The sequence below is a fragment of the Pelodiscus sinensis genome, chromosome 2, assembly GCF_049634645.1.
Source record: "Pelodiscus sinensis isolate JC-2024 chromosome 2, ASM4963464v1, whole genome shotgun sequence".
Classification (NCBI taxonomy): Eukaryota; Metazoa; Chordata; order Testudines; family Trionychidae; genus Pelodiscus; species Pelodiscus sinensis.
The window spans coordinates 150,328,636-150,430,498 of NC_134712.1; the positions used below are offsets into that span (position 1 = coordinate 150,328,636).

At 46.7% G+C, this 101,863-nt stretch overlaps 1 protein-coding gene and 1 long non-coding RNA gene across 2 annotated transcripts; both read right to left on the reverse strand.

The window, feature by feature from the left end:
- Positions 1-2,388: 2,388 nt before the first annotated feature.
- On the reverse strand, positions 2,389-28,948 carry LOC142826878 (succinate dehydrogenase [ubiquinone] flavoprotein subunit, mitochondrial-like). The gene is made up of 11 exons (XM_075919828.1): positions 28,940-28,948; positions 26,595-26,743; positions 24,658-24,782; positions 19,135-19,303; positions 18,024-18,219; positions 16,221-16,392; positions 12,286-12,404; positions 6,369-6,480; positions 4,761-4,891; positions 3,992-4,105; positions 2,389-2,797 (listed from the first exon to the last, which is right to left on the reverse strand). The coding sequence occupies exons 1-11, from the start codon at positions 28,946-28,948 to the stop codon at positions 2,711-2,713; spliced, it is 1,383 nt and encodes a 460-aa protein (XP_075775943.1). The 3' UTR covers positions 2,389-2,710.
- Positions 28,949-29,155: 207 nt separating this feature from the next.
- Positions 29,156-56,544, reverse strand: LOC142826794 (uncharacterized). Its single transcript, XR_012901044.1, has 5 exons — positions 56,182-56,544; positions 46,621-46,756; positions 30,487-30,595; positions 29,829-29,897; positions 29,156-29,204 (listed from the first exon to the last, which is right to left on the reverse strand). It is a non-coding gene; the product is annotated as an uncharacterized LOC142826794 (long non-coding RNA).
- Positions 56,545-101,863: the final 45,319 nt, after the last annotated feature.

A 101,863-nucleotide genomic window follows, 5' to 3' on the forward strand; every position in this document is an offset into this window, starting at 1 on the left:
ATTTGTCAGCTCAAAAGATTTGCTCGGCTTTGGGAATCTCCCTCACTCTATCCTCAGCTGTGAAGACGAAAGCGAAGAATTCCTTTAGTTTCTCTGAGCACCTCATGGTCTCGGAGTGCTCCTTCAGCATTTGGATGGTCAAATGGCCCCGCTGGCTGGCTGGCTGTTTAGCAGGCTTCCTGCTTCTGATGTACTTAGCCAAATGTGTGAGTTGGTTTTTTTTTTTTTTTTTTTTTTTTTCCCAATTTCTTTCTTTGGCTGCTTGGCTAGCTGTTGTTCAAACTCCTTTTGGCTTTTCGTCTTCTATTTTTACACGTAATTGGACCATTTATGCTCCTTTCTGCTTTGCTCAGTAGGATTGAACTTGCACTTCTTTTTGGAACGATGCCTCTTTCTCTCGCTGCTGCTTTTTCTTGGTGGTTCTGCTAGAGTGGTTTTTAATGTGGCGGACGCATTTAAGTTGTTGGGCCTCTCTTCCAGCGTCTTTGAAAAGTGTCCGGGCAGCTTGCAGGGATTTTACTTTTGTCACCGTACCGGTTTGATTTCTGCTTAAGCAACTTCCTCATTTCTGTGTAGTTCCCCTTTCCGAAATTCAGTGCCACTGGGATGTCAAACTGGATGACATTATGGTCACCACTTGCAAGCAGTCGGTTTCTATTGAGCTCTCGGATCAGATCCTGTGCTCCACTTGGGACCAAGTCAAGAATTGCCTCTCCCCTTGTGGATTCCGGAACCAGGTAGCCCAAGGATCAATCTTTTTAAGGTATGAAGAAATGTTCTCTGTGCATCCCGTCCTGAGGTGAGGTGTAGCCAGTCAATATGGGGATAGCGGGGCATTTCAACTATTATTACTGAGGTTTTTATGGTGATAGCCTCGCTAATCTCCCTTAGCGTTTCGTAGTCACTGTCGCTGTCCTTGTCAGGTGGAGGATAATAGTTCCCTAGGGCTATCCTCTTCTTCTTCTTGGAGCAGGAGATGGCTACCCACAAATATTGCGTGGCATATTTAGGTTCATTTAAGGTGTTTACTTGACTCGATTCTGCATTTTCTTTCACGGATAGTGCCGCTCCCCCACCAGCACGACCTGTTGTGTCCTTCGCATCCCTGCCCGGGGTATGGCTGTGTCCCATTGATCGTCCTCATTCCACCAAGTTTCCGTGGTGCCTATTGTATCGTTATCCTTCTTTGATACGAGGCAGTCTGGTTCACCCGCTGAATATTTAGACGTCTAGCGTTTGTGTAGAAGCACTTGAAAAGTGTCCCTCCTGATCTGTCTGCCACTTGCAGAGGTGTTAGCCTCTGTTTTGTTTCTCATCTGCTCTTACCCATACCCTCTCATCTTCCATCCTGTCTTTCTTACTAGACCGTAGAGACTCTGCATGAATAGAGCCTCCCCTAAGAGATGTCTGTGTAGGATCCAAGTGCTCCTCCGCACCCGTGGGCTTTCCCTTAGCCCTTAGTATGTATGGTTGGTGTATTGTGGGAGAAGAGGAAGAAAAGCATCCATTACAGCATGTCCCTGGAGAGGGATTGTTCATTGGGGAAGGAGAGTATTTGAGCCCAGGATTTGGAGTTTTAGTCCTTTAGCCCTGCCTGCCATTGAGCATGGCCCTTCTGCTTGATCAGTGATTTTCAGATAGTTATGTATAAGATGTGTGCTGGGTATCAAAAGTAAAGGAGCATTTCATAACTTTAGTAGATTTTTCATGCAAATATATGTAACTCAACAATATTAAATTAAATATTCATTTGATATCTCTCCTCCCTTAGCATGCAAGAAGTATTGTGCACAAATGAAATTACGTAATGTGTGCTATTCATTTTACACTGCTTTGTCAGCAGTGTATGTCCTGTAACAATGTTAAGCTTGGATGAATCCTGTTTTATAAATCTGATTTATTTCTTGGAAGGAAAAGGAAGAAAACATCCTTTTTTGTGAACTCTCTAATTTATCCATTCTCATCAGGAACATGGTAGACTACAGGAGTAATCTGTAAGCCTTTAAATATTTCTAACAGTTTTGAGTTGACTAAGAAAATGTTGAGTTTCTTTAATCTTTGATTTTTACTACAAGGCATACTTGCTCTTTGGGTAAAGATCCTCCACCTAGTGTTCAAGTAAATAAAAGCCTATTGTACACTAATGAAACATCGTAATTGATGCTTTAAGTCTTAGATCTAGAAACTCAAAGCTACACTTCCCACAGTAACTATAATACAATCTAAGTAAGTAATGATTAATAGGGCACAGTTCCTGTTCTGGAAGCTTAACTTTAAATCTCATAACTTTAAATCTCATCCCCCAATCACAAAATACATGTCTCAAACAGCACATTACAGATGACCATTTCTGTTTCATTTTAAGAAAAACAGATTACACATTCAAAATAAGTGCATTGAGTTTATTTCCATGAGAGAGGCTCCACAACGAAGAAAAACAAGAGATCACAAAAGCTAAATACTGTAACAAATAGGGCTGGTTTAGATTTTATTTTGGCATTAGTTTTGTATCGTCGCTTCAAATGTTTTGAGAGGCACGGAAGAGAACCAGTGTGCACTTTGCTCAATGGCCAGCATATCCCTATTATATCAGTGACAAATGCCATCATTAATATGACAGTAGCTTTCTCAATGAGAATACTTATGTTTACATATATCATTAAGATCTGGCAGACATACATTATTACATGATTTACATAGCTAACCATTATTAGTAGGAACGAATAGCAGGTGGAACTGTTGCGCAGTCTTCTTCATTTAAAGTTTTGTCAATTACAGGTCTGTATTTTAAAGTAACCTAAAGATACAAAAGACAGTATTAACTAAAGCAAACAAGAGCAAGAAATCACAAATTATGTCATAGAAAATACTGGCAACTACTGCTCCATCACAATATTCAGAACTAGAAAATTGACAAAAAAAAACTTGCAAAAAGCAACATTAAGTCAAAAGCATCTCAAATGGGAAAAAAAAACCACCTCTTTCCAGATCTAAGTAAGATTTATTTCTAAGTTCCTTCTTGCTTCCCTACCAGTAACATCTTGGAGCATTTGAAGGCACAGTCTGTATTCAAGGGAATAAAATGCCTCATGTCACTCAACAAATCACCCTTCTGGCACTTAAGGAGGTTAATCACCTGGAAGGGGAGGTGATCCTGAGTACTTCGTATTAGAGCTGTACTGTAGATCACCTTGCAGGGGGAGTGTGCATATAGGGAGGGGGTTGTAAGAGCAGAGATTTTTAAAGCTGTAAATTATTTATACTAAGCATCACCACACACATCTGTGTAATAAGAATTATGAACTAGCCTGTTGTAAGATGAAAAACTATTCCAGTTCCCAGCCAAGTACAAAATCAATTTTCTACAAAGCAATTCAGGAATGGCTCTCATCTTGCACATTTAGTTCTTATACTCCTAAATTATACTACTGTACAGTAGACTTCCACTAATCTGGCACCTTTGGGACCCAGGTGGTGCTGTATTACCAGATATGTCCGAGTACCTGGAGGTACTATAAAGGAGCATACTCCCAACCCAATCCCCCTTCTCTCACCTCCCCTCCCCTCCCCTCTACCAGAGCCAAACTCCTCCCCTCCCTGCTGTAACCCAGTCTCTCTTCTGCCCCAACCTTATGTCTGGGTTCCAAGGCAGCTCCCTATGCTCAGCAGCCAACTGCTAGCAAATGCAGGCTGGACGCTATGTGCACTGGGGACTGTGAGCGGAATGGCGCATGATGGGAGTGTGCATGCGGTTTATAGTGGCCCGGCCGTGAGAGCGGCTGACTGAAGCACTTCCGCGTTCCAGTTACTGCCTGACTATTGGGAGTACCAGACAACTGGACACCAGACTATTGGAGTTTTACTGTATTTAACTAAATGAGGTACTTCATAAAGAAATTTCAACTAACTTCCATTACATTAATGCAATTTCCACTTGAAAAACAGGATGGGACAAATGCCCCCCCCCCCCCCAACCCCAGAATCAACATACCGTCCCAGTCTTGGCATCCATAAAAGAAAGGGTGTGTTTTCTCCAATGCTCTTCAAAGGGTCTTTTCTGTTGCCCTTGTATTGGCTTGGAAAAGTCATATTCATCTACCCTTACCTAAGCAGTAAAAAGAAAGTATTATGCAGTAGATCACAAACTGCATTTTCCAAATGAATTTAACTACCAACAAGATTAGGTCACTTCTAATTATACTGCTGTAATACCAAATTAATGCTGTAATACCAGATTAAGTTTTGTTCTACATTTTATGTTAATTCCTGTTTTTATTTCAAAATTAGTGCAGAATTTCAGCAAGTTAAGTAGGATTGTAACTGTGTGGAAATTCTAGAGTGCATTATCTTTATATAATGCGTACACTGTTTTCAATCTTTTTATTGCTAGCCAGTGACCATATCATAGCTATTCTTTTTATCAATATTTTAAAAGTAAGATTCAGTGGGACTGATTAGAAGCTGTGTTTATTGCATCAATACCCAGCTGATTCTGGTTACTGAGATACTGATCAATGGGTGTGAAAGGGTCATTTAGATTTACTTAAACCATTGAGGCCACAAATCAGTTTACAAGCTTGAAGTCAATATCAGGAACACTTTTTCAAGCATCTTAAATCAATTTTAGAGTTTTAGGAATAAGCAATGCAAACTGAAACCTCAAGTATATGTGATTTAAAACCAAGATATGTTTGCCAAGAAAAGTTGTCCCATATGTATGAAAACCCTATTTATGAAACATGTTTAAAGTACACAAGCACCTTGTAGTCCTCTCTGGCATGAGCACCACGAGATTCTTTGCGAGCCTCAGCACCATAAATAGTTTGCATAGCACAAATCATCAAATTTTGCAGTTCCAAGGTCTCCACTAAGTCAGTATTCCACACCATACCTAGCAAGACATTACACTACATTGAAGTATGTTTAGCAACAAGTGTAAGTACTTCTCATCAATCTCTTTTGTTTGCTGGTACTGTACTTAGAAGACAGTACTGTAGTCACAACACATGTTTTCCTACGCAAAAAGTGCATCTCCATCATAGCATGCAGACATCTCTCGCCAGTCTTGCATCTTTCATAAGCTGACAATCAATTTTCCCTCTTTTCCATCCATGTGCAGAATAAACTGTGTGCGCACTGAGGCATGTGCAAGTGTGCGCCCCTAGCAGCAAGAGAAAACCAAGCTTTCTGCTGATTACTGGCTGTTGCTGGAATCTCTCCTAAGCAGCCACACAAGTGCACGGTTTACAGGCAACATGTCTGATAATACTGATTAACTGTGCAAAAGTAGCATATTTTGGTTTCGAGGCATGTGCCTGCCACTACTAGAGACAATTGTGAAATCAAACTTAATTATCTGAGTCAAAAATAATTATTAAAGACTAAATGTGCCCAAAATGAGATTGAATCTTGCATGTAATGCATCAAAACACAATTTTGTCCTCATACTCAAGCAGCGTTTGTTTCAGCTTACAAAACTTGGCTCCAAATTTAAATGAGGTCACTTAAAAAAAAATCTTTGGAGCTAGCTGGGCAAAAAAGCTTTTCCAGCAGAATTTTACTGGTATCCAGTGGATACAGGCTACGTTTTTAAGAAACTGTATAATCCAATTGCAGGGATCACCAATACGCTGATATCATGTCATTCATCCATAAGATCTTAAATTGTATGACAGGCTTTTCCTCAACTTGGTGTCTAACAATCACTACAGCCTGTAACACAGCCTCTTTTAGAATGTTCAGTTCAAAGCCCATCTCTACAAGTAGCTACAAAAAGAAAAGTTGCGGAAAGGAAAAAAATAATTTACCGATTATTTAAGAAACTCTTGAGTTGTATCCTATTTTTAAAGGAAAAGGTGTACACCCTCCTTAGAGAGCTTAGTAAAGCTGGATTTGTGTATCTTTTTTCCCCAAATAAACATATACCAGAACATTGTTAAGAATAGATTAACCTTTACACATTATACTATTTTCAGGATTTGTTTATAATAAATTAAGACTAATATCCTTCTGCATATTTGAGGTGAACACACACAAGTTTTCTGGGAAGGAATAATATTTTCCTTATATTGAAAAGTGTTAGGTTTTTTTCTAGTTTGTGTAAGTTAACTAACATTTACACATGTCTGATTTTTTCTAATCTACATTTGCATTCTATAAAACATTCAAACAGAACCTCTTTAAAATGTTTCCATGCAAATTCACAAATGTCAAGACAACTACAACAATAGTTTTGAAACTGCAGCTCAAGTCAGTTGATTTTTATATTAACTCTTCATTGTAACTGAAAATACCTTTGAAATGTAGAGGTCAACACACGTACACCCACAGGTAACAAAATGAACACACAAGCTACTGTAGAACTGTACCTCTGTCAAATGTCTTCAGGTCATCCAAATCACGATAAATGTGGCCAAGTTTCTCACAGCCTTCCTGTAGTACAGAACCTGTTCGGAACACTGCAGCATGGCTTTGCATTGTCTACAAGACACCAAAATGTTTTAAAAAATAGTATACTTCCAAAACCTGTAAGAAGTTTCAAGGAAGGCATTAGAATGTCTTTTGTAATCTCAGTTTCTACAGAATTAAGCTTTCTTTTATAATTTCCCGTCATTGTGGTTGCAAACCCATTCTGTATGTGAAATAATGCAACGATTCCATTCTGAATAGGAAATCTGAAAAAGTTCTAAGGGCCAAACAATCCCCCACATATTTATGCAGGGATCGTCGAATTGAGGACATAAATGCGTGGTTGCGCAGGTGGTGTCGCAGAGAGGGATTTGGTTTCTTCGATCATGGGACTCTGTTCCGGGCACAAGGATTGCTAGGAAGAGATGGGATCCATCTAACCAAGAGAGGAAGGAGCATCTTCACGGGCAGGCTTACAATCCTAGTGACGAAGGCTTTAAACTAGGTTCGGCGGGGGACGGTGACCAAAACCCTGAGGGGAATGGGAAAGTCGGATACGGGGAAGAAATGCAGAGAGGAACTAGCAAGAAAGGAGGACCCCTGTTTCAAATGGAGAAGATAGGGTGATCAACTGGTTACCTGAGGTTTTTGTACACTAATGTGAGAAGTCTGGGCAACAAACAGGAGGAACTGGCCCAGTCCAAGAAATATGATTTAATTGGGATAACAGAGACTTGGTGGAATGACTCGCATGACTGGAGCACTGTCATGGAAGGGTATAGACTGTTCAGGAAGAACAGGCAGGGGAGAAAAGGAGGGAGGAGTTGCACTATATGTAAGAGAGCACTACGATTGCTCTGAACTCCAGTATAAAGAGGGAAAAAAACCTGTTGAGAGTCTATGGGTTAAGTTTAAAGGCACAAACAACAGCAGTGATGTTGTGGTTGGTGTCTGCTACAGGCCACAGAATCAGGTAGATGAAGCTTTCTTTGGACAACCGAGAGAAGCTTCCAGATCGCAGGCCCTGGTTCTCGTGGGGGACTTTAATCACCCTGACATCTGTTGGGAAACCAATATGGCAGTACACAGGCAATCCAGGAAGTTTTTGGACAATGTTGGGGATAACTTCTTGACAAGTGCTGAAGGATACAACAGGGGCCGTGCGCAGCTTGATCTTCTGCTCACAAACAGGGAGGAACTAATAGGGGAAGTGTGGAGGTGGGTGACAACCTGGGAAGCAGTGATCATGAGATGGTAGATTTCAGGATCCTGACCAAAGGAAGAAAAGAGTAGTAAAATATACACCTTGGACTTCAAAAAAGCAGACTTTGACTCTCTCAGAGATCTGATGGGCAGAATCCCCTGGAATGCTAACATGAAGGGGAAAGGAGTCCAGGACAGCTGGCAGTATTTTAAAGAAGCCTTATTGAAGGCACTGAAAGAAACCATCCTGACGCGTAGCAAGAGAGGCAAACATGGTAGGAGACCGGATTGGCTTACGGGGGAAATCCTTGGTGAACTTAAGCACAAAAAGGAAGCTTACAAAAAGTGGAAACTTGGACAAATGACCAGAGAGGGGTTTAAATGTATAGCTCGAGGATGCCGGGGGTTATCAGGAAGGCGACAATGGAATTACGACTGGCTAAGGATGTGAAGGATAACAAGAAAGGTTTCTACAGGCATGTTAACAAGAAGGTGGTGATCAGAGAGGGTGTGCAGCCCCTACTAGATGAAGGAGGTAACCTAGTGAAAGATGACGTGGGGAAAGCTGAAGTACTCAATGCTTTCTTTGCTTCCGTATTCACGGACAAGGTGGGCTCCCAGACTACTACGCTAAGTGACGCAAGATAGGATGAAGATGGACAGCCCTTGGTAGGTAAAGAACAGGTTAGGAACTATTTAAAAAAGCTAAACGTACACAAATCCATGGGTCTGGACTTAATGCATCCGAGAGTACTGAGGGAGTTGGCAAATGTCATTGAGGAGCCTTTGGCCATTATCTTTGAAAAGTTGTGGAGATCAGGAGAAATCCCGTATGATTGGAAAAGGGCAAATGTAGTGCCCATCTTCAGAAAGGGGAAGAAGGACGATCCAGGAAACTATAGCCCGGTCAGTCTTACCTCGGTTTCTGGAAAAATCATGGAAGGGATCCTTAAGGAATCCATTTTGAGGCACTTAAAAGAGAGGAAAGTGAATAGGAATAGTCAGCATGGATTCACAAAGGGCAAGTCGTGCCTGACTCATCTGATTAGGTTCTATGATGAGGTAACTGGCTCTGTGGGCCTGGGAAAGTCAGTGGATGTGATATACCTTGATTTTAGCAAGGCTTTTGATATGGTCTCCCACAATATTCTTGCCAGCAAGTTAAGGGAATGTGGTTTGGATAAATAGACGGTAAGATGGATAGAAAGATGGCTAGAAGGCCAGGCCCAGCGGGTAGTGATCAAGGGTTCGATGTCAGGATGGCGGTCGGTTTCTAGCGGAGTGCCCCAAGGTTCGGTTCTAGGACCGGTTTTGTTCAATATCTTTATTAATGACCTGGATGAGGGGATGGATTGCACCCTCAGCAAGTTTGCGGATGACACTAAGCTAGGGGGAGAGGTAGATATGCTTGAGGGCAGAGATAGGGTCCAGAGTGACTTAGACAAATTGGAGGATTGGGCCACAAGAAATCTCATGAGGTTCAACAAGGACAAGGGCAGAGTCCTGCACTTGGGACGGAAGAATCCCAAGCATAGTTACAAGCTGGGGACCAACCAGTTAAGTAGTAGTTCTGCAGAAAAGGACCCGGGGGTTACAGTGGATGAGAAGCTGGATATGAGTCAACAGTTTGCCCTTGTAGCCAAGAAGGCTAATGGCATATTAGGTTGCATTAAGAGGAGCATTGCCAGCAGATCCAGAGATGTCATTATTCCCCTTTATTCGGCTCTGGTGAGGCCACATCTGGAGTAGTGTGTCCAGTTCTGGGCCCCCCACTACAAAAAGGATGTGGACACACTGGAGAGGGTCCAGCGGAGGGCAACCAAAATGATTAGGGGGCTGGAGCATATGACTTATGAGGAGAGGCTGAGGGAGTTGGGTCTGTTTAGTCTGCAGAAGCGAAGAGTGAGGGGGGATTTGATAGCCTTCAACTTCCTGAAGGGAGGTTCCAAAGAGAATGGAGAGAGGCTGTTCTCAGTAGTGACAGATGGCAGAACAAGGAGCAATGGTTTCAAGTCGAGGTGGAAGAGGTCCAGGTTGGATATTAGGAAAAACTATTTCATTAGGAGGGTAGTGAAGCACTGGAATGGGTTACCTAGGGAAGTAGTGGAGTCTCCATCCCTAGAGGTGTTTAAGTCTCGGCTTGACAAAGCCCTGGCTGGGTTGATTTAGTTGGGATTGGTCCTGCCTAGAGCAGGGGGCTGGACTTGATGACCTTCTGAGGTCTCTTCCAGCTCTATGATTCTATGAGTAGGGCCTGGACCAGTAGGAAAGTAGAACCACACAGCACCACTCTACTCCCAGCTCTGCTCCAAACCTTTCCGAAGCCTCTGCCCCCAACTGAAGTCTGGCTCCAGACCTGGCCCTCAGCCCCCTTATCCATGTCTGCATTTTCCCCTGGTCTCATGTCTCTATTCTCAGTTCTGGGAAGAAAAGGGAGGGGGGCACAAGCCCGAAAAGCTTGGGGGACTACTGTCCTAAAATGTAAAAGCTACCAGGATTCCACAATGTAATAGGGAAGACTATAAAGGAGTTTAACTAGGAAGAGCAGAACTGAATGACAGAAAACTCCAATTATTCTAAGATTGTGGGTAGGGTTTGGGTAAAGTACCAACACTTTATACACAAAACTGGATCCCTGAACAGCATATACTGATTCTAGGTGCAAAAGTCACCTGTTTTGCTATAACCCCTGACTGGAATCAAATAAAGCTTGATGCATTTGCAATCTCCAATTATTAATTTGTGATGTTCAGAATTTTCAAGAGGTCCTAACTAAATCAATGAAAGTTTCTGAATCACAGTGAACTCAACTTACAAAAAGAACTGTTGTATTTCGAGTATAAGTCAATTCTGTGCTGAGTGAGGTTCAGAAGCACTTTAAAATGACTCATTAAAGTTATGACTATAGCCTAAATTATTTCTAAAAGGGCTTAAACTCACTTGGCCCACATTTTTGTTTGTAACTGGATACCCTCTCTCTACAAGTTCAACATGGAATGATCTCTAGGCTGTTAGTTAAGGTGGATTAAAGTTCTTGGAAGTTTAGCTTCATGTTGTGTTCAGCATCAATTTTCTAGATTTTGCTATAATTAATAAGAAAATTAAATGAAGGCATTGCATGAAATTAAAAAAGGGGGTATTCAACACAGGTAAGAAGGATTTTTTTTTTTTAATACAACATATAATTATATTGTGGAACTCACTATTACAGCACATTGTAATAGTGAGCAAAATTCCGAAAGGGAAAGGACATATGTATTGATAACAAGAATATCCACTTATAAAAACATTTGGAAGAGATTAAATCTTACGCTTCAGGTTTTAATCCAATCTTTAGTAGAGATCATGGCAAGGCCTAATGTAGGTAGAAATTACATCACATGTTTACTGCAAGGTTCTTGTATCTTCCTCTAAATGATAAAATATGGTTGGAAGTGAATACAGGACTAAATGGACCACAAGTCACATCTAGTATTAGCTCCCGTGTTCCTAAAACTGTTGAAGTGGCTGTCTTACTACATTTCACTTCATGCATGAAGTGTAGTTATAGCCATGTTAGCCTCAGGATACTAGAGAGATGAGGTTGGCAATGCAATATTTTTCTTGGTCTAATCAAAGATATTACCTCATTCACCTTGTTTATATTTCACTTTTACAGCTAGGTGTTTCCTTCAGGAAGTAATCTTGGCTACCAATCAGATCCATATATAATGATTTGCAAACTAATCACTTAAGTCTTGTCTAAACACTTATAAAAACATAGTTATAGATTTGGCTTCTGGAAAACAGATTAAAGGCCACATTTTCACTTGCCGTGCTAGAGACCGATAATCTGGCATATGGTTTAGCAAGCCTAGTTAAAACCCATAAATCAAATGCTGAGGGCAGCTCCAGTCAGCAATGCCCTCAGTCCCAGTCATGAGAAGGGAAGCTGATGGGAACATTTACTCCTGTCGTCTTCCTTCTGTGAAGATGGCACCAAGCACATCTTAAGGTAAGCCAACTCCAGCTATGTATTTTACATAGCTGGAATTGTGTACCTTAACCCAACCCTCCTTTCTAGTCCTTATATATGCACAACATCTCAGAATTTGTGCGCGCTATGATTTATCAGATGCTGAGCTTAAAGCATAGACCAAAGAGCAAGAACAGAGCATTTTCATTGGTGAGTATGAAAATATTTCATTGGGAAAGGTGCATCTGATCAGATCAGACAAAAAGTAGATCAAAAGAGGATGACTGTTTCAAATAGACAGGAATAGAATTCCCTATAATCTGAGCCCTTGGACAGCTGCCCAAGTCAGATTAAAATGCCGCTCAGTTCATTAGTAGAGCGCCCACAGCTCTGATTCTATTGAAGGTGCACATCTGCTCATGCCTCAATGCACATTTTTTTTCCATCTAGGTATAGAGTAAATTGAGGGAACATTGGAGATTTCAAGTGGCATTTCTTTTTCCTAATTTAAAGGACAAGGGTGATCTTTTGGGCAGGTGATTCAAGCAGAAAGATCTTTGTGTAGAAAAAAGGCTGATATTGATAAACTTCAGTTTTCCAAAGCCTGAGCTTCATTTTACTAAATATCAACTTAGCTTTCATAAATATCCACAGTATATCTTAAATATCAACCTCAACTCAAGATATTATGCTCCAGTCACTGGTACTGAGGTCCTTACCTTCTGCATATTAAGTCTCAATTCTGATGTTCTTATGTTTCCATTGGCAAATCGTAGTTTGTCAAGATTTGCAACAGATTCTTCTCCAGCATTTGGTTTAATTGAGGGAACTGATTCTCCTATGAAGGGTAAATATCTTCATTTTTCTTATTCAATTATTTCAATAAGATCAAGATTTAACGATCCTCAGGCTTTCACAATCTTACAAAGCAATAATTATTTTAAGTGTTTTTTCTTCATTTTAATACATCAAAGTAAAAGTCTATCAATAAACAATAGAACCTGGAAAGTGATAAAATACACTTTTATGAAGCAAGACACATGTACTTTTTCTTGTATTATGTGGGATGCTTATATGAAAACATGAGTTCAGGATTCATCAATTCTCTGTGTTTATTCTCCACCGGAACTTGTTAGAAGCATGTTTAGTGGCTAGAGAGAGTATAAAATGAGATCACCCATGTTCCATTCCTGTCTGCCACTAACTTCATGTGACTTCAGTCAAGTTACAGCCTAACAGTACTATGCTTCAGTTTCCTCATCCGGAAAGTGCAGCTACTACTTACCTGCTTCATGGGGATGGGTATATTCAGTTCATTTATGTTTACAGAGAACTCTGGGATTAAAGGAACCAGAGTGCAATATATTAACTATGCTGTCGAACATACATTTTTGTATGTTTTGCATCACAGGCGGGCGGTAAGTCAGGATGCATAGTTGAACCAAAACATTTCAGAACAGACTTTCCACACTACCATTAAGTATGCAGTGTTTTACAGCTTGAAAATGGTTTAAATGTTAGTGTTAATTCTACTGTAATTCTGAAAATATATTTAACTTAAATAAAAGTGTAAATAGAATGTTAAGATAGTTAAGCTCAGAAGTAAGACAACAGTAAAAATTCCAGCCTTTACTCACACTATCCTTGATAACACTTCACACTGTGTCAAAGAAGACCTCATCAATACAGCCGCTCCCCGAGTTACGAACAAGTTATGGACCAACACTTGGTCCGTAACTCGAAGTGTTCGTAACTCGGATCCCATAGAGTTACATAGAGACCGCACAGTTCGTAAGTGCGGATTGCTGTTCATAACTCGGATCCGCATTTACGACTACTTTGGTCATAAGTGGAGGTGGTCGTAACTCAGGAAGTGGCTGTAACCAAAGAGGAAACCAAGTTTTATCAATACTATGGAAGTATGCTATCCTATGCCAAATATCTATCCATTTACATTCTGTATTAGGTCCCAAGGGGGATCTACAGTTGATAATCCCAGAGTGTAGAACAGGCCTGGGCAAAGTACGGCCCGCGGGCTGCATCCGGCCCACCAAGCTACTGGATCCGGCCCACAGAGACAGGACCTCCTGCTTGCCCCGCGTGCCATGCAGAAAAGTAGTTGCAGGGCTCTGTTTCTGTTTTGAAACTGGAGAGCAGCGGAGCAGTTTTAGGATCTGCCCCGCCCCCAGCACATTCCCATTGGCCGGTTTCTAGCAGAAATCAGCCAATGCAACTTGCTTGTTAGAATAACAGGCAGCTAAGAAGAACCATGTCCCCTCTCCTGGGCTCAGACAGTCATGAAGCACATGGCCAGTCAAGCAGGCTGGGAAACATTTTAAGCTCTGTAGGCAGGCAGGCAGGCAGGCTAGTTTGGCAGCTAACAAGTAAGTCTCTTGGCCACAGCCTGCTTCTGGCACCCCAGCCCTTTCCTGCCCCAACTCTCTGCCCCCCCCCAACATACCCAAACCCTCTGTCCCCCTCTCACACCCATACCCCCTCCCAGACCTGGCACCCCAATCTCCTACCACCCTAGGTCACATCCCAAACCCCTGCATTCCAGTCTCCTGCCCTAGATCACAACTGCCTGCTTCATCCCAATTCCCTCCCAGACTCCAGTCTCCCTCCTGCACCCCAGTCCCTTACCCAAAGCTCCCTTTTGCACCCAACCTCCATTCCAAAACCCATGTCTCCATGAATATCATGGAAGAGTGCAATCCTTGACCACTTTCCAAAATCTTGGAGTGGCCCCCCATCAAAAGTTATTGGCCACCGCTGCTGTAGAAGTTAATGTAGGCTACAGGACACACACAAGCATATTTGGGCACAAACTGATCTGTAGCACTTAAATGATGGGTGTAGACTCAAACTCATACTGAGGGAACAAGAGTGGTACAGCCCAACTGAAGTGGTAAATAAGGATGGAGTATCACATCTACTCCAGAGAAAATGCAGTGATTATCTTTGTTGACAAGAAAGATGTGGGGAAAAGATCTCAAGCCTATACCTAGTAGACAGACTCACAGTTCTCAGAGAAATATGTATATTTGTACTGAAGAATTATCAATGGGGAGGATGAGTGGCAAGAGTTAAGGTCAGCGCTGGTCATGGGAACAGGAATCTCTGATTTAATTTAGATATAAGAGATCTGTTTTTTGGTTGAAAATGTAAAGTGTTCTATTATGATTTAAGTTATCTCAACCTTAATGCTTAGAGTTTCATGACTATATATTGTTCCCAATTTCAGAAAGGCATAGGAAGTGAGCCTATCATACAATATTTAAATCCCATTTCTTCTCCCTGGCTAATATTAATAAAGCCTCTCTAATAAAAGAGTTAATCCAACTAAGATTCCTAGTTTGAGAGTACATTCCTTCTATATCTTGGCCCACATACCTAGTGGGACAGGGCTAAAGAGAGGTAAGTGGATGTTGCTTTAGATACAGATTTTATTTATACATGTAAACTAACCAGAAATGAGGGGCATTATGCTAACCTTTTTAAATAAACTAAAATAAAGTGTTCTTCTGATCCATAAAAATCAGAAGTTATTAAAATCAAAACCCACGGTAACCGTTTTAGAATGAGCTCATGTTTTTATATAAAAGTAGAACAACAGAAGTTACAGTGGAAAGATCTAAGTATTAAGTCATTCTGTAAACTGCTTTCTAAAGTATCAGATATGTTGCCATCTGACATGCACCTAAAGGAATTAATTTTATGTTAACATTTTAAAATGTAACATGTTATACATGCAAGGCTGCAGCAAATGTCATCATCTCAGACTTGTTTCAAGTAAGAACAAATAGTATAAGGTGAGTTTGCACTGTATCTTCCATCTTAAAATGTAGTACACTCCAAGACCTTGTTTCTTAAAACTCATGATAGCATCAGTAGTATTAAATTGTTCTGGTATGGAAGAAAATCCTCTCAATCACATCGTCCAATTGCTTTGTCAGAATTATATTGCCCTACAATTAGATACAATATAGGGACGTATGAGACTAGCCGACTATCCGATAAGCAGAAGTTTGTGTGACGAGTCACTTTCCACCCCCCCACTTTGCTGCCGGGGAGGGAGGAGAGAAGCCGGAGCTGGTGTGGGGGAGATCCGGCTTAAAAGCCAGTTCCCTCCAGCACCATCTCTGCGGAGGGCAGGGTAGGTAGAGTCACAGCAGGGAATGGCATGAGTGGGGACTGAAGCAGTCTCTGCTCACACTGCTTCTGCTGCAATTCTGCTATTGAAATGTACAAGAGCCCCATTTCTAAAGGAAGCCCTGAATTCCCTGCACGGCTTCCACTTTTGAACTGTAGCAAGAGTTCAGAAGGACTCTTGCTACAGTTCAAAGGCGGAGGCGCTCTTGTAGAGCAATTGAATAGTTGATGGAAATCCCATCAACAATTTGATTAGTTTATTCATCTAAATTTAACATCCCTAATGCAGTATGGTGAATTCTTGACGTTAGTAACACTGCACATTATGTACAGCAACAATAGAAAATTGCAATAGCTTTATATTTTCAATAGTCTAGCTATTAACCCTATAATTACTTGCTAAGATGTAAAGATATAAAGTAATAGAATGCCTTTTAGAGGATGGGAATTGATAACAATTTGTTCTGACAATATTTAAGGAGTTAAACTTGAACAGTCTTACCAGGCTTGCATAATTCTGCAATAGTAAGGGCACAAGCACGACCAAAGACCACCAAGTCCAAGAGAGAGTTTGCTCCAAGTCGATTAGCACCATGAACAGATGCAGAAGCTGCTTCACCACAAGCATACAAGCCTGGAACAACTTGATCTTTGCCATTCACATCTGTAATTACCTGTAATTTCAAAAGAAATTCACTCAACATGTTTGCAAAACCATCTGTAAAATAAAGATCACTAGCAGATGAGGCCCGTTTTTGTCTGGGCAAAATCTTATTGCCTAAATTAACATAGGAAATTTCAAGAAATTAAATATACGTAATAGAAAATTTTATTCATGTACTTGCAAGAGGTAAAAGAGTTTTGAAATCCTGCAAAATTCAACTTCAAAGATTCATTTTATTGATTTACCATATATAGTAAATTTGAAATCAGAAACCTGTAAAGCTTTCATTACTCTTTCTGTAATTAATTTGAATTATTTTGTGATTTGCAACAGTAAAACTTTTCTTTGCACTAAAATTACAGTAGAATAGGTGACTCAATGTTAATTTTGTTAAATATTTTGATGAACTCCACTCATAATAGCCAGGACTTTTTTCTGATGGAAAACAAAATAATTATTTAAATCTTTCACTCAGCATATTCTGGTGTAAAAAGTAGTGCATTCAGCAAATTTAAGTGGCAGGATTTTATGAAAAATTTGGTATCTTAGGAAAGCATGAAGTATGACTATTTGGCACTAATAAATCCAGAAACTCACTCTTCAAAATATGTAACAGATTTGTAGTACAGCATCAAAGTTTCATTGTATTTGAATATCAGTTATTTATCTTGAAAGCACAAAGTCAGTTCAAATAGTAAGCAACCAATTTAAAGGTGGGAAAGGGAACACCATGAAAATAATTTATTAACTGAAAAATTGCATAAAAGAATGTGATATTAATTATCAGGGCTTGACAAACGGGGCGAAATCTACTAGCCAGCTCCGTGCTGCGGATGCGCAAGACCCGCATTGTGCATGCGCACGCCGCTGGTGAACGGGGTGACCGGATGAAATCTACTCACCATGGGCGAGTAGAAACAGTGATTTGTCGAGCCTTGTTAATTATGATGTTTTACCGGCATCAATGTGAGACAAAGCAGCATGGCTCACCAAAATATTTTTGTAGTAAAATTCAGAGCAGAGTGGGAAGAAAATTGGACTCTATAATGCCAGACCATGTTGACAAGGCAGAATTTTATATTTATTTTAAAAACTGATCTAAATAAACTAATCCAAGAAATCAGACTGGTAAATTCTCAGATTCGCTCAGCCTGACACAGGGACTGGTTGCCATTAAAATTGGTATTTACACAGCAGTGAACTTAAGTTACCAATTTTAGTGCAGAGAATGCAGTAATGGAGCTAATAATCCATATCACCTAAACCTTTAATGATTTATAGTTCAAGCCCATCTATACAGCCATTTTTAACTATACAGTATTACCCTCGTCTGAATAAACTTTCACATGGACAGTTTAAAGAACGCCTGTATACTTAATGCATATTGAAAAGACTACATTTCATATTTTGCATATTGTCTCTGGAGTTCCATCCCTATGCAAACATCCCAAGAATGCTGTGACAACTTGTTTACAAGACAAAGTTATAACTTTTTCAAGTTATCGTAATATTATATCATTTAACATACTTGTACATATAAATTTAGTAGCAAGCTCACTTCAGACTAATTTTATAAGGAACCCAATATTTCATTTCTACTAGAGAAAACAAGATTTCACGATACTGATCTATGATAGTTACCTGCCCTTTGTAGTTAGTAGGAATACCTCCCATATTGTAATGCACAGTAGGAAGAACAGGAATAGGTTCTTTTGTGACATCCACACCAGCAAATATCATAGCTGTTTCTGAAATTCCAGGGAGGCGCATTGCTAGCTGTTGTGGTGGTAAATGGTGCAACTGCAAATATACATGATCTTTCTCAGGGCCACAACCCCTAATGTGAAAGGAAATAGGAGTGAAAGGTTGGAATACTGCTCTCCACAGAATTTCCCCTATATAAAAGCACTCATTTCTAAAGTATCTTGACCATATTATCTAGACACTATATATAAAGACTTCAATTTTATCCAGTCATCTGCATGGTAACATGAACCACAAAAAACACCAGAAAAACAGAATTTAAGTCATTTTATTTCTGCTTTGAATAATCATTTGGGAGTTCAAAACAGATATTCACAACCAAATGTGTGTGTGTGTGTGCGCGCGCACGCGCTTACAGATGCATCCTATTTAGAAAACTGATGCATCTGGAAGCACAGAAGAGCATCAATAACTGACCTCCTTCCCCAACCTTAGTACACGTAAAATGTTCCCCATTCTACTGTCTTTCCTACCATAATTATGAAATTCCTGTATTTTAAATGAATTTCTAAAACAACTTTAATATGAAGTCTCCTAGTGTCCTGCAAAGATGTTGATGTTACAGCAATTTACAATTTGTAGATTACAGTTATCAGACCATTTAGAAATTATCTAGTGAATCATCAGGTGAATGTTAAGAACATCTGTGGTATCTTTTGACTTCAGAAAAATATCAAACAGGTATGGGCCAGATTTTCAAGAGCACAGCAGCTCTTGCTGTCTCCAATGAGAGCTGATGCGTTCTGAGTGTTTTTGAAAATCTGGCTTAAAGCTTTAATTTTACTAAAACAAAAAAGACTAGAGAACTTTTCTGATTACCCTTTTAAAAGGGATCAAGATTTTTGCCTAAAATATATGTAAAATCTTCAGCCTTCTACCAGTTTAACATGGCTGCTCGAGATGATCCAAAATCTTCCATGAACTATTGCAACTCCCTATCTGCTTTTACCAAATACAAAAACTTATGTCACTGAAAAATTAAACAAACCTTCCTTCGCGGATTTCAATCGTCATAGAACGAGACACAACATCTCTGGAAGCAAGGTCCTTTGCAACAGGCGCATATCTCTCCATAAATCTTTCACCTTCACTGTTAATAAGAATACCTCCTTCACCACGACAACCTTCTGTAATAAGACAGCCAGCACCATAGATGCCTGCAAAGCAAGAAGCAGCAATGTTATGAAATACTTACAAGATAATTTTGTAATCAAGTTATTGTAAAAACAAAAGTATTTAATTTAAAAGATACGGAGGATTCCATAAGACAAAAGTGACACAGATCTCTGGCAAAAGGTCCCCTGTTCTTTGCAAACTGCTCTCACTTCAGACCGACAAAAATATCTTATAGGATGTTTATCTATAAAACAGTAAAATGTAAGGGTACGTCTAGACTACATGGCTCCGTCGACAAAACCATGTAAACTAGTTTACCCGGCATAGTCAATGAAGCAGGGATTTAAGTAATCCTCGCTTCATTAAAATAAAAATGGCCACTGCGCTGTGCCAACGATCAGGTGATCTGGCACAGCGCAGCAGCGTTTCACGAGGCATACTAGAGCAGTCAACAATGGCTTCCCTTGTCGACCATGCCGCATCTAGACTACCGCGCTGTGCCGGATGAGCTGATCGTCAGCACAGCATGGTGGCCATTTTTATTTTAATGAAGCTGGGATTATTTCAATCCCCACTTCATTGACTATGCTGGGTAAACTAGTTTACATGGCTCCGTCCACAGAGGCATGTAGTCTAGATGTACCCTAAGGTATCTACAGAAATGTTTGACTTGTTAAGACTCAATACTTGTGAGATGTATACAAAAGTAATATTTACTGAAAATGTATTTATTCTGAAAGTATGCTTTATGGACTTGGAGTAAAAATTAGTCATGGGGTATTGTGTCTTAGTGATGACCTGTTCAAGCAAGGTAAATACAGGGCTGACATAGCCTAGAGAAGAATGCTTATGTGTTTGAAAGGCTGAAGGTGTCAGAAACCTGACACCCAGCACAATAAAAGACAGTCCCTTTTCCCAGAAGCGGGGAATAATAAGGTCACTCACAGTACTGGCTACCACGAGAACTGTTACACCTCTGAATATTAGAAAGTTAATATTTTAAATTGCTTTCTATTATATTCCACCCTTGGACTGATTTTATGACAGTCTGCAATTCCACATAATTGCTGCTCTACTCCTTACAGCTAAAAGGAAGGAGGAGGAGTGCAACAGATATGCTTCTGTGGCTCCCTGGATCACCCAGGGAGTAAAGACTTAGCTCAGTATTATCTTCTCTTCCCTCAAATTTAGCAAGACCCTCTTCATTCCTCTGGGTGATCCTGGGAAGTGACAGTGTTGACTGATTTACAAAATTTAAAGGAATACTGGTTTTGGTAATTCAAAAGCTTAATTAACATTCTTTGACCAAAAAAAATATTAATGTTATACATGTGTATATATATTATATGTACCACCACACAATGAAATAGTCAGAAAATTGTAGTTATAACACCTTTGACAGTTAAGAAATTCAAAGATCAAGTAACCATATCTCATTCACTTTTCAATGTGGACCATTAGCCTTCATTACCCCTACGTTAAATACAGGTTCTTTACTACAAATAACAAGGATAATCCGAAAGACACACTGTACTTCACTTTAACACCAACACCTAGTTTCTTAGCTTCCATAAACATTTTTATAATTACAATATAAGAAGCAGTCCAACAGATTTCCACCTACCCTAAAAATGAACAATTGCTGGAAGACGTCATGATATTTCAATACATCTTCCCCTTCCCACTCTCACTACAATTCAGATATCTAGCCAATTTACTTGGTAATTATGTCCCCACACCTTCTGAAATCACACAAACTGCACAACAATAAACTTATGACAGGCCTGGCAGGATGCAATTTAAATTGATAGTTGTCCATAAAGGTGGGCTTCTCCTAATAGAAATTAATGGAAAATAAATAGATGACAGTCTCAAACACATCCTCCCTCTCACATAGCACCCACAGGAATTCATGTTGTAGGCCCTGCAATCATATAGGCAATTTTTACAGTCCTGATGTTATGATTCCACTTGCTAACTGCTAGGAGCACAGAGGCTGCTTTCAGACAGAATCCACTAAGCAGCTGGGTTGGACTTCCCTATGGCTGTGGGTTAGTCATCATGGCCCTCACCAACTGCTTCTGCTCTCTCTGCCATCACCAGAGTTTTCTCCATACCTTGCACCTGCAAGGATCCAGTCAGTGTTTTCTCTAAGCTGCCTGGCAGCAGAGCTTCACAGGTGATTAATTAGTCAGTCAGCTCCATGCAAGGAGCCCTGGGAAGCTGTGCCACCACACAGCTTAGAGCAGCAGTTTCCAACCTTTTTAAGCCCAAGATCACTTTTTGAATGTAAATGCAACCCAGGATATAGCTCAAACCCAAATACCCTTGCTCTTCCTCCTTCATGCCTCTCCTCTCCGAGGTCCTGCCCCTGCTCACTCCATCCTCCCTCCCTTTCACCAGGTAGGGGCAGATGGGTTTGGGCACAGGCTCTGGTCTTGGACTAAGGGATTTGGAGCGTCAGGGGCTTTGAGCGGAGCCTTGACCACAGAGTTGGGGGTGCAGGAAAGGGTTCAGGTTACAGAATGTGTAAGAGTTTGAGTCCAGGGGGCTCAGGACTAGGACAGGAGTTTAGGGTGCAGAAGGGGGTTCATACCTCTTGTGGCTCCTGGGTGGTGGTGCAGTGGGGCTAAGGTAGGCTCACCCCTGCCCTGCCCCACTCTCAAAAGCAGCTAGCAAACTCCCTACAGCCCAAGCCCTATTGTGCCCCCCATCCGTTCTGTGGGGATAGAATACATGGTGGGAAGGGGCACCCTGACATCAGTGCCCCTCCTCTGCACTACAAGCAGGAGGCTCTGGGTGGGAGGGCGGAGGGGAGAGCTCCAAGGGCAGAGGGCAGGAGCAGCATGGCAGTGGGGGGAGTGCAGCTCAAGTGCTGTGCTTGATAGCCTCTTAGCCAGCCAGTCACGATCACCTGTCAGAGGCTCTAAGATCTATCAGTAGAGCTCAATCTACTGGTTGGTGACCATGGGCTTAGAGGGAACACTGGTCAAAGCCTGCTCACTCACTGGAGGGCACTGGGACTGTCAAAGGAAGAACCTTTCAGCAGCTGTGTGGCCTTCTCTACAACTGGGGGTTCATCACTCTCCTTAACATCCCTGGCCAAGGATCTCTCTTCCCCAGACCAGGACCAGAGTCTCCTACAACTTCTGTCTGGGTGCGTCTAACCCCTTGGCCATGGAGAGAGCCCCCTGCAGCCCTGCTCTAATCCCAAAATTCCCTTTAATTTCCCACAACTGTGAAAATAATGTATATTAATACTTAAAACTTCCTCCAGAATACTTGATGAATGAAATGGACGTAATATGGAAAATACAAAGGCAAACGTGCAGGGGCCTGAACTATGAAAACCCTGACTTCAGTTATTAGGATGTCTTTAAAGTTCAAAAATACAGTATTGATTAATTTGTTTCTTAATTCTGGGAAGCATTAGTGTCAAGAAATCAGTTGATAATTCCTAAAGAAATAAGATGAAAGTGTACAATCTAAAATTTAAAACATGAAAGGAAGAATTCATTTGTTATTTTAAAGAAAGACTCAAATGGAGGCAATAAATTACAATTCTGAAAGGTGAATATAAATTGATGTATAAAATTATTACTAGGGGGCTGCGCCCCATGCTCACCAATCCCCCTTCTTGTGGGGGTTAGGCAAACCCAACTCTCCCCACAGCCACCGGGGAGGTTGGGCTGTGGCTCCGCCAACCCAGGCCCCTTCTCTTCTCCCTTCCCTCTGATGGTCCAGGCCCCTGCCCCCCGCGAGCCTGGACCCCTTTTCCATCCCTCTCCCCTCCCCCCCCCCGCCAAGCTAGCCTGGGCCCTTTCTCCCTCCCCCCACTCCCCAGCCAGCCCAGGCCCCTTCTCTCCCCCATGCCTCCCCCCCACCTCGCCTCTCCCAGCTGCGGTGTGTGCCAGGCTCAGGTCTAACCCTGGTGGCCAGGGAGGCACAGGTAGTGCTGTGCACACACAGTGCTTTGGGGCACTGCAGCCAGCTGAAGTGGGAAAAGCAGCAGCGTGAGGGCCACTGTCCCGACCTCTTCCCCATGAAGTCCTGCCTGTGCTGCTCACTGCCCTATCCCTACCCACAGAGCCCAGGGTTGCCATCCACCCACCGAGAGCAGAAGGGAAAGAGCCTACAGGCCAGTGTGATGGCTCCCCGGATGGCTCGGGTGCTTTGTCAGCTGCGGCAAGTGCAGCTGCTGGAGAGGGGGTCAGTCTCCATGGGGGTAGATGGATTCCAGGAAGTCGGGCACCACGCTCCAGCTCCCCAAGAGCCTGGTGGCAGAGGAGCCTTACTCTTAGTACTTGTCACCAGGCTGCTGTCCCAAGCACTGCACAAACACTCCCACCCCGGTCTATCACAGCTGCAATGTGGGGTCTGCCAGCCACTGTGCCATGTTTCTTGACACTGAAAAACCTATGGGGTGGGATAGAGGAAGGTGAGTAGGTGCTTGGTTTAAAGAAACAATTGCAAGTGGTGAGAGGAAGCAGCGAGGTCAAGCTTCAGCTGGGGGGAAGGAGGAGGCAGGATGCAGAGTGACGTGATAACATCACCCTGTTGTCCCGCAGGAAAAAACTTTACTATATAGAGAGAGATTTGTTACAGTATTTGAAGCCCAAAATTAACGGAATGCAAGTACCAAAAGTACGTAAGTACATTTCTATGCAATTGTAAAAGTTTCTCCCACTTTACTTCATAAGACTCCTGAATTGAGGGATCTATATTTCTCCTACCACAATTGCAGATATCAAAAACATCTAAACAATTTCAATGAATGGAAATTCTTTGCTCCATTTAGTTGCTTACAATGTTAACTTTTGCATGAGAATCTGTAGCCTGAAAAGAGGTGGTAAGGGTAAGTGGTAAAGCTTTTAAGCTGTTTAACACACCACAGATCTTAATAATGTAAAACTGTGAGGCTTAATATTTCAGAGATGTTCTTTCTGAATATTTTAAGTTCCTGGAAAACAAAGGTTGCCTTCCTAGACTTGTAATCAAGTGGTTCTCAACCAGGGACAAACATACCCTAGGGGAGAACATAGGGACCTTCCTGGGTACTGTACATCAACTCATCTAAATTTTTCTCTAGATTTAACAATCATCTACACAAAAAGCACTATCAAAGATAGAACTAACTAAAATTTCATACAATTATCTATTCATACTTCTCTATATACTGAAAAGTACAATATTTATATTCCAATAGCTTTATATGGTAAAAGTCAGAAAGTATACAATTTGAGTAATAGTGTGCAGTGACACTTATATTTTTACATCTGATTTTGTAAACTAATTGTTTTCATGTGAAATGTAACGTGGGTGTATGCACACCAAATCAGACTCCTGAAAGGGATACAGTAGTCTGGAAAGGTTGAGAGCCAATGTTATATTGTACCTGTAGGATGGAACTGTACAAATTCTAGGTCCTGGCAAGGAAGGCCAGCTCGTGTGACCAGAGCTGTGCCATCACCTGTGCTGGTATGAGCAGATGTGCAACTGAAGAAGGTGCGGCCATATCCACTAGAGAAAACATTTCAAAAATTAAAATTTGTCTGCAATAGTTTCCTTAAGAAATCAGTAGAGAAGCAGTCAGATATCATTAGGATATTCAGCTTATTCACTGCACTTTGTGCAATGCAGATTTATAATTCAACTAAAGCAGAGGATAATTTCAACACAGCATTCAGTCAGCCACTGTAATCATTTATCACACAATTAAGATATTCACACATTTAAAATTGAATCAACGGTGAACAAAACTGATAGATTATCTGCTATGTAACTTGACCACAGAGAGCATCATCTAGCGCAGGGTTTCCCAAACTATGGGTCGCCTTTACATTTCAAAAGGGTCCCCAGGTGGCTCTTAAGGAACCATTCACACATTTTTTGAATTGCCCTGTGCCACCAAATCTTCCTGAATTGTCAAAATGGGTGCCCATCTGGAAAAGGTTGGGAACTGCTGATCTAGCTCAATTAGTATCTGAGAAATAACTTGAGACCAGCAGGTGGCAGAGCAATAGCACTACCCTTTCTTCACAATTTCTAACCAGAGTTCTTTTCATAAACTGTCAATAGAATCCACTGGACACGGGTGGAGGGAATCGGGGTACAGGAAAGGATGCAGAAATTTGAGTTGTGAGCTAGGGCAGGAGGGGACTGATCTGGGGCAGGGGACTGGGGCGCCAGATCTGGGAGGTAATATGGATATAGGAGGGGGGCAGAGGGTTGGGGAAGGGAGGGATTGGGGTGCCAGAGGTAGGCTCTGTCAGGAGACTTACCAGCCAGCAGCAGTTCCCGAATCATCCTCCCTGCCTGCTCCGCCCCTGCACAGGCCGCAGCCATGTGCTCTGGAGCACCTTGTGCTTCATGGCTGCCTACTATTTAAATGGGCAGCTCCCATTGGCCAGTTTCTGGCTAGAAACCAGTCAATGGCATTGTGCTGGGGGTAGAAGCAACTCCTGAAGCTTCTCCCCTCCCCTCCGGACTCACAGTTTTTAAAGAAAAACTGCCCCACAGCTGCATTTCTGAGCGGTTTGTGTGGGTGAGGCGAGGCAAGCAGGAAGCCTGCCTGGCACTCCTCGCAGCGTTCATGGGCCGGAGCCAGTGGCTTGGCGAAACGGATCCAGCCCATGGGCCATATTCTGCCCAGGCCTGCAGTAGGCCCTACATATATGTTTTCCTGCCATAGCCAGTTTACATCTAGCATTTTAAGTAAAAGAAGAAAGTACAATGTAACTAAAATATTTAAAGATTATCCTTCACTTCACAGACTACATTAACTGCCTCCACAGACTCTAGCTTCATAACTTAAAGCCTTTTAAATTACTCAACCTTAAAATTCAAACTTCAATCAATGCAGTATATTAAAGCATGGAACTAAAACTAATTAGAGTAATTAAATTGCATGTATTCTGTTTTTTTACCCAAAAGATAAAAAGTGATTTAACTAGAGCAGGGTTTCCCAACCTATGGGTCGGGACCCAAATATGGGTCGCCATTACATTTCAAAAGGATCGCCAAGTGTCTCCCCCAGGTAGTTCTGCCCTCCCTACTCACCCCGTTTTTGAATTGCCTTGGGTCACCAAGTCTTCCTGAATTGTCAAAATGGGTCCCCATCTAGAAAAGGTTGGGAACCACTGAACTACAGGCAGTATTATTCTCATTTAACAGATAGGGAAATGAAGAAATATGAAGTAATACGTATTGTGCTAGGTCACAGTGTTCCAATAGCATAATTTGAACTCGAACCCTTGCCTACAACTGTATTTTTCTCCTCTAGCTTCTAGATTATGCTACCTCACATTATAAAACATTTTTCCATTACATTACCCAGTGGCAATAACAGTGTTCTTTGCTCTTAAACGATGTATCGATCCATCTTCTATGCAAAGTGCAATGACCCCACAACATTCACCATTTTCCATCAGGAGATCCAAGGCAAAATACTCAACAAAGTAGCTGGTATCATATCGTAGAGACTAGAAAAGAAAACATTTGTAACAGTTAAGGAATGTGCAAAAGTTAAAGCCACCCCACTTTTTCAATGTCTCATTAAAGGGCTTAGTTAACATAAGAATAAAATCAGACTCCGTTTTCATGGAAACTATTTTCCAGATAAGCCTGTATGCAGAAAGTCTGCGGCTCTTTTAGGATGATTGTATTCTAGAATATAAAAAACTTTTAGATTGAAGAGGTCACATTTAATTACCAAACCATTTAAAGGAATACAGTCTCACATCAAACTTGTCTGAAAATGTTTAACCTATCAACATGAAGTTAGGTGAGAAAAAAAAATACATTTTTCATTCTACTTTGTGTGTTTGACAATACCTAGTATATGGTGAATCTCTCTTTTTAGGTGATCTGTTTCTATCCCATACACTACTAGCATGTTATCCCTCAATTTACCAAGGGGAAACTTCACTTTACACTTCAAGCACTATAAGGGGGTGTTAATGGTGTGTGTTTTAATGGGACTGAGGAATGGACTGGCTTTTGAGATTTTGCATTTCAAATGCCACTTTGAGGATACAGAGTGCCAGCAATAAGTGGATCCCTGGCGCTCCCTTCATTTCTGAAAGAACCAGATAGCAAATTGAAGCAGGTTTCTGATCTCTCTTCACCTTCCCTCACCCACCCCCATACTATTTCTCTGTATTATGGTTCCACATACAGACTTCATTCAAGATTGAGAGGAACAATTAGCTAAGGCTCAGTAAACAATGCATGAAGTACATGGGCTGTTAAATTAGGTCTAGAAGCCATTTACTAGTTCTTAATGGTATGCTGGGTATTTGTTCTTTTTTATGGCCTTGCACAGCAGCGTGGTGGTAGCATTTTTTCATTGTCAGAATCACGCTTACTGTAACTGCCCATTTTTCTTGCTGTGATCGTGGAGGCTAGTTTTACTTGATACTTCCTTGTTGGGGTGTCCTGCCACTCTACTTGACCCATGAAAAGATCAAGATGAACTCTGATTTAAAAAAAAACAAAAAACCCCACCAACCAACAAATGGTCTGGCAGCAGTTTATAGACCTAACAAAACATGTAAATGGTATCATGAGCTTTCGTGGGCAAAGCCCACTTCTTCGGATGACCGGAGTTATGAGTTTGGGATGTGAACACTCGAAATAAATAGGAGCAGGGAAGGGGGGAGGAGGAATAAGGGAGGGGCTGGGAGACAGATCAGTAAGTATCTGGAGAATGGATACTTAAACATAAGCAGATAAAAATCAAAGTCAGTCCTTCCTGACATAGGAATCGATCTATCAACCGTGATTTTTATCTGCTTAGGTTTAAGTACCCATTCTCCAGATACTTACTGACACACACACACACACACACACACACACACACACACACACACACACACACACACACACACACACTCTCTCTCTCCCTCTCCTCCTCCCTCCGAGTGTTCACATCCCAAACACATAACTCCAGTCATCTGAAGAAGTGGGCTGTGCCCACGAAAGCTCATGATACCATCTACATGTTTTGTTAGTGTATCAAGTGTTACCAGACCATTATTTGTTTTTTTTTCTGTAACAGACTAACTCTGCTACCCTCTGAAGCTCTCCTTCTGAGTTGCCAGGGTAGGAGAGAGTGAGTGCGTGAGTGTGTGAGAGAGCAGCAGTAGGCGAGTGTATCATGACAGCAGCAAAAGGAAGAAACAGTAGCTTTCTCTGGACACAACACCGGTATACAATTTTTTAGACGCCATCTGCTTCAGAGATAAAATGTGCTATTTATTATGTTTTTTGATGTGCTGAATTCAAATATGACAATTAAAACAACTGATTGGCTAGTGTTTCAAAGATATTTAAGTTTTTACATTTTACGTCTATGTATATTGTGTAGATAGAGTTTTAATCATAAATTGTAAACCTAGGTCTTTTCATGTGTTTATGGTTGCTTTACATGATAATATTTCACCTGTCCGGTTTATGTAACACTTTAAAAATCAGCAAAAGGGTTATATAAATAAAAATTATGAAACAAAAGGCAAAAAACTACTATGTACATAGTTTAAGCCTATTCAGTGTCTACTCGGAACTTCTTGGATTGTCTCGTATTATTAAATGGAGCATCTCAACAGTTTTGGAACAGTACACATTTGCACATACTTATAGATAGTTAAAACGTCTCTAGTAGCCGTGTCAGTCTGTACCTTGTACATTGTTATTAATACTTTTTACTGTGTTGAAGTATAGAGTAACATTGCACTTCTCTAGTTCTCATTTATATAATCAGAAGTCTTATTTGCAGAAAACTTTTCACAAAATCACTGTAAAAATGTACATTTTAGTTACATAACAGGACTAAGCACACTTGTTGAATCTGTACTGTTTATTCTCACCACTCACGTTCTTTTCAGTAATTTTCTCAGGAATGCAAGACACGTGTGCTCACCTCTCACAAGAATCACACTGCACCTTTAATAGTACATGAGAAAACTAAATTAAAAAGTCACAATTATACAGATAATTTTGATAAAATGGTACAATTTACAAAATAATATTCCTTCAGAATATAATCCCCGCTGAAGATGACTATGAGCATTAGTGGAAATACTTGCTAATGTAAACTTTCTAACCGTCAGAGTGGTTAAGCACTGGAATAAATCGCTTAGGGAGACTGGGGAATCTCCATCACTGGAGATATTTAAGAACAGGTTAGATATACCTCTGTAAGGGATGAGCTAGATGGTGCTTGGTCCTGCCGTGAATGCAGGGGCCTGGACTTGACAGCCTCTTGAGGTCCCTTCCAATTTTAGTATTTTATGAGTCTATGAAATTTATTACAAAAAACATGATCCTTAAACAATTATTAAATTGGCACAATATGCAACTGGTTACATTTTTGGCCACCAACTTTGTGCTTGCACTGCTTGTGTTTTTCTCATTAGACTCCAGCCCGAATACAAAATTGGTATCCACATCTAAATCTGCAAAAATGAACTGCATATATCCGCATCCGTGGATGTGGATACCCACAGATACAAATCAGATATCTGTGGATTTGTAGGGCTCAATTTCTCGTAGCTTTTTCTTTCTTACCATCCTTCCAGCTGTACTTTTTTTACTGCAAGTCACAGAATTGCAATATAAACAATAGTCCTTTACTCTCTGGAAAAAACAATGAAAGATGGACAAAGCATGGTTACATTGTAAATTGTAAATAGAATTCTTGACTTATTCAGTAGCATTAATTCCATTAAAAATTAACTGTTTTGCAAACTTTTCCTTTGAGTGTGTGTGTGTGGGGGGAGGGGAGTGCTCATGGGTCAAAGTATATTTGGAGCCCCAGCCTATATTTCTATCCATTTTGGTTTATGGATGGTGGATATAATGGTATCCAAAGAGATTTCCCTGCTGAATCTATAGCACCCATTCACTCCCACCACATTTTTAACAGTACTTCCAGATATTATTCATGCAGAATCACCACTATAGAACTAAATCTGTTATAATATGTTAGAGTCCCACTAAGAATGTGGCACAGTTACTGTAACCTGATTCTTTTATTTAAAAAAATTGTATTTTTCTTCTGACTGCATTTAGCGTCTTTTGTGTAGTCTGCACTCTGCTGATGTCTTTAAACTATAAATATGTTTCTGCAAACTAATTACACTTCCACTTAGAAAAAAATTAACTCATGTATCACTATTAACAATGATGAACATTATAAAAATAGTTGACTTCTGGCACTGAATACCTTGAGGATTAGTGGTCCACAGTTGAACCCATCCGTTTATCTGTTGTGTTCTACCATTTTTGTTTTCCAATTCCCTGTTGGTGTTTCGCTTCTTTGAAAGAGGAAAGACCTGAAATTTGAAGGATGTACAGTAGCCAACTGTATAACAGTGCTTTCTTTTTTGTTGCAGTTTCTCAACATGTTTTGTAACCCTTTCTTTTTCTACCTTGAAACAATCAAATTAACACATCTATTCACTTGGTTTCATATAATCGTATCAGTGCTGCTACTAACTTCCTATGACTCATACTATGTGCTAGTGTTTTCTGCCCACTTTCAATGAAGAAGTTGGCCATGATCAGATTTCACAAGTTGACTCAATGTCCATTATGAAGCACAGTCTTCCTCAGTGTCACTAGTTTTTAAAACAGCTTGCACAATAACTATACATGTGAACAGGACCGGCTTTCGGAAGTGCGGGGCCTGATGCACGGGGGCGGCACCGCACATGCACCGTGCGGCCGGGGCGGGAGCCACACATGCGCCGCATGCCTGGGAGTGGGGCCCTCTTAGGCGTGGGGCCCCACACATAGGCACGGGGCCCGATTCCGGGGAATCGGCCTGAAGCCGGCCCTGCATGTGAACTATGAAACTAAGTGTCTAGAAAGATCCCTTCCAATTCCTCAGGAATTGTCTTTCATGCTTTATTTCATTGCCCAGGGGATCAATTATTACCAGCTCTATAAGTGACCATTTATCCACATGGTATTTGGAATATGATGATTTAACAGCTTTCTAATTATTTTTGTAAACATCAAACACATCTTATCAATTGTAAAAATACAGCAATGCAGACTATATTTACATTGCTGATAAAATTATAGCAAGGGTGAGCAATAATTTTTGGTGGGGGGCCATTCCAAGATTTTGGAAAGTGGTGTGGAAGAAAACATTGTCCTCACTCTGAGTTTGTAGCAACAAGTAGCCAGAGGCAGTTTTATTACGAGCTGCAGCAAGGGAAAAACTGGTTCGGACAGGGGAGAAGCCCCCCCCCTCCGAGGCAGATCTTCGAATACAAGCAATTATGAAGCAGTTTATATACTGTCTATTAGATATAATACCAATAACAATTAGTCTCCTTCCCATTACAAACACCAATGGCTAACAGTTATTTAGTTCCACCCAGATGCTCCTTATCTCAAGGTCCCTGCCAGAGTCAGCATTCGTCCTTATCTCCCGTATGGAGGCGAGAGGCAAAGGCACCGTCTAATTACAGATCTCGCGTTGTCAGGCCACAGACTTAGCCTGACTCTTGCTCTCTTGTTAACAAGACCAAGATGGCTGCACACAAATTCCCTTATTCCCTTTTCCTGCCTCCACAGTGGTCAAGGGCCACACTTTTCTGTGGAGGGGGTGCCAGGACTAGGATGGAGGTTGGATGCAGAAGAGTGCATGGACTATGGGACTCGGGCGCAGGAGACAGTGTGAGGTCTGGAGTTTGGGTGAAGAAGGGGGTTGTGATCTGGGTCATGAGATTGGGGTGTAGGATCTGGGAGGGTATTTGGGTGTACTTGAATTGATTTTATTCGCTTTTAGTCTGTGAAACCCTGTTTCTTTAAGTCATTAAGTAAAGGTGAGTTAATTCTAATTTAATCAATTAGATTGTTATTTATAATTGTTGTTTTGGAGTTAGGTCCAGATTATTACTGGAATAATTTTATTCCTGGAGACTCCTACGGCATACCATTAAGTGTCTAGAGGGCCAGCCAGGTGGAGGCACCGCCATTGTATGTTCCTTTAGGAGCAAGGGACTGCAGCAAGGGGGTAGATAGGGAATCCCAAACTAAACAACATTGCCACTGGGGTACTCAGGATATCTTTTTATGTTAAAACTATCAGGCACCTAGGCACACAGGTGAGCGTGGCATGCTGCCGCATAACCCAGGGAGGAAAAAGCAGGTTACACAGGGGTCAGGAAGGAGTCCAGAGAATCCCAGCCTGCCAACTATAGATTCCCCATTCCTGCTTTAGCGGGACCTCCTCATACAATTAGGCAGATTCAGTATATTGGATATTGGGGAGGGGCTAGTGGGGAGGTTTTTCATTACTTTTGCATGGCTGGATATTATACCCTCAAGAATGCAGCACTATAAAGGACAATCCAGGAAACTACAGACCTGTCAGCCTTACCTCAGTCCCTGGATAAATCATGGAGGGGATCCTCAAGGAATCCATTTTGAAGCACTTGGAAGAGGAGAAAATGATCAGGAATAGTCATTAAGGGCAAGTCATGCCTGACCAATCTGATTAGATTCTATGATGAGGTAACTGGCTCTGTTGACATTGGGAAGTCACTTTAGCAAAGCTTTTGATATGGTCTCCCACAGTATTCTTGCCAGCAAGTTAAGGAAGTATGGATTGGATAAATGGACTATAAGGTGGATAGAAAGCTGGCTAGACTGTCGGGCTCAACTGGTAGTGATCAATGGCGCAATGTCTGGCTGGTGTTCGGTTTCAAGCGGAGTGCCTCAAGGATCGGTTCTAGGGCCGGTTTTGTTCAACATCTTTATTAATGACCTGGATGAGGGGATGGATTGCACCATCAGCAAGTTTGCAGATAACATTCAGCTAGATACTTTAGAGGATAGGGATAGGGTCCAGAGTGACCTAGAGAAATTGGAGGACTAGGCCAAAAGAAATCTGATGAGGTTCAACAAGGACAAGTGCAGAATCCTGCACATGGGACGGAAGAATCTCAAGCATTGTTACAGGCTAAGTAGCAGTTCAGCAGAAAAGGATCTGGGGATTACAGTGGGTGAGAAGCTGCATATGAGTCAACAGTGTGCCCTTGTAGCCAAGAGGGCTAATTACATATTAGGTTGCATTCAGAGGAGCTTTTCCAGTTGATCTAGAGAAGTTATTATTCCCCTTTGTTTAGCACTGGTGAGGCCACATCTGTGTCCAGTTCTGGGCTCCCCACTATAGAAAGGATGTGGACACATTGGAGAGGGTCCAGCGGAGAGCAACCAAAATTATTAGGGGGCTGGAGCACATAACTTATGAGGAGAAGCTGAGGGATTTGGGCTTATTTAGTCTGCAGAAGAGAAGATATGATAGCAGTCTCAACTTTCTGAAGGGAGGTTCCAAAGAGGATGGAGAGAGGCTGTTCTCGGTGACCGATGGCAGAACAAGGAGCAATGGTCTCAAGTTACAGTGGGAGAGGTTTAGGTTGGATATTAAGAAAAACGATTTCACTAGGAGGGCAGTGAAGCACTGGAATGGGTTACCTAAGGAGGTGCCAGAATCTCATCCCTAGAGGTTTTTAAGTCCCAGCTTCACAATGGGTGGGATGATTTAGTTAGGGTTGGTCCTGCTTTGGGTAGGGTGTAGGATTCGATGACCTCCTGAGGTCTCCTCCAGCCCTAGGATTCTATAATTCTATGATAACAATAACAATAAAAGGTAGCAAGTGCTATAAGAGAAACACAGAGGCTACGTCTACACCGTAGCCTTCTTGTGGAAAAGCTTATGCAAATGAAACACGGAGTGGAATATCACTCCCCTAAGAGATGTCTCTGTCTGATCCATGTGCTCCTCTGAACCCATCAGCTTTCCCCTAGCCCTTAGTTTAAAAATTGGTCCACGACTTTTTTTATGTTACGTGCCAGCAGTCGGGTTCCATGTTGATTTAGATAGAGCACATCATTCCAGTATAGGATCCCCCTTTCTCCAAAGTTCCCGCCATTCCTGATAGAGCTAAATCCTTCCTTTCTACACCATGGTCTCATCATGCATAGAGACTCTGCAGTGCAGCCTTCATACTTGGCCCTGTGAGTGGAACTAGAAGCATTTCAGAGATAGCCTGGGAAACATCCGATAGGAGCTCTCAGGTAAGTGTGGCTTTTTTGGCGTGACGGGGTGGCATGGAAGGTGTGTTGGAGACAAGGAGCTGTGCTGTGGGCTGGTGGGATGAGTATCCTAGTGTCTGTCTCAGTGGTGCTAGTTGCAGGGAGTGTGTGACCATGTGTTTGGCAGTTGAAAGTGCTTTGTTGCAGATGGGGGGGGCCTAGAGAGGCTGATTGGGTTGGAGGCCAGGCTTGGAGACAGCAACCTTCTACCAGAGGCAGCCAGAGCAAACTAAATGAGCAGCCAACACACAAGTTTGCTTAGAGGCAGCCCCACAGAGGTTGTACTTTTTCTTGGTTTTTGTTTTTTCTTTCTTCTCTTCAGCCTTCAGGGGGCAATAAAAACATAGGAGCCTCTCAGAAGGAAGGTAGAATAAATAAAGATAAGCTGTTGGGAGTTGCACAGCATGTGCTATGTTTGTCTTCCTCCCGGAAGATTGAAGAAATTTCATCTGGATAGAAGACAGCATTTAATACTGCATACACTACATGCTGAAAAACCATTGAGGGGAGCCCAGAACAGAGAAGAAAATTGGCAGCATATGACTTCCAGGAGACGACAACTCCAGAATCCTGATAGAAGCAAGTAACCGCTCTTAGGGTCTCTTCACACGTATTACTGTGGGAAATGCTTTGGCAGAGACCTCCAAAGGAAGGCATCAGGAGGAGACCCCATTGACCAGAAGGCATGGATTGCCTAGGCTCGAGGGTTCCACCACCACCAGTCCCAAGAGGAGGAGAGGGGTGGTGGTGGTTGTCGTGGTCTCCCTCTTAAGAGGGATGGAGTCATCCCTCTGCTGTCCAGATCATAAATCTCAAAGTGTGCTGCTTACCTGGAGAATTCAGGATGTGACGGAGTCTTCCGAGACTGATCAAACTTTTGGATCACTACCCCTTCCTACTTCTCTATGGGGGAATCTAACGATACTGCCAAGAATGACCTTGAGTGGGTCACTGCAGATTATGCAGTGATGGGAAGAAGGATCAAGGAGTTTGAGGTGCAGGTGGTGGTCTTGTCAATCCTCTCTATTGAAGGAAATGGTCCAGGCAGGCATCTTTGAATTTTGGAAGTAAATGCTTGCTTGTGGAGGTGGTCTTCAGAGAGGGCTTTTGTTTTTCGACCATGGGATGCTGTTCTGGGCTCATTGATTGCTAGGAAAAGATGAGATTCATCTAATGAAGAGAGGGAAGAGAATCTTTGCAGGCAGATTACTTGCCCGTTGAGTCTTTAGGTTAAGCTTAGAGGCAAGAACAACAGAAGTGATGTTGTACTTGTTGTCTGCTATAGATCACCAGATCAGGTCGATGAGGTGACGAGGCTTTCTTCAGACAACTAAGAACCTTCCAGATCACAGGCTCTGGTTCTCACGGGGGACATCTGCTGGGAGACCAATACAGCAATATACAGACGATCCAGGAAGTGTTTGGAGAATGTTGGGGTACTTCCTGGTACAAGTGCTGAAGGATCCAACAAGGGGCTATATACAGCTTCAGCTGCTGCTCACAAACAGAGGAATTAGTAGGGGAAGTAGACATGGATGTCAGCCTAGGAAGCAGTGATCATGAGATGATCGACTTCAGGATTCTGACAAAAGGAAGAAAGAAGGGCAGCAAAATACACACCTTGGACTTCAGAAAAGCAGACTGATTCCATCAGAAATTATGGCCAAGATCCCCTGGGATGCTAATATGAAGGGGAAAAGAGTCCAGGAGTGCTGGCAGTATTTTAAAGAAGCCTTATTGAAGGCCCAGGAACAAACCATCCTGATGTGCAGTAAGAAAAGCAACTCTGGTTGGCCATCAGCTTGGCTTAGCAGTGAAATCCTTGGTGAGCTCAAACATAAAAAGGAAACTTACAAGAAGTGGCAACTTGAACAGATGTCTAGGAAGGAGTATAAATATATTGCTGGAGTATTGTTTGGAGAGGGAGTTCTCCAGGTAAAAGAGGAGTAAAAACGGGACCCTTGTGGTAAGTGGCTGTCTGGAGTGTGTGTTTGTGTGTGAGGGAGTTATTTACTGTGTGCTGAGCTTGTGTTTGTCTGTTTGGTTGGTTTGTTTGAAGGAGATTCTAAAAGGTTTGAAATCTAGAAGCCTCTGTTAATTGGCTGAGCCTCAGTCAGGGGGAGGGACTACCAGAGCTATATAAGCCTGTGACTCAGCGACCAAGGAGCTTGCGAACAGGAACAGCTAACAGGGAGTTTGGAGAGGGAGGTTAGAGGGCACTAGTGACTTATGACCTTCTTTAAAACATAACTCGTATAATAATCTATATTCCAGAGGTTTAAAAAGAATCCCAGTTTATACTTAAACTTATTCATTAGAAAAATGGAGACAGAAGCCCAGCAGCAGAGTGGGGGCTATCCTGTTTATTGCATCAAGTGTAACATGTATGATTACCTGCCCTGTGGGTGGGTGGCATATGTGTGCACCCGTTGCAAGGAGCTCCTGACCCTCAGAGACCGAGTTTGGGTTTTGGAGGCCAGCGTGGCTGAACTGGAGGAGCTAAGGGAGGTAGAGAGCTATGTTGATGGGACTTTCCGGGACACTGTAGTACTGTCCCACCTCCAGTCTGAGAGCCCCAGTGCTCTTAAGGAGGATGAAAGTCTCAAGGGAACAGAGCATTCAATGGGAGCAGAGGGAAACCATCCCGTAGTTGGGACCTTCCTCCCAGAGGATGTTGCAGTATCCTCTCGCACTGAGGATACCTCTAAGGGGGAGGGAATGCCAGTTATGAAGAGGCAGGTGTTAGTAGTGGGCGATTCGATCGTTAGAAACATAGATAGTTGGGTTTGTGATGACCAGGAGAACCATGTGGTCACTTGCCTGCCTGGTGCGAAGGTTGCGGATCTCTCGAGGCATCTAGATAGACTTATGTGTAGTACTGGGGAGGAGCCAGTAGTCGTGGTACACGTAGGTACCAATGACGTAGGGAAGGGTAGGAGAGATGTCCTGGAGGCCAAATTTAGGCTGCTAGGAAAGAGACTGAAATTCAGGGCCTCTATGGTGGCATTCTCGGAAATGCTTCCAGTTCCACGCGCAGGGCCAGGTAGGCAGACAGAGCTTCAGAGTCTCAATGCGTGGATGAGATGATGGTGTAGGGAAGAGGGGTTTGGATTTATTAGGAACTGGGGACACTTTTGGGAGAGGGGGAGCCTATACAGGAAGGATGGGCTCCACCTAAACCAGGGTGGAACCAGACTGCTGGCACTAAACATTAAAAAGGCTGTAGAGCAGTTTTTAAACCAAGAGATGGGGGAAAGCCGATTGGTGCAGAGATGCACGTAAATCGGAGGGAGACTTCTCTTAGAGGAGAATCCATTGATAGAGATTCTCTAAACTGTAGTCAGAAAGAGAGGAGGGGAGAGGGCAAATCATGGGCCAGAGCAGACAAACAACTGCATACAAAGGAATCCAATGCATCAGGGAAGGGCAGACAAATAAGCAGTGGCAAATTTTTAAAGTGCTTCTACACAAATGCTAGGAGTCTGACTAATAAGATGGGTGAACTAGAGTACCTCGTATTAAATGAGGAGCTTGACATAAGAGGCATCACTGAAACCTAGTGGAATGAGGAAAATCTGTGGGACACAATCATACCAGGATATAAAATATATCGAAAGGACAGAGTAGGCTGGGTGGGTGGCGGAGTGGCACTGTATGTGAAAGAATGTAGAATCAAATGAAATAAAAATATTAAGTGAATCAACATGTTCAATAGAATCGCTATGGATAGTAATTCCATGCTCCAATAATAAGAAATTAGCAGTAGGGATATGTTACCGACCACCTGACCAGGACAGCGATACTGACATTGAAATGCTGAGGGAGATTAGAGAGGCTACCAAAATAAAGAACTCTATAATAATGGGGGATTTTAATTACCCCCCATATTGACTGGATACATGTCAACTCAGGAAGAGAAGTGGAGATAAAATTTCTCAATGGCTTAAATGACTGCTTCTTAGAGCAGTTGGTGCAGGAACCCACAAGGGGAGAGGCAATTCTCGATTTAGTCCTGAGTGGAGCGCAGGATCAGGTCCAGGAAATAACCATTACAGGACCGCTTGGGAATAGTGACCATAATATAACAACATTCAACATTCCTGTGGTGGGAAGAACACCTCAGCAGTCCAGCACCCTGGCATTTAATTTCAAAAAGGGGAATTACACAAAAATGAGGAGGTTAGTTAAACAGAAATTAAAAGGTACAGTGGCTGGAGCCAAATCCCTGAAAGCTGCATGGAAACTTTTTAAAGTCACCATAATAGAGGCCCAACTTAAATGTATACCCCAAATTAAAAAACATAGCAAGAGACCTAAAAAAGAGTCACCGTAGCTTAACCACCATTTAAAAGAAGCAGCGAGGGACAAAAAGGTATCTTTTAAGAAGTGGAAGTCCAATCCTAGTGAGATAAATAGAAAGGAACATAAACACTGTCAAATCAAGTGTAAAGATCTAATAAGAAAAGCAAAAAAAGATTGAGGAATAGCTAGCCAAAAACTTAAAAAGAAATAACAAAATGTTTTTAAGTACATTAGAAGCAGGAAGCCTGCTAAAAAAAACTCTGTGGGTCCCCTAGATAATCGAGCTATAAAAGGAGCGATCAAGGACGATAAAGCCATTGCAGAGAAACTAAATTATCTCTTTGCTTCAGTCTTCACGGCTGAGGACGTTGGAGAGATTCCCAAATCTGCACCGTCCTTTGTGGGTAATGAATCTGCGGAACTGTCCCGGATTGAAGTGTCATTAGAGGAGGTTTTGGAACAAATAGAAAAACTTAATGTTAACAAATCTCCAGGACCAGATGGCATTCATCTAAGGGTTCTAAAAGAACTCAAATGGGAAATTGCTGAACTATTATCTGTGGTTTGTAACCTATCCCTTAAATCGGCTTCCGTACCTAATGACTGGAAGGTAGCCAACATGACACCAATATTTAAAAAGGGCTCCAGAGACGATCCTGGCAATTACAGACCGGTAAGTCTAACTTCAGTACCGGGCAAATTAGTTGAAACAATAGTAAAGAATAAAATTGTGAAGCATGTAGAAGAACATAATTTGTTGGACAAAAGTCAACATGGTTTTTGTAAAGCAGGGGTTCCCAAACTTTTTGATGCGGGGACCAGTAAATCCATTCACGAACTTTTGGAGGCCCGGTAACATTCATTTGCATATTTGCATATTCATTAATCAAATGATGAATATTCAAATAAATTGTTTCTGGTCCTCCCAAAACCCCCAGTGCCAGCTTTAGCAAAGCTTTTGATATGGTCACCCACAATATTCTTGCCAGAGAGTTAAGGAATATGGATTGGATAAATGGACAGTAAGACAGACAGAAAGCTGGTTAGACCAGGGTTTCCCAAACTTTTTACTTTAGTTGGAACCCTTTTTTTTTAAATACTGCTTTTTGCAGCCCAAAAATATAAACACATAAAAAACAAACTGAGAAAATACCAGACATAATACATGTCTGGTATTTTCTCTTTAGGTAAGTTGTATTACTACTAGATGTATCAGTTTGTAGTTTCAAACTGCCTGGCTGGTAAATGTGCTCAGGCTCCATAAGTGTGTCTACCAGCCAGACAATTCGCAACTACTCAAGGGAGGTTGTGTGTGTGTGTGTGTGTGTGGGCGGGGGGGGGGACAATAGAAACCCCGGGCCGGACTAAGTCATGTTTTGCGAGGGGGAAGGAGGGAACAGGGACAGCGTCCCAAGATCTACATATGGCCGGGTCAGTCCCACTCCCCTCAGGCCGATTCATTCCTCCCTCCTGCTCCCCCCGCTGTGCCTCTGGCCAGCCCCACTCCCCCAACCCATTCCCGGGCAGCCAGGTACCCCCCCCTTCTCCTCCCAATCTCCCTTGGCCAGCCCCGCTGTCTGCATCCAGCCCTCTATCCAGCAGCTGCTTCTTCTCTTCCCCCCTCCCCACATCTTCCCTGGCCAGCTCCCTGCCCCCAACCTTGCACCCCCTGGCAGCCCTGCTTCCACCAGCCCCCCAATCTCCCCAGCCTGCCCCGATTCCCCCGTCCAGTGCTGCTTCTAGTGGCCAGCTCTCCCCTCCTCCTCACCCCAGAATCCCCTTAGCCCTGCACCCTCCTGGTGCTTCCCCCTTTGCCCTCTCTTTCCCTGATACCCATCCCCTCAGCACTCTCTGCCACATCCCCTCCTGCCCCTCTGTGCCCTCACACCTGACTTGCTCCATCCCCACCTCTCACATGCCCACCCCTTCTTTCAAGCCTTCTCCCACCACCTCCTCCTCCAGCCCCCAATGCCCTTCTCCTCTCCTCTCCTCTCCCAACATCACCCTGTCCCCCCGCCCACTAACACCTCCCCTCCTGCCCTTTCCCTCGTTGTCTGCACTTGGCCCCCTGGCATTTGTCTCTCTTTCCTGCACCCTGTTCCTTGGTGCCTTCCCCTCCCCCTGCCCAAGCCCCTTCTCCTTCCACTCCTCCCCCTCCACGCAAGCCCGCCTCCACTGCCGCTGCTGCCTCCACCCAAGCCTGTTCCCTACCTTCTGCCTCCCACATTGTGGGGCCGGAGGCTGCCGGAGTCAGCGTGGCCCCGCCACATGCCTCCGAAGACTTTTAAAATCCCAGGCCGTGACTTCGCGTCACGCCCGGGCGTCCTCCCCACCCACGTGCAACGCCGCACATGGGCAGCAGCAGGCGGTGAGGAGGAGCCACGCATGGCAGGGATACTCTGGGGGTGGGGTGGGAGGACGAGCGGGGGAACCCGCGCCAGGCAGAGCCGGGGGAGAGACCTAGCTCCTCATATCGGTGGAACAGGACCCCCAGCTCTGTAACTCGCCGGCACTTCCGGGTTCAGGAGCGTGGGGCTCGAATAGCCCTAAGGCCGGCCCTTCCGGCAACCACGAGCCATGCTGAGGCCCATTGTTTGGGAAACTCTGTTGTAAAGGGAAATCCTGTCTTACTAATCTATTAGGGTACGTCTAGACTACATGCCTCTGGCGACAGAGGCATGTAGATTAGGGTACCGGACATAGTAAAATGAAGCGGCAATTTAAATAATCGCCGCTTCATTTAAATTTACATGGCTGCCGCGCTGAGCCGACAAACAGCTGATCAGCTGTTTGTCGGCTCAGCACCATAGTCTGGATGCTCCCCTGCCGACATCAAAGGTATTTGTCGACCACCCAGGTATGCCTCATCCCAGGAGGCATACCTGGGTGGTCGACAAATACCTTTGATGTCGGCAGGGGAGCGTCCAGACTGTCACGCTGAGCCGACAAACAGCTGATCAGCTGTTTGTCGGCTCAGCGCGGCAGCCATGTAAATTTAAATGAAGCGGCGATTATTTAAATCGCCGCTTCATTTTACTATGTCCGGTACCCTAATCTACATGCGTCTGTCGCCAGAGGCATGTAGTCTAGACGTACCCTTAGAGTTCTTTGAAGGGGTTAACAAACATGCGGACAAGGGGGATCCAGTAGATATAGTATACTTAGATTTTCAGAAAGCCTTTGACAAGGTCCCTCACCAAAGACTCTTGTGTAAATTACATGGCCATGGGATAAGAAGGAAGGTCTTTTCTTGGATTGAGAACTGGTTAAAAGACAAGAAACAAAGGGTAGGAATAAATGGTGAATTTTCAGAACGGAGAGGGGTAACTAGTGGTGTCCCCCAAGGGTCAGTTCTGGGACCAATCCTTTTCAACTTATTCATAAGTGATCTGGAGAAAGGGGTAAGCAGTGAAGTGGTAAAGTTTGCAGATGATACCAAACCGTTTAGGATAGTCAAGACAGAAGCAGACTGTGCGGGACTCCAAGAAGATCTCACCAAACTGAGTGATTGGGCAACAAAATGGCAAATGAAATTTAATGTGGATAAGTGTAAAGTAATGCACATCAGGAAAAATAACCCCAACTATACGTACAGTATGATGGGGGCTAATTTGGCTACGACAAATCAGGAAAGAGATCTTGGAGTTATCGTGGACAGTTCTCTGAAAACTTCCACACAGTGTGCAGCAGCGGTCAAAAAGGCAAACAGGATACAAGGAATTATTAAGAAAGGGATAGAAAATAAGACCCATAATATCTTACTGCCCCTGTATAAAACTATGGTACGCCCACATCTGTGTACAGATGTGGTCTCCTCACCACAAAAAAGATATTTTGGCCTTGGAAAGGGTTCAGAAAAGGGCAATTAAAATGATTAGGGGTTTGGAACAGAGAGGTTCAAGAGATTGAGGCTTTTCAGTTTAGAAAAGAGGAGACTGAGGGGGAATATGATAGAGGTATATAAAATCATGAGTGGTGTGGAGAGGGCCGATAAAGAAAAGTTATTTATTAGTTCCCAAAATAGAAAAACTAGAGGACACCAAATGAAATTAATGAGTAACAGGTTTAAAACTAATAAAAGAAAGTTCTTCTCCACACAGCGTGTAGTCAACTTGTGGAACTCCTTGCCAGAGGAGGCTGTGAAGGCTAGGACTATAATAGAGTTTAAAGAGAAGCTAGATAATTTCATGGACATTAGCTCCATAAAAGGCTATTAGCCAGGGGATAAAATGGTGTCCTTGGCCTCTGTCTGTCAGAGGCTGGAGAGGGATGGCAGGAGACAAATCGCTTGATCATTGTCTTCGATCCACCCTCTCTGGGGCACCTGGTGTTGGCCACTGTCAGCAGACAGGATACTGGGCTAGATGGACCTTTGGTCTGACCCAGTACGGCCATTCTTATACAGGGGGTGTAATTAGGACAGCCAAAGCTCAATTGGAATTGCAGCTGGCTAGGGATGTGAAGGGTAATGAGAGGGGGGAGGACAATCCAGGGAATTACAGACCAGTCAGCCTCACCTCAGTCCCGGGAAAAATAATGGAGAGGGTCCTGAAGAATCCATTTTGAAGCACTTGGAAGAGAAAGAACCAATCAGGACTAGTTGACATGGATACACCAAGGAGGGCAAGTCATGCCTAACCAAAATGATTAGCTTCTATGATGAGGTAACTTGCTGTCTGGACACGGGGAGGTCGGTGGCTGAGAGACTTTGCTTTTAGCAAAACTTTTGATACAGTCTCGCACAGGATCCGCGGCAGCCAGTTAAGGAAGTATGGATTGGATAAATGGACTACAAGGTGGCTGGAAAGCTGCCTAGATTGTCAGGCCCAACAGCTAGCGATCAACAGCTTGATGTCTGGTTCGCCGTCAGTTTCAAGTGGCGTGCCTCAGGGATCAGTGCTAAGGTCATTTTTTCCCCATCACCTTTATTAATGATGTGGATGAGGGGATGGGTTGCACCCTCAGCAAGTTTGCAGATGACACTAAGCCAAGGGGAGAGGTAGATATGCTGGAGGGCAGGGATAGGGTCCAGATTGACCTAGGCAAATTAGAGGTTTGGGTCATGAGAAATCTGAGGTTCAACAAGAATAAGTGCAGAGTCCTCCATGTGGGATGGAAGAATCCTAAGCACTGTTCCAGGCTGGAGACCGACTGTCTAAGCAGTAGTTGCCCAGAAAAGGACCGGGGGATTACAGTGGAAGAGAAGGGAGATGAGAGTCAACAGCATGCCCTTGTAGCTGAGAAGGCTAATGGCATATTAGGCTGCATTAGGAGGAGCATTTCCAGCAGCTCTACAGAAGTTGTTGTTCTCCTTTGTTCGGTACTGGTGAGGCCACATATGGAGTATTGCATCCAGTTCGGGGGCCCTCCCTACTACAGAAAGGATGTGGATGCATTGGAAAGTGTCTAGCGGAGGGCAACAAAAATGATTAGGGGGTTAATATGTAACTGCTGAATTTTTCAGCGGTTGCACATTTATATGTCAGGGGGAAGGAGGAGGCTCTACAGGAGCAGGTTTGTGCAGGGAACCACCCCACCCTTCTGCTGCCTCTGATACAGAGGCTGGGGGGCGGGGTGGCTTGCATAAAACTGTGAAGGTTAACTGTACACTATCAGAGCCCTAGTTTACGATGCACATTTTAAAATGTCCTCCCAGAATATCCCCCTGGTCAAACGAGATGACAGTTGAGAGTAACTGCTGCAACCACTTGCCAATATTTAGTACTAAAACACCTGACGCATTTAATCAGGTTACAAGGACCACTTTGCCTGCATTGTTTTTCCAAAACACTTTCCTAATCAATATTACATGAAGAATAAAAAAGTTATCAAAGCGATGTAATGATGGAAAATATTAGGCTTCTTATTCATCAGTAGGCATCCGAGTTCTTCTGCATATAGAAATGATTAGGCAAAATTTTAAAACCTAGCATGAAAACCAGTTGCAGAACTTCTCTCTACAGTTAAAGCCAAACTGTGTGTTCTGGTTGATATTTTCTACGTTCTGCTTATAAACGCCATCTATCTGTTTGCATAGTCTATATGCAACAATTAGAGAGAAGTACATTTTTTCCTTCCCCAAGAAATGGAAGCAACAGTGTTCACTTTTTGTTTGTTACCAGGGTCTATTCTGTTAATTGTAAGGCTTTGAAGTTATTTACGCAAACCTAATTCATAAATACCACAGTAACTTCTTATTCCTGCAAAGAAGCAGCAACCTAATTTACCTCTTCATTGGAATAGTCGTAAATAGTAAGTGGCTTAATGCAATCATGCACAAACCTGCCACAATACATGTTTAGAGAAGACATTAAAAGTAGTAAAGGAATGCAATGCTTGGTGTGATGACATTCACTAAGTCTTTTAAGGATTGATACCCAATCCCACAAAATGTGTTGGCTAAATGGAAACACGATTAGCTAGGTTTTTTGCCTCCGTCCCCCAAAAAGCACTGCAGCCCTCTCTGAGAAGATGTTTGTGTAATGTGTTTTGTAAACACTACCGTAGACCACAGCTACCTTCTCCATCTTATTTTTCCCATAAAATAATTAAGATGTAGAACTGGATAGCAGAGAATTGGTCCTGTAAGGATAATTTTTAATATGGAGATATGCCATCATCTCGTAGAACTGGAAGGGACTTTGAGAGGTCATCGAGTCCAGTCCCCTGCCCTCACAGCAGGGCCAAGTACCACCCCTGACAGATTTGTCCCAGATCCCAAAATGGCCCTCTCCAGGATTGAGCTCACAATCCTGTGGTTTAGCAGGCCAAGGCTCAGTCAGCTGAGCTATCCCTCCCCCCCAATCACTAGGTAAATATAACTTGTTTCCTTTCTGTGCTTCTAATGTTAACATTTCCAAATTGAAGAGGTACTATTTCTTTCAAACTTCTTTGGTGTTTAAGAAAAAATAATACTTTCAAAATAATCACCTGCACTATACAGAAATGGCTTATTTTGTTTAACGTGTGAATCTGTCTCCGGTTAAATTGGGCAACCAATACTAATGGTACAGTGTCATAGGCGGTTCTGTTATGCTGAAAAAATAGCAGTGTCATGAATGCAGGAGAAAAGGAAGCAATAGAAAAATTCTTGATCACAGCTTGTATTGTAGAACGAGAGTGAGAAGGAAATCAGCTTAATTTTCAGTCTCTGCCCACAATTTTTGCCACTAATCCGGTACCTCAAATTAATGCAGCACAAGGTGAATCACATGGATTTAAAAATTAAGTATTTTAGGGTGGGTCTAGACTACGGGATTTTTTTTTTTAAAGTGGCCTTTCTTCCCCTCCATCTAGACAGCTGCCGTGTTCTTTCGAAAGTAAATCAAAAGACTGTGGCAGGTTTTTTGACCGCGGAAGACCTCGTTTTATGAGGAATAACACCTTTCGAAAAAAGGCGCTATGTAATGTAAACTGTGCTTTTTCAAAAGACAGCATCCAGACTGCCTGAGTGCTCTCTTTTGAAAAAGCGGTTTGCTTTTTTGAAAGTACTGGTTATAGTCTAGATACTTTAGAAAAAGAGCATCTTTCGAAAAAGGCTTGCAGTCTAGACGTAATGTGAAAGCTAAAAGATGCCTTTAAGGCACTAGAGAACCAGTACTTAATTCTTGGTCACTGCAACAGATCAGTCAGGATGATCAGTGCCACAAAGCAGGCTTTAAAGCCAGAAAGGATGGCCATGATCTTTTAGTCTACTCTGACATGCACACTTCAGAATCTTGCTCTCCCATTCCGCAACAGACCCATATCTCAGAAGGAATAGATCCCCTCAATTCTTTGGTGGCAATTCTTTCATTACCACGTATGTACTGATCGATCGCTCATTGAACACGATTGCTTTCATAAAAACAAATTTACAAAATGCTTGCAAAGTAACCTTATTTTAAATTATGTAATTGCGGTAATATTAATGTGTTAAAGATGCAGTAAGATGAAGGCTACTTACGATGTTATGCTAACGTAGGCAGATGGTATTGCAAACACACAATTTGGTGCAATAACGACAGAGGTATCATGTGTCAGAACTCACAGTCCAAGCAGAGACTTCCCTGAGTTTGCCCCACCAGCTCCCCAAATACAATCTGCAAGAGAAATCAACTGTCTTGTTTTCTGCAATCCTTCACTGTTGGTTCCTCATAATAAAGCTATATACGTTAAGTCAGATCTGTGACCGTTGGAGTGCTTTTATTTATAGAAGTCTTGCTTTTAATGCATTGAATATTTAATTGACAATCTCATGCACTAAGTTTACTTTTACAGGATCGTTTTAAAATAGAAGGTTTAAAGTTAGTTTAGCTTAGTTAATAATTTCTTACGTGTTTAGTCAATTGAGTAAAGAGCAAAGCAAAAGGAACCAGTCCTGGACAACAATTGGTTCAAATGCTTAAAAAAATAAATAAAAAATGCAACATTGAACAAGCCAAGCTTTGCGAGGAAACTATGCTTGAAATATGATAAAGAGAACTCTCCTAACAGCTTGGTTCTTACAGACAGGGGAGGATTGTTGTCAGGGGGTACGCCCCTGACGGGGGCTGCTGAACCCCTTATACTGACCCGCGTCTCATTCCGGGCCCATACCGCACCCCAAAGTCTCCAAAAGTTCAGGCCCCTCTATCAGGGGATATACAGTATCAATGTCCCAACACAAAGTCCCGGCCCCTCTATCAGGGGATATACGGTATCAATGTCCCAACACAAAGTCCCGGCCCCTCTATCAGGGGATATACGGTATCAATGTCCCAACACAAAGTCCCGGCCCCTCTATCAGGGGATATACGGTATCAAGGCCTAGTCCCTCTGAGGAGCCTCTCCCGGCCTCAGGCCTGGTTATCCGGGGGGGGGGGGGGGGGGGGGCCTGCGTGGTAGGGGGACCCGGGCCCTCCCTCTCCACCGGGCCCCAGCCCAGGGCCCTTTTAGGCAGGGTCTGTGGCTCCTGCCGGCTCGGCGGGGAATCCGGCCGAGCCAAATTTTGTATCCCCTGCCCTGGGCTGCTTCCTACCGCGCCCTGGTTCCCCGGGGGCCCCTTGTCCTCCGAGGCAGGACCTGCTGGGGTTGTGGGCAGGTTCCGGTCTCCTGGAGTTGGGGTCTGCTTCTTCGGTGTCTGGGTCCAGCACTGGCAGCAGCTCTAGTCCCAGCGGCTGCACAAACACTGGCCTGGCTTGGTCTCCTCCTTCCCCCAGCTGTCTTCCTGCTTGCTGGGCTCCCTCTGCCTTTATACCTGGCCTCTGCTGGGAGCATGCCCAGCAGGGCCGGAAGGGCGGGGCCCTCTCAGCCAGCTGGGCCTGGGCTACTCCCAGCCCTGCAGTGCGGGGCCTGTTCGCCCCGTCACAGTTGTGTTATGGTGCATTTATAGTAATCTCCAAAATGCTAAAATTTTAAAATATGAGCCTGTGGAAAGAGAGAAGACCCATTGCAGCTAGATTTGACATCCATAAAATCAAAGGAAAAGGCCCCCTTTGGTCTTAGCCCCAAGGATGAGGGAAGACCAAGAAAAGCACAACCCCAGCTTGCCCAAATTTAGATCGTAGCAGAAGAAAGCAATTGGCAATGCAATCACTTGTTATACTGTGTAAATAACCCATGTTTGCCAAAGATAGTTGTCATTCCCATCTGATTACATTGATGCCCCTCAGGATGAGAGGTATTTGCAGGATGGGCTTTTTGAGAGTGTGCCGAACACTTACGTTTGCTACCGTGTCCGTGTAGCAACCATAACACGGTTTCCAAATATTTCTGAAAGTTTTGGAACAACATTTGACCTATAACCCCTGACTGAGTTACTGAAGTCTTCAAATCCTGTTTTAAAGTTACAGGCCATTCACCATTTACTCATATAACCGTGCAAGTGACCCATGCCCAATGCTGCAGAAGAAGGTGAACCCCCCGAGACACTGCTAATTTGGCCCAAGGGAAAATTCCTTCCCAGTCCTAAATATGGTGGTCAGCTGGACCCCGAACGTGCCAGCAAGATCCAAACATCCAGACAATGTCTACACTACATTGATGTATTGGAAAAAGGTATGCCGCGTAGCGTAGATGTAGCTTCAGACTCCTAGGTAAAAAGACATTGTAGTAACTCCGAGAGCTCCACGACTAGAGTCTCATCACTGGCCACGGTGGGTATTTGCTGTTAACGGTTGCAGCGTGACCACGTGCCACTGTAAACAGTCCCCTCATACCACCCTCTCCGTACAATTATTAAGCACAGTCTTAAAGCCGGTAAGGTTTTAGGTCCTCCGTGCTTTTCGCTGAGGAGTTAATCCAGAAATTCTCGCCTCTGATTGTTAGAAACCTTTGTCTAATTTCAAGCCTAAATGTATCGATGGCCAGTTTGTCTGCATTTTTTCTTGTGTCCACACTGGTGCTTAACTTATAATGCCTCTCCCTCCCTGGTATTTATCCCTCTGCTGTATTTAAGGAGTGCGAGCGCATCTCCCCTCAGCTGTTGTTTGATTAGGCTCAACAAGCCAAGCTCATTTAGCCTCTCTTGCCTAAGGTAGGTTTTCCATTCCTCTGATCATCCTAGCGGCTCTTCACTGCACCTGTCCCTGTTTGCACTAATCTCTCTTTAATCCGGGAAACCGGAATTGCACACGCTAATCCAGTTGAGAGCTCCCCAATGTCGTGTATAATGACATTAATGCTTCACTAGGGCTATTGGAAATACCTTGCCTGATGCATCCTAGCATTCCATTGGCCTTTTTCACAGCTGCCTCATGCTGGCAGCTTGTGGTCATCTCGTAACAAACCAGTTTCCTTCTCTGTTGCTTCCAACTGACAAGTCCCCAACTTAGAGCCAAAAAAATCTTTGTTACCAACTGCACTGCTAAATTTTATTCCATTCCAGTTTTGGAGATCATCCAGATTTTATTGCATGATATTGCCAATATGGCGGAGGACCAGACTACCTCTCTGCAAATTTATGAGGCTATTTCCACTTGTTGTGCCAGGAGCATGAATACAAATCTTAAAGAAGATTGGTTCCAATACCCATCCTTAAGGAATTTCACTAATAACTTCACTCCAGCCTGACAGTTCACCATTCATTATAACCCAGCAGTTCTTTATCCAGCTTTCAAGTCTCATTAATTCCCATCTATCAAATGCCTTACTGAAATCCAGGTAGATCAGATGTACTGGATTGCTTGCATGTAAAAAAGTCAATTTCCTCAGACCGATCAGGTTGGTCTGGCGTAATCCACCTTTTGTGAAACCATGGTGTATTTTCTCTGTTAGCTTTTAACTTCTGTGTTCTTAACGACTCTTTCAAAATTTGTTCCAAGAGCCTGCATACAATGGAGGTTAAATTAGACATGCTATAGTTTCTTAGATCATAATTTTTTGTTTTAGAAAGAATAAACAGGCACAGGTTGACTTGCTCATATCTGGGACACACTAGTCTGGCACGACTATGGCTATTGCTAGATCAGAGAGCCCCGGGTTCAGAAAGTCAGGTCCCCGGGGCCGGTCGAGACTTAGCATCCCCGGCAACCCAAGAGTAGCAGCTCTTTTATTACTGGTTTTAAGTTCCTTTGCAAGCTCCAGCTCTGCCTGGCTTTTGGCAGTCCATTCTTCCGCTACACTTTCTAACCAAGAGGTTGGTTTTCGTGCTGGTACGTCTCTCTTCCACTGCTCTCAGGCTTTCTGCTTTCTCTTAATAACATGCTTGATTGACACCTCGCTCATTCAGCTTGGTCTGCAACTTTGATTTAAATGCCAAACCTCTTCCACATTCGGATCCTCAAGTTCTTCACTCCAGTCCACATCTACTACTAATTCCTCTATATGTTTTCAAGTTTGTCTTTTTGAAATCAAGAACCTTAGTTGCACACTTACTTTTATGTATCCATCCATTTAATTTAAAATAAATTAGCTCACGATCACTTGAACCAAGGTTTTCCCCTACAACCAACCTTTCTGTGAGGTCTCGCTACCCCTCGATATCAAATTTAAAATTGCATCACCTCTTGTTGGAACGGTGAGTTTATGGTGAAGAACTGTCAGCTATCACACATCCAGGAAAACTTGAGTCCTGCCATTATTAGGAGCACTTACCCTCCAATTTTTATCTTGGAAATTACAGTCTCCTATCATTACTTGAGTGCCAGCAGTATCTAGTTCAATAAAAACATTAGAGATCTTTATCCATATCCAAATCTGATCCCGGTGGCCTGGTTGCATAACCCAAGCACTGATCCTGGGGAACCTCCGGTAGCTTTTTTCCCCACTCCGAAGTGATTTTGACCCAGACTGTTTTATCAAATGCATCACTTCTAATTTCTTTACAATTTACCTTCTCGTTCATACACGGTGCTGCTCCACCATCGTTACCTTTATTTCCTGAATAGCGCATGCTCTTCAATACCTGTACTCCAGTCATGACTGCTAGTCCACCGTGTTTCTGTTATCCCTCTAATCGATTCCCGTGCTAGTAGTTGTAGTTCCTCTCCTTTGTTTCTGGATTACCAGAAAACACATATTTGTTTCTGCTTGGCTTGCCCACACTCTCTACGCAGGTTGTGCTTACTGCTTTAATTTAGGGATGTAAGAGACTAATGGGAGTCACTACTCAACTAGTTCTTTCTCGCCCCCCTGTTTTCCCCCGTTGCTGTCTCTGATAAAGAGGCAGCAGTGGGGAGCGGGAGCTGGCTGAAAAGCGAGTTCCCCCCTCCCCCTGGCACGGTTTCTGCAGGGAGGGACAGGGGCGGTTGAGGCACAGCTGGGAACTGGGCATGAGCTGGGAGTCAGCTGTCCTGGCTCCCATCCTGTCCCAGACCACTGGCTCTGCATTTTAAATGGAAATTCTGCTGTCTTCTCAATTATTTGATTGTTCATAATTTCACATCTCCGCATTAACTATACTATATAGTTAAGCGATAAAACTGCTAGCGTGGGACAGTTACAACAATGTAAAGGTGCTTCATACTGAAAAAGCTATTCCCACTCGTACGAATAACCTAGCCTCCTTGTCAAGGTCCAACCCCGTTACCTACATATTTGCACAGCATTTAGTTTATGTCACCCCTGCTCCGAAGAGCTTATTCAGAAGAAAATTGCAAAGAGATTTAAAGACGGAAGGAGAAGAGGACGGTTAAAAAATTGAACCATGGGGTTACACAGATTAGGTAGGTTGCAGCCTTGTGACTCCAATCATATTTCAAATTAATTCACCTTTCTTGTAATTTCTACACACCCAGCCTTCATTGCTTCCTTGGGGAGAGCAGTAGACTTATGGGTTAATTAAGCATTCCAAGCATAAGGGCAAGCATGGAAAGAATGGGCATGCTCATAGAAGCAGACAAATCAGCCGTTACAATTTGAATAAGTTTGTTCTACCTACTGCATAAGCGAATTTGAAAATAAAGATGTTAATTGAATACTCGAGTAACCTCATGAATTCTTATCAGTTAGTCGACGATACTGTAGTACTCGGGGGCGGGGCCAGCAGCGGCGTGGGGTGCCAGGCGGGAGCTAGTCTGCGAGGGGAGCCAGTTTGAAGACCAGCTGCTTTGTTACCCTGTGCTGCTGTCTCCGATAAAGAGGCAGCAGGGTGGGGTGGCCTCACCTCTGTTGGGGGTGGGAGAAGGTCTGAGCTCCCGGACACAGCGTGAACCGGAACTGAGCCGGGCTGCCTACCCGCCCGGCTCCTAATACACTTCAAATGCGGAGCAGCAGCGGGAGTAGGTCCCGAACCCTGCGTCCGCAAGGCTGCTGGCCAGCCTGCTAAGAAACTTACTGGTTGGAGGGGGAGTGCATGTAGGCTATAGCACTAATTTATAAGCTTTTGCTTATCGCTTAATTGACTACACAGTTGCATTCCTAATAGAAAGGGCCTGGAAAGTGAGAAAAAGCAATCAGCTGCAGCAGACTCTCTATACCCACTTGCAGGATCTGGTGCTTCGATGTTGAGCTTAGGCACTGTCTTGAAAAGCCACACCATCCTCTGAGGGGTGCAACGTCCGTGCAATTCAGATAGTTACTTTAGAGTACACAGGCTGCCCTTGTCCTGGGGAACAACTGACTCTCCACTAGGACCAAATTGGGCCCCAAGCTCTTCAAGGTGTATTACCTCCTGACTCACCTTACACATCCAGGACTTTCTATCTAGTGGATTTTGCATAGCTCGTGGCGTGCCACACCTTCACTCCCTCCTGTCCCCACTAGAAGGGAGAGACGCTTGGTAGTTCAAGGCTCATCTGGTTTCTGATTGCATACAGTGTGAAGTTAAGATGCGGCCACTAAAGGAATCGGGACTGGTCTCTGTGCCAAAATCTGTTTACACAGAAGCCAAGCCAAATATTGCCATTTTGGCAATAACGTTACTCTCTCACTAGTCCAAAACCAGGAGAAAATTCCTTATCCGGCAGGGATGTAAGATCCCATTACCAACCGGTAAGGTTAGGGATGTTCAGGTGTACTTCTGTACACAGTTAACTAATAAGTAGGGAGGGAACAGAGGAGGGAGGAGCTGGTGCACATGGAGAGGCAGCAGCACGGAGAGTGGGGTGGGGGAAGGCAAGAGCCAATGTACGTGGGAAACCAGAGCCGCCCGCCGCTCCTATCGCCTGCGCTGCTGTCAGGAGCCAGTACGTGCGGGGAGCTGGCTTTTAAGGTGGCTCCTGCGTGTGCCGTTTTCTGCAGAGCCACCTGCCCCCTATGCTGCTGCCTCTTTCCATGCTCACGCCTGCCCCCTGCGTGTAAATATATTTTAACATCTCTAGTTACGGGTGATTGTTTCCTGGGTAACCGCTTACCATTTAACATCCCTATGTCCAGCATTGCTATCAGCAGTTAAATCAGAAGCGGCGTGGAAGACCAAACTGTCACTGTCTACTCAGGCTCTAAAAGTCTTGGAGACTGTAGGAAAAACCCATCGTAGCACCAACTCCTTAGCTGGCATCAGGTTTGTGTCTATTTTCCATTGCCAGTACCTTTGTAATGTTACTGCAAGTCCATGCAGATGCCCGCCAGGTTAAAATAAAGCAGACCTTTCCACAGGTGGGACACAGTCAACCCTTTTCTCCTTAAACAACGAGAAGTTGTGTGGCACCTTATAGACTGACATGGCTACCCCTCTCATACCTTTTCTCCTTCGTAATATGAACCAGGACTTGGGGATCTTGATAGATGATCAGCTAAATACGAGTCCACGTGAAATGCTGTGACCCAAAGGGTCGATGCAATCCTTGAAAGTACAGGCAGTCCCCGACTTACGTGGATCCGACTTACGTCGGATCCCTAGATACGAACGGGGTGAGGCAACTCCCGCACATGCGCAGCAGCATTCCCGGGGCTCGCTCACCTGGGTCCTAGGATCCTCCTCCTCCTCGGGCCGGCTCCGACTGGGGTCCCGCAGAGCTGCCGGGCAGAGGAAAAGTGCCTCCCCACGCCCGCTGCCCCCCCCACCCCCCTGCCAGCAACAGGCTGCCCCCTCCCCTGAGCAACAGGCTGCCGAACAGACAAAAGCAGCCTCTCTGCCCCTCCTCCCCTCTATACATGCCGGGCTCCCGGAGTGCAGCAGCGTCCCTGGGGCTCGCTCACCTGGGTCCTAGAATCCACCTCCTCCTCCTCTTCGGCTGGCTCCAACTGGCCTCTGCCTGCAGCAGCTGGCCACAGGGACAGGGATCCCGCAGAGCTGCCGGGCAGAGGAAAAGTGCCTCCCCACGCCCGCGCCCCCCCCCCCCCCGCGGCCTCGCATCCTGCACGCCTCCCCCCTCCCCCCCTGCCAGCAACAGGCTGCCCCCTCCCCTGAGCAACAGGCTGCTGAACAGCAGACAAAAGCAGCCTCTCCGCCCCTCCTCCCCCTATACATGCTGGGCTCCCTGGGCAAACAAAGACTCCACCAAAACAAACAAAGTGCTGGCCTCATTGTGTTAGCAAAAAAAGGACCCTCCTCCTAGAACCCTGGGTGGTGTGTGGAAATAAAGCTATTAGCTCAAAGCATGGTGCAGAGCTGTTTGGTATTTGATGAGTTACTCCTTTAGTCCTGAGTTTGTCACAGGGACAGAAATAGATGTGAAATCTTCTGAACAGGGGAACAGACAGCAAAACAAACATTAGAGGGGAGTTAACCTTTCCCTATGCTATCCAAAACTAAAAAAAATGTTTGGCTAGAGTTTCCCCTACAATATGTACCAGTTCCGACTTACATACAAATTCAACTTAAGAACAAACCTACAGTCCCTATCTTGTACGTAACCCGGGGACTGCCTGTATACACAAAGGAATATCTAGAAGGATGGGGAAGACTGCATTATCTTTATTTGGTACTGGTGTGACACCCACCGGAATAGTATTTTCAGTTCTGATATCCCACCCTTCAGGAAGGATTTTGATAAATTGGAGAGGATTCAGAAAAGAGCAGGAGAATGACTGCAACATGTGTTGGAGTGAAAGGCTCAAGGAGCTCAGTCCTTTGGCTTAACCAAAAGAAGGCTCAGGGGTCACTTGATCAGTTCATAAGTATCCCCATGAGACACAAAGAGAGGGCTCTTCAATCTAGCAAATGTATGACAAGATCAGAAAGCTGGAAGCTGATGCTAGACAATTGAAGCTAGAAAGCACAGGGTATTCGTTTTTAGAACGGTACGGTAATAACCATTGGAACAACTTACTACAGGCCCCAGTGAATTCTTTTCCATTACTGACAGCTAAGCTTTCTCTCCTTCCTCCCCCCCCCCCCCCCCCAGCTCCCTCCGCACTTCCAAATTTTTCTAATTCTAACAGGAATTAATTCAGGGGGTCATACTAGACGATCCCTGTGGTCTCTCCCGACTTTATAATCTATGAATGTTCTCATTCAATAGGTTCTCAAGTAGCATTTAAAATTACATTTTATGCAAGGAGTAACGGAACCAGAGAAGGTTGACGTGCTCCACATCCGACACATCTTACCGCCTTCCCATACTAGAGAATTGCGAACAGGTGTTTTAAGTAAATGTTACTTAGCCTTTTTCTGTAAAATAAAAATTCCACACCAAATACCACTGAATTTGGATAAAACAAATGATGGAGGAAAATAGTCAACTATTTCAGTTTTCAAAGTGTGAGTATTTTTAAAAACCCTCATACTGTCTTTTCAAACTACAAGTTAATGTAAAATGTTTCCTTGCCTATTTATATTCAAATTTCCTTGTGTGTTTCTCCTTCGTGCAAACCTTGCTGCTCCAAAATTCACTATGTATAAACTACTCTTTTCAATCAGAAGAGTTAAAAGCTTCATATATAACAACACCTTAAATGGTTTAATTTACTTTATCCTACTGAGACGCATAATAGTAAAGACCACAAAAAGCAGAAGTGAAGCAGTCCGGACCAGCAGAAGTCAGGACTGCTTAGTCCCGGCTCGCACTGGGTCTGGGATCTATCCCCGGTGTGGCGCTGCCTTTTAAATGTAATTTAAAATGCAGAGCCACAGCGTTCGTGGACCGGGCGCAAAGCGGAACTGAGCTGGGCTTGTTCAGCGCCGGCGTAGCATCACAAACAGCTGCCTTTCAGAATGTCATACCTAGGCTGTAGTGTACATGCTCCGTAAGAGCTTCTGTTCTTTGCTGCTGTCCTCACTCTGTCCGTACGTGGCTTCAGAGGCTGCTCCCGACTCTTTCCCATCATTGAAAAGAGACTCGGGGGTGCATCGCAGCAGGGGGAGGGGGCAGGGTGTAAGCAGGGGGCAGAAATGTACCAGCCTAGGGGCTTCAATTAACTTTCTGGTGGGGCAGAAAGGGGGCTGGAAAGAAAAATTGGGCAGGGAGGGGAGTGTGATTGGAGCTGGGGTGAGCCCTTCTACCGGAGTTTTGCTCCCACACAAGGAAGGACAACGGGGGTAACTGTTACCCAGAGAGTGAGCCCCCTGCCAAGGGTGCAGATCTAGGAGAGGGGCAGAGAGGGGTTTTTACTTCCCTTTTCAGAGAGACACGTGCCTGAGCGCAGGGCAGCTTCCCGTCTGCTCTTAAAGGTACAGCTGCCCTAATATCTTGTCTTTCCCTGCCAGCCCCTGCAGTCCCTCCCTCTCTGCACTGACTGCTACAGTCCATGGGGCAAAATGCTGCAAGCATCCCATCCCACATGCAGCTGTGAGGGAGCATGTAACACATTCTGAGGATTTAAAAGTCTCTCATCAGTTAATACGTGAAGTCTCATAACTGTTCAAATATTTGTCTTATCTCTTGCTGTGACTCCCTGAATTGCATTCCTGTCCTTCTACCCCACTTTAACGGTAGCTTTGCTCCTTTACAAATGTTATTTCTTTTACTCTTATTACAGGGCTGCGCCCTCTGCGTGCTACGCTTACCAACCAAATCCCCTGTAGTCTGGAGGGGTGAATGAGCGGGCTGGGATTGGGGGGTCTCGGCTTGGGAAGTTGGGGCCACTTACTTGCTTTCACTTGGCTCCCAGCACCATAGCTCAGTCCCCGTCTTCCACTGCTTTTAAAATCCATCTCATTTATTTTGCATTAATCGCTTCAACAAATTGAGCCCCTTAATTTTCATGCTACTCTATAAGTTGAGAGTTTGCCCTCACCTGTACTGCTGGCTGCGTTCCTTTCTGGTCACCCTACTCCAAAAAGATGTAGCGGACATGAAGAAATTTCCAATCAAAACAGTGGCAATGATTAGAGACCCTGCAAGGTTCTGTGTGAAGAGAGACATTACACATAGCAATGAATAAGCGGTTACGCACTGGGGTCTTGGACAGTGTAGGGGACCCAGCCCCAGCAGTTCTTCCCTGGTGATGCAGCCCCCGCCTGCTCCCGGGGTGTGAAGTGGGAGCCAGGGCTGGAGCAGCCCATGCCCGGAGGGCTCGGCGCCAAGGCTGCCTGCAATGGCAGCGGCATGTGGACGCTGATGAGATGATGATGTCATTCTGTAGTCCAGCATGAGAATTCTTTTATATATATAGTGAGAGATTACTCTGAACACGTCATTATATATCTCTACTAGCATTACCCGTCCAGGGCTTACCTCGAAATAAGCTACGCAAATTGAGCTACTTCAATTGTGTAGCTTATTTCGAAATTGGGAGTGTCTACCCAGCACTTATTCTGAAACAGAGCATTCTTCCTCTGACTGCCCTTACTCCTCATACAATGAGGGTTATAAGAGTCAGAGTAAGAAGTTCTCCAGCTTGGCAATATTTTGACGCTCTTTTGAAATAACTGCTTACTGTGTAGATGCGGACTAAATTCTTTTGAAATAATGTGGCTGTGTCAACGTACTCTCCCTGAATAGCCGGCTGGTTATGGAGCGGTGGGACGCCCAGCAGTGACACCAAAACTTCCGAATGCAAAAGGCCACCTTTATGGAGCTGTGTGCCTGGCTCACCCCTGCCTTCTGAGAACAGGACCCCCAGATGTGACCTGCCATCCCCCTGGAGAACTGTCTGGAAGCTTGCCACCCCAGATAGTTACCGGTCCATGGGCATCCAGTTTGGCGTGGGAAAGTCCACCGTCAGGGCCCTCCTCATGGAGGTAAGGCACTCTTGAGCTGCTGTCTCTGCAGGGCGGGGGAGTTCTGGAAAGGGAGACCCTAAGGAAAGCGGGATGGAGGGGCGGGGGTGGGCTGAGGGTTGGGAGAAGCCCTGTTCCTGGGAGGTTGTGCCGTCCTGCTTTCACACAGCCCTCCTGGGATGGCGGCCTCATGGGGGGTGACTCCTGGGGTGTTTGGGGGGGAGAGCGAAGGGGAGTAGGCACCTCCCAAGAGCTCAGGCACTCCCTCTCATTCTCTGTTTTGTATATTTCTTTGTCTCCTTATGCACGTGGTGAGGGCCATCAACTCTGTCCTGCTGCACAGGGTCATCCGCCTGGGAGACCTGGACCCTATTGTCACCGGATTTGCTACCCTGGGCTTTCCAATTGCGTGGGAGCCATTGATGTAATGTAACCCATATTCCAATCCACGCACCTCATCATCGAACCACCCAGTACATCAACCAAAAGGACAAGTTCTGGATGGTGCTGCAGGCCCTGGTCGACCGCTGTGAACAGTTCACGGACATTTTCGTCGAGTGGTTGGGCAGGGTGCACGAAGCCCGCATTTTCCGAAACTCCAGCCTCTACTACAAACTGGAGGCTGGCACTTTTTTCCCTCGGCGTGACCTTCGCATCGGAGACGTGCAGATGCTACTGTGCATCGTGGGGGACAAGGCCTACCCCCTCAAGCCGTGGTTCATGAAGCCCTGCACCAGCCACCTGAACCCCAGCAGGACCAATTAAATGCCCTCCTCAGCCAAGCCCGCATGGAGGTGGAATGCGCCTTCGGGCGCCTAAAGGTGTAGCTCCGGTGCCTCCTGACCCGCCTCGATGTGGGGGAGCACAATATCTCTGAGGTGGTCTCGGCCTGCTGTGGCCTCCACAACATCAAGGAGAGAAAGGGGGAGGCCTTCCTACTGGGGTAGAGGGCAGAAGCTGGCCGGGAAGGAAGGGCCTTCGAGTAGCCACACACAGCTGCAATCCGCCAGGCCCATCAGGTGGGGGTGCGCATCCGGGATGTCCTGAGGGAGAGTTTTTCTCAAGGACCCCAGTAACTCTCCCCAGGGCCTCCCCACTAGGGGCCTGTGCCTTGCCCCCCTCTGCCTTTCTCACCACAATCCCTCCCTTTCCCATTCCCTATACTGTCAATAAAGACACCGATTTTGAGTTGAAAAACAAAACCTTTGTATTTTTTCATAATAAAAGTAATTGGGAAGTGTAGAGGAGGGGGGCAGGCTGAGAACCTGGAGAGGGAGGGTGGAGGGGGACTGAAAACCTGGATGGGCAAGAGGGACTGAGAACCTGGATGGGGGAGAATGGAGGGGAACTGAGAACCTGGCTGTTCCCCACTCTGGCATGATGATTGTAGAAGTGGGGCCCTGCAAAAGCACCCCAAAACCTTGTCTTTACAGGCTTTGGTACAAAAGACTTCCCCCCAGACTCCTGATACCCGGACTTTGGGGAATATCCGCTGCCACCACTCAAGTATTCCAAGGAACCAGGGAAAAGATCACTTGGGAAACCTCCTCCCTAAAACCTCAGGGGTTCCTGAAGCTCTTTCCCCCAAAGAGCTTGAAAAAAGAAAAAAGAAACTAGCTACAGTCTGTGGTAGCTGACTCCTAGTCAAACAGACAGAGTGACCTCTCAGGACACAAAAATGAACCAATACTGATTAATAAGAAAAAGAAAACAAACTTTTATTATCAAAACAAAACTACCATTGCAAGCATAGTTGAGATGGCTAGATGGTAAGGGCCACTAATTGATATACTCAGAAAAAATTCCGTGAGTTAGAACGCTTGATTGCGAAAGAGAGAAAAAACACTGTTAACAGCTCAGACATCAATTCCAAATTCCCAAACCATAAAACCTGATGGGCTAATTAAACTTTGCCCTACTTACATATGGTGAGACTCAGACAAAGGAGGGAAAAGATAAAAGTTCCTTTGTCTCAGTTTGAAATCCCTACCTGCATTACTATTGGCTGATACCTGGCTAGGGACAGGAGACATAGTTAACCCCTTAGCCACCAGGCTGTTGGTCAGCCCTCCTGGTTATGACAGGGAGGGGGGCTCAGGCCTGGGAGCGGCGCATGGTGCAGCTAGAAGTGCAGCCTCAGGTCCAGGGACCTCGGCGGTGGGTGGGGTCTGGGACAACAAAGGTAGACAGGAGGGGGGCATAGAGAGGGGTCAGGTATGGTGCAGGGGGGGGCGCGAGCAGAGACAGGATTTCATGGATGGTGGCATCATTTCATGGATGGTGGAACACATGTTTTTGCCCTACCGCACAATCTGATCCCACATGCAGGTCTGCCACTGGGCGTCATCCCGGACCCTCTGTGCCAGGGTTTGCTGCATGTCACAGAGGATGGCCACGTGCTGTCTCGTGAGGTCCTCGTGGACCCTCCTGCACTTGCGGCTGCCCTGGTGTCGGGCGGCTGCCTCGAATGGCATTGCTCGTCCCTCAGAGACGCTTGGTCTGGCTGTGGAGAATAAAGAGGGAGAGGTGGTAATTAATCTAAGCAGACACTGTCCCTGAGGCCCTGCCCTCCTCTGTGATCAGCAATCAACAGTCTTTGGGCCGGAGGATGGGGATGTCCTGGGAGCAAGGCCATGTGTGGCCTGCACAGCAGGCCCTGCCTCACAGGGGCCTCGAGGTGTATGGGGACCATGCTTCCACCCTCCACCCCATCCAACAAACAAGCAGACAAGGGAAGTGTCTGGCCACACTGGGATCCCATGGGTGGGAGAGGGCCCTGGAGCAGCCTGCCCCTCCATGGGGCTCACACGCACACCTGCGCCTGGCTGCGCTGCCTCACGCATGCAGGCAGGCATACCCGTGTACGGCACTCCTTGGACTGTGTGGGGTCTTGCGTGCGCCCTTGTGCCCAGCCTCCTTCCAGCGGTGGCTGGTGGTGGGAGGGCGTGGGTCAGACATGTGAGTGGCCTCCCCAGAGCCCATGAGCAGGAGTCCAGGGGTGCTCTGGGGCTGCCTCACGAGACCACGTTGTGCAGACCGGCACAGCACGTGCTTTCACGTGCATGGACTGCAGCACAATGTCCAGGTCGAGCAGGCCGAGCGACAATCACAGCTCAACCCTGTGGGGTCCTGCCCTGGAGCGAGAGCTTTGCTCACGGGCTCTGGCGTAGCCCTGGCAGAGCTCTTTTACTTTGCTCCGTACCTGTTCCAAAGTTTGGGGGAAGGGGTGGCCCCATGCAGCCAGATCCTCAGCCATCCGGCCGTACATGTCTGCATTGCGCACCCGGGAGCGGAGGTTTTTAGGGTAGTTTTGCAGGCCCCCACTTCTGCATGCCAGAGTGGGGAGTTAGCCTTGACAGTGTATAACCGGTGCTCACAACGACTAGGAGGGAGAGGGAAAGAGCAGTTACCCCAGGGCCCAGTGATTTAAAAGAGCCCAAACCCTGTAAATCACTGCTAGAACACTGGGTGGCATGGGAAGGGCAGTGCTGAAGAGAAGAGGATGTGAGAGGCCTCTCTAGACCAGTGGCAGGCCACAGGCAGCCAAATAGGACACAGTGAACCCCCCATCTATCAGCATTAGCGCCCCTGGACCAGGGGATGTGAAAGGCCCCTCTGAACCAGTGGCAGGCACACAGGCAGCGAAGTCTAACGCAGTGAAGCCCCATCTATCACCTTTAGCTCCCTCTGGACCCGGGATGTGAAAGGCCCCTGTGGACCACTGGCAGGTGCAAAGGCAGCAAAGTGTAACATAGTGCACCCCCATCTATCAGGATTAGCTCCCTCTGTAGCCATAAAAGGATGGGTAGCGAAAACTGAGCAAAGTCAAAACTGACATACTAGTATGTCAGTAACCGCTACTGGGAGCTGATCTGGAGAGCAGCTGCTTGTGACGTTACAAGGGCCTCTTGCTCCAGCCTCTTTCTCCAGACCAGCTATGGCCACTGTACCACACAGCACCAGCTGCGCTGGGCAACACCGCCACTTGTACACTTTGCCTTCCAAAAACCCTTGGCTGCACACACCAGTAGCCCCCTCCTTCTTCTCGACCACTTGCTCTGTGGGGAAGGCCTTTGAGGGGCTGCTCAGCTCCTCCCACGCTCCCTCTTCCCAGCCTTTCCCTCGCCCACAGCCTCATCAACACCTTCATCCTCTTCTCACAACCCTTGCTTTCTGCCCTTCTCCTTCCTCACATCCCACGCTCCTCAAACTCACGCCGTCACAAACTCAGGCACGGGAGCCCATGGTGTTCCAAGCACTTCCTTAGGGTCGCAGCTTCTCAGGCCCGCACATCCTTCCTTTCCATGCCCACAGGACACACGTTCCAAACACAGAGCTTTCCAGGAGCCAAAGAGCTGCTCATGGACTTTGGCACCCAGGAAGAAGTCTTCTTGCTCTCCTTCCCATGGAGCTACTCCAGGGTATGTCTACACAACAAAGTTAATTCGAACTAACGGACGTTAGTTCGAATTAACTTTAATAGGCGCTACACAAGCGCTCCGCTAGTTCGAACTTAATTCGAACTAGCGGAGCGCTTAGTTCGAACTAGGTATACCTCATTCTACGAGGACTAAGCCTAGTTCAAACTTACTAGTTCGAATTAAGTGGTGTGTAGCCCCTTAATTAGAATTAGTGGGAGGCTAGCCCTCCCCAGCTTTCCCTGGTGGCCACTTTGGCCAACACCAGGGAAACTCTACTGCCCCCCTCCCGGCCCCGGACCCCTTAAAGGGGCACGGGCTGGCTACGATCCCCGTGCCAGGTGCAAGCCTGCCAGCACCCAGCCAGCAGACCCTGCACCTGGCACAGCTTGAGCCAGCCACCCGATGCCCCTCAGCCCTCCCCCTCTTCCCGGGACCAGGCTGGCGGCTCCCGGGAGCTTGCCCGGGACCGCAAGAGGCGGGCACCCTCCTGGTCTAGTGCGGACATCGTGGACCTCGTCCACGACTTCGGCACTAGGCACAGGAAAGTGGCCGTCTAGGGCAGGAGAGCTGCCAGCCTGGCCACCCAGGAGCAGGTGTGCATGAAAATCAAGGTGGTCCACTGAGACCCCCGATCCTGAGCCCTGAGCTTACAATGGCCGTACTGGGTCAGACCAAAGGTCCATCTAGCCCGGTAGCCTGTCTGCCGACAGTGGCCAACCCTAGGGACCCTGGAGGGGATGGACCGAAGACAGTGACCAAGCCATTTGTCTTGTGCCATCCCTCTCCAGCCTTCCACAGACTTTGGACAGGGACACCACTCCTACCCCCTGGCTAATACCACTCCATGGACCCAACCTCCATCACTTTATCTCACTTCTCTTTAAACTCTGTTCTAGTTCTAGCCTTCACAGCCTCCTGCAGCAAGGAGTTCTACAGATTGACTCTTTGCTTTGTGAAGAACAACTTTCTGTTATTAGTTTGAAGCCTGCTACCCATTCCTTTCCTTTGGTGTCCTCTAGTCCTTCTATTATGGGAACTAATGAACAACTTTTCTTGATGCACCCTCTCCACCCCACTCATGCTTTTATAGACCTCTATCATATCCCCCCTCCATCTCCTCTTTTCTAAGCTGAAAAGTCCCAGTCTGTTTAGCCTCTCTTCATATGGGACCTGTTCCAAACTCCTCATCATTGTAGTTGCCCTCCCCTCTCCCACCCTCTCTCTTCCCCTCTCCCACCTCCTTTTCCCAGTCTCCCCCAGTTTTGTTCAATAAAGAGAGATTCTATTTTGGAACACAATTGTCCTTTATTTTGTACATCAGGAAGGGGGGCTAGGGAAGGGTAAGTGGAAGGAGGTGAGGGAGGAATGGGGTACGAGCCCCCAACGGGGAGGACTGGGCTGGCTCTGCGGGCTTCTGGGGTGGAAGCTCCCCTGCAGCCCCCCAATTGCCCCCTCTCCCCAGATGGCAGCCTGCGGCAAGTGCAGCCGGTCTGATGGCCGAGCGCTGTGATGTGCCCAGTGTGGGTACTCCGGGCAATCCAAGCCAGGACTGCTTTGCAAGCGGGGCACCCCTGAGAATTGTCTGTCCGGGGTGGGGGGTCGGGTCCCTTTAAGCACAGCCCTCGGCTAGCCTGAGACAGCAGCTCCACGCTCTAAGTCCTCATCTGATGCCCTGCTGGCACTGCTTCTGGCCATCCTTAACCCTGGTTCAGGGTCCACTCTGCGTGGACATGCTAGTTCGAATTAGCAAAACGCTAATTCAAACTAGTTTTTTAGTCTGGATGAGTTAGTTCGAATTAGCTTAGTTCGAATTAAGTAATTCGAACTAAGTTAGTTCGAATTAGCGCTGTAGTGTAGACATACCCCCCACTCGCTGTCCCTTCCCAAGCCAAAGTCAGGGCCACCTGCCGGCTCTCTGTGCACATGGGTGCAATTAGGCTGAGCCAGGGCCTGCTGCTCTGAAGATCCCTCGCTAAAAAGCCATGCCGTGACTCCGACTCGAGCCGAGGTTGCTGCGGCGGCAGCACAGAGTACTAACCGCTATACAATCACGGCCGAGCCATGGGCCCCCGCGGCAGCTGAACGGGAAAGGCTCAGCTCTGCGCTCGCACAAAGGCCGCTTTCCTCACCTAGGGCTGCAGCTTCTCACGCACCCCTCCTCTCCGCACCCACTGGAGTAACTGAATTTTAGCCCAGGGGGTTTCCCTGAGTATCCTTATCAATTGATTGCTCTTTCCATCTAGACACTTTCCTATGCTTGCAACTGTAGTTTTGCTTTGATAATAAAAGCTTGTGTCTTTTTTTCTAAATAACCGGGATTGGTGGATGGCTGTGTCCTTAGGACTCAGCGCCCAGTTATAAGGGCAGAGTCCATTGTTGTCTGTGTTGTCCTTCCGTGTTTCCCAACTCCAAGCAAAAGGGAGGTTGGGGCAGGGAAAGAGTTTTACCTTTGGGAGGAGATTTCCCAAGTGATCTCTTCCCTGGTGTTCTTGGAATTACTTGGGTGGGGGCAGCGGATTCCCCAAAATCTGGGTATTAGGATTTTGGGGTGAAGTTTTTGTACCAGAGCCTGTAGAAGCCAGGTTGTCGGAGTGCTCTTGCAGGCCCCCACTTCTGCATTCGTCGTGCCAGAGCAGGGAACAGCCTGACACGTCCCAAGCCCCAGCCAGGGCCAGCTGCTGGCTCTCTGTGCACATGGGCGCAATCCGGCTGAGCCAGGTACTGCCACTCCGAAGATCCCTCACTAAAACCCTCCCGTTGTGACTGGCAGTCAAAGCGACGTTGCTGCAGCCACACACAGCACAGAGTACTATCCGCTGTACGATCACCTTTACCATGGGCAAGCCAGAGCCACTGGCTTTGCAGGGTCATTATCTCTCTGCAGGTAAAAATCACCTTGTGGGGGCAGGAGTGCTGGTTCCTGTATGGGAATAGAGGGGCCAGGCACCCTGCTGGCCAGGCAGGTGGCATTTTTTTTTCTCCATGCAAAAAGCTGGCGGTAACAGCACTTTCCCATCAGGGAGTTGCAGCCCAGTCTCCGGCGCCAGGGATACTCAGCACGATATGAACAGAGAAGGCAGGCATTATAGCACTGAGGTGACCGGAGACTTTATGGAGGGTGCTTTTGGTCCCATGCGCTTTGCGCTTGTCCCCTCCCCAGAGGGGAAGGAAAAGAGAAATCCCTCCTCCCCTCGTGGGGTTAGCGCCAGCGAGCAAAGGGAGCCGCGTCCTCGGCGCGATTAGCACCTTAACCGACCGATCTAACCGAGCAGCCGGCGCACGCTGGTTTCAGAGCTTTGAAGTCAGGCGAGCAAGCGCTTTCCCTGCTTCCCTGCCGCGGGACACGGCGCGAGCGGCTCTGCTACTTGCGGGGCATTTCCGGCGGCATTTTCAAACCCCGGCAGAGCACGTGCGCGCAGACAGCCCCTCCCGCACTCGGGCCGACGGGAGCCCGCGGCGACAGGCAGGGAGCGCGCCCGGCGCGCGGCTCCAGCACGGGACATGCAGCGCAGGCGATGGAAAGGGGCCAGCTGGGGACCCCGCCTGGGGGGCGGAGCGGGCGGGGGCGGGGCTACTATTTGAAGGCACGAGGCGGGCGGGCGCAGCCTGGGGGAGGGGCGCCTGCCGGCGGGGAGCAGAGGGCGGGGCGGGGCAGCAGCAGCCAGGGGCGCTGAGCGGGGCGGGGCTGCCGCAGGGGACAGTAGCGCGAGTCCCACAGATATTGGTGCGCGTGCCGCCTCCTCGCCGCCTTAACCCCGGGGGCCCCGCGCCATGGCCCCGCCCACACTCCTCCCAAGGCCTTCGGAAGCGCAGCACCGTCCCCTTACTGCGCAGGCGCCAACTTTCCCGCCAAAAAAGGGCGAAACCAAAAAACCTAATAGGGCGGAGCCTGCCCCCCCCACCACGTGGTCAGGAGATGGTATCGCCCAGGGCTGAGCATATAAAAAGGCGACTACTGGCCACGCCCCTTTCACTCCTGGACGCACACGCCGCCTTGCTGCCCGTCTCGCCGGTAGGGGAAAGGTTTGTCTCCGCGGACGCGCCTTGGCTGCTCCGAGCCGGGTAACCGCTGCGCTCGGCTCCCCCCCGCCCGGAAAGAGCAGCGCGGAGCGGGGAGACGCCCGGGGCCGCCTCCTGGGGCCGCTTTGCTCCAGCCCGGCGTGTTCCCCGGCGCGCGTCGAAAGCCTTTCTCTGTTTCCCGGCCAGGCTGCAGCGCCGCCCCCTGCTCCTTGGAAAGGCTCGCCTGAGAGAGCTTCGACGGGAGCTCCGGTGAGAGAGTGTGTAGGGGGTGGGGCGCGTGGGCGGTGTCCCCAATAGGCTGGGCAATGTATCTGCTAGTCTCAGTGTCTGGGTATCTTCCTTCACTGGTGCCGGTTGCACAGACTGTCTGGCCAGGCTTTGAGCAGTTTGAACTGTGTGTAAGGGGAGTGCTTTGTTACAGGTGGATGTACGAGGGGCCATAGATTGGGAGGCAAGGCTTTGAGCTGGGCCTGCTTCTTGCACCACCACCCTTACAGGAAAGGCAGAGGAAAAACTGAGGGAGCAGCCAATGGGGTTGCTTTTGAGAGCTCTGATGGAAGTTTGGGTAATTGAGGCAGTGCTGGGAAAGGGTTGGACGGTGGCTTGTGTCATGAACTGGCTGATGAATTCTCCAAAAGTCTGTGTGTCAGGTGATGTTCCCTCACTGGGGATGGCTTCACACAGGCTTGAGCTGTGTGTTGAGCAGTTGGAATTGTCTCTAATGGGAGTGCTTTGTTACATGTGGATGGACAGGGGCAATAGATATGGAGGCAAGGCTGTGAGCTAGGCTCCTTTGTAGAGCCACCATCTTTGCAGAGAGAAAAGTGAAGGAGCAGCCAACTGAGTAGTTTCCCAAAGATCTGATGGGAGCTTGGGTGAGTGTGGCCATTTTGGGGGCAAGGCTGTCTGTGTGTTTAGTTGGCTGCACTCAGTATCCACTAGTCTCTGTGTATGGTGATTTTATATCACTGGTGCCGGTTGCACAGACTGTCGAGACATGGTTTGAACAGTTGAATTGTGCCTAATGAGAGTGCTTTGTTTCAGGTGGATGGACAAGGGGCAATAGAATTGGAGGCAAGGCTGTGAGCTGGGCCTCCTTTTTAGGGCCACCATCTTGGCAGAGAGAAAAGTGAAGGAGCATCCAACTGAGGAGTTTCCCAAAGATCTGATGGGAGCTTGGGTGAGTGTGGTCATTTGGGGGGCAAGACGGTCTGAGTCTTTAGTTGGCTGCACTCAGGATCCACTAGTCTCAGTGTCTGGTGATTTTATATCAGTGGTACCGGTTGCACAGACTGTCTAGACATGGTTTGAACAGTTGAATTGTGCCTAATGGGACTGCTTTGTTTCAGGTGGATGGACAAGGGGCAATAGAATTGGAGGCAAGGCTGTGAGCTGGGCCTCCTTTTTAGAACCACCATCTTTGCAGACAGAAAAGTGAAGGAGCAGCCAAGTGAGGAATTTCCCAAATATCTCATGGGAGCTTGGGTGAGTGTTGTCATTTTGAGGGCAAGGCGGTCTGTGGTTTTAGTTGGCTGCACTCAGGATCCCCTAGTCTCAGTATCTGGTGATTTTATGTCACTGGAGCCGGTTGCACAGACTGTGTGGACATGGTTTGAACAGTTGAATTTTGCTTAATGGGAGTGCTTTGTTACAGGTGTATCGACAAGTGGCAATAGATTTGGAGGCAAGGCTGTGAGCTGGGCCTCCTTTTTAGAGCCACCATCTTTGCAGAGAGAAAAGTGAAGGAGCAGCCAACTGAGTAGTTTCCCAAAGATCTGATGGGAGTTTGGGTGAGTGTGGCCTTTTAGGGGCCAAGGCGGTCTGTGTTTTTAGTTGGCTGCACTCAGTATCCACTAGTCTCAGTGTCTGGTGATTTTATGTCATGGGTGCCGGTTGCACAGACTGTCGGGACATGGTTTGAACAGTTGAATTGTGCCTAATGGGAGTGCTTTGTTTCAGGTGGATCGACAAGGGGCAATAGAATTGGAGGCAAGGCTGTGAGCTGGGCCTCCTTTTTAGAGCCGACAACTTTGCAGACAGAAAAGTGAAGGAGCAGCCAATTGAGGAGCTTGCCAAAGATCTGGTGGGAGTTTTGGTAAGTGTGGTCATTTCGGGGGCAAGGCGGTCTGTGTTTTTAGTTAGCTGCACTAAGTATCCACTAGTCACAGTGTTTGGTGATTTTATGTCACTGTTGCCGGTTGCACAGACTGTCGGGACATGGTTTGAACAGTTGAATTGTGCCTAATGGGACTGCTTTGTTACAGGTGTATCAACAAGTGGCAATAGATTTGGAGGCAAGGCTGTGAGCTGGGCCTCCTTTTTAGAGCCACCATCCTTGTAGGAAAGACAGGCAGAGAGCAAACGGAAGGAGCAGCCAGCTGAGGAGCTTGCCAAAGAGCTGATGGGAGCTTGGGTGAGTGTGGTCATTTTGGGAGCAAGGCGGTCTGTGTTGTTAGTTGGCTGGACTAAGTATCCACTAGTCTCTGTGTCTGGTGATTTTTATGTCACTGGTGCCGGTTGCACAGCCTGTCTGGACATGCTTTGAGCAGTTGGAATTGAATGAACTGGGAGTGCTTTGTTACAGGTGGATCGACAAGTGGCAATAGATATGGAGGCAAGGCTGTGAGCTGGGCCTCCTTTTTAGAGCCAACATCTTTGCAGACAGAAAAGTGAAGGAGCAGCCGACTGAAGAATTTCCCAAAGATCTGATCGGAGCTTGGGTGAGTGTGGTCATTTTGGGGGCAAGGCGGTCTGTCGTTAGTTGGCTGCACTTAGTATCCACTAGTCACAGTGTCTGGTGATTTTATGTCACTGGTGCCGGTTGCACAGACTGTCTGGACATGGTTTGAACAGTTGAATTGTGCCTAATGGGACTGCTTTGTTTCAGGTGGATGGACAAGGGGCAATAGAATTGGAGGCAAGGCTGTGAGCTGGGCCTCCTTTTTAGAGCCACCATCCTTGTAGGAAAGGCAGGCAGAGAGCAAACGCAAGGAGCAGCCAATTGAGGAGCTTGCCAAAGATCTGGTGGGAGTTTCGGTAAGTGTGGTCATTTCGGGGGCAAGGCGGTCTGTGTCGTTAGTTGGTTGCACTCAGTATCCACTAGTCTCAGTGTCTGGTGATTTTATGTCAGTGGTGCCGGTTGCACAGACTGTCGAGACGTGGTTTGAACAGTTGAATTGTGCCTAATGGGACTGCTTTGTTTCAGGTGGATGGACAAGGGGCAATAGAATTGGAGGCAAGGCTGTGAGCTGGGCCTCCTTTTTAGAACCACCATCCTTGTAGGAAAGGCAGGCAGAGAGCAAACGCAAGGAGCAGCCAATTGAGGAGCTTGCCAAAGATCTGGTGGGAGTTTCGGTAAGTGTGGTCATTTCGGGGGCAAGGTGGTCTGTGTCGTTAGTTGGTTGCACTCAGTATCCACTAGTCTCAGTGTCTGGTGATTTTATGTCACTGGTGCCGGTTGCACAGACTGTCGAGACGTGGTTTGAACAGTTGAATTGTGCCTAATGGGACTGCTTTGTTTCAGGTGGATGGACAAGGGGCAATAGAATTGGAGGCAAAGCTGTGAGCTGGGCCTCCTTTTTAGGGCCACCATCTTTGCAGAGAGAAAAGTGAAGGAGCAGCCAACTGAGTAGTTTCCCAAAGGTCTGATGGGAGCTTGGGTGAGTGTGGCCATTTGGGGGGCAAGGCGGTCTGTGTTTTTAGTTGGCTGCACTCAGTATCCACTAGTCTCAGTGTCTGGTGATTTTATGTCACTGGTGCCGGTTGCACAGACTGTGTGGACATGGTTTGAACAGTTGAATTTTGCCTAATGGGAGTGCTTTGTTACAGGTGTATCGACAAGTGGCAATAGATTTGGAGGCAAGGCTGTGAGCTGGGCCTCCTTTTTAGGGCCACCATCTTTGCAGAGAGAAAAGTGAAGGAGCATCCAACTGAGGAGTTTGCCAAAGATCTGATGGGAGCTTGGGTGAGTGTGGTCTTTTTGGGGGCAAGGCGGTCTGTGTCGTTAGTTAGCTGCACTAAGTATCCACTAGTCACAGTGTTTGGTGATTTTATGTCACTGGTGCCGGTTGCACAGACTGTCGAGACATGGTTTGAACAGTTGAATTGTGCCTAATGGGACTGCTTTGTTTCAGGTGGATGGACAAAGGGCAATAGAATTGGGGGCAAGGCTGTGAGCTGGGCCTCCTTTTTAGAGCCACCATCCTTGTAGGAAAGGCAGACAGAGAGCAAACACAAGGAGCAGCCAATTGAGGAGCTTGCCAAAGATCTGGTGGGAGTTTCGGTAAGTGTGGTCATTTTGGGGGCAAGGCGGTCTGTGTGTTTAGTTGGCTGCACTCAGTATCCACTAGTCTCTGTGTATGGTGATTTTATGTCACTGGTGCCGGTTGCACAGACTGTCGAGACATGGTTTGAACAGTTGAATTGTGCCTAATGAGAGTGCTTTGTTTCAGGTGGATGGACAAGGGGCAATAGAATTGGAGGCAAGGCTGTGAGCTGGGCCTCCTTTTTAGAGCCACCATCCTTGCCTGAGAGAAAGCTATAGGAGCAGTCAAGAGGGGTGCTTACCAAAGACCTGACTGGAGCTCAGGTAAGTGTGGTGTTTGGGCGGGAGGGTTTGGGCTGTGGGTTGTCGTGAACTGTGTGGGTTAACTGGTCAGTAGTCTGTCTGGTCATTTTCTTTTACTGGTGCCCATTCCTGGACTATTTTCTCATATGTTGAGCCATTTGAATTGTGTATAATGGGAGTGCTTTGTTACAGTTGGGTGTACAAGGGATAGATTTTTGAGGCAAGGCTTTGAGCTGGGCCTCCTTTTTAGAGCCACCAGCCTTATGCCAACGGCAGAGCAAAATCGGAGGGAACAGCCAACAGGGTTGTTTTCGAAAGATCTGATGGGAGCTTGAAGTAAGTATGGTGTTCGTGGGGCCTTTGTCGTTTGGTGGCTGGGCTAGGTATCCAAGAGTCTTAGTGTTTGGTGGTGATCCTTCACTGGTGCTGGTTGCACAGACTGTTTGGTGGTATGTTGAGTAGTATGAATTGTTTCTATTGGGAGTGGTTTGTTACAGGTGAGTCTGCAAGGGGCGATATAATTGGAGGAAAGGCTTTGAGATGGGCCTCCTTCTTAGATCCTCCATCCTTGCACCAAAGGCCAGCAGAGAGAAAACTGAATGAGCAGCCAAGTGAGGCACTTGCAAAATATCTGATGGGAGTTTGGGTAAGTGTGGCAATTTTGGGGGTGAGGGTGCTGTGTCGTAGTTGGTGGGCTAAGTATCCACGAATCTTCGTGTCAAGTGATTTTTCTTCGTTGGTGCTGGTTGCGCAGTCTGGCCATGCTTTGAGCAGTTTTATTGTGCCTAATGAGAGTGCTCTGTTACAGGTGGGTCTACAAGGGGTGAGATTTTTTTCAGGCAAGTCTTTGGGCTGGGCCTCCTTTTTAGAGCCACCAGTCTTACACCAAGAGCAGAGGAAAAACGGAGGAAGCAGCCAACAGGGTCACTTTGGAGAGATCTGCTGGGAGCTTGGGTAAGTGTGGTCTTTGTGGGGGCTTTGTCGCTTGGCTGGGCTAGGAATCCAAGACGCTTAGTGTCTGCTTATGTTCCTTCACTGGTGCTGGTTGCACAGACTGTTGGGCTGAGTTTTGAGCCGTTTGAATTGTGTGTAAAGGGCGATAAGATAGGACAAAGGGCCTTTAGCTGGGCTTCCTTCTGAAAGGGACCAGCCAAAGTATGGTCTCTAGAGCCCTTTTAAAAATATGGGCATTTCTGAGTGGTTACAGCTAAATTAATCCCCATGGTTTTGTATTTCTAGTCGGGAATTTTTTTCCTCCCGTCTGCAAACTTACATTCAATGACATGTTATCAATCCATTTGAGGGTCCTCCCTCTTATACCATGACAACCTACTTGACGGGAGAGCTTTTGATGAGGGATCTTGCCAAAGTCTTCCTGGAAATTGTTGTAGTCCAATAAAGAGGCTGGCTTCCCCCTTCTCCACAGGTCTGTTAACCCTTTCCCACTCGAACTCTCCAGGAGGGCATGACTTGGCTTTACAGAAACTGTTCTCCCCTGCCCCCAACAAATTACATCTCGCACAATTTTGTGCTTGACCATGGTTCCAAGTAAATTACCCAGTAAATTACAATTGCTTCTTTTGCTTGGGGGTTCTCCTAGTATGGTTTTTACTATGGAGGACACATATAAGTTCGGCCTCTCTTTCAGTGCCTTTGAAAATCATCCGGGGTTATACTTCTCTCACTGTACCTTTTTGATTTCTGTTTAAGCAACTTACTCATTTCTGTGTAGTTCCCCTTTCCGAAATTAAGTGCTACAGAGAGGTTAGCGGGGTACCGTATTAGTTTAGATGGAGCCCATCCTTCCTGTATAGGCTCCCCCTTTCCCCAAAGCTCCCCCCTGCCTGATAAAGCTAAATCCCTCCTGTCAACACCACCGTCTCCTCCACGCATGGAGACTGAAGTGCTGCCTGCCTACCTGGTCCTGCGTGTGGAAGCGGAAGCCTGGGAAAGGTCCGAGAGGAGCGCTCGGGTAAGTGTGGCTCTTTTTGGGGAGGTGGTCGGGGCGGAGGGTTTGTTGAGGGGAGGTGGGATGAGTATCGAGTGTCTGTGTAGCCAGACAGGAAACCCCCTTGTAACATCCATCTTTGCTTGCCTGGAAGCATGCAGGCAACACAGAGCAGTAAAACAGCATAGTCTTTGAAAGCCTGGACAGGAGGCCCAGATATGCCAGCTCATAAGTGACCCTGGATGGCTGTAGACAGAGATAGGCCAATTGTTGACCTTGAGGCTGCGAAAACTGCCTTGGCTGGCACCTATATTGATATGAACACACAGCTGTCCGTGGGGGGAGGAATCTCTCGCCCAGTAAAGAATGTCCAGTACTCACAATTTAGTTCTCTCTCTTACAAGTGTAAATTAAGTTGAAACTCCTTTGTAAGAACTGGCGTCACAAAGACAGACCAGCACAATTTGGAATCTTAGATAAGAAAGAGGATACGGGCCCCTATGGGTATAAAGATGGGTCCAGCACCACATTTACTCTGAGTGTCAATCTACCATCTATCTGCAGGTCGGGTTAGGTGTTTGACCTCCCGAGGTTCCACGGAGATGCCCACCTCGTATTCGTCTTTCCTAGGAATTGAGGGACTGGCTCTGGCCTGATACGCTGGAGTAGAGAGGCACAGAAGGGGGTAAAAATTGTACCTGGATGTGGTCCTTTGTCTGTCTTAAGTGTACACGTAGACTTACAGCTCTCTAAAGATTAAGCTGTTACTTGGTACCATTATTTCTATTTTCTATCTTAATTTTCTTTGTAACCATTTTTAAGATCTATATTTGCTAGCAGTTAAGAAATAGAGCAATAGCCATTATAACCATATGATTTATAAGCTTCTTTAATAAACCTGTAACTGTTTAAGCTTAAACCTGACTCCTTCAGTTGCTGTAACAGAACCAAGCACAATTTAAAAGAACTCCAGCCGGTCATAAGGGACAGGTATAGGGAGAGCTTGGGCATTTGGATCGTGTCGCTTCCAGAGGACAGATCCGTAGGGGCATCTCTCAGTCTTCCCTAGGCTGCCCGCTGCGAAGGGATCCTGTATCCTAGCAGTCAAAGTCTGAGATGTAATAAGCTCTCCCTGTAAACTCTGGGGCGTCTGTCGGCCTCTTGGCTGCCCTCCGCGAAGGGATCCCGATCCTAGCGGACAAAGACACGGACGTTAAACTCCTTGGGGCGCCCTTCAGCCTCCCAGGCTGCCCACTGTGATGGGACCTTGCGTCTCAGCAGTTAAAGACTTGGGTGTAACACACAAACACACACTGCCCTGACCATCGGCTGAGAGCATTGGCGTAGTCGGCAGGATTGTGTTATTGGTTCAAATACAGCAACGTGAAGCCAGTCACGATTGATGTGGATTTTAGCTATATAGAGAAAATGTTTGCCCTAACTGGTGCTAGTTGCAGGGAGTGAGACGTCATGTGTTTGGCAGTTGAGAGTGCTCTGTTGCAGGTGGGGACCTTGAGGGGAGATTGGGCTTGGAGGGAAGGCTTGAAGCCAGCAGCCGGAGGGAACTGAGTGAGCAGCCAAGAGGGGAGTTTCCCGTAGGAAGGTCCAAGTGGAGCTCAGGTAAGCGTGGCTTTTGGGGGCTTGCGTTAAGAACGGCCATAGTGGGTCAGACCAGATACCCATGTAGCCCAGTATCCTGTCTTCCAACAGTGGAGGATAATAGTTCCCTACGGCTATCTTCTTCTTCTTGGAGCAGGAGATGGCTACCCACAAATATTGCGTGGCATATTTAGGTTCATTTAAGGTGTTTACTTGACTCGATTCTGCATTTTCTTTCACGGATAGTGCCGCTCCCCCACCAGCACGACCTGTTGTGTCCTTCGCATCCCTGCCCGGGGTATGGCTGTGTCCCATTGATCGTCCTCATTCCACCAAGTTTCCGTGGTGCCTATTGTATCGCTATCCTTCTTTGATACAAGGCATCTGGTTCACCCGCTGAATATTTAGACGTCTAGCGTTTGTGTAGAAGCACTTGAAAAGTGTCCCTCCTGATCTGTCTGCCACTTGCAGAGGTGTTAGCCTCTGTTTTGTTTCTCATCTGCTCTTACCCATACCCTCTCATCTTCCATCCTGTCTTTCTTACTAGACCGTAGAGACTCTGCATGAGTAGAGCCTCCCCTAAGAGATGTCTGTGTAGGATCCAAGTGCTCCTCCGCACCCGTGGGCTTTCCCTTAGCCCTTAGTTTCAAACCTGCTCTACGACCTTTTTAATGTGAAGTGCCGGCAGCGGGGTACCATTTTGGTTTAGGTGGAACCCAGCCTTCCTGTATAGGCTCTCCCTTTCCCCAAGGCTCCTCTTCTCCCCCCCCCACTGTTCCTGATAAAGCTTAAATCCCTCCAGTCTACACCATGGTCTCGTCCACGCTTGGAGACTGAAGTGCTGCCTGCCTACCTGGTCCTGCGTGTGGAAGTGGAAGCGTTTCAGAGTTAGCCTGGGAAAGGTCCGAGAGGAGCTCTCGGGTAAGTGTGGCTCTTTTTGGGGAGGTGGTCGGGGCGGAGGGTTTGTTGAGGGGAGGTGGGATGAGTATCGAGTGTCTGTCTGATTTCTCTAACTGGTGCCTGTTGCAGGGAGTGAGACACCATGTGTTTGGCAGTTGAGAGTGCTTGGTTGCAGGTGGGGACCTTGAGGGGGGGATTGGGCTCGGAGGGAAGGCTTGAAGCCGGCAGCCGGAGCGAACGGCGTGAGCAGCCAAGAGGGGAGTTTCCCTTGGGAAGGTCCAAGTGGAGCTCGGGTAAGCGTGGCTTTTGGGGGGTTGCGTTAAGAACGGCCATAGTGGGTCAGACCAGATGCCCGTGTAGCCCAGTATCCTGTCTTCCAACAGTGGCCGGTGCCAGCTGCCCCAGAGGGAGTGACCAGACGGGAACGAAGCGATCCCTCTCCTGTCGTCGGTTTCCAGAGGCTAGGGACGCCATAGATGGACCTGACCTTCATGAATGGATCTAGTTCCTTTTTTGGAGCCCTATTCAAGTCCTGGTCTTCTCAAGCTCCTGTGGCAAGGAGTTCCGCGGGTTGACTGCGCGCTGCGTGAAGGAACAACTTCCTTTTTTGTGTTCAACCTGCTACCTATTAATTTTATTTGGCGACCCCTCGTTCTTACGGGAAGAAGTAAATCACTTGTCCTTATTCACCTTTTCCGCCCCAGTCACGATTGTATAGACCTCTGTCGTCTCCCCCTCTTTTTCTAAGCTGTGAAAAGTCCCAGTCTTTTTAATCTCTCTTCACACGGGACCCGTTGCGAAGCCCTCGTCGTTTTGGTGGCCCTTCTCTGAACCTTTTTTCAATACCTGGTGTATCTGTTTGGAGATGAGGCACCGACGTCTGTACGCCGGATGCAAGGTGTGGGCGTACCGTGTCTTCAGAGAGGGGCGATAAGAGATTCTCGGTTGTCTTCTCTCTCTCTCTCTCTCTCTCTCTCTCTCCTTTTGAAAGGATTCCTCAGGTTGTGTGTGCTTTTTGACTGCTGCTTCGCATTGAGTGGATGAATGTTTTCAGAGAACTCCCCCAATGACTCCAAGAGCGAGTGCTCTGTCTCTCTCCTGAGTGGTTAGAGCTAAATTAGTCCCCATGGTTGTGTACTTGTACTCGGGGATTCTCTTTTCCTCATGTCCGTTCCTTTCCATTCAACGATGTGAACTTTCCTTTGCCACTTTGCTGCTCACTGACTTAGTTGTGTGTGATCTTTTTCAAGCTCTTTGCAGTCTGCTTGGTTCTTAGCTATCTTGAGCAGTTGAGCATCACCTGCAAATTTTGCCAGCTCACTGTTGACCCCTTTTCTCCAGACCTTTTATAAATAGGTTGAATTGGATCGGTCCCGGTGCGGACCCTTGGGGGGTGGGGAGGAAACGGGACACCTCTCTCCATTCTGAAAACTGACCATGGATTCCTTCCCTTTGTTTCCTGTCTGATTTTAACCATGATCTTTGTGGGCACAGCCCACGAAAGCTCACGAGACCATCTACGTATTTGAGTAGTCTTTCAAGTGCTTCCGGACTATTGGTTGTTTTTAAGGTTTTCCTGGTACAGACTAACTCGGCTACCCCTCTGAATTTTTTTTTCCCCCCAGTTATCAATCCACGAGAGGATCTTCCCTCTTATCCTATGATAACATACTTGATGGGAGAGCCTTTGGCGAGGGACCTTGTCAAAGGCTTTCTGGAAATCCTTCTAGTACACTAAAGCGGCTGGCTTCCCCCTCTTGTCCGCATGTCTGTTGACCCCTCCCCCTGAAAGAACTCTCCAGCAAGGCATGACTTCCCTTTCCAGAAACCATGTTGATTTCCACTCGGCGCTCCCCCCAGAACAAATTCTGTTCATCTGACAATTTTATGCTTGAGCATGGGTCCAAGTAATTTGCCCGGTACCGACGTTAGACTTACCGTGTGTCATTGCCAGAATGCCCTCTAGAGCCCTTTTAAAACTAGGGGTGGGTCCTGTTGGCTGTCTTCCCAGTCATTAGGTACAGAAGCTTGATTTAAAGGCTAGGTTACCAACCCCAGTGAAGACTTGCGCAGTTTCACATTAGACTTCTTCTTCTTTGGGAACTCTTGGGTGAATGGCGTCTGGTCCCGCTGACTTGTTACCGTGAAGTTTGATCAGCTTGAGGTGTCACTAGAGGAGGTTTCGGAACAGTCAGGGACAATGGCTCAGATTTGTCAGCTCAAAAGATTTGCTCGGCTTTGGGAATCTCCCTCACTCTATCCTCAGCTGTGAAGACGAAAGCGAAGAATTCCTTTAGTTTCTCTGAGCACCTCATGGTCTCGGAGTGCTCCTTCAGCATTTGGATGGTCAAATGGCCCCGCTGGCTGGCTGGCTGTTTAGCAGGCTTCCTGCTTCTGATGTACTTAGCCAAATGTGTGAGTTGGTTTTTTTTTTTTTTTTTTTTCCCAATTTCTTTCTTTGGCTGCTTGGCTAGCTGTTGTTCAAACTCCTTTTGGCTTTTCGTCTTCTATTTTTACACGTAATTGGACCATTTATGCTCCTTTCTGCTTTGCTCAGTAGGATTGAACTTGCACTTCTTTTTGGAACGATGCCTCTTTCTCTCGCTGCTGCTTTTTCTTGGTGGTTCTGCTAGAGTGGTTTTTAATGTGGCGGACGCATTTAAGTTGTTGGGCCCCTCTTCCAGCGTCTTTGAAAAGTGTCCGGGCAGCTTGCAGGGATTTTACTTTTGTCACCGTACCGGTTTGATTTCTGCTTAAGCAACTTCCTCATTTCTGTGTAGTTCCCCTTTCCGAAATTCAGTGCCACTGGGATGTCAAACTGGATGACATTATGGTCACCACTTGCAAGCAGTCGGTTTCTATTGAGCTCTCGGATCAGATCCTGTGCTCCACTTGGGACCAAGTCAAGAATTGCCTCTCCCCTTGTGGATTCCGGAACCAGGTAGCCCAAGGATCAATCTTTTTAAGGTATGAAGAAATGTTCTCTGTGCATCCCGTCCTGAGGTGAGGTGTAGCCAGTCAATATGGGGATAGCGGGGCATTTCAACTATTATTACTGAGGTTTTTATGGTGATAGCCTCGCTAATCTCCCTTAGCGTTTCGTAGTCACTGTCGCTGTCCTTGTCAGGTGGAGGATAATAGTTCCCTAGGGCTATCCTCTTCTTCTTCTTGGAGCAGGAGATGGCTACCCACAAATATTGCGTGGCATATTTAGGTTCATTTAAGGTGTTTACTTGACTCGATTCTGCATTTTCTTTCACGGATAGTGCCGCTCCCCCACCAGCACGACCTGTTGTGTCCTTCGCATCCCTGCCCGGGGTATGGCTGTGTCCCATTGATCGTCCTCATTCCACCAAGTTTCCGTGGTGCCTATTGTATCGTTATCCTTCTTTGATACGAGGCAGTCTGGTTCACCCGCTGAATATTTAGACGTCTAGCGTTTGTGTAGAAGCACTTGAAAAGTGTCCCTCCTGATCTGTCTGCCACTTGCAGAGGTGTTAGCCTCTGTTTTGTTTCTCATCTGCTCTTACCCATACCCTCTCATCTTCCATCCTGTCTTTCTTACTAGACCGTAGAGACTCTGCATGAATAGAGCCTCCCCTAAGAGATGTCTGTGTAGGATCCAAGTGCTCCTCCGCACCCGTGGGCTTTCCCTTAGCCCTTAGTTTCAAACCTGCTCTACGACCTTTTTAATGTGAAGTGCCGGCAGCGGGGTACCATTTTGGTTTAGGTGGAACCCATCCTTCCTGTATAGGCTCTCCCTTTCCCCAAGGCTCCTCTTCTCCCCCCCCCCCCCCCACTGTTCCTGATAAAGCTTAAATCCCTCCAGTCTACACCATGGTCTCGTCCACGCTTGGAGACTGAAGTGCTGCCTGCCTACCTGGTCCTGCGTGTGGAAGTGGAAGCCTGGGAAAGGTCCGAGAGGAGCGCTCGGGTAAGTGTGGCTCTTTTTGGGGAGGTGGTCGGGGCGGAGGGTTTGTTGAGGGGAGGTGGGATGAGTATCGAGTGTCTGTGTAGCCAGACAGGAAACCCCCTTGTAACATCCATCTTTGCTTGCCTGGAAGCATGCAGGCAACACAGAGCAGTAAAACAGCATAGTCTTTGAAAGCCTGGACAGGAGGCCCAGATATGCCAGCTCATAAGTGACCCTGGATGGCTGTAGACAGAGATAGGCCAATTGTTGACCTTGAGGCTGCGAAAACTGCCTTGGCTGGCACCTATATTGATATGAACACACAGCTGTCCGTGGGGGGAGGAATCTCTCGCCCAGTAAAGAATGTCCAGTACTCACAATTTAGTTCTCTCTCTTACAAGTGTAAATTAAGTTGAAACTCCTTTGTAAGAACTGGCGTCACAAAGACAGACCAGCACAATTTGGAATCTTAGATAAGAAAGAGGATACGGGCCCCTATGGGTATAAAGATGGGTCCAGCACCACATTTACTCTGAGTGTCAATCTACCATCTATCTGCAGGTCGGGTTAGGTGTTTGACCTCCCGAGGTTCCACGGAGATGCCCACCTCGTATTCGTCTTTCCTAGGAATTGAGGGACTGGCTCTGGCCTGATACGCTGGAGTAGAGAGGCACAGAAGGGGGTAAAAATTGTACCTGGATGTGGTCCTTTGTCTGTCTTAAGTGTACACGTAGACTTACAGCTCTCTAAAGATTAAGCTGTTACTTGGTACCATTATTTCTATTTTCTATCTTAATTTTCTTTGTAACCATTTTTAAGATCTATATTTGCTAGCAGTTAAGAAATAGAGCAATAGCCATTATAACCATATGATTTATAAGCTTCTTTAATAAACCTGTAACTGTTTAAGCTTAAACCTGACTCCTTCAGTTGCTGTAACAGAACCAAGCACAATTTAAAAGAACTCCAGCCGGTCATAAGGGACAGGTATAGGGAGAGCTTGGGCATTTGGATCGTGTCGCTTCCAGAGGACAGATCCGTAGGGGCATCTCTCAGTCTTCCCTAGGCTGCCCGCTGCGAAGGGATCCTGTATCCTAGCAGTCAAAGTCTGAGATGTAATAAGCTCTCCCTGTAAACTCTGGGGCGTCTGTCGGCCTCTTGGCTGCCCTCCGCGAAGGGATCCCGATCCTAGCGGACAAAGACACGGACGTTAAACTCCTTGGGGCGCCCTTCAGCCTCCCAGGCTGCCCACTGTGATGGGACCTTGCGTCTCAGCAGTTAAAGACTTGGGTGTAACACACAAACACACACTGCCCTGACCATCGGCTGAGAGCATTGGCGTAGTCGGCAGGATTGTGTTATTGGTTCAAATACAGCAACGTGAAGCCAGTCACGATTGATGTGGATTTTAGCTATATAGAGAAAATGTTTGCCCTAACTGGTGCTAGTTGCAGGGAGTGAGACGTCATGTGTTTGGCAGTTGAGAGTGCTCTGTTGCAGGTGGGGACCTTGAGGGGAGATTGGGCTTGGAGGGAAGGCTTGAAGCCAGCAGCCGGAGGGAACTGAGTGAGCAGCCAAGAGGGGAGTTTCCCGTAGGAAGGTCCAAGTGGAGCTCAGGTAAGCGTGGCTTTTGGGGGCTTGCGTTAAGAACGGCCATAGTGGGTCAGACCAGATACCCATGTAGCCCAGTATCCTGTCTTCCAACAGTGGAGGATAATAGTTCCCTAGGGCTATCCTCTTCTTCTTCTTGGAGCAGGAGATGGCTACCCACAAATATTGCGTGGCATATTTAGGTTCATTTAAGGTGTTTACTTGACTCGATTCTGCATTTTCTTTCACGGATAGTGCCGCTCCCCCACCAGCACGACCTGTTGTGTCCTTCGCATCCCTGCCCGGGGTATGGCTGTGTCCCATTGATCGTCCTCATTCCACCAAGTTTCCGTGGTGCCTATTGTATCGCTATCCTTCTTTGATACGAGGCAGTCTGGTTCACCCGCTGAATATTTAGACGTCTAGCGTTTGTGTAGAAGCACTTGAAAAGTGTCCCTCCTGATCTGTCTGCCACTTGCAGAGGTGTTAGCCTCTGTTTTGTTTCTCATCTGCTCTTACCCATACCCTCTCATCTTCCATCCTGTCTTTCTTACTAGACCGTAGAGACTCTGCATGAATAGAGCCTCCCCTAAGAGATGTCTGTGTAGGATCCAAGTGCTCCTCCGCACCCGTGGGCTTTCCCTTAGCCCTTAGTTTCAAACCTGCTCTACGACCTTTTTAATGTGAAGTGCCGGCAGCGGGGTACCATTTTGGTTTAGGTGGAACCCATCCTTCCTGTATAGGCTCTCCCTTTCCCCAAGGCTCCTCTTCTCCCCCCCCTCCCCCCCCCCCCCACTGTTCCTGATAAAGCTTAAATCCCTCCAGTCTACACCATGGTCTCGTCCACGCTTGGAGACTGAAGTGCTGCCTGCCTACCTGGTCCTGCGTGTGGAAGCGGAAGCGTTTCAGAGTTAGCCTGGGAAAGGTCCGAGAGGAGCTCTCGGGTAAGTGTGGCTCTTTTTGGGGAGGTGGTCGGGGCGGAGGGTTTGTTGAGGGGAGGTGGGATGAGTATCGAGTGTCTGTCTGATTTCTCTAACTGGTGCCTGTTGCAGGGAGTGAGACACCATGTGTTTGGCAGTTGAGAGTGCTTGGTTGCAGGTGGGGACCTTGAGGGGGGGATTGGGCTCGGAGGGAAGGCTTGAAGCCGGCAGCCGGAGCGAACGGAGTGAGCAGCCAAGAGGGGAGTTTCCCTTGGGAAGGTCCAAGTGGAGCTCGGGTAAGCGTGGCTTTTGGGGGGTTGCGTTAAGAACGGCCATAGTGGGTCAGACCAGATGCCCGTGTAGCCCAGTATCCTGTCTTCCAACAGTGGCCGGTGCCAGCTGCCCCAGAGGGAGTGACCAGACGGGAACGAAGCGATCCCTCTCCTGTCGTCGGTTTCCATAGATGGACCTGACCTTCATGAATGGATCTAGTTCCTTTTTTGGAGCCCTATTCAAGTCCTGGTCTTCTCAAGCTCCTGTGGCAAGGAGTTCCGCGGGTTGACTGCGCGCTGCGTGAAGGAACAACTTCCTTTTTTGTGTTCAACCTGCTACCTATTAATTTTATTTGGCGACCCCTCGTTCTTATGGGAAGAAGTAAATCACTTGTCCTTATTCACCTTTTCCGCCCCAGTCACGATTGTATAGACCTCTGTCGTCTCCCCCTCTTTTTCTAAGCTGTGAAAAGTCCCAGTCTTTTTAATCTCTCTTCACACGGGACCCGTTGCGAAGCCCTCGTCGTTTTGGTGGCCCTTCTCTGAACCTTTTTTCAATACCTGGTGTATCTGTTTGGAGATGAGGCACCGACGTCTGTACGCCGGATGCAAGGTGTGGGCGTACCGTGTCTTCAGAGAGGGGCGATAAGAGATTCTCGGTTGTCTTCTCTCTCTCTCTCCTTTTGAAAGGATTCCTCAGGTTGTGTGTGCTTTTTGACTGCTGCTTCGCATTGAGTGGATGAATGTTTTCAGAGAACTCCCCCAATGACTCCAAGAGCGAGTGCTCTGTCTCTCTCCTGAGTGGTTAGAGCTAAATTAGTCCCCATGGTTGTGTACTTGTACTCGGGGATTCTCTTTTCCTCATGTCCGTTCCTTTCCATTCAACGATGTGAACTTTCCTTTGCCACTTTGCTGCTCACTGACTTAGTTGTGTGTGATCTTTTTCAAGCTCTTTGCAGTCTGCTTGGTTCTTAGCTATCTTGAGCAGTTGAGCATCACCTGCAAATTTTGCCAGCTCACTGTTGACCCCTTTTCTCCAGACCTTTTATAAATAGGTTGAATTGGATCGGTCCCGGTGCGGAACCTTGGGGGGTGGGGAGGAAACGGGACACCTCTCTCCATTCTGAAAACTGACCATGGATTTCTTCCCTTTGTTTCCTGTCTGATTTTAACCATGATCTTTGTGGGCACAGCCCACGAAAGCTCACGAGACCATCTACGTATTTGAGTAGTCTTTCAAGTGCTTCCGGACTATTGGTTGTTTTTAAGGTTTTCCTGGTACAGACTAACTCGGCTACCCCTCTGAATTTTTTTTTCCTCCCAGTTATCAATCCACGAGAGGATCTTCCCTCTTATCCTATGATAACATACTTGATGGGAGAGCCTTTGGCGAGGGACCTTGTCAAAGGCTTTCTGGAAATCCTTCTAGTACACTAAAGCGGCTGGCTTCCCCCTCTTGTCCGCATGTCTGTTGACCCCTCCCCCTGAAAGAACTCTCCAGCAAGGCATGACTTCCCTTTCCAGAAACCATGTTGATTTCCACTCGGCCCTCCCCCCAGAACAAATTCTGTTCATCTGACAATTTTATGCTTGAGCATGGGTCCAAGTAATTTGCCCGGTACCGACGTTAGACTTACCGTGTGTAATTGCCAGAATGCCCTCTAGAGCACTTTTAAAACTAGGGGTGGGTCCCGTTGGCTGTCTTCCCAGTCATTAGGTACAGAAGCTTGATTTAAAGGCTAGGTTACCAACCCCAGTGAAGACTTGTGCAGTTTCACATTAGACTTCTTCTTCTTTGGGAACTCTTGGGTGAATGGCGTCTGGTCCCGCTGACTTGTTACCGTGAAGTTTGATCAGCTTGAGGTGTCACTAGAGGAGGTTTCGGAACAGTCAGGGACAATGGCTCAGATTTGTCAGCTCGAAAGATTTGCTCGGCTTTGGGAATCTCCCTCACTCTATCCTCAGCTGTGAAGACGAAAGCGAAGAATTCCTTTAGTTTCTCTGAGCACCTCATGGTCTCGGAGTGCTCCTTCAGCATTTGGATGGTCAAATGGCCCCGCTGGCTGGCTGGCTGTTTAGCAGGCTTCCTGCTTCTGATGTACTTAGCCAAATGTGTGAGTTGGTTTTTTTTTTTTTTTTTTTTTTTCCCCAATTTCTTTCTTTGGCTGCTTGGCTAGCTGTTGTTCAAACTCCTTTTGGCTTTTCGTCTTCTATTTTTACACGTAATTGGACCATTTATGCTCCTTTCTGCTTTGCTCAGTAGGATTGAACTTGCACTTCTTTTTGGAACGATGCCTCTTTCTCTCGCTGCTGCTTTTTCTTGGTGGTTCTGCTAGAGTGGTTTTTAATGTGGCGGACGCATTTAAGTTGTTGGGCCCCTCTTCCAGCGTCTTTGAAAAGTGTCCGGGCAGCTTGCAGGGATTTTACTTTTGTCACCGTACCGGTTTGATTTCTGCTTAAGCAACTTCCTCATTTCTGTGTAGTTCCCCTTTCCGAAATTCAGTGCCACTGGGATGTCAAACTGGATGACATTATGGTCACCACTTCCAAGCAGTCGGTTTCTATTGAGCTCTCGGATCAGATCCTGTGCTCCACTTGGGACCAAGTCAAGAATTGCCTCTCCCCTTGTGGATTCCGGAACCAGGTAGCCCAAGGATCAATCTTTTTAAGGTATGAAGAAATGTTCTCTGTGCATCCCGTCCTGAGGTGAGGTGTAGCCAGTCAATATGGGGATAGCGGGGCATTTCAACTATTATTACTGAGGTTTTTATGGTGATAGCCTCGCTAATCTCCCTTAGCGTTTCGTAGTCACTGTCGCTGTCCTTGTCAGGTGGAGGATAATAGTTCCCTAGGGCTATCCTCTTCTTCTTCTTGGAGCAGGAGATGGCTACCCACAAATATTGCGTGGCATATTTAGGTTCATTTAAGGTGTTTACTTGACTCGATTCTGCATTTTCTTTCACGGATAGTGCCGCTCCCCCACCAGCACGACCTGTTGTGTCCTTCGCATCCCTGCCCGGGGTATGGCTGTGTCCCATTGATCGTCCTCATTCCACCAAGTTTCCGTGGTGCCTATTGTATCCTTATCCTTCTTTGATACGAGGCAGTCTGGTTCACCCGCTGAATATTTAGACGTCTAGCGTTTGTGTAGAAGCACTTGAAAAGTGTCCCTCCTGATCTGTCTGCCACTTGCAGAGGTGTTAGCCTCTGTTTTGTTTCTCATCTGCTCTTACCCATACCCTCTCATCTTCCATCCTGTCTTTCTTACTAGACCGTAGAGACTCTGCATGAATAGAGCCTCCCCTAAGAGATGTCTGTGTAGGATCCAAGTGCTCCTCCGCACCCGTGGGCTTTCCCTTAGCCCTTAGTTTCAAACCTGCTCTACGACCTTTTTAATGTGAAGTGCCGGCAGCGGGGTACCATTTTGGTTTAGGTGGAACCCATCCTTCCTGTATAGGCTCTCCCTTTCCCCAAGGCTCCTCTTCCCCCCCCCCCCCCCCCCCCCCCACTGTTCCTGATAAAGCTTAACTCCCTCCAGTCTACACCATGGTCTCGTCCACGCTTGGAGACTGAAGTGCTGCCTGCCTACCTGGTCCTGCGTGTGGAAGCGGAAGCGTTTCAGAGTTAGCCTGGGAAAGGTCCGAGAGGAGCTCTCGGGTAAGTGTGGCTCTTTTTGGGGAGGTGGTCGGGGCGGAGGGTTTGTTGAGGGGAGGTGGGATGAGTATCGAGTGTCTGTCTGATTTCTCTAACTGGTGCCTGTTGCAGGGAGTGAGACACCATGTGTTTGGCAGTTGAGAGTGCTTGGTTGCAGGTGGGGACCTTGAGGGGGGGATTGGGCTCGGAGGGAAGGCTTGAAGCCGGCAGCCGGAGCGAACGGAGTGAGCAGCCAAGAGGGGAGTTTCCCTTGGGAAGGTCCAAGTGGAGCTCGGGTAAGCGTGGCTTTTGGGGGGTTGCGTTAAGAACGGCCATAGTGGGTCAGACCAGATGCCCGTGTAGCCCAGTATCCTGTCTTCCAACAGTGGCCGGTGCCAGCTGCCCCAGAGGGAGTGACCAGACAGGAACGAAGCGATCCCTCTCCTGTCGTCGGTTTCCAGAGGCTAGGGACGCCATAGATGGACCTGACCTTCATGAATGGATCTAGTTCCTTTTTTGGAGCCCTATTCAAGTCCTGGTCTTCTCAAGCTCCTGTGGCAAGGGGTTCCGCGGGTTGACTGCGCGCTGCGTGAAGGAACAACTTCCTTTTTTGTGTTCAACCTGCTACCTATTAATTTTATTTGGCGACCCCTCGTTCTTATGGGAAGAAGTAAATCACTTGTCCTTATTCACCTTTTCCGCCCCAGTCACGATTGTATAGACCTCTGTCGTCTCCCCCTCTTTTTCTAAGCTGTGAAAAGTCCCAGTCTTTTTAATCTCTCTTCACACGGGACCCGTTGCGAAGCCCTCGTCGTTTTGGTGGCCCTTCTCTGAACCTTTTTCAATACCTGGTGTATCTGTTTGGAGATGAGGCACCGACGTCTGTACGCCGGATGCAAGGTGTGGGCGTACCGTGTCTTCAGAGAGGGGCGATAAGAGATTCTCGGTTGTCTTCTCTCTCTCTCTCTCCTTTTGAAAGGATTCCTCAGGTTGTGTGTGCTTTTTGACTGCTGCTTCGCATTGAGTGGATGAATGTTTTCAGAGAACTCCCCCAATGACTCCAAGAGCGAGTGCTCTGTCTCTCTCCTGAGTGGTTAGAGCTAAATTAGTCCCCATGGTTGTGTACTTGTACTCGGGGATTCTCTTTTCCTCATGTCCGTTCCTTTCCATTCAACGATGTGAACTTTCCTTTGCCACTTTGCTGCTCACTGACTTAGTTGTGTGTGATCTTTTTCAAGCTCTTTGCAGTCTGCTTGGTTCTTAGCTATCTTGAGCAGTTGAGCATCACCTGCAAATTTTGTCAGCTCACTGTTGACCCCTTTTCTCCAGACCTTTTATAAATAGGTTGAATTGGATCGGTCCCGGTGCGGAACCTTGGGGGGTGGGGAGGAAACGGGACACCTCTCTCCATTCTGAAAACTGACCATGGATTCCTTCCCTTTGTTTCCTGTCTGATTTTAACCGTGATCTTTGTGGGCACAGCCCACGAAAGCTCACGAGACCATCTACGTATTTGAGTAGTCTTTCAAGTGCTTCCGGACTATTGGTTGTTTTTAAGGTTTTCCTGGTACAGACTAACTCGGCTACCCCTCTGAATTTTTTTTTTTTCCCCCCAGTTATCAATCCACGAGAGGATCTTCCCTCTTATCCTATGATAACATACTTGATGGGAGAGCCTTTGGCGAGGGACCTTGTCAAAGGCTTTCTGGAAATCCTTCTAGTACACTAAAGCGGCTGGCTTCCCCCTCTTGTCCGCATGTCTGTTGACCCCTCCCCCTGAAAGAACTCTCCAGCAAGGCATGACTTCCCTTTCCAGAAACCATGTTGATTTCCACTTGGCGCTCCCCCCAGAACAAATTCTGTTCATCTGACAATTTTATGCTTGAGCATGGGTCCAAGTAATTTGCCCGGTACCGACGTTAGACTTACCGTGTGTAATTGCCAGAATGCCCTCTAGAGCCCTTTTAAAACTAGGGGTGGGTCCCGTTGGCTGTCTTCCCAGTCATTAGGTACAGAAGCTTGATTTAAAGGCTAGGTTACCAACCCCAGTGAAGACTTGCGCAGTTTCACATTAGACTTCTTCTTCTTTGGGAACTCTTGGGTGAATGGCGTCTGGTCCCGCTGACTTGTTACCGTGAAGTTTGATCAGCTTGAGGTGTCACTAGAGGAGGTTTCGGAACAGTCAGGGACAATGGCTCAGATTTGTCAGCTCGAAAGATTTGCTCGGCTTTGGGAATCTCCCTCACTCTATCCTCAGCTGTGAAGACGAAAGCGAAGAATTCCTTTAGTTTCTCTGAGCACCTCATGGTCTCGGAGTGCTCCTTCAGCATTTGGATGGTCAAATGGCCCCGCTGGCTGGCTGGCTGTTTAGCAGGCTTCCTGCTTCTGATGTACTTAGCCAAATGTGTGAGTTGGTTTTTTTTTTTTTTTTTTTTTTTTTTTTTCCCAATTTCTTTCTTTGGCTGCTTGGCTAGCTGTTGTTCAAACTCCTTTTGGCTTTTCGTCTTCTATTTTTACACGTAATTGGACCATTTATGCTCCTTTCTGCTTTGCTCAGTAGGATTGAACTTGCACTTCTTTTTGGAACGATGCCTCTTTCTCTCGCTGCTGCTTTTTCTTGGTGGTTCTGCTAGAGTGGTTTTTAATGTGGCGGACGCATTTAAGTTGTTGGGCCCCTCTTCCAGCGTCTTTGAAAAGTGTCCGGGCAGCTTGCAGGGATTTTACTTTTGTCACCGTACCGGTTTGATTTCTGCTTAAGCAACTTCCTCATTTCTGTGTAGTTCCCCTTTCCGAAATTCAGTGGCACTGGGATGTTAAACTGGATGACATTATGGTCACCACTTCCAAGCAGTCGGTTTCTATTGAGCTCTCGGATCAGATCCTGTGCTCCACTTGGGACCAAGTCAAGAATTGCCTCTCCCCTTGTGGATTCCGGAACCAGGTAGCCCAAGGATCAATCTTTTTAAGGTATGAAGAAATGTTCTCTGTGCATCCCGTCCTGAGGTGAGGTGTAGCCAGTCAATATGGGGATAGCGGGGCATTTCAACTATTATTACTGAGGTTTTTATGGTGATAGCCTCGCTAATCTCCCTTAGCGTTTCGTAGTCACTGTCGCTGTCCTTGTCAGGTGGAGGATAATAGTTCCCTAGGGCTATCCTCTTCTTCTTCTTGGAGCAGGAGATGGCTACCCACAAATATTGCGTGGCATATTTAGGTTCATTTAAGGTGTTTACTTGACTCGATTCTGCATTTTCTTTCACGGATAGTGCCGCTCCCCCACCAGCACGACCTGTTGTGTCCTTCGCATCCCTGCCCGGGGTATGGCTGTGTCCCATTGATCGTCCTCATTCCACCAAGTTTCCGTGGTGCCTATTGTATCGTTATCCTTCTTTGATACGAGGCAGTCTGGTTCACCCGCTGAATATTTAGACGTCTAGCGTTTGTGTAGAAGCACTTGAAAAGTGTCCCTCCTGATCTGTCTGCCACTTGCAGAGGTGTTAGCCTCTGTTTTGTTTCTCATCTGCTCTTACCCATACCCTCTCATCTTCCATCCTGTCTTTCTTACTAGACCGTAGAGACTCTGCATGAATAGAGCCTCCCCTAAGAGATGTCTGTGTAGGATCCAAGTGCTCCTCCGCACCCGTGGGCTTTCCCTTAGCCCTTAGTTTCAAACCTGCTCTACGACCTTTTTAATGTGAAGTGCCGGCAGCGGGGTACCATTTTGGTTTAGGTGGAACCCATCCTTCCTGTATAGGCTCTCCCTTTCCCCAAGGCTCCTCTTCTCCCCCTCCCCCCCCCCCCCCCCCACTGTTCCTGATAAAGCTTAAATCCCTCCAGTCTACACCATGGTCTCGTCCACGCTTGGAGACTGAAGTGCTGCCTGCCTACCTGGTCCTGCGTGTGGAAGCGGAAGCGTTTCAGAGTTAGCCTGGGAAAGGTCCGAGAGGAGCTCTCGGGTAAGTGTGGCTCTTTTTGGGGAGGTGGTCGGGGCGGAGGGTTTGTTGAGGGGAGGTGGGATGAGTATCGAGTGTCTGTCTGATTTCTCTAACTGGTGCCTGTTGCAGGGAGTGAGACACCATGTGTTTGGCAGTTGAGAGTGCTTGGTTGCAGGTGGGGACCTTGAGGGGGGGATTGGGCTCGGAGGGAAGGCTTGAAGCCGGCAGCCGGAGCGAACGGAGTGAGCAGCCAAGAGGGGAGTTTCCCTTGGGAAGGTCCAAGTGGAGCTCGGGTAAGCGTGGCTTTTGGGGGGTTGCGTTAAGAACGGCCATAGTGGGTCAGACCAGATGCCCGTGTAGCCCAGTATCCTGTCTTCCAACAGTGGCCGGTGCCAGCTGCCCCAGAGGGAGTGACCAGACGGGAACGAAGCGATCCCTCTCCTGTCGTCGGTTGCCATAGATGGACCTGACCTTCATGAATGGATCTAGTTCCTTTTTTGGAGCCCTATTCAAGTCCTGGTCTTCTCAAGCTCCTGTGGCAAGGAGTTCCGCGGGTTGACTGCGCGCTGCGTGAAGGAACAACTTCCTTTTTTGTGTTCAACCTGCTACCTATTAATTTTATTTGGCGACCCCTCGTTCTTATGGGAAGAAGTAAATCACTTGTCCTTATTCACCTTTTCCGCCCCAGTCACGATTGTATAGACCTCTGTCGTCTCCCCCTCTTTTTCTAAGCTGTGAAAAGTCCCAGTCTTTTTAATCTCTCTTCACACGGGACCCGTTGCGAAGCCCTCGTCGTTTTGGTGGCCCTTCTCTGAACCTTTTTCAATACCTGGTGTATCTGTTTGGAGATGAGGCACCGACGTCTGTACGCCGGATGCAAGGTGTGGGCGTACCGTGTCTTCAGAGAGGGGCGATAAGAGATTCTCGGTTGTCTTCTCTCTCTCTCTCCTTTTGAAAGGATTCCTCAGGTTGTGTGTGCTTTTTGACTGCTGCTTCGCATTGAGTGGATGAATGTTTTCAGAGAACTCCCCCAATGACTCCAAGAGCGAGTGCTCTGTCTCTCTCCTGAGTGGTTAGAGCTAAATTAGTCCCCATGGTTGTGTACTTGTACTCGGGGATTCTCTTTTCCTCATGTCCGTTCCTTTCCATTCAACGATGTGAACTTTCCGTTGCCACTTTGCTGCTCACTGACTTAGTTGTGTGTGATCTTTTTCAAGCTCTTTGCAGTCTGCTTGGTTCTTAGCTATCTTGAGCAGTTGAGCATCACCTGCAAATTTTGCCAGCTCACTGTTGACCCCTTTTCTCCAGACCTTTTATAAATAGGTTGAATTGGATCGGTCCCGGTGCGGAACCTTGGGGGGTGGGGAGGAAACGGGACACCTCTCTCCATTCTGAAAACTGACCATGGATTTCTTCCCTTTGTTTCCTGTCTGATTTTAACCATGATCTTTGTGGGCACAGCCCACGAAAGCTCACGAGACCATCTACGTATTTGAGTAGTCTTTCAAGTGCTTCCGGACTATTGGTTGTTTTTAAGGTTTTCCTGGTACAGACTAACTCGGCTACCCCTCTGAATTTTTTTTTCCTCCCAGTTATCAATCCACGAGAGGATCTTCCCTCTTATCCTATGATAACATACTTGATGGGAGAGCCTTTGGCGAGGGACCTTGTCAAAGGCTTTCTGGAAATCCTTCTAGTACACTAAAGCGGCTGGCTTCCCCCTCTTGTCCGCATGTCTGTTGACCCCTCCCCCTGAAAGAACTCTCCAGCAAGGCATGACTTCTCTTTCCAGAAACCATGTTGATTTCCACTCGGCCCTCCCCCCAGAACAAATTCTGTTCATCTGACAATTTTATGCTTGAGCATGGGTCCAAGTAATTTGCCCGGTACCGACGTTAGACTTACCGTGTGTAATTGCCAGAATGCCCTCTAGAGCCCTTTTAAAACTAGGGGTGGGTCCCGTTGGCTGTCTTCCCAGTCATTAGGTACAGAAGCTTGATTTAAAGGCTAGGTTACCAACCCCAGTGAAGACTTGCGCAGTTTCACATTAGACTTCTTCTTCTTTGGGAACTCTTGGGTGAATGGCGTCTGGTCCCGCTGACTTGTTACCGTGAAGTTTGATCAGCTTGAGGTGTCACTAGAGGAGGTTTCGGAACAGTCAGGGACAATGGCTCAGATTTGTCAGCTCAAAAGATTTGCTCGGCTTTGGGAATCTCCCTCACTCTATCCTCAGCTGTGAAGACGAAAGCGAAGAATTCCTTTAGTTTCTCTGAGCACCTCATGGTCTCGGAGTGCTCCTTCAGCATTTGGATGGTCAAATGGCCCCGCTGGCTGGCTGGCTGGCTGGCTGTTTAGCAGGCTTCCTGCTTCTGATGTACTTAGCCAAATGTGTGAGTTGGTTTTTTTTTTTTTTTTTTTTTTTTCCCAATTTCTTTCTTTGGCTGCTTGGCTAGCTGTTGTTCAAACTCCTTTTGGCTTTTCGTCTTCTATTTTTACACGTAATTGGACCATTTATGCTCCTTTCTGCTTTGCTCAGTAGGATTGAACTTGCACTTCTTTTTGGAACGATGCCTCTTTCTCTCGCTGCTGCTTTTTCTTGGTGGTTCTGCTAGAGTGGTTTTTAATGTGGCGGACGCATTTAAGTTGTTGGGCCCCTCTTCCAGCGTCTTTGAAAAGTGTCCGGGCAGCTTGCAGGGATTTTACTTTTGTCACCGTACCGGTTTGATTTCTGCTTAAGCAACTTCCTCATTTCTGTGTAGTTCCCCTTTCCGAAATTCAGTGGCACTGGGATGTTAAACTGGATGACATTATGGTCACCACTTCCAAGCAGTCGGTTTCTATTGAGCTCTCGGATCAGATCCTGTGCTCCACTTGGGACCAAGTCAAGAATTGCCTCTCCCCTTGTGGATTCCGGAACCAGGTAGCCCAAGGATCAATCTTTTTAAGGTATGAAGAAATGTTCTCTGTGCATCCCGTCCTGAGGTGAGGTGTAGCCAGTCAATATGGGGATAGCGGGGCATTTCAACTATTATTACTGAGGTTTTTATGGTGATAGCCTCGCTAATCTCCCTTAGCGTTTCGTAGTCACTGTCGCTGTCCTTGTCAGGTGGAGGATAATAGTTCCCTAGGGCTATCCTCTTCTTCTTCTTGGAGCAGGAGATGGCTACCCACAAATATTGCGTGGCATATTTAGGTTCATTTAAGGTGTTTACTTGACTCGATTCTGCATTTTCTTTCACGGATAGTGCCGCTCCCCCACCAGCACGACCTGTTGTGTCCTTCGCATCCCTGCCCGGGGTATGGCTGTGTCCCATTGATCGTCCTCATTCCACCAAGTTTCCGTGGTGCCTATTGTATCGTTATCCTTCTTTGATACGAGGCAGTCTGGTTCACCCGCTGAATATTTAGACGTCTAGCGTTTGTGTAGAAGCACTTGAAAAGTGTCCCTCCTGATCTGTCTGCCACTTGCAGAGGTGTTAGCCTCTGTTTTGTTTCTCATCTGCTCTTACCCATACCCTCTCATCTTCCATCCTGTCTTTCTTACTAGACCGTAGAGACTCTGCATGAATAGAGCCTCCCCTAAGAGATGTCTGTGTAGGATCCAAGTGCTCCTCCGCACCCGTGGGCTTTCCCTTAGCCCTTAGTTTCAAACCTGCTCTACGACCTTTTTAATGTGAAGTGCCGGCAGCGGGGTACCATTTTGGTTTAGGTGGAACCCATCCTTCCTGTATAGGCTCTCCCTTTCCCCAAGGCTCCTCTTCTCCCCCCCCCCCCCCCCCCACTGTTCCTGATAAAGCTTAAATCCCTCCAGTCTACACCATGGTCTCGTCCACGCTTGGAGACTGAAGTGCTGCCTGCCTACCTGGTCCTGCGTGTGGAAGCGGAAGCGTTTCAGAGTTAGCCTGGGAAAGGTCCGAGAGGAGCTCTCGGGTAAGTGTGGCTCTTTTTGGGGAGGTGGTCGGGGCGGAGGGTTTGTTGAGGGGAGGTGGGATGAGTATCGAGTGTCTGTCTGATTTCTCTAACTGGTGCCTGTTGCAGGGAGTGAGACACCATGTGTTTGGCAGTTGAGAGTGCTTGGTTGCAGGTGGGGACCTTGAGGGGGGGATTGGGCTCGGAGGGAAGGCTTGAAGCCGGCAGCCGGAGCGAACGGAGTGAGCAGCCAAGAGGGGAGTTTCCCTTGGGAAGGTTCAAGTGGAGCTCGGGTAAGCGTGGCTTTTGGGGGGTTGCGTTAAGAACGGCCATAGTGGGTCAGACCAGATGCCCGTGTAGCCCAGTATCCTGTCTTCCAACAGTGGCCGGTGCCAGCTGCCCCAGAGGGAGTGACCAGACGGGAACGAAGCGATCCCTCTCCTGTCGTCGGTTTCCAGAGGCTAGGGATGCCATAGATGGACCTGACCTTCATGAATGGATCTAGTTCCTTTTTTGGAGCCCTATTCAAGTCCTGGTCTTCTCAAGCTCCTGTGGCAAGGAGTTCCGCGGGTTGACTGCGCGCTGCGTGAAGGAACAACTTCCTTTTTTGTGTTCAACCTGCTACCTATTAATTTTATTTGGCGACCCCTCGTTCTTATGGGAAGAAGTAAATCACTTGTCCTTATTCACCTTTTCCGCCCCAGTCACGATTGTATAGACCTCTGTCGTCTCCCCCTCTTTTTCTAAGCTGTGAAAAGTCCCAGTCTTTTTAATCTCTCTTCACACGGGACCCGTTGCGAAGCCCTCGTCGTTTTGGTGGCCCTTCTCTGAACCTTTTTCAATACCTGGTGTATCTGTTTGGAGATGAGGCACCGACGTCTGTACGCCGGATGCAAGGTGTGGGCGTACCGTGTCTTCAGAGAGGGGCGATAAGAGATTCTCGGTTGTCTTTTCTCCCTCTCCCTCTCTCTCCTTTTGAAAGGATTCCTCAGGTTGTGTGTGCTTTTTGACTGCTGTTTCGCATTGAGTGGATGAATGTTTTCAGAGAACTCCCCCAATGACTCCAAGAGCGAGTGCTCTGTCTCTCTCCTGAGTGGTTAGAGCTAAATTAGTCCCCATGGTTGTGTACTTGTACTCGGGGATTCTCTTTTCCTCATGTCCGTTCCTTTCCATTCAACGATGTGAACTTTCCTTTGCCACTTTGCTGCTCACTGACTTAGTTGTGTGTGATCTTTTTCAAGCTCTTTGCAGTCTGCTTGGTTCTTAGCTATCTTGAGCAGTTGAGCATCACTTGCAAATTTTGCCAGCTCACTGTTGACCCCTTTTCTCCAGACCTTTTATAAATAGGTTGAATTGGATCGGTCCCGGTGCGGAACCTTGGGGGGTGGGGAGGAAACGGGACACCTCTCTCCATTCTGAAAACTGACCATGGATTCCTTCCCTTTGTTTCCTGTCTGATTTTAACCATGATCTTTGTGGGCACAGCCCACGAAAGCTCACGAGACCATCTACGTATTTGAGTAGTCTTTCAAGTGCTTCCGGACTATTGGTTGTTTTTAAGGTTTTCCTGGTACAGACTAACTCGGCTACCCCTCTGAATTTTTTTTTCCCCCCAGTTATCAATCCACGAGAGGATCTTCCCTCTTATCCTATGATAACATACTTGATGGGAGAGCCTTTGGCGAGGGACCTTGTCAAAGGCTTTCTGGAAATCCTTCTAGTACACTAAAGCGGCTGGCTTCCCCCTCTTGTCCGCATGTCTGTTGACCCCTCCCCCTGAAAGAACTCTCCAGCAAGGCATGACTTCCCTTTCCAGAAACCATGTTGATTTCCACTCGGCCCTCCCCCCAGAACAAATTCTGTTCATCTGACAATTTTATGCTTGAGCATGGGTCCAAGTAATTTGCCCGGTACCGACGTTAGACTTACCGTGTGTAATTGCCAGAATGCCCTCTAGAGCCCTTTTAAAACTAGGGGTGGGTCCCGTTGGCTGTCTTCCCAGTCATTAGGTACAGAAGCTTGATTTAAAGGCTAGGTTACCAACCCCAGTGAAGACTTGCGCAGTTTCACATTAGACTTCTTCTTCTTTGGGAACTCTTGGGTGAATGGCGTCTGGTCCCGCTGACTTGTTACCGTGAAGTTTGATCAGCTTGAGGTGTCACTAGAGGAGGTTTCGGAACAGTCAGGGACAATGGCTCAGATTTGTCAGCTCAAAAGATTTGCTCGGCTTTGGGAATCTCCCTCACTCTATCCTCAGCTGTGAAGACGAAAGCGAAGAATTCCTTTAGTTTCTCTGAGCACCTCATGGTCTCGGAGTGCTCCTTCAGCATTTGGATGGTCAAATGGCCCCGCTGGCTGGCTGGCTGGCTGGCTGTTTAGCAGGCTTCCTGCTTCTGATGTACTTAGCCAAATGTGTGAGTTGGTTTTTTTTTTTTTTTTTTTTTTTTCCCAATTTCTTTCTTTGGCTGCTTGGCTAGCTGTTGTTCAAACTCCTTTTGGCTTTTCGTCTTCTATTTTTACACGTAATTGGACCATTTATGCTCCTTTCTGCTTTGCTCAGTAGGATTGAACTTGCACTTCTTTTTGGAACGATGCCTCTTTCTCTCGCTGCTGCTTTTTCTTGGTGGTTCTGCTAGAGTGGTTTTTAATGTGGCGGACGCATTTAAGTTGTTGGGCCCCTCTTCCAGCGTCTTTGAAAAGTGTCCGGGCAGCTTGCAGGGATTTTACTTTTGTCACCGTACCGGTTTGATTTCTGCTTAAGCAACTTCCTCATTTCTGTGTAGTTCCCCTTTCCGAAATTCAGTGCCACTGGGATGTCAAACTGGATGACATTATGGTCACCACTTCCAAGCAGTCGGTTTCTATTGAGCTCTCGGATCAGATCCTGTGCTCCACTTGGGACCAAGTCAAGAATTGCCTCTCCCCTTGTGGATTCCGGAACCAGGTAGCCCAAGGATCAATCTTTTTAAGGTATGAAGAAATGTTCTCTGTGCATCCCGTCCTGAGGTGAGGTGTAGCCAGTCAATATGGGGATAGCGGGGCATTTCAACTATTATTACTGAGGTTTTTATGGTGATAGCCTCGCTAATCTCCCTTAGCGTTTCGTAGTCACTGTCTCTGTCCTTGTCAGGTGGAGGATAATAGTTCCCTAGGGCTATCCTCTTCTTCTTCTTGGAGCAGGAGATGGCTACCCACAAATATTGCGTGGCATATTTAGGTTCATTTAAGGTGTTTACTTGACTCGATTCTGCATTTTCTTTCACGGATAGTGCCGCTCCCCCACCAGCACGACCTGTTGTGTCCTTCGCATCCCTGCCCGGGGTATGGCTGTGTCCCATTGATCGTCCTCATTCCACCAAGTTTCCGTGGTGCCTATTGTATCCTTATCCTTCTTTGATACGAGGCAGTCTGGTTCACCCGCTGAATATTTAGACGTCTAGCGTTTGTGTAGAAGCACTTGAAAAGTGTCCCTCCTGATCTGTCTGCCACTTGCAGAGGTGTTAGCCTCTGTTTTGTTTCTCATCTGCTCTTACCCATACCCTCTCATCTTCCATCCTGTCTTTCTTACTAGACCGTAGAGACTCTGCATGAATAGAGCCTCCCCTAAGAGATGTCTGTGTAGGATCCAAGTGCTCCTCCGCACCCGTGGGCTTTCCCTTAGCCCTTAGTTTCAAACCTGCTCTACGACCTTTTTAATGTGAAGTGCCGGCAGCGGGGTACCATTTTGGTTTAGGTGGAACCCATCCTTCCTGTATAGGCTCTCCCTTTCCCCAAGGCTCCTCTTCCCCCCCCCCCCCCCCACTGTTCCTGATAAAGCTTAACTCCCTCCAGTCTACACCATGGTCTCGTCCACGCTTGGAGACTGAAGTGCTGCCTGCCTACCTGGTCCTGCGTGTGGAAGCGGAAGCGTTTCAGAGTTAGCCTGGGAAAGGTCCGAGAGGAGCTCTCGGGTAAGTGTGGCTCTTTTTGGGGAGGTGGTCGGGGCGGAGGGTTTGTTGAGGGGAGGTGGGATGAGTATCGAGTGTCTGTCTGATTTCTCTAACTGGTGCCTGTTGCAGGGAGTGAGACACCATGTGTTTGGCAGTTGAGAGTGCTTGGTTGCAGGTGGGGACCTTGAGGGGGGGATTGGGCTCGGAGGGAAGGCTTGAAGCCGGCAGCCGGAGCGAACGGAGTGAGCAGCCAAGAGGGGAGTTTCCCTTGGGAAGGTTCAAGTGGAGCTCGGGTAAGCGTGGCTTTTGGGGGGTTGCGTTAAGAACGGCCATAGTGGGTCAGACCAGATGCCCGTGTAGCCCAGTATCCTGTCTTCCAACAGTGGCCGGTGCCAGCTGCCCCAGAGGGAGTGACCAGACGGGAACGAAGCGATCCCTCTCCTGTCGTCGGTTTCCAGAGGCTAGGGATGCCATAGATGGACCTGACCTTCATGAATGGATCTAGTTCCTTTTTTGGAGCCCTATTCAAGTCCTGGTCTTCTCAAGCTCCTGTGGCAAGGAGTTCCGCGGGTTGACTGCGCGCTGCGTGAAGGAACAACTTCCTTTTTTGTGTTCAACCTGCTACCTATTAATTTTATTTGGCGACCCCTCGTTCTTATGGGAAGAAGTAAATCACTTGTCCTTATTCACCTTTTCCGCCCCAGTCACGATTGTATAGACCTCTGTCGTCTCCCCCTCTTTTTCTAAGCTGTGAAAAGTCCCAGTCTTTTTAATCTCTCTTCACACGGGACCCGTTGCGAAGCCCTCGTCGTTTTGGTGGCCCTTCTCTGAACCTTTTTTCAATACCTGGTGTATCTGTTTGGAGATGAGGCACCGACGTCTGTACGCCGGATGCAAGGTGTGGGCGTACCGTGTCTTCAGAGAGGGGCGATAAGAGATTCTCGGTTGTCTTCTCTCTCTCTCTCCTTTTGAAAGGATTCCTCAGGTTGTGTGTGCTTTTTGACTGCTGCTTCGCATTGAGTGGATGAATGTTTTCAGAGAACTCCCCCAATGACTCCAAGAGCGAGTGCTCTGTCTCTCTCCTGAGTGGTTAGAGCTAAATTAGTCCCCATGGTTGTGTACTTGTACTCGGGGATTCTCTTTTCCTCATGTCCGTTCCTTTCCATTCAACGATGTGAACTTTCCTTTGCCACTTTGCTGCTCACTGACTTAGTTGTGTGTGATCTTTTTCAAGCTCTTTGCAGTCTGCTTGGTTCTTAGCCATCTTGAGCAGTTGAGCATCACCTGCAAATTTTGCCAGCTCACTGTTGACCCCTTTTCTCCAGACCTTTTATAAATAGGTTGAATTGGATCGGTCCCGGTGCGGAACCTTGGGGGGTGGGGAGGAAACGGGACACCTCTCTCCATTCTGAAAACTGACCATGGATTCCTTCCCTTTGTTTCCTGTCTGATTTTAACCATGATCTTTGTGGGCACAGCCCACGAAAGCTCACGAGACCATCTATGTATTTGAGTAGTCTTTCAAGTGCTTCCGGACTATTGGTTGTTTTTAAGGTTTTCCTGGTACAGACTAACTCGGCTACCCCTCTGAATTTTTTTTTCCCCCCAGTTATCAATCCACGAGAGGATCTTCCCTCTTATCCTATGATAACATACTTGATGGGAGAGCCTTTGGCGAGGGACCTTGTCAAAGGCTTTCTGGAAATCCTTCTAGTACACTAAAGCGGCTGGCTTCCCCCTCTTGTCCGCATGTCTGTTGACCCCTCCCCCTGAAAGAACTCTCCAGCAAGGCATGACTTCCCTTTCCAGAAACCATGTTGATTTCCACTCGGCCCTCCCCCCAGAACAAATTCTGTTCATCTGACAATTTTATGCTTGAGCATGGGTCCAAGTAATTTGCCCGGTACCGACGTTAGACTTACCGTGTGTAATTGCCAGAATGCCCTCTAGAGCCCTTTTAAAACTAGGGGTGGGTCCCGTTGGCTGTCTTCCCAGTCATTAGGTACAGAAGCTTGATTTAAAGGCTAGGTTACCAACCCCAGTGAAGACTTGCGCAGTTTCACATTAGACTTCTTCTTCTTTGGGAACTCTTGGGTGAATGGCGTCTGGTCCCGCTGACTTGTTACCGTGAAGTTTGATCAGCTTGAGGTGTCACTAGAGGAGGTTTCGGAACAGTCAGGGACAATGGCTCAGATTTGTCAGCTCAAAAGATTTGCTCGGCTTTGGGAATCTCCCTCACTCTATCCTCAGCTGTGAAGACGAAAGCGAAGAATTCCTTTAGTTTCTCTGAGCACCTCATGGTCTCGGAGTGCTCCTTCAGCATTTGGATGGTCAAATGGCCCCGCTGGCTGGCTGGCTGGCTGGCTGTTTAGCAGGCTTCCTGCTTCTGATGTACTTAGCCAAATGTGTGAGTTGGTTTTTTTTTTTTTTTTTTTTTTTTTCCCAATTTCTTTCTTTGGCTGCTTGGCTAGCTGTTGTTCAAACTCCTTTTGGCTTTTCGTCTTCTATTTTTACACGTAATTGGACCATTTATGCTCCTTTCTGCTTTGCTCAGTAGGATTGAACTTGCACTTCTTTTTGGAACGATGCCTCTTTCTCTCGCTGCTGCTTTTTCTTGGTGGTTCTGCTAGAGTGGTTTTTAATGTGGCGGACGCATTTAAGTTGTTGGGCCCCTCTTCCAGCGTCTTTGAAAAGTGTCCGGGCAGCTTGCAGGGATTTTACTTTTGTCACCGTACCGGTTTGATTTCTGCTTAAGCAACTTCCTCATTTCTGTGTAGTTCCCCTTTCCGAAATTCAGTGCCACTGGGATGTCAAACTGGATGACATTATGGTCACCACTTCCAAGCAGTCGGTTTCTATTGAGCTCTCGGATCAGATCCTGTGCTCCACTTGGGACCAAGTCAAGAATTGCCTCTCCCCTTGTGGATTCCGGAACCAGGTAGCCCAAGGATCAATCTTTTTAAGGTATGAAGAAATGTTCTCTGTGCATCCCGTCCTGAGGTGAGGTGTAGCCAGTCAATATGGGGATAGCGGGGCATTTCAACTATTATTACTGAGGTTTTTATGGTGATAGCCTCGCTAATCTCCCTTAGCGTTTCGTAGTCACTGTCGCTGTCCTTGTCAGGTGGAGGATAATAGTTCCCTAGGGCTATCCTCTTCTTCTTCTTGGAGCAGGAGATGGCTACCCACAAATATTGCGTGGCATATTTAGGTTCATTTAAGGTGTTTACTTGACTCGATTCTGCATTTTCTTTCACGGATAGTGCCGCTCCCCCACCAGCACGACCTGTTGTGTCCTTCGCATCCCTGCCCGGGGTATGGCTGTGTCCCATTGATCGTCCTCATTCCACCAAGTTTCCGTGGTGCCTATTGTATCGTTATCCTTCTTTGATACGAGGCAGTCTGGTTCACCCGCTGAATATTTAGACGTCTAGCGTTTGTGTAGAAGCACTTGAAAAGTGTCCCTCCTGATCTGTCTGCCACTTGCAGAGGTGTTAGCCTCTGTTTTGTTTCTCATCTGCTCTTACCCATACCCTCTCATCTTCCATCCTGTCTTTCTTACTAGACCGTAGAGACTCTGCATGAATAGAGCCTCCCCTAAGAGATGTCTGTGTAGGATCCAAGTGCTCCTCCGCACCCGTGGGCTTTCCCTTAGCCCTTAGGATGTACGGGTGGTGTATTGTGGGAGAAGAGGAAGAAAAGCATCCATTACAGCATGTCCCTGGAGAGGGATTGTTCATTGGGGAAGGAGAGGATTTGAGCCCAGGATTTGGAGTTTTAGTCCTTTAGCCCTGCCTGCCATTGAGCATGGCCCTTCTGCTTGATCAGTGATTTTCAGATAGTTATGTATAAGATGTGTGCTGGGTATCAAAAGTAAAGGAGCATTTCATAACTTTAGTAGATTTTTCATGCAAATATATGTAACTCAACAATATTAAATTAAATATTCATTTGATATCTCTCCTCCCTTAGCATGCAAGAAGTATTGTGCACAAATGAAATTACGTAATGTGTGCTATTCATTTTACACTGCTTTGTCAGCAGTGTATGTCCTGTAACAATGTTAAGCTTGGATGAATCCTGTTTTATAAATCTGATTTATTTCTTGGAAGGAAAAGGAAGAAAACATCCTTTTTTGTGAACTCTCTAATTTATCCATTCTCATCAGGAACATGGTAGACTACAGGA

What these genes read in the sequence shown, in the direction of transcription:
- LOC142826878 (XM_075919828.1), bottom strand. An exon ending in ATTGAAATCCGCGAAGGAAG is followed by an intron (nt 18,220 to 19,134) that starts GTTTGTTTAATT and finishes CTTTCACATTAG; the next exon opens with GGGTTGTGGCCCTGAGAAAG. An exon ending in CTACTAACTACAAAGGGCAG is followed by an intron (nt 16,393 to 18,023) that starts GTAACTATCATA and finishes TTGAAATTACAG; the next exon opens with GTAATTACAGATGTGAATGG.